General features: G+C 46.7%; 5 protein-coding genes across 15 annotated transcripts; 3 read left to right on the top strand and 2 right to left on the bottom strand.

Annotated features, from left to right (window-relative positions):
• The first annotated feature begins 4,919 nt into the window (after positions 1–4,919).
• On the top strand, positions 4,920–23,020 carry NLRC3 (NLR family CARD domain containing 3). Its single transcript, XM_036827042.1, has 17 exons — positions 4,920–5,097; positions 5,196–6,945; positions 7,973–8,059; positions 11,377–11,460; positions 11,911–11,994; positions 13,725–13,808; positions 15,155–15,238; positions 15,830–15,913; positions 16,529–16,612; positions 17,143–17,226; positions 17,854–17,937; positions 18,417–18,500; positions 20,598–20,681; positions 21,103–21,186; positions 21,829–21,912; positions 22,310–22,393; positions 22,711–23,020. Exons 1-17 carry the CDS (start codon positions 4,920–4,922, stop codon positions 22,799–22,801), a joined length of 3,198 nt encoding a protein of 1,065 aa, XP_036682937.1. The 3' UTR covers positions 22,802–23,020.
• Positions 23,021–28,995: 5,975 nt separating this feature from the next.
• CLUAP1 (clusterin associated protein 1) lies at positions 28,996–82,390 on the bottom strand. Of its 7 annotated transcripts, none has more exons than XM_036825361.1 (14): positions 82,259–82,390; positions 68,267–68,378; positions 67,291–67,375; positions 64,918–65,097; positions 61,818–61,913; positions 59,558–59,641; positions 55,686–55,819; positions 48,760–48,901; positions 46,626–46,698; positions 45,681–45,758; positions 35,891–35,998; positions 33,373–33,428; positions 33,035–33,091; positions 29,005–30,061 (listed from the first exon to the last, which is right to left on the bottom strand). In XM_036825361.1, exons 2-14 carry the CDS (start codon positions 68,365–68,367, stop codon positions 29,915–29,917), a joined length of 1,341 nt encoding a protein of 446 aa, XP_036681256.1. In that variant the 5' UTR covers positions 68,368–68,378; positions 82,259–82,390; the 3' UTR covers positions 29,005–29,914. The 7 variants fall into 7 exon arrangements, with proteins under 7 accessions (XP_036681257.1, XP_036681259.1, XP_036681261.1 ...); XM_036825360.1 differs by lacking the exon at positions 82,259–82,390 and adding an exon at positions 71,058–71,158; XM_036825362.1 differs by lacking the exons at positions 33,035–33,091; positions 82,259–82,390 and adding an exon at positions 71,058–71,158 and having other exon boundaries at positions 28,996–30,061.
• On the top strand, positions 80,605–81,725 carry LOC118880913 (uncharacterized protein C16orf90 homolog). The gene is made up of 2 exons (XM_036825110.1): positions 80,605–80,650; positions 81,019–81,725. Exons 1-2 carry the CDS (start codon positions 80,605–80,607, stop codon positions 81,435–81,437), a joined length of 465 nt encoding a protein of 154 aa, XP_036681005.1. The 3' UTR covers positions 81,438–81,725.
• Positions 82,391–83,893: 1,503 nt separating the features above from the next.
• NAA60 (N-alpha-acetyltransferase 60, NatF catalytic subunit) lies at positions 83,894–123,895 on the bottom strand. Of its 4 annotated transcripts, none has more exons than XR_005016425.1 (7): positions 123,702–123,895; positions 92,209–92,324; positions 90,183–90,312; positions 89,023–89,119; positions 87,535–87,769; positions 86,090–86,443; positions 83,894–85,260 (listed from the first exon to the last, which is right to left on the bottom strand). XR_005016425.1 is itself a non-coding variant. In XM_036825367.1 (6 exons), exons 2-6 carry the CDS (start codon positions 92,316–92,318, stop codon positions 86,287–86,289), a joined length of 729 nt encoding a protein of 242 aa, XP_036681262.1. In that variant the 5' UTR covers positions 92,319–92,390; positions 108,899–109,049; the 3' UTR covers positions 86,256–86,286. The 4 variants fall into 4 exon arrangements, 2 of the variants coding, with proteins under 2 accessions (XP_036681262.1, XP_036681263.1); XR_005016424.1 differs by lacking the exon at positions 123,702–123,895 and adding an exon at positions 108,899–109,049; XM_036825367.1 differs by lacking the exons at positions 83,894–85,260; positions 123,702–123,895 and adding an exon at positions 108,899–109,049 and having other exon boundaries at positions 86,256–86,443; positions 92,209–92,390.
• A 194-nt stretch (positions 123,896–124,089) lies between these two features.
• ZNF597 (zinc finger protein 597) lies at positions 124,090–129,806 on the top strand. 2 transcript variants are annotated; one of them, XM_036827065.1, is made up of 4 exons: positions 124,090–124,313; positions 124,403–124,485; positions 125,369–125,495; positions 127,829–129,806. In XM_036827065.1, exons 1-4 carry the CDS (start codon positions 124,142–124,144, stop codon positions 128,923–128,925), a joined length of 1,479 nt encoding a protein of 492 aa, XP_036682960.1. In that variant the 5' UTR covers positions 124,090–124,141; the 3' UTR covers positions 128,926–129,806. The 2 variants fall into 2 exon arrangements, with proteins under 2 accessions (XP_036682960.1, XP_036682962.1); XM_036827067.1 differs by having other exon boundaries at positions 124,106–124,243.
• Positions 129,807–131,476: the final 1,670 nt, after the last annotated feature.

Genomic DNA, 131,476 nt, shown 5'->3' with positions numbered 1-131,476 from the left:
GTGGTTAAGAATCCGCCTGCCAATGCAGGAGACATGGGTTCGAGCCCTGGTCCAGGAAGATCCCACATGCTGCGGAGCAACTAAGCCCGTGCGCCACAACTACTGAAGCCCGCGCGCCTAGAGCCCGTGCTCCACAACAAGAGAAGCCACCGCAACGAGAAGCCCGTGCACCACAACAAAGAGTAGCCCTCACTCGCCACAACTAGAGAAAGCCCATGCGCAGCAACGAAGACCCAACGCAGCCAAAAATAAATAAATAATAAATAAATGCATTTTTAAAAAAACCTTTATAACATTAAGAGACAAAAAAATACACTGTGGACATTTCCAGTTTGACCTTATTATTTTTTATGGCCACATAGTTTTCCACTGTTTAACTGCGCCAAAATAATTTCACCAATCCTCTTTGGATAGAAATTTAGTTTTTTTCCCCTTCAATTTCTTGTTGTTGTAAACAATGTTTCAGGATCATCCTTATAGTCACATCTCTGTGCACTTGCCCAATTATTTCTTTAGCATAAATTCCCAGAAGTGGAACTTCTGGATCAAAGATATTTAATGACAATAGATAATGATACATTATGATCCAGAATCATACTAATTTACCCTCCCACCAGCTATGCACTAAGATTCCTACTAATCCCACGTTCTCACCAATGCAGCCTGTTATGTCATTATAATAGCTCCTTGCTTTGTTTTTTCTTGATCATTAGTGGGATTGAGCATCTTTTCAATATCATGGTCACTTATACTTCTATGAATTATCTATGTCCTTTTTTCTATTTCTGTCTGGGTCCACAATTACCTGTCTGTGTCCATCATTCTATTTCTATTTCTATTTCTACTCATTTCTATTTCTTTCTTATTGATTTTGAGAGTTCCTTATACATTAAAGATATTAATGCTCTTTCATATATTTGCAAATGTTGACTCTTGGCTTGAGGTTTTCCTCCAACTTTATTTGTGGCATCTATTATTATTTAGAAATATTCAATTAAGGCAAATCTGTTAGTCTTCCCCTTTATGACTCCTGGATTTTATGTCTTGCTTAAAAAAAAGCCTCCCTTACTGAAAGAATATTTTAAAATATTCTCTCATATTTTCTTATTGTGTTTTTATGGTTTTGTATTTAATCCAAACTGAAGTTAAATTTTGCACTTAATGTGAAGTAAAGTTCAAAAAAATTTTTTTTCATAGGCTGCCCAATACCACTGACTTGAAATGTTATTTTTGTCATATTACCAAATTCCTTCATATGTAAATAATATAAATATATATTTGTTCCTGGACTCTTTATTATGTTCTATTGACTTATGTTTCTATTTTTGTGCTATCCCACCCTGTTATACATAGCTTAATACTAATGGAAGATTATATCCAAGAATGCAAGTTTGGTTTGATGTTAGAAAATCTATTAGCATAGCTCACAGTTTTGTTTTGTTTTTTTGTTTTTGGCTGCGCCACGCAGCATACAATTCCCTGACCAGGGATCAGGCCCGTGCTCCTTGCAGTGGAAGCACAGAGTCTTAACCACTGGACTGCCAGGGAAGTCCCAGTGTAGTTCACGGTTTAAAGAAGAGATCTGAGGGACTTCCCTGGTGGTCCAGTGGGTAGGACTCCACGCTCCCAATGCAGGGGGCCTGGGTTCGATCTCTGGCTGGGGAACTAGATCCTACATGCATGCCTCAACTAAGAAGCCCACATGCCACACCTAAGACCTGGCGCAGCCAAAATAAATTAATTAATAAAAATAGAATAAAATAAAATAAAATAAAGGAGAGATCTGATATACATCAGTCCCGTTGCTCCCTCCAGTGGCTTCGCACCACACTCAAACGCATCCAAACTCCTTAGGGGAGTGACCAGGTCTCAAGCCCCTCTGAGCTTCCCTTCCAACCCCCTTTGTGAGCCCACGTGCTCATTCACTGCATTCCAGCAACTCTGGCCTTTTCCTGCTGCTCTAACACGCAGGGTGTTTACACTTGCTGTTCCCCTGGCTCTCTGCATGACTCTCTCCTTCTCACCTTTCAGATCTCTGCTCATATGTAGCTTTCTCACAGAGTCCTTCCCTGGACACTGAAACTAAAGCACCCCCTCCCCCTGGACCCTGACCCTCTCCATCACTCACACGGTTTATTTTATTCAGGTACTAATCACCATCAGAACTGCCTTGCTTATTCACTTGCTTTCTTCTTTACTGTCATTATCCTCCACCCCCACCACACTCACAAGGTAAGAACTTTGTCTAATTGTTCACCTTTACATCACCAGTGCCTGGAACACACAGCAGGCCCCCTATAAATATCTGCCAGCTGGATGAATGATTGGAAGTAAATCATGCAATTACATCAATATTGCTAAAAAGTCTTTTGCTCATTTAACAGACATGCCTAAAACTTTTATAACATGTGGCAACATACCTTAAGAGGCAGGTAGATTATACAGCACAAGTGTTGCTGTCAGTGAAGCCTTGGTTTCTATTCCAACACAACTGCTCCCCACTCGTGGATCCTTGAGAAAGTCATTTAAACTCTCTGAGCCTCAGTGTCCTCATCTATAAAATGCGAGAAGTAATGGTAATGAGAGTTGTTAACAAGGCGTAAATGAAATGATGTAAGTACAGTGCTTAACAGAATGTCTGAAACACAGTAAGCCTTCAACAAGTATTATATAATGTTACTTGAATGGCAATAAGAAAGGAAGAATTGAAGGAATCTTTTCCAAGAGGAGAAGAGAACTAATTAGAAACCGGTCACAAACATCAGGTCTAATGGTTTGGGCTAGAACCACTCCTGGGAGAGTCAGGAGTAAGAAAACGATGCCTGCTACAACTGCTGTCCTTCAACATTGCTGGGGGCAGCGGTGGGGCTGGACCATGAAGAGAAATTGTTCAAAATAAGAGATGAAATTATTTGCATTGCAGTAAGTCAAAAGCCTGAAGAGAGTTAACTGAAAAATGAGAACTAATGTGACTACTTAACATGTTGGTGGGATACAAGATAAAATACACAAAAATTGCCTTCTTTGACACCAACAAAATTCATAATAACAACAAGAACTATTTAAAAATACTTAGACACAAAGAAGAAATTGGCAAGATCTAGATAAGGAAAAATATAGTTTTAGCAAAAGATCTAAAGAAAAACCTCAATAATACCTCCATTAATCTGTGCACATTAACATGACTTAAACCAACACCCCATCCAGTTTTTTTCCTCCTTGGTTTTGACATTTAGAAAAATAAAATAAAACAGCCAGAAGGGTCCTGAAAAAGTGTAAGGAGCATGGCCTCACCCTGGCCTATTTCTGAAGTTCCCAGAATAGTTTAGTCAGCTCGGTTGGGCACCACCTACCTCAAATTCATTGCACTAACTCTTCAATATCACCGTGAACTGAATGGTTAGAAAATGCTATTTTACTTGTTGCCAAGCTTCTTTTAGCATTTTCCAGGTAGAAAGGTTCATCTCAAGTTAAAATGCCTGGGAAGCCCAATTCAAATCCAAGGTCAGCGAGTGTGTTGGATCCTAGGGGCTGTAGCCAGTGGCCCCCTCTTAAATGAATCACATTGGGACCCAGAGAGCTGCAGGGCTGGAGGGTGCGGGTCGACCTGTTTCAATGAGCTGCTGCCACCTGAAGCAGCAGGCATGACCTCTGCCCAGCCACACGCCCTGTTTTCTCCTAGACCCGTGGACAAAGGATGGCCGACCCCCGCCCCCTGAGTTCCTGGGGCCCTGCTGGAGGGGCTGCCGAGGGCTGGACATCCTGCCTGGGGCAGGTGAGGAGCGGCTGGGGGCGGGCTCAGGGTCCTCAAGTGTCCACCTTAGCTGACGGAGGGACACATGGGGGCGGCCAGCCTTGGCAACAGGATCCACTCCAGTCCCCAGGGAGGGAAAGGAACGTGAGCAGGTGGGGCTCTGCCTCTCAGCGCCTCGGCATCACTGTTCCCAGCAGAAAACAGTGCTGCCTGCGGGTCAGGAGCCTCTGTGCTTCCCAGAGGCCCCAGGAACACAAATGAAAAGTAGCTGAGTAGCTGAACCAGCTCTCTCTTCCCTTTTGGCTCCTCCTTTCTTTCTTTTTTTTCTTCTTAAGTTAATAGACGTTAGTTTTTAGAGCAGTTTTAGGTTCACAGAAAGATCAAGTGGGAAATACAGAGATTTCCCTCTACCCCCAGCCCACCTACATGCACCCTTCCCCGACCAGAGGGGCACATTGGTTACAATCAGTTGACTTACACTGACACGTCACTATCACCCAGAGTCCAGAGCTGACATCAGTGTAACTCGTGGTGCCATACATTCTATGGGTTTGGACAAATGTACAATGACATGAATCTACCACTGCAGTATCATACAGAGTAGTTTCAGTGCCCTAAAAATCCTCTGTGCTCTGCCAATTCATCCTCCCTCCTCGCCCCAAACCCCTGCCAAACACTGATCCTTTTACTGTCTCCATAGCTTTGCCTTTTCCAGGAGGCCATAGGATTGGAATCATACCACACGCAGCCTTTCCAGATTGGCCTCTTTCATCCTTCCCCTCTCGTGAGTGGAACTGTTCATAATCTCATCCTCTTTCCCAGGTTACAAATGAGGACACCACGGCACAGAGCACTCAGGTGGCCTGTCCAGTGTCGCAGAGCCAGTAAGTGACAGAGCTCAGATTTGAGCCCGGGGCCCCTGCACCTGAGCAAAGCTCCTGGCATCAGGGACTACTGTCACCATCCAGGAACAAACAGCCCTTCCAACCCTGTCCTGGAGGCCAGATCAAGAGCCACCCGTAGTTCAGGGCAGGAGAAAGGGTGGGTCCCCATCCTGCCCATCCCTTGAGGCTCGCTTAACCTGTCCCCAGGCCACTGATGGGCAGACAGAAGAAAGCAGATTCAGGCCCTCTCTCCACAGCTCCTGGCAGCAATCCCAGACCCCATGAGGAAGCAGGAGGTGCACACAAGCAGGGAGGCTGGCCAGGGCCACGGTGCTGGCTCCCCAGCCGAGCAGGTGAAAGCCCTAGTGGACCTGCTGGCCGGGAAGGGCAGTCAGGGCTCCCAGGCCCTGCAGCCCCCTGACAGGACGCCAGAGTCCCCGCTGAGGCCCCACGGCAATGGTAAGCAGACAGACAGGGATCCCTGGGCCCTCTTCCCCTCCCCCACCCTCCCCTCCCCCACCCTCCCCCATCCCTCCCCTCTGGCTTCTGTCCAGCAGACTTGAGGATACAGAGGCACCGAGAGGCCCTTCTGAACAGGATGGGAGGCAGCCCTGAGCTGGGCAGCCCCTCCCCCAGGTTGACCAGCCTCCTGCTGGTGGAGGGCCTGATGGACCTGCAGCTGAGGGAACACGACTTCACACAGGTGGAGGCCACGCGTGGGGGCTGGTGCTCCACCAGGACCATCGCCCTGGACAGGCTCTTCCTGCCTCTGTCGCGGGTGTCCATCCCGCCCCGCATCTCCATCACCATTGGGGTGGCTGGCGTGGGCAAGACCACCCTGGTGAGGAACTTTGTCCACCTCTGGGCCCGGGGGCAGGTGGGCAAGGACTTCTCGCTGGTGCTGCCTTTGACCTTCCGGGATCTCAACACCCATGAGAAGCTGTCTGCAGACAGACTTGTCCACTCTGTCTTCCCACACGCGGGGGAGACTGGCCTGGCGTCAGCAGCCCTAACCAAAGTCCTCCTCGTCCTGGACGGCCTGGATGAGTGTAAGACGCCCCTGGACTTCTCCAACACCGTGCCCTGCACAGACTCCAAGAAGGAGATCCAAGTGGACCATCTGATCACCAACATCATCCGGGGCAACCTCTTCCCAGGTGTTTCTGTCTGGGTCACCTCCCGCCCCAGCGCGGCTGGCCAGATCCCGGGGGGCCTGGTGGACCGGATGACCGAGATCCGGGGCTTCAATGAGGAGGAGATCAAGATGTGTCTGGGGCAGATGTTCCCTGAGGACCAGGTCCTCTCGGGCTGGGTCCTGAGCCAGATGCAGGCTGACAGGGCCCTGTATCTGATGTGCGCCGTCCCAGCCTTCTGCCGGCTGGTGGGGTCGGTGCTGGGCCACCTGCACCGCAACAGGCCAGGGCCCCACGACACAGAGCTGTGGCCTCCGAGGACCCTGTGTGAACTCTACTCATGGTACTTCAGAATGGCCCTCAGCAGGGAGGGGCAGGAGAAGTGCAAGGCGAGCCCCCGTATTGAGCAGCTGGCCCACAGCTGCCGCAAGATGGTGGGGACACTGGGCCGGCTGGCCTTCCACGGGCTGGTCAGGAAGAAGTATGTGTTCTACGAACCAGACCTCAAGGTGTTCGGCGTGGACCTTGCCCTGCTGCAGACCGCCCCGTGCAGCTGCTTCCTGCAGCGGGAGGAGACCCTGGCCTCCTCGGCAGCCTACTACTTCACCCACCTGTCCCTGCAGGAGTTTGTGGCAGCTGCCTACTACTACAGCGCGTCCAAGAGGGCCATCTTCGACCTCTTCACCGAGGGCGGCATGTCCTGGCCCCGGCTTGGCTTCCTCACGCACTTCAGGAGTGCGGCCCAGAGGGCCATGCAGGCCGAGGATGGGCGGCTCGACGTCTTCCTGCGCTTCCTCTCAGGCCTCTTGTCTCCGAGGGTCAACGCGCTGCTGGCCGGCTCCCTGCTGACCCAGGGTGAGCACCAGGGCTACCGGGCCCAGGTGGCCGAGCTCCTGCAGGGCTGCCTGCGCCCCAACATGGTGGTCTGCGCCCGGGCCATCAACGTCCTGCACTGCCTGCGCGAGCTGCAGCACACGGAGCTGGCCCACAGCGTGGAGGAGGCCATGGCAAGCGGGGGCCTGGCCGGGCTGACCAGCCCCCCACACCGTGCTGCCCTGGCCTACCTCCTGCAGGTGTCCGATGTCTGCGCCCAGGAGGCCAACCTGCCCCTGTACCTCAGCCAGGGGGTCCTCCAGAGCCTGCTGCCCCAGCTGCTCTACTGCCGGAGTCTGAGGTGGGCGCCAGGGTGGGGCTGTGTGGGGCGTGTGGGCAGAGGAGAGAGCGGGGACCTGGAGGGCTCCTCCCCTCCACCACGTCCCTCTGTGTCCATGTCCTGGGGCTGCTGTAACAAAGGACCACAGCCTGGGTGGCTTAAAATGACATGTTATTCTCTCCCAGTTCTGGAGGCTAGAGTCTAAGATCAAGGTGTCAGCAGGGCTGTGTTCCCTCTGAAACCTGTAGGGGAGGATCCTTGGGTCATTCCTGGCCTCTCCAGCCTTCAGTGTTTGCTGGCAATACTTGGCTTGTAGACGTATCACCACAGTCTCTGCCTCCGAGGTCACACGGCCACCTTCTCCGTGTCTGTCTTCATGTAGAGCTCTCCTCTCTTGTGAGGACACCAGTCACACTGGGTTACAGGCCACCCCACTCCACCTCATCTTAACTCATTACCCTGCAATGACCCTATTTCCAAATAAGGTCACATTCTTGAGGCACTGGGGGGGTTACGACACCAACATATCTTATAGGGGGACACAATTCAACCTACAATACCCTGTAAACCATCCCAATGCTGACAGGCCACACCCATTCACTCCACTCTCAGCCCATCACCCTCTGTCCACTCTCTGGACCTTGGCGGAGGGAGGGGAAGGCTTAGGACAAGGGTCATTCAGGACCTCAGAGTAGCTTCTACATCCTCAGAAGGAGGAGAGCTAGCAAGTGGTGTCCTGCACACGCATACAGACTGCGGGGCTGCTGGGAAGACATCCCTGTGGGTAGGAAACCCAGGGTTTACACCACTGAGCCTCCCAAGTCACTCTTGGAGGAAAACTCTGAGCATGTGGGTGTGCTGGCACGGATCTCCGAGCCTCACAGTGGGGGCTGCACTGGGATGGAGAGGAGGGGGAGGGAAAGGATCTCAGCCTGGGTGTCTGTGTAGCGCCCCCTCTGCTGCCTTGATGCCAGCCCTCTGCCAGGGGCCTCATCCCACCTGCCCATGGGCGGTGGGACTGTTCATTATTGCTGTTCCTCCTGACCAGGCTGGACACCAACCAGTTCCAGGACCCCATGATGGAGCTGCTGGGCAGTGTGCTGAGCGGGAAGGACTGCCGCATTCAGAGGATCAGGTAACACCGACCCAGGAGACCCTGCCCAGGCTGCCCACCTGTCTCTTGGTGTCCGGGGCTCTTTTCACATCCTCCTCTCTGCTCAAATGGCCAGGGGTGCTTTCAAAGTGAGGTGTCTTTGAGGCGTGTGGCTCAGGATGCAGGCTGCTTGTTTCTGCTCATTCCGGAAAGTTCCAGAGGCTCAGGTACCTCATCTGTAAGAAGAGGGAAAGGATACGGTATGGGTCAGATGCTATCGTGGATACAGAACCATTTCTCCAGATGCTGTCTGTGCGGACATACCGCCAAGCCTGATTTACTCTAAATGCCTCACAAAGTTTGCCCTCAAATGGTATTTTGAGCACAGGATTGCATCTTTAAATAACACCCAAATTTTTAAATTAAAAAAAATTAATATTAATTAAAACAATTTTAAATTTAAACATTGCATCTTTAATAACATAATTAGATAGAGTTTATATGCTGACTGCAGAACAGATCTATGTGCTAATGAAATCACTCCTACATTGGGTTGGCCAAAAAGTTCGTTTGAGTTTTTCTACATCATCTTATGAAAAACCCGAACAAACTTTTTGGCCAACCCAATAACATCCAAGTGTGAGTTAACACTCTGATTCGTAGTTGAATCGATGTGATGACCTGAGGGTGGCTTTAGGAGAACTAGGGAGGTGAGTTTAGAGAACAGGACCCAGAGAGTAATTTTTCATCCTCACACATCCTCCAGCTTTTGAAATAATCTTTATCTGAGGAGACAAGAATATAGCATGAGTCCGGAGCAAAAGTAAGTCTTTGAGGATAGTGGTTAGAGTAGTGGTGAGCTCCACGTGACCTTGGACAGACACCTCCGTGCCTAAGAAGGGTAAACGGTATGGGTTCAGGGGTCCCCATGACCACCCTCAGGTTCAGTGAACTCACAGAACTCAGAAAAGCCACTATACCCACAGTTACGGTTCATTACACTGAAAGGATACACATTAAAATCTGCAAAGGGAACGGCCCTTGGGGCAGGGTCCCAGAGACCAGGCCAAGCTTCCAGCCGCCCTCTCCCAGCGGAGTTGAACAGAGAGCGCTTCCTACTCCCAGAGACCATGTGTGACAACACACATACGGAGCATTCCAACCAGGGAAGCTCACCCAAGCCTTGGTGTCCAGGGTTGTTACTGGGGTTTGGTCGTGAAGACACACCTGCCCACCGCATGCTGACCTTAGTCTCCAGCCCCTCCAGAGGTCAAGCTGACACTGCATGACCATAAATCCCATTGTGAGATAGACTATCGATCAAGGCCCAAGGCCCCCAGGTAAACAGAGACATTCCTACCAGGCAGGACATTCCAAGGGCTTAGAGGTCACCTCTCAGGAGCAGGAGCCAAAGTTAATCCTTTACTGCACACTGCCTCTTAGGGTTGCCACGAGGCTACATGAGTTAATTCACGGAAAGTTCTCAGGACAGGACAGCCACAGAGGAAGCACCGTGTTAAGAGCCAGCTGTTAACTAGCAGGATCCTCTGGTTAGCCAGAAATGTAAATGCAATCTCTTAGAAAGAAACAAAATAATGACAATTTCTCATTATGAATATAGCTTCCTTCATGACAATCTTCAGCAAAATAGCCAACTTTCAGTGTTTTGCTTAAAGGAATCTAGATAGTACTCAGAGATTTTTCTGAACAAAGCCCAAAACTTCTCTGGCCACACGCTCTCCTTCACCTCTCTATAGTTGGTCCTCAGTGCCACAGCCCTGTTTGAAACGTCCAAGGCATCCTTCATAAAATATTTTTTATAAAATGTTATAAAAGTCCTGGGGGTAGGGGATGGGGACAGAGGCTCTCTAGAAGCTGAGAACAGTTATATAGAAGGTGGTGGTCTGGATGAACAGTCTTCAAACTTTTTTTAAGCGATAGAACACTTTTTAAAAGTGGCATATGAGGGACTACCCTGGTGGCACAGTGGTTAAGAATCCGCCTGCCAATGCAGGGGACATGGGTTCGAGCCCTGGTCCGGGAAGATCCCACATGCCGCGGAGCAGCTAAGCCCGGGCACCACAACTACTGAGCCTGTGCTCTAGAGCCCGCAAGCCACAACTACTGAGCCCACGTGCCACAACTACTGAAGCCTGCGTGCCTAGAGCCCGTGCTCCGCAATGAGAAGCCACTACAACAAGAAGCCCGTGCACTGCAACGAAGAGTAGCCCCTGCTCGCTTCAACTAGAGAGAGCCCACGCGCAGCAACGAAGACCCAACGCCGCCAAATATAAATTAATTAATTAAAAAAAAAAGTGGCATATGAGGCAGAATCCCAATTAGGCAGACAAAAGGGGGGCTGCTGGGGTTGAAAGAAGTGGGGGGCAGAGCCTAGGCACTTGGTTTCCCCTCAGCCTCCTGAAGCTTTTCTGAAGAAACTTAGGGGCCGTTGAAACATAGCTTGAAAAGCACTGGGGATTCCAATTGTATCCCATGGGGCTGCCTCACATGTTAAAATGCCTAAGAAACTGTAAAGAACCTCAACAGATATCATTTCTGAAACTGGGTGTATGAAGCAACATTAAGTGGATCCCCAGCGTGTTCCTGGAATGCCTTTTTTTTTTTTTTTTTTGGCCACACCCCGTGTCTTGTGGGATCTTAGTTCCTTGACCAGGGATCAAACCCACGCCCTCGGCAATGAAAGCACAGAGTCTTAACCACTGGACCACCGGGGAATTCCCTGGAATGCCCTTTCAAGGCAGACACAGATGTACATTTTGTTACCTCAAAGTTAATTTTATAATAACTCTACCATTTTCGTTTCTTGGATTAGAGAAAGGGCTGGGGTCAGGGGTGTGCTGGAACCGACTTCAGCCACCGGTTCATGAGAGCTGATTGTTACATTTTCAGAATTTTTACAAGCTGAGAGTGCTTGAAATTGGCCATGATGGGAGTAGTTACACCATGGAAATTAGCCAACCCAACAAATCATGATTTTTGTATTTTGTTTTTTCCTGACAGCTGGTTTTCCAGCACACCCCTGGCTGGGAATCCCATGGTAGTCTTCAGTAATTGCCCGTACCCTCTGCTGTGCTGTTGGGGTAGAAGCTGTTGTGCTGGATTCTGAGCATACTTTCCCCTGGGACCCTCTGCTGGTGTGAGGGTCTGTCCGCCCACTCTGGCCCTACCTTGCCCATCTCAGAGGCTTTCCTGGGCCTGGCTTACCTGATCTCCACCTGAGTCCAGGCCCTGATGATGCTACGGTGGCTGACGGGTTTGGATCCCAGGCCTCGTGTTGCAGGATAGGTGGCAAGATTTACAGACCTTCATTAACCACTCCTCTCCCTCTCTTTGGGCAGCTTGGCTGAGAACCAGATCAGTAACAAAGGGGCGAAAGCTCTGGCCAGATCCCTCCTCGTCAACAGAAGTCTGACCACTCTGGAGTAAGTAGGACCCTTCACCGCTGGGACAGGGAGAGAGTGTGAGCCATCCTGTGAAGTCCCCTAGACCACACTCTTCTCAGCATGGGTTGGAAGGACAGCTGAGCAAGCAAAGTCTTGACTCCTGCTCAGCTGCTGGGACTCACCCAGTGAAGCGCCAGAATTTTGGCCTTGAACCTGGTGTTACCATCTCCTCTTCACACTTGGCCCAAGCCCACTAGCCCATCAGATCCTGCTTTCTTCTCCCCATCACATGGGGCCATCTTGGGGAACTCCTTCCTTGATCGCCTAAATGAGGATCTCTGCCCCAGTTCTACCGAACGTGAAATCCTAAACCCTGATGCATTCTTTTCGAGGAGCATGGATTTAAAGGTCCATGTAACTTCTGTTCCTCCTTCCCTCCCTGGGAATTGGCTAAAAGAGAATGGTTCTTCCTCTCTCTTCCTCTGCCAGCCTCCACAGTAACTCCATTGGACCTCAAGGGGCCAAGGCACTGGCAGATGCTCTGAAGATCAACCGCACTCTGGCCTCTCTGAGGTACGTGTCACCCGCTCCCTGTCTCTCTGCCCCCAGGAGGCGGCCCAGAGAACCCTCTCATCAGGTGCCACTCATGGAGTGGGAGGTAATTCAAAATGGCGGCCATGAGATACTGGCTTCCACCCAGTGGATGCCAGGGGATCTTGTATCCTAAGCAAGTTTCTAAGTTCAGCTCTTCCCTGGTCATTGTGCCTGTGTTTATGGCCTGAACAGGGGATGGAGGAGAAGAGGGGAGGAGGTATATGGAGGTTTGAAGGACAAAATAATCTATGAGGAAAAGCTCTTGTCCTCCATTGAGTAGGAAATCCCCAAGGCCATGGCATCAGAATGATCCCCTGCGGTGTTTTCCAAGACACTGAAATCCCATCTTCCAGATGGTTCCTGTGGTGTGGTGTGGTTTGCTGGGCTCCTTTTAGGGGCCAGTGGTTGTATCCATCCTTAGCGGAGTGTGTCCTGTCATTTTGTTTTGTTTTGTTCATTTATGTATTTATTTTTATTGAGGCGAAATTCACATAAAATTCACCATTTTTTTTAACAATCATCTTTTTTTTTTAAACACCACTATTTTATTTATTATTTATTATTTTTTAATTTTTTTGGCTGTGTTGGGTCTTCGCTTCTGTGCGAGGGCTTTCTCTAGTTGTGGCAAGCGGGGACCACTCTTCATCGCGGTGCGTGGGCCTTTTCACTGTCGCGGCCTCTCTTGTTGCTGGGCACAGGCTCCAGACGCGCAGGCTCAGTAGTTGTGGCTCACGGGCCTAGTTGCTCCGCGGCATGTGGGATCTTCCCAGACCAGGGCTCGAACCCGTGTCCCCTGCATTGGCAGGCAGATTCTCAACCACTGCGCCACCAGGGAAGCCCAAAATTCACCATTTTAAAGTGTACAATTCAATGGCATTTAGTGCATTCACAGTTGTGCAACCAACACCTCTATCTAGTTCCAAAATATTTGCATCACCCTAAAAGGAGACACTATACCCATTAGCAGTCACTTCCCATTCTCCCCTCCCCTCAGCCCCTGGCAACCACCAATCTGCTTTCTGTCTGTATGTTTACCTATTCTGGATATTTCATATAAATGGAATCAAACAATAAGACTTTTTGTGTCTATCTTCTTTCACTTAGTATAATGTTTTCAAGGTTCATCCACATTGTAGCACATGCCAGTATTTCATTCCATTTCATGGCTGAATAATATTCCATTACATGGACAGACCACAATTTGTTTATCCATTCATCAGCTGATGGACACTTGGGTTGTTTCCACCTAGCGGCTATTGTGCTGTACACATCTCTGTACAAGTATTTGAAGACTTTTTTTCAATCCTTTTGGGTAGATATACGTAGGAGTGGAATTTGCTGGGTCACCTGGTAACCCTATGTTTAACCTTTTGAGTAACTGTCAGACTGCTTTCTTCAAAGGCCATACCATTTGACATTCCCACCAGCAGCCGATGAGGGTTCCAATTTCTCCACATCCTCACCAACACCTGGGTGCTGTGGCTTTTAGCTGTAATTGGGACTATCGATGACCTTGTCATTATGATCTAGATACCATGGGCACCTTGTCCCCAGTCAGCAGGCAAGTGCTTAGAGACCCAGAGGAAAACCTAAGGCCAAAGCAGCAGTGGAAAGGGCCAGCTGTTTCCCCACTTCCTGGGTAGTGAGGGTGAGGGCATGCCAGGCACCCTCCTATGCTCCATCAGTGATGCACCTCTTTGCTTCCACAGCCTCCAGAGCAACAGGATCAGGGATGACGGTGCCAGGTCCATGGCTGAGGCCTTGGCTGCCAACCGGACCCTCTCCGTGCTGCAGTGAGTGGGCATGCTGGCTGGCAGAGAACGTTTCCTCTTCTCTCTTCTCCTCCAAGGGCCTGTCTGTTTTCTGCATGGAGGGATGGATGGGACAAAGCCCTGAGGCTTTCTGATCCATCTGGATGGCCCCTGGAAAACCTGATGTCCACTGCTTTTCCAGAGAACAGGTGTGGGGGAAATAATTAAAAATAAAGCCTCCTGCCAACCCAGAAAATCCTCTCCACAAATGTAGAAAAGTACAAAACAGCTTAATTCCTGGAATAAGCATTCAGCTAGCCTGCAATGAGCATCAAAGGCAATCCACCAATGGGATGGCAAAGACAGAAAAGAATCTCACCCTTTCCTACAGTCGAGCAGATACAACCCATTACATAAGTGTTTTCAAGAAAAACCACAACTTGCCCTCAAATAAGAGGACTGGACAGAACCATTTGTCACACTTACCTTATACTAAATTTGCCTGTTATTTGGGGGTAGCCATCTGTGTTTGCTACCTGCCTTTATCCCAAGGAAAATGAAACTTCTCACATCTTTATGACCAGCAGGTACTTACAGCTTGGAGCAGGTGTTCTCTTACTTGATGTGCACAGTTCAAAGAGATGGCTCCAAGGCCCTTACAAAAGATATTCCTAGGCTATAAACTTGCCAAGAGGTTTACTTCTAGCTCTTAAAAAGATTTACATACTCTCAAAGGGACAAGGAAAGGATTTACAATCCCAAGTTTTCTCAAGGAAATACTCTAAGGGAGGGGAGGGGAGGGTTTTTTTTTCCCTTTGTAACCAGGGAAAATTCCATTTTGTTTAGAGTGTACTTAGCCTCACACAGAAGAGGTCCTGCCCTGCCTGTCCTTCTAGGATGAGTACAGGGGTTCTCCTGTAACATCTCCCTCCTCCAGATTTAGTGTAAGAGGAAGAAGCTTTTGAAGACGAGGCACCTAAGTGAGGGTCTGCCCTTGGGAGGACTGTAGGGTTGCAGGACAGGCTGCTGGCTGGTCTGGATGGAGGCAGACTGCTGAGTGTTGAGAAGGCTGGTCAGGTGAGGGGCCAGTGGGACTTGTACGTGGAAATCTCCAGTTTGGAGGTTGCTGGATATTAACAGTGTCCGCTGGTCACTGCTTTCTGGCCCCTGAAGGGAAGGCCCAACGGTTCTTGTCTCTTAACTCTTCACATCAGTCTATTAGCAACACTTTGGCAACAATCCACAGACCTTTCCTGGAGACCCCTCCCCCCATGCTGCGATAAACAGAGACGGCACTTGAGTAGTCTCTGACCTCTCACCTTGAACCAGACTGTCCTTGGCCTGGGAATGGTTGTGACCAGCTTTGCTGAAGGACCCCTCTCCTACAGCCTGCAGAAGAACAGCATCGGGCCAGTGGGAACCCAGCAGATGGCAGATGCCCTGAAGCAGAACAGGAGTCTGAAGGAGCTCATGTGAGAAATGCAGAGGGGCCAAACTGGTATCCTCCATGCCTGCCACAATGCCCAGCCCATCACAAATATTTGTGAACAAGGGGTTGGATGGATGGGTAGATGGATGGATGAGTGGGCAGAAGAGTGGGTGGGTGAGTGCATGGATGGATGAATGGATGAGTGAGTGAGTGGGTGAGTGGATGGATGAATGAATGTGTGGGCGCAAGATAGCTGGCTTTGGACTCCAAAGCCCTGGACCAGGAGAATGGAGATCCAGATTCCCAGGAATGAGTGAGCCCCAACTGTCTCAGACTCACATTTACTGTCTTCCCAGCTGGTAGAAGAAAACACCATCCCAGCCACCTTCACATAAAGTATCACAAATACCCCTCACTAAAGAGTTGGCCCTGCCAACCCTGTCAAGGAATCAAGAAAGACTTTGCTACCTTGATCTCTTACGGAGGCTACCCACCAACCAGCCTCAGGCAGAAGAAACTGTGCCCTGGGCACCCTTGAGACAACAGAGACAGCCCTTCCCTGGAGGGCTTCCTGGACTCTGATCCCCCAGCCTCGCCCTACCAGGCTGCTCCACCCATGTCCCATCTCTTGCAGGTTCTCCAGTAACAGCATTGGCGATGGAGGTGCCAAGGCCCTGGCGGAGGCCCTGAAGGTGAACCAGGGCCTGAAGAGCCTGGAGTGAGTCTCCAGGGGTGGCTGTGGGCAGAGGGTGACTCCCCACCTGGGTTCCCATCCAGCAGGTGGGTGGGTCCTGGAGGAGGGCTGTCAGTCAGGACCACTTCCCTGTCAGAACCCAACCAACCACCAACCCTGGGCATACTGTGATCTTAGTGTCTCTCCCTCCAGCCCACCCCAGTGGACAGTCAGGGTCGGCGCTGGTTCTGGAATTTTCAGTGACAAGCACTGAGTGTACTTTTAGAAGCTGGCACAGGTGGCTGCAGAGGGGGCTGGCTCCAAGGGCCTTGGTGGGGAGTGGGGAGCTCAGTGCTGTCCCCATAATGGGAACACTCAGCTGCACCACTTTCTCTGGGGGCTGCAGACACATGTCCCCCCCAGAAGCCATGTGGAGCCACTCAAATCAAGGCAGCGTGTAAACTTTGGCACTGGTTGTGCTAGACCCACCTGCCCTGACCTAGCAGGAGCCGGAATGCGGGGAACGGGATGAGAAGGGCCGTGGGGGCAGCACAGGTTTCCCCCAACTCCCTGCTGAACTCAGTGCCTGCAGCCCCAGGCTGGACTCCCTCCGCGTCCTGAGACAGCCACGCCAAAGTGCGCCCTGTCCTCTGTCTGCAGCCTGCAAAGCAATTCCATCAGTGACCTGGGAGTGGCAGCGCTGATGGAAGCCCTCTGCACCAACCAGACGCTCCTCAGCCTCAAGTAAGTCCCTGCCTCCCTCTCCATCTGAGGGTGTCCCTTTGGCCAGGGGGTCTGAAGGGACTTTGGGACGTGGAAGGAAAGGCTGGTGCTGAGAAGCCCACACCCCCACCTCCAGGGGCCTGTGACGGGGAAGACCTATGGTTGGGCAGCTTGGCTCTGAAGCCTGGCATCCTGCGCTCCCCCTGCTCGCTGGGGAGGCAGGGGCAGCTCTGGCCCTCAGCTGGCCATTATCTGCAGCTCCCTTCCTACGGGCAAGCCTGTAGGCCCCCAAGCATGCTGGCCTGCCCCTCCTTTCGCACCTCTGAGGTCCCGTCATCTTATCCTCTTCCTCCTGGACTGTCTGTCCAACTGCTGACAGTCCTGGGGGGGTGTGGGGACATCTGGCTGGTGAGCCGTTGGAGGGGGACTTCCTAGAGCAGGCTCTTCCCACCTTGGCCCAGGTCCCACCTGGGGCTCTCAGCTTCTCACAGCCTGAGCACCTGGCAGGCCTCCCCTGTCAGTCAGCAGTTCAGGGTCCTCTCTTTCCTCAGCCTTCGAGAAAACTCCATCAGCCCGGAGGGAGCCCAGGATCTGGCTCGCGCTCTCCGCACCAACAGCACCCTGAAGAGCCTGGAGTACGTGAGGGGGGCAGGCTGTACTTCCTAAGGCTCTTTATGCCACCCAGGGCCTCACTCACCCAGAGCTGGGAGCTGACAGCAGACCCTCGGCGCCCCCGCCATTGTGCGAGAAGGACCTGATTGGTGGGGGGGACTGGGAGACCTGCTGCCCAGTGGCTACCCTGACACAAGTCCCCCCTCTATGTCGTAAATTACAGGAGGATGAAGTGAGTGGCGACACTCTCCCTGCCCTGACCCCCTGACCCCCACTCCCTGGCAACAATATATGAGCAAGTGGGAGGGGCTCCCAGCACAGGGATCAGGAATGAGTGAGTCCCCGGGCGGCTCCGCCACCTCCTGGCAGGTGACCTGTCATGGAAGCTCACTGAGCAGAGCCTGCCCCCTGCCCCCCACCCCCCGTGGGGTTGCCAGGATGCAGTTCAATGGTCCAGGACACGTGCTGGGCACAGTACCTGGCACATTCAAGTGCCTCAAGAGCGTGAGCCAGGCAATCCCAGGAGACGCGATGCAGTCCTGGGGTGGGGGGTTGGGGACAACACGGCAGTGGTCTGGATCCCCCAGTGAGCAAGAACGGGGGTTGCACTGCCAGCTCCCACTCACTTGCCCCTGTTCACCTCCTCCCAGCCTGACAGCCAACCTGCTCCATGACCAGGGCGCCCAGGCCATCGCAGCAGCAGTGAGAGAAAACCGCGCCCTCACATCCCTTCAGTGAGTCTTCGACGCACCCTCCCTGCCCTGTCCATTTGTCTGCTCGCAGAGCTGCAGGACCACACTCAAACCAGGGGAGGCAGAAGGCCAAGTCCGGCTTAGGGCGCCCCCCACCCCCCCCCAGCAACATGGCCTCAGGGCCTCTAGGCTGTGCCCTGCCCCGTGCTCTGCTCCCTGGGGCCGATCCACGGAGAGAGGCCAATGGTGGGAGGTGTGTGCCCACGCTGTGCTTCTGTCACATGCTTCATGCAGGGCCACCTGGAGTCTATGTGAGCCTGTCCCTGTGCCCTCCACTAACCAGAGTGCACGCAGGCCCCTTGGGACTAGCCTGAGGGGGGGCTGCAGGCGTTCTGCCCACCTTGGTCAGGAACCCCATTCCCTGCAGTCACTCTCCCAGGAGAAGCCCCTTCTTTCTGGAGCCCCTAGGACCTCCTGGGCTCTGCCCTGGGCCACGCAGTCATGTGTGTGTGTCTGCCCAGCCTGCAGTGGAACTTTATCCAGGCCGGCGCCGCCAAGGCCCTGGGACAAGCACTACAGCTCAACACGAGCCTGACCAGCCTTGAGTAAGTGGGGCCTCCGCAGGGGGGGAGAGGGGGCAGGGAAATCTGCAACCTCGGTGCCCACCAGGTGCAGGGCTCGCACCCTCAGCACACAGCCTCCTCTGCTCTAAGGCCAGCAGGCAGGTTTCCATCTCATCTGCTATTAAAAAAAAACAGCTTTGTTGAGATATAATCCACCCATTTAAGGTGTACACGTCGCTGGTTTCTAGTATATTCACAGAGTTGTGCAATATCGCTGCAATCAAATTTAGGACCTTTCAATCACCCCAAAAGAAACTTCATACTCATTAGCAGTCACTCCCCATTCCCCCCCGCCCCCACAACCAAGGCCCCCAGTTCCCTAATCTACTGTCTCTATGGATTTACCTGTTTTGGACATTTCATGTAAATGAAGTCTTTCATGACTCACGTCTTTCATTTAGTATAATGTTTTCAAGGTTCATCTGCATTGCAGCATGTATCAGTACTTCATTCCTTTTTATGAGTAAATAATATTCCACTGCATGGACAGACATTATGTTTATCCACTCACCCACTGATGGACACTTGGGTTGTTTCCACTTTTGGCTATTATGAATAATGCTGCTATGAACATTCATGCACAAGTTTCCGTGTGGACACATGCTTTTAATTCTCTTGTGTGTACACCTGGGAGCAGAAATGCTGGGTCAGATGGTCACTCCGTGTTTAACCTTTGAGCCTCATCTGCTTTTCATGCCGAATACTTCTCCCTCAACTTTCAAGATATCCCTTCTCTGGCTGGTCCTTCTGTTTGACTCTGAATATGGTACTCCTCAAGGTTCTGTCCTGGGTCATCCTCCCTTGAATGATGTCTCCTTCTAGAAGCTCCTCCTCACCCAGGGCTCCAATTCCCTTCAAAGTCCTGGTGGCCCCCACGTCTATAGCTCAGACCTCTCTCCTGAGCTCCAGACCCACGTGTCCACTGCCCACTCCACTTCCCACTGGGTGGACCTGACTTATCTCCCCCACAAGTCTGCTTCTTGGTTCCTCACCTTGTGAGGGGATCCAGCAACCAACTGTGCAAGCTAGAAACATCGCCTTCATTCTCACTTCCCACCTGCACCCCATCTCCAGATCCTGTCAATTCTTCTCCCAATGTTCCACCCACCCACCCTCTACCCTCACGGCCGCTGTCCAGGCCGCCAGCAGCACTCACCTGCATCACTGCCGCAGCCTCCACATCCGTCCATCCTCATACTGCTGGCCGAAGATCTTTCCCAAACGTAAATCTGTTCCCATCCTAGATAAGATGTTTAAATGGCTGCCTGGTGCCTGCAGAGTGAAGTCCAACCCTTAGCGTGGCTTCCAAGGCCCCTAAAGATCTGCTTCCTTTGCACCCCCTCAGCCTCATTACACACTCCAGCAACTCAACTCGATTTCTTTGGGTTTCTTAGATGTGCCAGGCCCTCCCCCCTCTCTCACCTGCAGGTTTGGTTTAGACCTATTTCTGCTGGGCAGCCTCTGTGACCACACTGGGGAAGGAGACTCCACAGGGCCCTCCCAGCACCCTGCAGTTGGTAACTCTCATCTCATAGGTCTCCCCACCTGAGTTCCAAGAAGCTGGAACTGGGCTTGCTGGCACCCAACATACTCAAATGTCTGTTAAAATTATCATTGCAAACTGCTCCCTCAAACATACCAACATCCACTTGAACTAAACTCTTAATCATTTATTGCTCCAGGGCCTGCCACTTTCCTCCAATGTGGAAGGAAAGGGGGGGAAAAAAGATGTAAAACACTGACCAGCAAGAATGGCCCGAGGATTGAGCGCTTTGATTTTCTGGATGGCTTTGCAAAGCACACCAAGCTCTTATTGACAGCATGTCCACGTGTCCCTTTTCTGGTTTGGCTCTGAGAGTCCAGACTCAGGCAGACCCCAGACCCCTGAGCACGTGCATTAGGTGGCCATGGGGCTGCAGTGGCCACACAGGAGGCACAGTGATCCCCAGGGTGACCCCAGGAAGATGGTCTGCTATGGTGTGTGTGGTCTGATTTAAATCTAGAAGGTCCATGCTCAGCATGTCCTGCCACAGCATTGGTCCCTGTTCCGTGCACCCAGAGTTCAGGCTCTATGTTCAGTTTACAGGAAAATGCCATCGGGGACGAAGGCGCTTCTGCAGTGGCCAGTGCGCTAAAGGCGAACACAGCCCTCACTGCTCTCTAGTAAGTCCTGATATGCACAGCAGCCCAGGAAGCTAGCTCTTAATCATCCTTTCACATTAACCGTCATTTTTGTTTCCTAGTCAAGGAAGGTGGGTTTGATTTTCCTAATATTAGCAATTGGGTCACCAGACATCTAGAAAAAACTAGGGGGGCAGGGAGTATTACCCCCCAAACTCTCCAGGAGACCACCTCTACTTCCTATATCCATAGCATCCAGATCTCTGTCAGGCATCAGTGCAGGCAGGAGATGCAGCATTCTCTGGACAGACCAGGGCCAACAACTTTCAGTGCTATTTCACCACTTTCAGCCCTAAGTCAAGGGGTAGTGGAAATGAAGGGCGAGTATGGATGCAGTTGGGCCCGGGTGGGTGTGAGGGCCGGAGAGGCTGCCTGTCTGTGTTGACTGCATCTCCTTCTACAGTCTCCAGGTGGCCTCCATTGGTGCCCCTGGGGCCCAGGCACTCGGGGAGGCCCTGGCTGTGAACAGAACCTTGGAGATTCTTGAGTAAGTATTCCAGTCTCTGGCTACAGCCTCTTGCCCAAAGAAACCAAGGTGTTGACTCACAATGAATAGATATGGAAGGGAGAAATGTACATGGAAACTCCCAAATCATTTAAATATCTTCACGTAGATTGGGAAGGACCCAGCTTCCCCAACCCCATGTCACCCCTTTTCCTGGGAGTCACTCGCTGGTCCTCTCCTTGGCCTTGCCCAGGCTGAACATGTCCCCAGGCCTGGGGTGGCCAGTGGCCACTGACCCGGTCTGCGAGAAGATCAAACCTGGGGCCCCAATCTCTGTGGGGCTCTCAGGATGTCTGGGTCATCCCTGCTCCTGCAGTTCTGTGGCTCCGAGCACACGGGCACCTCTGGATGGAGGGTTGCCGCTCCGGTCTCGGCCCAGCTCTTCCTTTGGAATGAAAACGGAGGATAAGAGTTCCAACAAACCACCAGGTTGGACCGGCCTCACCCCTCCCAGCGTCCTGCTCCCCAGAGCCAATTTCCGTTCTGTGCCCAGGAGTGAGGAAGGAGCAACCTCACCGCACCCGCCACCCCTGTTGTTGCTAAGTAACTCATGGTCACCTGAAGAGGTACCGTGTTCACCTCTCAGCTGTCACTGTGCCTTAGGGTTCCTGTCTTTCCCAACAGCTTAAGAGGAAATGCCATTGGGGTGGCCGGAGCCAAAGCCCTGGCGAATGCTCTGAAGGTCAACTCAAGTCTCCGAAGACTCAAGTGAGTGGTTGTATAGACCTACCTGCATCTTAGAGCAGCAGACTTCTTCTCTTCTGGAACCTCCCCCGTGGCATAAGACGCTCTTGATTTCCTCTGTAGCTGCTTCCTTCCGAGTACAAATAGCTGACACTATTCTGATTACTACAGTCCATATTGTGGATGGGTTTGTTCACTTCTGCATTTTTGGTCTTATGTCCTCCATGGCACCTGGACGAGACAACCTGGCAGCCTGCAGACACAGGTCTCAGGGTTAAATGCCACTTCGCTGTTGCTATGGCGCCTGTGGACAAATCAGTCTCAGACTTGTCCCCCCCAAGATAGTGCAGTGCTGCTTCCTGCAGAGTGTTCTTCTGTCCTGAATGGCTCACTGTGGTGTCTCCATCTTTTCTCTGCCTAGTCTCCAAGAGAATTCCTTGGGAATGGACGGGGCGATATGTGTTGCCACCGCACTGTCTGGAAACCATGGGCTACAGCACATCAAGTGAGTGGGGCTCGACAGCATCTGCCCGTTCCTGCCATCCTTGCTCACCCTTAGAATTTGCTCCCAGGGCAGACCCTGCCTTCCGCCTGAGTCTCGGGGCCGGCTGACTCCCAGGCCCCTTAGCAGCTCTGCAAGGGAACTCAGTATAAGAGGGAGCCATGCTGAGTCTTGTCCACGGGAGGAATCCTGGAAGCACAAAGGTTTCACACTGGGTTCTGCATTTTATGTAGTGACCATCTGCTCTTTACTAATGAGAATCTTCAGGCCTCCAGCCCTTCAGTCAATTTCTCAAGCCCTGTCCTAATCCTCTCTTCTAGTCTCCAGGGAAATCACATTGGAGAACCTGGTGCCAGGATGATCTCAGAGGCTATCAAGACAAATGCTTCCTCATGCACTGTTGAAATGTGAGCAAAACAAGTTCCTGGTGGACCAGGCAGAAGAACGGCAGAGACACAGCTGGGAGCTTTCCAACAAAAAGACCACTTTCCAGGTGCCTTCCTGTGTTCTGGGAATGATGCTGACCTGCAGGAGAGCTGGTCTTCTGCAAGGAGGCAGGAGTGGTGCTGCCAGAGGAGGACACAAGCACCTCTCCTGGTCCAGGGTCAGTCCAGGCAGGGGAGCGATGAACACTGTGCTACAGCACAAGGAAAGGAGGGTCTTCCTCCAAGGGGATCAGGAACAGGCCTCAGAACTCAGCAAGTAAGAAGCCAGTCGGAGCTATTTATATCCTGAGGTCTTCATGTGCCCCTACTTTTTCTTATCATTACTGCCCTTTTCCACTGACCTGGCTAAAATCACCCCCCTCACTCCGAAATGAGTTGCCATCTTCAAGCCCATGAAGAGTACCAATTTGGCATCCGTGACAGAGGGGACCTCTCTTTCTTTTCTCAAGACGAAAAAAAGGTTTTAGGAGTATGATCCTTAGAGTCATATGGAAAAATTATGAAAAAATTTTAAAGAGAAATGAAGGCTTTAATTATAGGATTCTGGAGACAGAGACAAGAAAAGTTCTCCAAGGTTTTTGCCATCTTTTATCCATTACAAAATCTCTGATTTTGTCTGCCATATGTCATTTGGAATCTGGTATAGTGGTTATCAATGGCACATTAAATGTCAATGCCATAATATCATTCTATATTAGGCTTCCCAAAGCACTACTGTGGCTACAGCTTCCCTGTAAGGGCAAGAAAGCCGAGCTTCCATGTGGCATAAATTCCCTCAGACGTGTGTCTGTGTTGAAAGGAAAAATATTCCAAATGGACATCACAGCTCTCATCAACTAAATAACCAAGGAAAATGCTTATGAAAATTATAAAGTATCACTTTTAAATGTGAATAGGAACTACGTTCCAAATGTTCCTTTAAAAATGAGTATTTGGGCAAGAATCATCATTGGATGATAAAACCATGGATGAAAGCCTATTAAGGAAGAAAATCACACAGTCTCCAAGTATCACCCCACAGAGGGGTATTTACAAAGGCTCCTTAAAAATGGAGACATTTTGGGACTTCCCTGGTGGCACAGTGGTTAAGAATCTGCCTGCCAATGCAAGGGACACAGGTTTGAGCCCTGGCCGGGGAAGATCCCACATGCCGCAGAGCAACTAAGCCTGTGCGCCACAACTACTGAGCCTGAGCTCTAGAGCCCGCGAGCCACAACTACTGAGCCCACGTGCCACAACTACTGAAGCCCACATGCCTAGAGCCTGTGCTCCACAACAAGAGAAGCCACCGCAATGAGAAGCCCGTGCACCGCAACGAAGAGTAGCCCCCGCTCGCCATAACTAGAGAAAGCCTGCACGCAGCAATGAAGACCCAACACAGCCAAAAATAAATAAATTTATAAAAAAAAAAAAAAGGAGACATTTTGCAAATGCTGCCTTAGCAAAGTGATTGAACTTAACATCACTGATAATGGGACAAATGGACATCATGTGCCCCCAATGTGATGCGCTGAGGAGGACACATCACTGATGTATTTTATTCTTGCCAAAAATGTCTACTTGAATCTAATCATGAATGAACAGTCAGACAAAATCCAAATGGAGGGGCATTCTGGGGAAAAAAAAGGAAAAACTAGCCTGACCTCTTAAAAAATGTCAACATCATGAAAAATACAAAAGGCTGGGGACTATTTTAAATGAAAGGATATTATTAAAGAGTCATAACAACTTAAGATCTTTGATTGGATCCTAGACTAGAGGGAAAAAATCAGCTATAAAGAACATTATTTGGAAGTTGGGGACATTTGAACATAGGTCTAGTTATAGTCTTTACTGGATTACTGGTTTTGAAAGATATTTTTGCTGGGTATAGAATTCCAGGGTGACAGTTTTTTCTTTCAGCACTTTCAAGATGTTGCTATACTGTCTTCTGGTTTGCACTGTTTCTGGCTAAGCTGAGAATGTGACAGACAGTAGTTGCAGTAGCCAAATGCTAGAGAAAGCTGTGCCTTTGCAGGAACCTAGCACTGGAGAAAACTCAGGGGCCAAAGCAGTAGAGAAAAAAGTGTGCTCTCCAGGAACTCTGAAAGCCAGCCACACTGGGAATTGGAAGTAAAGGCCCCTCTTCTCTCCTTCAAAGTCTCTCTAGCACCCTACTGACGAGGCTTAACATTCTGCTGGCTAGCAAAGGAGAGATATTTACTACGAATACCTCCACTATCACAGAGCAGGCCAAAAGGTGAATTTGGAGCTGAGGCAATAAATTGATAATCAACACAATGGGATTTTGGGGGTCTTTTTTGTATTCCATTTTGGACAAACATGCCCTGAGTCTTCAGGATCAGTAATGTTTTCTTCTGCAGTGTCTAATCTGATCTTAATCTCAGCTTGCACAGTTGTCCTCTCATTTTTTTTAAATCTCTACCAGTACTGTGTGAGACTTTCTTTCCATCTTCCATATCTCACAACCTGCTCATGCTTTCCTCTACTGTCTGAATATATGGAACATAGTTATAACTGTTTGAATGTCTCTTTCTACTAATTCTATCAACTGTCATTTTTGCATCATTTCTTGGTCTGTTTCTTGACTTTTCTTATTATACCTGGTAATTTTTGATTTGATCCCAGACATTGAAAATTTTATATTGTTGGGTATTGACTATTTTCATATTCCTTAAAATATTCTTGAGCTTTATTCTGGGACACAATTACCTAGAAACAGTTGGATCCTTTCAAAACTTGCTTTGAAGATTTGCTAGTCAGGATCAGCCATCCTTTAGTCTAGGGCTACTTTGACTCAACTTCTAAGGCAATGTCTCAGTATTCTGGGTACTCTACCTGATGCCCAAGTCAAGAGAACTGTTTTGGGCCATATCTACAATAGACACTATAGAAATCCAGGTGTAAAAGACCATGAAATCAGCCTTAGCCTTCTTACCCCAAATAGCAGCATCAACCCAAATGGTTATCTGGTGTATATGTTTTCAATATACAATACATATTTAAGCAGAATGGCTCCTAATGCAAACTTTGCTTCATCATTACACACACGGTCACTCCCTCCCTCTCTCTCTCCCATAGATTCAACCCCTCTCATTCCAAAAGCTAGTTCCCTTCAGTTAAAAAGCTATGTTCATTTTCCTCTTAAAAAAAAAAAAGGCCCTCTGCCCCTCCAAAATGTTCAAAATGTTCTTTGATCCCACTTTTCCCTGGCTCTGCCTTCTCTTTTTACTTATGACCACCCACTTTCTAAACAGTCATCAATACTCACTTCAAATCCCAACCTCTCTTCAACCCTCACCTGCTATCTTGCTTTTCCTTGTTGAGGTCACCAGAGATTTCCTAACTGTCCATTTCAGTGACTTCTCTGACTCAAGCTCACTTACAGCAAGGACCTCACATTGTTCACCTCTCCCTTCTTGGGAAATTCTCCCCTGCCCTGGATTCCATAACATTACCATCTTCCAATCCTTCCACCTTCTCATTACCACTCTTTGAAAAACTAAACATATTTCTCCTGATTATTAAAGGAAAAATATATTCACTTCAGAAAATCCAGAAAATACTTTCCCAGTCTCTCCTGGCTCCTTGTGGACTCTCCCCTTAGACACAGGCGTTTCTCAGGCTTCCACCCTTAGCTCTCTTCTCATCCCACATGTTCTCCCCTGAGGAATCTTATACACAAATGATTCTCAAACCTGAATCTCCAGCCCTCACCCCTTTCCTGCCTGTACATTTACCTTTTTAAAAAATTCATTTTCATCAGGACAAAATGTGTAGTAATACACAGTTTAAAAAGTCAGAGTACTAGGCTTATAATGGGAAAGAACAATCTCTTGTCCTATTCCTCCCCTTCCTGAATACCTCTCCACCCAAAGCTAAATGTCATACATACACTAGTTCTTGTTTTATCATTTTAGAGATTATCTATTGACTTTCTATTATGGGAAATGGCACTTGTACGTATATCACCGTATGACCCCACTTTCTGTTTCTCCATCCTTCCAATACAGTTACAGCATGATTCTTGGGTAAATCATTATTTAGTGTTTATTTTATGATTTTATTAGTACTGATGATCACTGCTGAGCCATTTTCTTCCTATATAATTTATTGTTCTTTCTAGAATTAAAAGTTGCATCATTTTAAACTTTCTATGTCACTACTAATTAATTTTTCCAAACTATCTAATAGAAAAGTAAAATCTGAATACTGTTTCCTACAGACATATCGGTTATCCTGTCAGTTCCATTTTCCCCTAATGACATTACTTCTTGAGCCCTTTGTCTTCCTGCGCCAGTATGTCCTTATAGAAAGGACTTCTGTTCTGGGTAGGAGGCAGAAGCTTTTAGTTCACTTCCAATTCAACCAGTCCTGTGTTCTAGCACACATGAGTCCCCTGGGCCAATCTAACAGTTGTGATATTTAAGCAGTATGTTGCTAACCTAAAGGGACACACCTTCCTTTCAGACATTTGACACTGATGTTACAGTTTAAAATACTAGTGAAAGAGATCTTGTATTTCTTCTTCCTGCCCCAGATAAAAGGGAAACAGTTCTTCAGAATTCCCAATGGACATCCTTGATGGTTATCACCACCAATAAAAACTGAGGACTTAAAAAGTTCCTTTAAATTTTCTGCCAATATATGTATTTTAAAGCATTTTAAGAGGTCCTTTGATTACACAGCAAAAAACAAAAAACAAAACCAAAAAAAGCTGTCAGCAATGATCTAAAAGCTAGTTTTTCACTGACCTAATCACACAATCTTCTCTGGGTCCTAAGTCCGCTCTGCTGCTTGACCAAAACCAAATGACACCAAATCATAAGGCACCGCATAGCACAGGGAGATCAGCTCGGTGCTTTGTGACCACCTAGAGGGGTGGGATGGGGAGGGTGGGAGGGAGGGAGATGCAAGAGGGAAGAGATATGGGAACATATTGTATATGTATAACTGATTCAGTTTGTTATAAAGCAGAAGCTAACACACCATTGTAAGGCAATTACACTTCAATAAAGATGTTTAAAAAAAAAAAAAAAAGAAATGTTATAGGATGAAGAGTTGAAACTACAGAAATAGCATAGAAAATGTTAAATATTTTAATAAATATAATTTTAAAATTAAAAAAAAAAATCATAAGGCACCTGCACACATCTGACTCCCGGATCTGTCAGAGCAACAGAAGTACATTAATAATTACGATCCATACTTGAAGCTCCTTTGTTGAAAGACGCCGCTGAAGTAAGGAAACATCAGACCACGCAAGACTCTGCACAAAGTCAGTTAATCAAGGGATGAGGGATGACAAGAAGCAAGTGAGGGGCTTCCCTGGTGGCGCAGTGGTTGAGAATTTGCCTGCCAGTGCAGGGGACACGGGTTCGAGCCCTGGTCTGGGAAGATCCCAAATGCCGTGGAGCAACTGGGCCCGTGAGCCACAATTACTGAGCCTGCGCGTCTGGAGCCTGTGCTCCGCAACAAGAGAGGCCGTGATAGTGAGAGGCCCGCGCACCGCAATGAAGAGTGGCCCCCACTTGCCGCAACTAGAGAAAGCCCTTGCACAGAAACGAAGACCCAACACAGCCATAAATAAATAAATAAATAAATACATCGTAAAAAAAAAAAAAGAAGCAGGTGAGACAATGACTAGCCGCTGCAGCTCTTGCCTCTACCTGTGGACGTGTTATCTGTGGTTTGGGTTGGGCTCCCATGTTAATGCCCATTAGAAGAAAGCATCACATAAGGGAAACAGAAATACAGTTTTTGTTTTTTAAAATAAAAGTCAGGTCAGACTCAGGTAAACCAAAGCTATGTCATCCAAGGAGATGCAATGACTCTCTTGTGCCTTAAAAGCCATGGCATCTGAGGAGGTAATGTGGCTCCCGATACACCTCTTCCCTGTTAGCTTATCGTTTCAAAGATGGCACATCTCAAATTACTGGTGAATTAACTTAACGCTGAATGTTTTTTTAAAAAAAGGGAGTAATCTCTTATGTAAAATTGAGGGAAAGACAGAAAAAAGCAAAGATAGAAATAACTGTCACATAGTCTCCTGAAATTCACATGTAATATAATAACCCATGAACTCTTCTTAAATAAGTATTTATATGTTATGGTACAAATAAATAATTATACTTTCAAATAAAACAATAATATAAAAATATGGTATTAAATAAATTTATTAAGAGAGAACTTCACAAGTCTTCTGACTTTATAATTGAAAATAAATGAAAACTCCTCTGTGCTTTCCATATTAACAAGACAAAACCAAACTCCACCTATCTGTCACTTCTCCTTTCACAGAAGGGAAATTCTTCTAGTGCTATTCTATCAAATTCAATTCCGGTTTATTTTTTTAGGTCAGAAACATGAATCCGTACCAAAACTTTTTCCTTAACTTGCTCCTTCCTAAGGAGGAATGTCAGCCTTCTGAGAGAAAATGGAGTATGTATGATCTGGAGCATCTCTCTGTTGCCTGATTTTCAAGGAAAGCTAGTTTTCATCAGAGTTAGCTGACTTTCTTTCAGAAAATTTTAGTTAGTAAAATACATTTAAAGCTTGGTATTGTGAGCATGCAAAAGAAAGAAAATAAAGGCTAGAATCAAAAGCTGATCTAAAATAAACATTCTGAACTGTATGTGATGAATAGTCAGACACTCCCCCACAACTCCTGAAATGAGTCCTATGCCCAGTTCTAGCCCCAGGTCTGGACTTGAAGGTCCTGCTGACTTTTAGAGGAAAAGTGTAACAAAAATAACAGGCAAGACTTACACAGCGTTGGCTGTTATTTCTCAAGTTTTTGTCCTGTGGATGTGAATCACTAAGAACACATGCATTTCCCAAGTTTTAGGAGATAGATAAGGGGAAAAAAATCATCTTTGGGGTTTGCTCCGGTTCTTGTTTAAGCTTTGGAGTGTGTAGAGTAACACATAGGAGGCTAAAGCTGAAATGGGTTTTGCTTCATTAACAATGAGTCCTGCTGGCTTATCCAACAAAATGCCTATTTCCTTCTGACCCTTTAATTTCCCCTTTACCTACAAATCTGAGGGTTTTAATCTGCCTGGGTCCCTTGGCAAGAAGGTCAGAAGTCATTGTCACTCTCATCCAGGGGCTCAGGTTTCCGGACTCTTTGACTGGGCTTAGCTGGTGAGAGAGCAATGCTCTCGTCCTCCAAATCGTCGTCGTCTTCATCATCCTCCATGTCAATCTCACTGTCCTCTGAGTCTTCCTACAGGAAAAGACAGCAAATACAGCTGAGGGTCCCGTCCTGCTACTGACATCATGTCAGCAGAGCCCCTACCTTGCTTTTTTACTAGTAGCTCAATAACCAGCAACACCCACATGAAGGAAGAACTTGCCAGAGCAGCAGTCAGGCCGTGGGGGCATAAGAACGGGGCCAGTGTCTATATATTGCTGGCTGAAATACATATATAAATGTGTCTTCCAACCAGTAACCCTCAAACACCAACAGGCAAGCCAAGGCTGGAGCTGCAAGGTGGCTTTCCCGCCGCCGTCTCAGGAGCACCACTGGATGTGCACGGAGGCTCACTGGAGGCCCAGAGACCCACCAGTGGACAGCAAGAAGGGCAGGGGCTTGGTGGGGGTTGCTTATTTGGGCTTCTGGATGGAAAGCCACTCAGGAAATGGGTGTAAGGAGCAAAATAAAAGACATTCTCTCTTTCATCATCTAGATCAAGGTGACCAACTCAACAAGCTTTTTCATACTGCAAGTCCTGTAGCCCCAGTAAACCAGGATGGTCGGTCACTCTATATAGACCATTCCCACCAGCACACATACATGCTGCAATCTCCTTCTTAAAAACACAAAATAAAAAACCCTAAAATGTAACCCCACCTTCCTCTGCAGCTACTCTGCCCTGTTCTCCTGTGGCCTCACAGCAAACCCCCTGAATGGGCTTGCACTCACGCTATCCCTGCTGGCTCCCCTCTCGCTGCCCTCTAAGCACCACTAGCCAGGTTCTCACCGCCCCCGACAAGTCCCCCAAGACTGAAACATTCAATGGACTCAGATCCTATGGGTAATTCTCCGTGCTCCTGTTTGACCCATGGCTGCATCTGACACAGGACTGCTCCTCCTCCCCCGGAACCCCCTTCCTGTGCTCCAGGCCCCCTCCTCTCAGGTGCTCGCCCCACTTCACTTCCTCGTCTTCTCGGTAGAGCTTGCCTGACCTGCTTCCTCACCCTGACCTCTGCAATACAGGGTCGGCCTTAGGCCTCCTCTCTTCCCTTTCTATTCTCTCTCCCCGAGCAATCACATCTATCCTCATGGTGGTCTTTGGGTGGCTCCCCCAAATTCAATCTCCAGCTCAGACCTGACCCTTGAAGTCCTCAACACCAGCATGTGGACATCTAGCAGGCAGCTCACACTGAGAATGTCCAAAACCAGACTCTTGATCTGCTCTCAAGTCCCTTCCTCAGGTCTGCCCCCCTCAGGAAATGAAAACTATGCTTTCAGCCAATTAAGCCACAACCAGGGCATTTCTCTCTTTCTCTAACACCTCATGTCCAATTAACAAAACCTAATGGTCCTCACCTTAGAAACATCCAGAATCTGACCACTTCTCACCAGTCTGCTGCTACCGCCACCCTCGCTTCTGAACCAGACCCCTGCAAATGCCCCCCACCTGGTTCCTCTGAAACTCAGGTCAGCTCTCCTGGGTCTCCAGCACCTCCCCGCTGCACTCAGAGAGCGCAAGTCCTCGTCACATCCTGCAAAGCTGTGCGTGGCCCCTGCTGCCTCTCCTGCTGCTCCTGCCCCAGTTCACTCACTCCCAGTCACGCTGCCGCCTCCAGCCCTCGAATTCAGGAACCACGTTTCCTAGGCCTCATTGCCCCACCGCATCACCTTCCTCCTACCACTCAGCCCCCTGCCCAATGTCACCTAATCAGAGACCTTCCCCGACCAATCAGAAGACATCGACCTCCTCCCTCATCCCTGTCACTCTGTCCCCTGAACCTGCTTTATTTTTCTTACCACCATGACCCCTGATGTATCTGCTTGATGACCGTTGGAATGTAAGCCTCAAGAAGGCAGGGGCTTTGTTCTGTTCACTGCTGTATTCCCCAAACCCCTAACGGTGCCTGGTACGTAACAGGCACTCAACAAGGACCTGGCAAGTGAATGAGTGAACAGGTGAAGGGCAAGCCCCTATGCCCAGGGGGATGTGTGGAAACAGCCTCCTTGAGATAAATAAGTGGCAACAGGCACAGAGGAGATTTTAAGCTACAAATAAGGCATTTACTCAGAAAAGTAGAAAGCTATACAAATGATCAAGCAAATCATAAGAAAAGAGGCCAGACAGTGTCATGAGTTTCCCCACCAGACTTTCCCTAATTCTGTCTCAGATGGGTAAGATGGATGGATAGAAGCTATTTAGCCATCCATCCCCTACTTTGTTAAAAAAATTTTTGAGGTAGTCTCTCTGCTTCTCTATAGACTGTCTTCTATGAATTCAAGGCCCTATCTTCTCTGTGCATCTTGCCCAGCAAATCTGAGTGACCTCTCCCCTCCCATGAATTTCTCTAAAAGTATTCACCATCGGTACCTAATAAACGGAACTGTTGTACAAGAATATCAGCCCATGCTATGTGCATGCACTAGTGCCGTGCTCCAGACACGCATGGCATTCAGCCTGATGGGAGGTCTGTGATCTCCATCAGTCCGGTCACCTTTGCCTCTTGGGCCTCACAGCCCTGCCAGGGACTCAACAAAGAAGGCATGCCCAGAGCGATGGACGGTGCGGCCCCAATAACCGGACCCCAGCAAGGATGCCTTGGTTCCCCATTCCATTGGTTTCCCAGTCAGTTATCCACTCAACAGTGCTCAAGGCATCAGCAACCTGATGTAACACTCTGGGCCCTGGTCTCGAGAGAGCCTGCCTTTCAGGTTCCCTCCCCAGAATGGAGCTGAAGAAAAGCCTGGACTTGACCCCAGCCCTCAGCAGAATCCCTTCTCTTCTAGGTTACAGTTCAGGGGCCTGATAACCTTCCTTGTTTCTTGGCTCAGTGTTCACCCCGCCTCCTCATTAGCACAGGGACCTCTAGGTAACTTCACCACTCACTGTGGAACCCACCTGAGTGGCTTCTTGCCCCAGACACAAGGCATCACTCTTGGGGAAGGCTCTCTGCTGACCCTAAGTCGCTCACACACACACAAATGGAGGTGAAAAAGAAAACCAACCTGTTTCTTGGAGCTGGGAGTCTTGCATTTACCTAAGAGAGCTGGTGCTGCTTCCATCTTTGGAAAGCAAGAATGGAAAGAACAAGAGAAGAAGAAAAAAAAAGTAGGGCAAGCACGTTCATTTGAAAAGAAAAGAAATGAGCCAACAACTAGCAAAGAAGAGAGTCTAGCTCCTTGGGAGGTCGAACTCCGCCACAAACCCAGCAAAGGGCCGGGCTGAGAAGCAGCACCTCGCGGTAAACTGGTCAGATACACTTAGCTTCTCGGCCAAACTAGCCTACGAGGCTGGCCCAAGATGGCCAAGACCAGGAGAGCTCAGGGAGCTGGTCGGGACTCACGTCGTCGTCCGAGTCTCCACCTTGCATTGTGCCCACGACGCGTTTGCTGGGTCGTCCTGAGGAGAACAAAAGCGTGAAGAGAGTATGAAAACCTTGTAGGATACAGGACAGGAAATGGCCTTCAAGATTTGCTTTCCTTTAGAAAACTGGGAAAAAGAAGAATCACATTAAAAAACTGACTTAAGTAGGTACTTCCCTGGTGGTCCAGTGGTTAAGACTCCGCGCTCCCAATGCAGGGGGCCTGGGTTCGATCCCTGGTCAGGGAACTAGATCCCACATGCATGCCAAAACTAAAGATCCTGCATGCCACAGATAAAGATCCCACACGAGGCAACGATGATCCCACGTGCTGCAACTAAGACCCGGCACAGCCAAATACATAAAATAAGTAAATAAATACTTTTAAAAAAATAAAAATAAAAAACTGACTTAAGTAGCATCCAGCTAATCAGAACTGTGATAGTAATAGATTTTCTGCATTTCCACTTTGAAAAAGAGGAAAAGGGCATTAAAATATAAGCACAAATCATAAATCAGAAAAATAAATATGCATCCTGTAAATATTTTAGGGAAAAAATCACTGAATCCCATTATTAGTATACATGCAATAGAACAGATGTGCTCTCTGTTGAAAAAAGAAATATATTCTCCTTTTATGGGCCAATGTCACTTGTACTTGGATCTATGTCTGAGCTCCAAAAAGTAAAAAAAATTAAGTATCACATTAATTTATCCTTCAAAACACCATCATTATCTAAGTGATTCTCCCCTCCTCCTCTGGAAGCCAATGTTGTCTAGATGTGACTTCCGCAAAAACTCAAGAGCCATCCTTGCTGGGTGAAGGCAGAGAGCTGCACATACCCGAAGGCTGAAAAACGGCCACCGGTGATGCCAGGGCCAGGCCTCAGAAGAAAGGCAGCAAAGGCAGCTCAGAGGCGCTCACTCAGGGCAGGCCTGGAGATGGCCATCAAAAGCTGTTTATGGACATGCTCTCTTGGTCAGATAAAATGCAACTCTTGTGTTGTTTGAAGAACTTATTTATAGCTTTTGGAAACAAACCCTGTTTCCTGATTTTACTTCTGCAGGCTGAGTGGTCAGCAGGAGAATTTAGGAAACCAGTGCCCTTACTATGTTCTACTGAGCCAATTCCATACCTTTTTAGAGCCTTGGCCCCCATCTGCAGAATGGGAGTCATAACCTCTAACCTCTATTTATATCATGAAGCTCTTAAAAAAATAAAAGGAAGAGAAAGGAATCAGAGCATCTAATTATCCTATAAAAAATGAAATGTAATAAATAAAAATAGCTGAGCCTATAAGAGAAAGCAGTTAATATAGAAGTTAATATAAAACAATAAAGATGATTTACCACTTAGGAGTATTATATACATAAAAATGCAATTTTGTTCCAAAAATTAACAGGTAGTAGAAATGCTTTATAGGCAAATATAGGGCAATTTAGTTTAGTATCTATCAAAATAACAATTTATATAACCTTTGACCTAAGAATTCCATTTTTAATGATGCAACCTAAAGAAACACTTGCACATGTGCGGAAAGATGTACATACAAAGGAAAGAGTGGAAATACTTAAATATCTATCAATATGGAATGCCCAAACAAATTATGGGTACAGTCATAGGATGGAACACTATGCAGCTGTCAGAAAGAATGAAGCAGATTTGTATTTTACTGACATGGAAAAGGTTCCAGTATATTTAATAATAATTTTAAAAAGCAAGTACAGAACCACACACAATTTGGTCCCATTTAGGTTAAAAAATGTTTCAGGTGATCTTTGTGTCCACATCTGAGTGTGTGTGGGTGTGTGCGCGCTCACAAGCACACACGTGTATATGTGTGGAAAGGTAATTTGGAAGGACACACCCCAAGCCACTGGCCATGACCCGTGTAGGTGAGGGAGTGGGACATGAGGAAGACCCCAGGGGAGCACCCACATTTGCTCCACGTATGTTATTGCTTGAATCTTTTGCAGTAAGAAGGTAGAAACTAGAAGAACTTTTTTTTTTTTGGCCACACCCCACAGCATGGGGGATCTTAGGTCCTTGGCCAGGGATCAAACCTGTGCCCCCTGCAGTGGGAGCACAGAGTCCTAACTACTGGACCACCAGGGAATTCCCAGAAGAACTTTTTTTTAACAGCAGAGATGATCATGTAAGTCCCTTATTTGTGCATTAATTCTCTGACCATAAGGGATGTAACTGCACTGAGAGCAGTTTGGACCCAAAAAGGGCAGAATTCAGCTGATCAGCAGAGGCAGTGTGTTATGTGGCCTCTGTGAGAATTACCAAACCATAAATAAGACTGGCTATTCTTGGGGCCAAAGGTAAGAGTATTAGCAGCAAAGATGACCACTGACCAGTTTAAGAGCCAAATCCTGATAAACAACGGGGCAGTGTGCTTACGAGCCTCGAAACCAAGCAGCCCTGACCCAATCCTGGCCGCCATTTCCTGTGACAGGGCGTGGGGCGGAGGGCAAGCAAGAGCCACCGTGGTACCTTGCAAGAGCGCCTCCATGGCTGTCCGTGGCTTGGACAGCCGTCTCTCTTCTAGTTCACTGTCGGATTCATCGTCCTCCTGGATGTCAATGTCGGAGTCATCATTACCTGGCAGCGACACAAGTAGGCAAAACAAAAGGGCAGCTCTGTCATTGCCGCTAAAACAGCTTCTGTCCAGTAAGGCTCTTGTCAAAAGCCATCTGTGCTTCTGAGCCTTTCTTCTGATGCATTTGATTTTACAAGGCTCTTGGGAGTTGCCTGTAGATACTTAGTGAAGAGTTAATGCAAACAACGATAGGCTAGTTTTTTTATAAACAATTTTCCAAAGCAAGAAAAAAGTGGGTCAGTTATATCAGTTAGAAACATTATTCCAGTATGTAAAACTAAAAAACTGACTAGCCAGCTGTCAAGGTAGCTGGGAGTTCTTCATTAGTTGGGGGGAAAAAAACATTCTCTGTTCAGTCTTAGGCCATGTTACCAGAACTCAAGCTCCTTGAGGATAACACGAGGGAAGTGGAGCCCACTGAAATGGTCAGCAACTGCACCAAAACAAGCCTGGAGGCAAGAGGGAGATGGGCCAGGAAGGGCCTGATTGGGCTGCCTGGGAAAGATGGCTACCTGGTGACTGGCAACGAAAATTGGTGCTCGTGATATTCCTTACTGGAGAAAATTCATTATAAAGGTAAAGAAAGGTCATTCTCAATGCAACGGCCTTTTACATTAATTTCTTAAATACTCCTCTGGAGTCTTCTGCAGGTTGAACATTTCCTAATGTAAACCTACAGAAGGAGAGTTTCCACAGTGGGGAGAAAAAACTTTCACTGCCCAGCCCAACTGCTCTGTGCCCAGAGAGTGACAGGGGTTTTAGAAGGAAGGAACTGGAAGAATGCAGTTGCTGTTCTGATCACTGACTCTTAAGACAGTCTGGAAGTAGAGTAATTGTTCATCTACAAAAATGCTTTGCTTAACCCCTGCTGTAAGAGAGTAATGAAATGACAGCTGCATCTAGCTGGGCACTGAGGGAAAGTTTCCTGCTTTCTTTAGCCCTGGAGAGAAGAGCTGTACTCTACAGCATGAAGGGGCAAAGCTGGGAGCTGGAGAAAGTGTCAATAAGGGCATCCTGCAAGGACTTCAGTACAATTGATCTGACAACTACCACCTTATAAAAGCTGTTACAGAGAATGTGATTAGATATTAACTAGATATTAACACAAATTAATGACCACAAAGTGAAATCACTCTTCAGATTAGTTCACTTTTTACCTCCTCCAGGAAAATTATGACATTAAATCCTCACCCCAAGCAATATAAAGCAAATGATATCATGAATTTTAAACCAACATTAACACAGGTACCTTGGGCTCAGTACGATTTCTTCTGACAAGTCACAGCAATAGACTGAGGACCAAGCATGTAAACTAAAGTTAATACATGCTGACACCGAAATCACCGAGTTGTCAGTGACACGTTAAAATGAGTATGGCCAACTAGGGTCCCGGGATGATTCAACAGGAAAAGAACAGACTTTCCAAAAAATAGTGCTGGGGCAAATGGACAGCCACAGGCAAAAGAATGAGGTTGGCCCCCTACCTCACACCATATACAAGAATTAACTCAAAATGGGTCAGAGACCTAAATGTAAGAGTTAAAACTATAAAACTCCTAGAAGGAAACAGAGGGGTAAACCTTGGCGACCTTGAATTCAGCAGTTTCTTCAATATGACACTAAAAGCACAAGCAACAAAGAAAAAAATTGATAAATTGTACTTCATTAAAACTTTGTACAGCAAAGGACAGCATCAAGAAAGTGAAAAGACAGTCCAGAGAATGACAGAAAATATTTGCAAATCAGAAATCACCTAAGGGTCTAGTATATATAACTCATAAATAAAAGGAAAACCCAATTGAAAAATCTGCAAAGGGCTTGAATAGATCTCTCCAAAGAAGATATACAGACAGCCAATAAGCAGGTGAAAAGATGCTCCATTTCATCGGCTATCAGAGAAATTCAAATCAAAACCACAATGAAATATACTTCATACACACTTAAACTGTAGACAGTTCCTTTGTAAGTTTCTCCTTTTAGATAAACACTGTCCAATAGAAATATGCCAGCCCCAGATGCAATTTAAAATTTTCTAGTAACTACATTAAAGCAAAAAGAAACAGGTGAATTAATTTTACTAATGTTTTATTTAACCCAATATATCTAAAATGTCATTTTAATAAGTAACCAATAGGAGACTGGTTCAAGATGGCAGAGTAGAAGGATGTGCTCTCACTCCCTCCTGCAAGAGCACCGGAATCACAACTAACTGCTGAACAATCATTGACAGGAAGACAGTGGAACTCACCAAAAAAGATACCCCACATCCAAAGACAAAGGAGAAGCCACAGTGAGATGGTAGGAGGGACGCAATCAAAATAAAATCAAATCCCATAACTGCTGGGTGGCTGACTCACAAACTGGAGAACACAGATACCACAGAAGTCCACCCAATGGAGTGAAGGTTCTGAGCCCCACGTCAGGCTTCCCAACCTGTGGCTACAGCAACGGGAGGAGGAATTCCCAGAGAATCAGACTTCGAAGGCAAGCGGGATTTGATTGCAGGACTTCAACAGGACTGGGGGAAACAGAGACTCCACTCTTGGAGGGCACACACAAAGTAGTGTGCACATCGGGATCCAGTGGAAGGAGCAGTGACCCCATAGGAGACTGAACCAGACCTACCTGCTAGTGTTGGAGGGTCTCCTGCAAAGGCGGGGGGTGGCTGTGTCTCTCCGCGAGGACAAGGACACTGGCAGCAGAAGTTTGGGGAAGTACTCCTTGGTGTGAGCCCTCCCAGAGTCTGGTATTACCCCACCAAAGAGCCCAGGTAGGCTCCAGGGTTCGGGCGCCTCAGGCCAAACAACCAACAGGGAGGGAACCCAGCCCCACCCATCAGCAGACAAGTGGATTAAAGTTTTACTGAGCTCTGCCCACCAGAGCAACAGCCAGCTCTACCCACCACCAGTCCCTCCCATCAGGAAACTTGCACAAGCCTCTTAGATAGCCTCATCCACCAGAGGGCAGAGACAGCAGAAGCGAGAAGAACTACAATCCTGCAGCCTGTGGAACAAAAACCACATTCACAGAAAGATAGACAAGATGAAAAGGCAGAGGGCTATGTACCAGATGAAGGAACAAGACAAAACCCCAAAAAACAACTAAATGAAGTGGAGATAGGCAACCTTCCAGAAAAAGAATTCAGAATAATGACAGCATGATCCAGGACCTTGGAAACAGAATGGAGGCAAAGACTGAGAAGATGCAAGAAATGTTTAACAAAGACCTAGAAGAATAAAAGAACAAACAAACGGAAATGAAGAATACAATAACTGAAATGAAAACTACACTAGAAGGAATCAATAGCAGAATAACTGAGGCAAAAGAACGGATAAGTGACCTGAAGACAGAATGGTGGAATTCACTGCTGTGGAACAGAATAAAGAAAACAGAATGAAAAGAAATGAAGACAGCCTAAGAGACCTCTCGGACAACATTAAACGCAACAACATTCGCATTATAGGGGTCCCAGAAGGAGAAGAGAGAGAGAAAGGACCAGAGAAAACATTTGAAGAGATTATAGTCGAAAACTTCCCTAACATGGGAAAGGAAATAGCCACCCAAGTCCAGGAAGCGCAGCGAGTCCCATACAGGATAAACCCAAGGAGAAACACGCTGAGACACATAGTAATCAAATTGGCAAAAATTAAAGACAAAGAAAAATTATTGAAAGCAGCAAGGGAAAAACGACAAATAACATACAAGGGAACTCCCATAAGGTTAACGGCTGATTTCTCAGCAGAAACTCTACAAGCCAGAAGGGACTGGCATGATATACTTAAAGTGATGAAAGGGAAGAACCTACAACCAAGATTACTCTACCCGGCAAGGATCTCATTCAGATTCGATGGAGAAATCAAAAGCTTTACAGACAACCTAAAGCTAAGAGAATTCAGCACCACCAAACCAGCTCTACAACAAATGATAAAGAAACTTCTCTAAGTGGGAAGCACAAGAGAAGAAAAGGACCTACAAAAACAAACCCAAAGCAATTAAGAAAATGGTCACAGTAACATACATATCGATAACTACCTTAAACGTGAAAGGATTAAATACTCCAACCAAAAGACACAGGCTCGCTGAATGGATACAAAAACAAGACCCATATATATGCTGTCTACAAGAGACCCACTTCAGACCTAGGGACACATACAGACTGAAAGTGAGGGGATGGAAAAAGATATTCCATGCAAATGGAAATCAAAAGAAAGCTGGAGAAGCAATACTCATATCAGGTAAAATAAACTTTAAAATAAAGAATGTTACAAGAGACAAGGAAGGACACTATGTAATGATCAAGGGATCAATCCAAGAAAAAGATATAACAATTATAAATATATATGCACCTAACATAGGAGCACCTCAATATATAAGGCAACTGCTAACAGCTGTAAAAGAGGAAATCGACAGTAACACAATAAGAGTGGGGGACTTTAACACCTCACTTACACCAATGGACAGATCATCCAAACAGAAAATAAATAAGGAAACACAAGCTTTAAATGACACAATAGACCAGATAGATTTAACTGATATTTATAGGACATTCCATCCAAAAACAGCAGATTACACTTTCTTTTCAAATGCGCACAGAACATTCTCCAGGATAGATCACATCTTGGGTCACAGATCAAGCCTCAGTAAATTTAAGAAAATTGAAATCATATCAAGCATCTTTTCTGACCACAGCGCTATGAGATTAGAAATCAATTACAGGGAAAAAAATGTAAAAAACACAAACACATGGAGGCTAAACAATACGTTACTAAATAACCAAGAGATCTCTGAAGAAATCAAAGAGGAAATCGAAAAATACCTAGAGACAAATGACAAGGAAAACACAACAATCCAAAACCTACGGTATGCAGCAAAAGCAGTTCTAAGATGGAAGTTTATAGCAATACAATCCTATCTCAAGAAACAGCAAACATCTCAAATAAACAATCTAACCTTACACCTAAAGGAACTAGAGAAAGAAGAACAAACAAAACCCAAAGTTAGTAGAAGGAAAGGAATCATAAAGATCAGAGCAGAAATAAATGAAATAGAAACAAAGAAAACAATAGCAAAGATCAATAAAGCTAAAAGCTGGTTCTTTGAGAAGATAAACAAAATTGATAAACCATTAGCCAGACTCATCAAGAAAAAGAGGACTCAAATCAATAAAATTAGAATGAAAAAGGAAAAGTTACAACAGACACCACAGAAATACAAAGCATCCTAAGAGACTACTACAAGCAACTCGATGCCAATAAAATGGACAACCTGGAAGAAATGGACAAATTCTTAGAAAGGTATAACCTTCCAAGACTGAACCAGGAAGAAATAGAAAATATGAACAGACCAATCACAAATAATGACATTGAAACTGTGATTAAAAATCTTCCAACAAACAGAAGCCCTGGACCAGATGGCTTCACAGGTGAATTCTATCAAACATTTAGAGAAGAGCTAACACACATCCTTCTCAAACTCTTCCAAAAAATTGCAGAGGAAGGAACACTCCCAAACTCATTCTATGAGGCCACCATCACCCTGATACCAAAACCAGACAAAGATACTACAAAAAAAGAAAATTACAGACCAATATCACTCATGAATATAGACGCAAAAATCCTCAACAAAATACTAGCAAACAGACACCAACAACACATTAAAAGGATCATACACCGTGGTCAAGTGGGATTTCTCCCAGGGATGCAAGGATTCTTCAATATACGCAAATCAATCATGTGATACACCATACTAACAAACTGAAGACAAAAAACCATATGATCATCTCAATAGATGCGGAAAAAGCTTTTGACAAAATTCAACACCCATTTATGATAAAAACTCCCAAGAAAGTGGGCACAGAGGGAACCTACCTCAACATAATAAAGGGCATATACGACAAACCCACAGCAAACATCATTCTCAATGGTGAAAAACTGAAAGCATTTCCTCTAAGATCAGGAACAAGACAAGGATGTCCACTCTCACCACTATTACTCAACACAGTTTTGGAAGTCCTAGCCAAGGCAATCAGAGAAGAAAAAGAAATAAAAGGAATACAAATTGGAAAAGAGGAAGTAAAACTGTCACTGTTTGCAGATGACATGATACTATACTATAGATAGAGAATCCTAAAGATGCCACCAGAAAACTACTAGAGCTAATCAATGAATTTGGTAAAGTTGCAGGATACAAAATTAATGCACAGAAATCTCTTGCATTCCTATACCCTAATGATGAAAAATCTGAAAGAGAAATTAAGAAAACACTTCCATTTACCCCTGCAACAAAAAGAATAAAATACCTAGGAATAAACCTACCTAGGGAGACAAAAGACCTGTATGCAGAAAACTGTAAGACACTGATGAAAGAAATTAAAGATGATACCAACAGATGGAGAGATATACCATGTTCTTGGATTGGAAGAATCAATATTGTGAAAATGACTATACTACCCAAAGCAATCTACAGATTCAATGCGATCCCTATCAAATTACCAATGGCATTTTTTACAGAACTAGAACAAAAAATCTTAAAATTTGTATGGAGACACAAAAGACCCCAAATAGCCAAAGCAGTCTTGAGGGAAAAAAACAGAGCTGGAGGAATCAGACTCCCTGACTTCAGACTATACTACAAAGCTACAGTAATCAAGACAATATGGTAATGGCACAAGAACAGTAATATAGATCAATGGAACAGGACAGAAAGCCCAGAGGTAAACCCACGCACCTATGGTCAACTAATCTATGACAAAGGAGGCAAGGAAATACAATGGAGAAAAGACAGTCTCTTCAATAAGTGGTGCTGGGAAAACTGGACAGCTACATGTAAAAGAATGAAATTAGAACACTCCCTAACACCATACACAAAAATAAACTCAAAAAGGATTAGAGACCTAAATGTACGACCGGAGACTATAAAACTCTTAGAGGAAAACATAGGAAGAGCACTCTTTGACATAAATCACAGCAAGATCTTTTTTGATCCACCTCCTAGAGTAACGGAAATAAAACCAAAAATAAACAAATGGGACCTAATGAAACTTAAAAGCTTTTGCACAGGAAAGGAAACCACAAACAAGATGAAAAGACAACCCTCAGAATGGGAGAAAATATTTGCAAACGAATCAACGGACAAAGGATCAATCTCCAAAATATATAAACAGTTCATGCAGCTCAGTATTAAAAAAACAAACAACCCAATCCAAAAATGTGCAGGAGACCTAAATAGACACTTCTCCAAAGAAGATATACAGATGGCCAAGAAGCACATGAAAAGCTGCTCAACATCACTAATTATTAGAGAAATGCAAATCAAAACTACAATGAGGTATCACCTCACACCAGTTAGATTGGGCATCATCAGAAAATCTACAAACAACAAATGTTGGAGAGGGTGTGGAGAAAAGGGAACCCTCTTGCACTGTTGGTGGGAATGTAAATTGATACAGCCACTATGGAGAACAGTATGGAGGTTCCTTAAAAAACTAAAAATAGAATTACCGTATGACCCAGCAATCCCACTACTGGGAATATACCCAGAGAAAACCATAATTCAAAAGGACACATGCACCCCAATGTTCATTGCAGCACTATTTACAACAGCCAGAACATGGAAGCAACCTAAGTGCCCATCGACAGACGAATGGTTAAAGAAGATGTGGTATGGATGGAAGATGTGGTAATGGTGATGGTATGGAAGATGTGGTATGGATGGAAGATGTGGCAATGGTAATGGTATGGAAGATGTGGTAATACAATGGAATATTACTCAGCCATAAAAAGGAATGAAATTGAGTCATTTGTAGAGACGTGGATGGATCTAGAGACTGTCATACAGAGTGAATATATGTGGAACCTAGAAAAGTGGTGCAGATGAACCAGTTTGCAGGGCAGAAATTGACACACAGATGTAAAGAACAAACGTAGGGACACCAAGGGGGGAACGTGGTGGGTGGGAGGGGTGGTGGTGTGATGAACTGGGATACTGGGATTGACATATGTAAACTTATATGTATAAAATGGATAATAAGAACCTGCTGTATAAAAATAAAATTAAATTTAAAAAAAAAGTAACCAATTTAAAAAAGTATTAATGAATAATTTTACTCTACTTTTATAGTAAGTCTTCAAAATCTGGTGTATATTCTCCACAAACAGCATATCTCGATTCGGACTAGCCACGTTTCAAGTGCTCCAAGAACACCAGCTCATGGCCAGGTACCGATGGTGCAGTTCTAGATGTGGAGCTCCCTGAGCGCCTTTTCCATCACTGTGCACTGGAACAACACCTGACACACAGTAGGCACGTGGTAAATGTGTGTGACATGCATAAACATCTGCTCTCCACTACACCACAAAAATGGAACCACAGCAAGGTTACTCAGTTGCTTTCTAGAAATTCCTGGGTCATTTTATAAATTCAGAGGATTCTTTAAGTTCCTAATGCTACAGTACTTGAATCCTACCTAGGATACAGTTATAAATTTACCACCAGCAACAAGGTTTAAAAGGATGGTGGGAAGATGAAGAGTCGCCCTTGACTTTTACTACAGGGTATCCGAACAGAGCACTTTGCCTTTTTAATCTCTGGGGCCTATGGCACTCTCCCATCTCTAATTACTCAAACTTTCTCTTCCTCAAACCTCTTACTCCAAATCCCAAAGCCAAATCTGAGATGACTTTACCTCCTGCTTAACAGAGAAGACAGTCTCCATCAAATGTGAGCCCCTCAAGCACACGGCCCACCTTCCAGCTCATCTCATCTGCCTCAGCTCCAGCCCCACATGTTCATACTTTTCCTCACTCAGCGAAACTCAATGAGTTTCTCACAGAAAGGCTGGGACTTTCCCCATCTGATAGCTCCCTTCTCCCCAGCTCTACTGATTTAGCCTTTGCTTAAACAGCATCTCCTGGTGAGGTCTACCCTGACTCCTCTTTAAAACTGCAATTCTATTACACCTTCCCTATGCCCCTTACCTGCTCCACATCTTCCCCCATGGCATTTTTCACCTTCCACAAACAGCTTGCTTATTGTTTGTCCCCCAGCATGTCGTTAGCACATCAAATCGTTTTAGGCAAGGATCCCTGTCTGCTGTCCACTGGTATGTCCTTAGCACCCAGAAAAGATACTCAATAATGCTTTGCTGGGTTGAATCAGCTGCCTGCAGAGTGGCCTGAACAAGATGCTCTCTTCCAGCTTTTGGATTTTGCTAATTCTTGTCCCGATTCACATCTATGTACTATTAGATTTTTCTGTTCAGAGGAGTCTTTCACAGATGGAGAAAAGTTCAGAAGGTCTTCCTTTATATCTCTCCTCCTTCATATCCCAGTACTCTAGTCAATGTTCCCACATGTGCAGAAAAGCAAAGAAAGACAGGGCATCTTAAGAAGCTTAGGATGAATAGAACTGAGAATGGTCCTTTGTAAATATTTTCCTAACTTCTTTGCTCAAAAATTACTAAATTAAGCGCTTTCCTTCATTAAGTGGGTTTAAACTGGAACTTATTTTTCCAAAAAAAACTAAATCACACATACTCATGAGAATCTCTGTCCTTCATGAGATCCCAAACCTATGGATCACAAAATTAAAGTCTGAGTTCAGAAGAATAAAGCAAGATCACTGAGAAAGGTCTTAATGTGCTGGTCCAGGGCAGAGCAGGATGCAGCCAACCAACCGGGCTCTTACCTGTGCTGGGCCTCTCGGAAGAGGATAAACTCCATGCAGGCTTATCACTTAGGGCTGCTTCAGGCACTCCTGGCCGACCTGGAACCATAAAGGTGAGGGGCTGCTTTCGCTAGAGAGGCCCTTGGAATTTTCTAAACTTGCCCCTAGAGAATTTCACAGCAGTCCCTACTCTTCTTCCAGAGTTTCCTGACATTCAGGACAGAGAGGCATAGAACAAGTATGACAGGAGAGAGATACAAAGGGAAAAGACAGAGAGAGCGCACACCTGCTGTCCCAGGTACACTTCCTGCAAGCATGAGAGAATAAACCATCACAAGAAAAGAGAAACATGCAAGAGAAGTAACTCTGTGAGACAAAGCCATCAATTCCGCGTGAAGATCACGTGCTGCTACTGCTCCCAAGGCTGACTTGACACCTTGGTGAAGTTCATGGATGAAGTGTGCTACCCATTTATGGGGAACATTTCTTCCCAGAATCTAGGTCTCACAAGTAGGTAACCCCCATTTCTCTACAGGTGAGAGCCTAGATGAATGACTTTGGATTACTGGGGGACATATGACAGGTGTGTGTGAAGTGGGGGGACTACCTTCAAGTAAGTACACTTGCACTGCGTCACAATACTTGCTTTCCCTCAGTTTGCCCTAAAATAAGGAACCCTACAAGACCTCTAACAGCAAATTTTCTTGTATAATTATATGCAACTCAAACTAACTGTATCAGTTAAACAGGGGAAAACAGTATCTCAGTTGGCACGAAAACCAAATGTACTTTAAATGCTATGTAATTTAAAACATTCTCTTGAGCTCCTGAGTGAATTAAAATGGTACCTGATATAAAAGTTGTGAGAAAATTGCCTTTTGAAAATAAATAAAATACGTGTGTAAGTTTTCCGAGGCTGAAAACTAGTCCAGAGTAAGCACGTCCATTTAAAAAGTGTGGGCTTACTTCTGCTCTTGAGCAGTCGCTTTTCTTCCTCCTTTAGCTTGTTCTGCATCAGACGGAGAGTGTTTTCAGCTTCCTATGGAGCAGGAGAAACAAGATCCAGAAGAAATGACACTTTCTGGACTGTTTTATTATTCTTTACCATGTAAGTACTGCTAAATTTGTGATATAGAAGCAAAAAAGACTAAACTACAGGAAGGGGAAGAGAACTAACGCTGCATGGGAAACTCAACGCCCCTTCTCCGTCATCACTCTGGCAGCCTGATGAAAAGGGGGGCTCCCAGAAGTGACACCACTGGCCCAAAATGGGCCTCACTGGCCCCCAAAGCCAGGCTCCTCCCACTACACCTCACTGCCTCTGAAGAAAACTGACAACACAACAAGATGCCCGTCACGTGTGCCTGTGTGGGATGTGGACAAAAGAACAGATGCATCAACTATGGGGCCTCTTGCTCTTAAAATAAAGCACGAATTTTATCATTTTTCTGCCCTGCACAATTCTAACCCTGAAAAGGGCTAAATGGTAGGAGTAATCAGATAGGAAAAGAAAGAAAGAAATACTAGTTTTAATTCCTAGGGTATAAAAAAAAGCTAATACTTGTGGCTAATAAAATGTGGCCCTGATTATTGTCAAAAAAGACAATGGGAGGGACTTCCTTGTGGTGGTTCAGTGATTAAGACTCTGCACTTCCACTGCAGAGGGGGCGGGTTCCATCCCTGATTAGGGAACTAAGATCCCGCATGCCGTGCGGTGTGGCCGAAAAAAAAAAAGTTAGAAAAAGAGAGAATGGGAGAGGAAATTGGCTTTTAAAAATGTGCTGTTGTTCTAAATGTTAAAAAGGAAGCACTGTTTCATGCATGAGATATTTTGAGGGACCAGGTGTTAGAAGCATGGGGAGTAGCTGTGAGCACAGAAGAAAAAGAGGGTAGGTACTTGCTGAAGGGAGGGTGGGCAGGAAGGCGCCCCTCAGAAGTAACCTGGGCCACCCACTCGCATCCTGAGGCACGTTCTTTGGTACGTTCTCTGAGCCCAGGGGTGGCCCAGACAATAGTACAAAATGATCAGCTTATTTTCACTGTCTCTTTACTGCTCTTTCCCAGACACCCAATGTTTAAAATGTCCAGAACTCCAGGGTCTTTTCATTGCCCTCAAAACGTGCCTGTCCTGGACCCTCCATTCCTCCATGGCCTGCCTGTGCCTTACAGCAAGAGTGGCAACGGGTTCCTCTTCCAGATAAACACATCCAGATGAAGATGTCAGTTACAGCCAGCCCTCTTGGCAACAAAGTAGCGTCACCTAATTCAAATGTCCAGGTTTGTAATAAGGCTAGGATAACCTTTATACCAAAAGCTGTCAAGGACAGCATGAGAAAGGGAGACTGGAGACCAGTTTCACCTTGAACATAGATTCCAAATGCCTATTTTAGGGTTAAGCAGAAATATCCCTAAGGGATAAGGGCAATTCAAAATGATAGCAACTTCGTCCAAGTTCCTTTGCTCCGAGTCCATATTTATCGACTGACGCTGGGATTTGAAATACTCTTTCCTAAATGGCCTTACACATTGGGATGAAAGGAACCTGAAAGGCAGCCGGTCAGTTTCTAGGTCATACATATTTCCCACAATAATCAATAAGCTACAATTCTTCTTCATAAAGCAGTTTCTGAAAAGCTACTCTGGGTGATTCAATAAACCAGGGCTTGAAAATCTTTAAGTGAACTGACCAAGCAAGATCTGTACCCAAGACATGTTACATAATTTGTGGGACTCAGTGCAAAATAAAATGCAGTTAAAAATTACTAAGAATTTCAAGACAGTGACAGCAGAGGATTAAAGCAAGCCCAGGCCCTTCTAAGCTTGCAGCTGTATCCAACTGCACAGGTCATGTCCCAGCCCTGTCTGTAGTCCTAACTGACCAAACCCTGGTGACAACCTACTACCAAAGATCTGACAACCTTGGAGCCCAGGCTACACAACCAGAAAAACAGAAGAATCACATGAGCAATCCTTAGTCTGATCAGGGAGAAAACACATTCACCTGATATTCTTTTCACAGTGATATTTACAAACTGGCATGTCAACAAGTACAAAGTAACACACCAGAACGAATGGTCATACAGAAGGACTAAGCACTCACCTCAAACCTCTCTTGCTCCATCCTGTGATGATCCTCAAGTTGCTGTTCCAGATAAGCCAGATTTCGAAATTTCTCTAGATAAATGTCATACTGCTTTTGCAATTCGTCCTCAGTCTTCTCATATTCATCCATAAAGGCTGGCCTAGGAAAACAAAATGACATAAAAACGGAAAGATTAATCAATATACAAATATATAGTAGTTTGAAATTGGTATTCAGAGCTCCAGATTCCGTCCTGGTTTTCTTTGGAAAGCCTTTAATTAGAGAAGGTTCTTCATTCTTGTAACTAAAGCTAATTTCCCCTTTTCTCTTCCCTCCCCACAAAATGAACATACTTTCAATCAAAAATTAAGACATGCTCTTTGTAAAAACTAGAAATAATCCTGAAAGTATTAAGAATAAAATTAAAATTACTCATAATCCCATCACTAGGTATTAGCACTTAATATTTGACATACATCCTTCCAGACTTTTCTATGCATAGATACATACAGAAATGCATTTCTTTTTAACAAACATTAAGTATACTATCTTAAATGAAGCTCTGATGTCTTTTTTCCTCACTCAATATGGCACATATTACAATACAGAGTTAAAGAATAATCATACATTATTATACACATCTCTAAAAATCAATAAATTAAATATATGCATTATCTTAGTTGGGCATAATATTCTGTCTGAATGTTCCAAAATTTAATCAGTCCCCTAAAAAGAGAAATATAGGTTGCTACAAATTAAAGCTAAGTTTTAAAACAATATAAAACTTAAAAATAAAACCATAGCATAAAAACCTGTTTCAACTGGTTTGCTGAATTTTTTTCTCTTATTATTGAGCTTAAAGGGAAAACTTTGTTCTTTTAAAAATATAAACAGATAGGGACTTCCTTGGCAGTCCAGTGGTTAAGACTCCGAGCTCCCAATGCAGGGGGCACGGGTTTGATCCCTGTTCGGGGAACTAAGATCCCGCATGCCACACGGCACAGCCAAAACAATTTTAAAAATAAAAACATAAACAGACAAACTAGAAAATAATTTATAATCTTTTGGACTAGAGGAAAACACAGAAATTCTTCTATTAAAAATATCTGAGGCTTGTGGAACAAAAACCACATTCACAGAAAGACAGACAAGATGAAAAGGCAGAGGGCTATGTAACAGATGAAGGAACAAGATAATGATAGTGAAGATGATCCAGGACCTCGGAAAAAGAATGGAGGCAAAGATCGAGAAGGTGCAAGAAATGTTTAAAAAAGACCTAGAAGAATTAAAGAACAAACAAACAGAGATGAACAATACAATAACTGAAATGAAAACTAAACTAGAAGGAATCAATAGCAGAATAACTGAGGTAGAAGAACGGATAAGTGACCTGGAACACAGAATGTTGGAATTCACTGCTGTGGAACAGAATAAAGAAAAAAGAATGAAAAGAAATGAAGACAGCCTAAGAGACCTCTCGGACAACATTAAACGCAACAACATTCGCATTATAGGGGTCCCAGAAGGAGAAGAGAGAGAGAAAGGACCAGAGAAAATATTTGAAGAGATTATAGTCGAAAACTTCCCTAACATGGGAAAGGAAATAGCCACCCAAGTCCAGGAAGCGCAGCGAGTCCCATACAGGATAAACCTAAGGAGAAACACGCTGAGACACATAGTAATCAAATTGGAAAAAATTAAAGACACAGAAAAATTATTGAAAGCAGCAAGGGAAAAACAACAAATAACATACAAGGGAACTCCCATAAGGTTAACGGCTGATTTCTCAGCAGAAACTCTACAAGCCAGAAGGGACTGGCATGATATACTTAAAGTGATGAAAGGGAAGAACCTACAACCAAGATTACTCTACCCGGCAAGGATCTCATTCAGATTCGATGGAGAAATCAAAAGCTTTACAGACAAGCAAAAGCTAAGAGAATTCAGCACCACCAAACCAGCTCTACAACGAATGATAAAGAAACTTCTCTAAGTGGGAAGCACAAGAGAAGAAAAGGACCTACAAAAACAAACCCAAAGCAATTAAGAAAATGGTCATAGGAACATACATATCGATAATTACCTTAAACGTGAATGGATTAAATGCTCCAACCAAAAGACACAGGCTCGCTGAATGGATACAAAAACAAGACCCATATATATGCTGTCTACAAGAGACCCACTTCAAACCTAGGGATACATACAGATGAAAGTGAGGGGAGGGAAAAAGATATTCCATGCAAATGGAAATCAAAAGAAAGCTGGAGTAGCAATACTCATATCAGATAAAATAGACTTTAAAATAAAGAATGTTACAAGAGACAAGGAAGGACACCACATAATGATCAAGGGATCAATTCAAGAAGAAGATATAACAATTATAAATATATATGCACCTAACATAGGAGCACCTCAATATATAAGGCAACTGCTAACAGCTATAAAAGAGGAAATCGACAGTAACACAGTAATAGTGGGGGACTTTAACACCTCACTTACACCAATGGACAGATCATCCAAACAGAAAATAAATAAGGAAACAGAAGATTTAAATGACACAATAGACCAGATAGATTTAACTGATATTTATAGGACATTCCATCCAAAAACAGCAGATTACACTTTCTTCTCAAGTGCGCACGGAACATTCTCCAGGATAGATCACATCTTGGGTCACAGATCAAGCCTCAGTAAATTTAAGAAAACTGAAATCATATCAAGCAGCTTTTCTGACCACAGCACTATGAGATTAGAAATCAATTACAGGGAAAAAAATGTAAAAAACACAAACACATGGAGGCTAAACAATACATTACTAAATAACAAAGAGATCACTGAAGAAATCAAAGAGGAAATTAAAAAATACCTAGAGACAAAGGACAATGAAAACACGACAATCCAAAACCTATGGGATGCAGCATAAGCAGTTCTAAGAGGGAAGTTTATAGCTATACAAGCTTACCTCAAGAAGCAGCAAACATCTCAAATAAACAATCTAACCTTACACCTAAAGGAACTAGAGAAAGAAGAACAAACAAAACCCAAAGTTAGCAGAAGGAAAGAAATCATGAAGATCAGAGCAGAAATAAATGAAATAGAAACAAAGAAAATAGCAAAGATCAATAAAACTAAAAGCTGGTTCTTTGAGAAGATAAACAAAATTGATAAACCATTAGCCAGACTCATCAAGAAAAAGAGGGAGAGGACTCAAATCAATAAAATTAGATATGAAAAAGGAGAAGTTACAACAGACACCACAGAAATACAAAGCATCCTAAGAGACTACTACAAGCAACTCTATGCCAATAAAATGGACAACCTGGAAGAAATGGACAGATTCTTAGAAAGGTATAACCTTCCAAGACTGAACCAGGAAGAAATAGAAAATATGAACAGACCAATCACAAGTAATGAAATTGAAACTGTGATTAAAAATCTTCCAACAAACAAAAAGTCCAGGACCAGATGGCTTCACAGGTGAATTCTATCAAACATTTAGAGAAGAGCTAACACACATCCTTCTCAAACTCTTCCAAAAAATTGCAGAGGAAGGAACACTCCCAAACTCATTCTATGAGGCCACCATCACCCTGATACCAAAACCAGACAAAGATACTACAAAAAAAGAAAATTACAGACCAATATCACTCATGAATATAGACGCAAAAATCCTCAACAAAATACTAGCAAACAGACACCAACAACACATTAAAAGGATCATAGACCGTGGTCAAGTGGGATTTATCCCAGGGATGCAAGGATTCTTCAATATACGCAAATCAATCAATGTGATACACCATATTAACAAACTGAAGAAGAAAAACCATATGATCATCTCAATAGATGCGGAAAAAGCTTTTGACAAAATTCAACACCCATTTATGATAAAAACTCCCAAGAAAGTGGGCACAGAGGGAACCTACCTCAACATAATAAAGGCCATATACGACAAACCCACAGCAAACATCATTCTCAATGGTGAAAAACTGAAAGCATTTCCTCTAAGATCAGGAACAAGACAAGGATGTCCACGCTCACCATTATTATTCAACATAGTTTTGGAAGTCCTAGCCAAGGCAATCAGAGAAGAAAAAGAAATAAAAGGAATACAAATTGGAAAAGAGGAAGTAAAACTGTCACTGTTTGCAGATGACATGATACTATACTATAGATAGAGAATCCTAAAGATGCCACCAGAAAACTACTAGAGCTAATCAATGAATTTGGTAAAGTTGCAGGATACAAAATTAATGCACAGAAATCTCTTGCATTCCTATACCCTAATGATGAAAAATCTGAAAGAGAAATTAAGAAAACACTTCCATTTACCCCTGCAACAAAAAGAATAAAATACCTAGGAATAAACCTACCTAGGGAGACAAAAGACCTGTATGCAGAAAACTGTAAGACACTGATGAAAGAAATTAAAGATGATACCAACAGATGGAGAGATATACCATGTTCTTGGATTGGAAGAATCAATATTGTGAAAATGACTATACTACCCAAAGCAATCTACAGATTCAATGCGATCCCTATCAAATTACCAATGGCATTTTTTACAGAACTAGAACAAAAAATCTTAAAATTTGTATGGAGACACAAAAGACCCCAAATAGCCAAAGCAGTCTTGAGGGAAAAAAACAGAGCTGGAGGAATCAGACTCCCTGACTTCAGACTATACTACAAAGCTACAGTAATCAAGACAATATGGTACTGGCACAAGAACAGAAATATAGATCAATGGAACAGGACAGAAAGCCCAGAGGTAAACCCACGCACCTATGGTCAACTAATCTATGACAAAGGAGGCAAGGAAATACAATGGAGAAAAGACAGTCTCTTCAATAAGTGGTGCTGGGAAAACTGGACAGCTACATGTAAAAGAATGAAATTAGAACACTCCCTAACACCATACACAAAAATACACTCAAAAAGGATTAGAGACCTAAATGTACGACCGGAGACTATAAAACTCTTAGAGGAAAACATAGGAAGAACACTCTTTGACATAAATCACAGCAAGACCTTTTTTGATCCACCTCCTATAGTAATGGAAATAAAACCAAAAATAAACAAATGGGACCTAATGAAACTTAAAACCTTTTGCACAGCAAAGGAAACCATAAACAAGACGAAAAGACAACCCTCAGAATGGGAGAAAATATTTGTAAACGAATCAATGGACAAAGGATTAATCTCCAAAATATATAAACAGCTCATGCAGCTCAATATTAAAGAAACAAATAACCCAATCCAAAAATGGGCAGAAGACCTAAATAGACATTTCTCCAAAGAAGATATACAGATGGCCAAGAAGCACATGAAAAGCTGCTCAACATCACTAATTATTAGAGAAATGCAAATCAAAACTACAGTGAGTTATCACCTCATACCAGTTAGAATGGGCATCAGCAGAAAATATACAAACAAATGCTGGAGAGGGTGTGGAGAAAAGGGAACCCTCCTGCACTGTTGGTGGGAATGTAAATTGATACAGCCACTATGGAGAACAGTATGGAGGTTCCTTAAAAAACTAAAAATAGAATTACCATATGATCCAGCATTCCCACTACTGGGCATATACCCAGAGAAACCATAATTCAAAAAGACACATGCACCCCAATGTTCATTGCAGCACTACTTACAATAGCCAGGTCATGGAAGCAACCTAAATGCCCATCGACAGACGAATGGATAAAGAAGTTGTGGTACATATATACAATGGAATTCAGCCATAAAAAGGAACGAAATTGAGTCATTTGTTGAGACGTGGATGGATCTAGACACTGTCATACAGAGTGAAGTAAGTCAGAAAGAGAAAAAGAAATATCGTATATTAACGCACGTATGTGGAATCTAGAAAAATGGTACAGATGAACCGGTTTGTAGGGCAGAAGTTGAGACACAGATGTAGAGGACAAACGTATGGACACCAAGGAGGGAAAGCCACGGTGGGGGGGGGGGGGGATGGTGGTGTGATGAATTGGGCGATTGGGATTGACATGTATACGCTGATGTTTATAAAACTGATGACTAATAAGAACCTGCTGTATAAAAAAAATTAAATAAAAAAAACAAAAGATCTGAGGCTTAACAAAAATGAATTTATGCTTGAAAGGCAGAAGTTTTTAATGAGATAAATCTATCTGGTGGCCCTGATCCAGAGGCAGAAGGGGCGTGGGCTTGCCCTTGGCAAGGAGGAAGCCTTGATGCTCCCTTGGTTACTGTCTGCTGCCCCCAGGTGCTGCCTTCCCGCAGATCTCAAGACAGGAGCCAGAGTGTGGGCCAGGCACCAGTGTCCTGAAAAAGCAAGACACATTCAGAGCGAATACAGTAGCTGGAGAAAGGAAGGAGTAAAGAGAGAAAAATAAAGGGAGAATGAAAAGGGAGGAAGGGCAACACAGAAACAAAGCAAAGAAAGGAGGGTACAAAGTGAGAGAAAAAGGGAGGGCGCAAGAAAGAGGTGTGGTGGGGGAAGTGGGGGCTCCAAGAAAATGTGAGGCACACACTTGAAAGGGAAAGTCAGAAGAAGGATGAATTACCAGTGAGGAATTATAAAACTCTAAAATCTACTCAAACCTAGAAATGGGAGTATGTTTCTGTTTCCACCTAATTTATGGCAAGACACAGATCTGAGGAGCCAGGCCTTGTATAACTTTCGCCATCTGGATTTACTTACTTTGCCTTGCGTTCCCAGAAGCTATAAAAGCTAGAAGGGCGGTTCAAGAACTAAGCAGTTTTCCAGGCATATTGAAAGCAGTAAAGAGAATGAGTTTAGCAGTGTGCCTGTTAAAAACACACGTACATTCTGCAGCAGAGACATCTTTATGCCGGGCTTTTCCCACTGCTTGAAAGGTTAATATCACTGACGATGTATTCCCTCAGTCTGCTTTAACTTGCAGAGACAGCGTTCTACTCACTCTTCAGGTGTTCATATCTACCTGACACTCTGCAGAGTCTGGAGTCGCTTCCGATTTCTTTCCAGCTCTAATTTCCTCTTGTCAATTTTGGCTTCTAGGTTAGCTTCATCAGAGGCCACATTATTGAGCAGGTCTTTCGTCTTCTGAACCTGCACCTACATTTAACAGGAAATGAAGGAGACAAATGTGCCAATAAGGACCACGACCTGACTCTTGGAAGAGCAGGACTTCTCAACCTCTCAAGCCCAGCAACACCTCACTAAACAGAATCAAGGGGAAGCAAACAGAGCAAACCCTCCCTCAAGCCATCACTCGTTTAACCAACTATTTCCAGGAGGAACATCACATAGGCCTAGAAAGAATCATCTACTTTTTTTTTCCATGAGAAGGTGTTTCCGAAGAGGGACCCAAAACCTCCTGCCACCTCACTTGTTTAGATGGTTACACGTCACTCTGAAGGGTTGGTTTGCCTTCATTTACATAGTTCAGGCTACTCCCCAGCTACAAATAACTGACTTATAGAATACATGCACACACAAGCTTTATCTTAGCTTTACTTAGAAGGGAACAAAAAGAAACGCCGCCTGGTCCCAGCTCTAATGCGCTGCCTGCTGGGACTGAGAGAAGGTTCCTCTCCCCCTCCCAGGCAGCTGAACCGCAGACTGAACTAAACAGAGAAACCACTCCATTATGAGAAAGTGGCTCCCTGGGTGGCTCCGGTGTGATCCAGCCTTGGGGAGGGAGCCTGGGCAGCAGTGTGACACAGGCCCCTGGGCAAGGGGGCAGCGTGAAGGGGAAGAGAGATCACTGGTGAAAACCATAGGCCTCCCCATCCTCCCGTAAGAGCAAGTTCATCTGAGGCAGGGCTAGTCTGAGTAAATGCACTGTCTTCACTCGTGTTGTCTGGGAAGCGGGCCAGGTCAAGGCCTATGGCTCAGAGCTGCAATCTGCTGCCCTAGGAATGACATCTGCAACACAACCAGCCAAGTGTAGAACTGCTCCCCGCGCCCCCAGGCTGGGACTATCCAACTCTGCTGTTAAGTTCCAGATTGCCAAGGTGGGGTCCTCCCCTCCAGGACTTTACACATGTGTAGGCCCATGAAGGTTTACTGACTGTTTACCTGCAGGGCTCTGAAACACTATGCGGTCCACAAAGAAATCAGCTAAGGAGCCCAGACACGCTGCACGACTCTCAGAGACAGTGCATATTTGGAAGCAGTCACTTTTATCAACACTTTATGGCTTAATTTTTTTTGTCTAAGTACACTAACCATTTCGAAGACGCTTTCATGAAGATTAATCATATCACTAACTATTGATTTGCTGCAAGTACTTTAAAAACCCCAGCAGAGATGTGAGTTCACTCTCAGAGGAAGACAAGGTGGGTCTCCTTTCTGAACAGACAACTCAGGTTGATGGCAACTATTTCTCTGAATCAAAGTCAGATTAAAACCTAGTGAATCTATCTGACCTCAAAAATAAAGATTTTTAAAAAGGGTCTGTTCCTCAAAAAAGACAAATGTGATAAATACAAAAAATTTTCTCTAGCTTTCTGAAATAAATGGCCTATATTTCATAACCCCTTTTAAGTATCCATGTTGTTGTTTCGTTTCTGTTTTTAGAATTATCAAATATCATGTATATTTTCCAGCAACGAAAAGATATCTTAAGAGGTGTTCACCAAGAAATGAACTGTGCCTTCATTTGGTTGTTCCATTTTTAATATTGACTTAGTGCTAAAGGCACATTCATGCCATGCTAACCTGATTCAGCCAGAACACTGACAAGCACAAAAGTATTATCATTAGTTTTTTTTCTAATTTAGAAACAATCAGGAACTTACAAACAGCTGAAGTGTAATACAAAACATTTTTTCCTCAACTAGGTGAGAATGAGCTGCTGACCTGATGCTCCATCACTTCTAAATACTTTAATGTGTATTTCCTGCGAATAAGGCCTTTCTCCTAAATAACCACAACACAATCATCAAGACAGGAAATGAACTCTTGACGCACCACCCCCATCCAACCCTCAGACCCACTGCCCCATGAAGTCCTTAACAGCAGATGGGAGTGACCCCTGGTATTCAGTCATCAGGTCTCCTTAGCCTCCTTCAGTCTGGAATGGCTCCTCAACCTCTCCTGGATGTTCATGACAGGAACATGAACTTTTCACTGTTGAAGAGTAGGGGCCGGGGAATTCACAGAATGCCCCTCAATTTGCCTTTGTCTGATTAGCTTCAGATTACACATCCCTAGCAGGAATAGCACAGATATCACTGAACCCTGCATCCCATCAGGCAGGCATAATTCTGGTTTGCTCCATCACTGGTGATATTCCTTTGATTACTGGATTAAGAGGGTGTCTGTCAGGCTTTTCCTATGACGTTACTCCTTTCCTCTCTGTAATTAATAAGTATTTTGTAGGGAGCTACTTTGAAACTATGTGAAAAACCTGCTCTTCATCAGTTTTCAATGTATTCATTTATCAGTGAGAACTCAAGATCTCCCATTTCATTCAATGGTCTATAATCCATTACTATAATTCATTCATTTTGATGCTTATCCTGTCCCTGGTGTGGCCAGGGGAAGCTGGCTTCTGTGTCCTTCTGACACTCTTTGAGCACTTCCTTGCTTTCTGGCACAAGAAGATCTTGTACTTTCTTGTCCCAGCTTTGGAATCAGTCATCCCTCCCGAAGAGCCCTGCTTCATTTTAGTGGAGAATGGCATTTAGAAGCCAAGATCTGGGTGCTAGGTATGCTCAGAGCTAAGGAGTGTATGAATGTGTATGTGGGTGTGCATGTGTATGTACATAAATATACTACATACATATGCTACACATACATACACACAACAGAATTTATTCCTATATCTATCTACATATTGAAATGCATGCATTTAACCAACGCCTCCTATTTCAGGGTTCAATCTAATTTTCTCCCTTTTCATATCTGTAACTCCATTCTCCAACAGTGAGAACGCTGGCTTCCATTATCTTTAATATATTTACTTATTTGATCAACCTGCCTGTATGTAACCATCTCCCATCTCGGCTACCCTGCACGTCTCACCCTGCTGAGGCTCTGACTCTCTGTGCTGGGCTGCGCAGGGAGTATTACTGTTTTATGATAAGAATACTATAAAAACCAATCTTAGAGTTTTGTACAACTCACAGCAAATTTTTGTTTTATAACTATTCCTAATTTACGTAAGGCCCCCCTGTCTGTGTCTACTGAATAAAATGAATCTCTAATAATGACTGAATACCTACTATGTGCCACGCACTGTCATAATGAATGCTCACAAGGACCCTATGTGGTGGGCACTGCCATTCCTCCCATTTTATAGATGCGGAAAGTGAGGCACAGAGAAGTTAAGTAACTTGCCTAAAATCACACAGAGGGATTCAAACCCAAGTAGTCTGAGTCCCCCACACTTTCTGCTTTCCAAATGAATGATTTAGGTGAGATAAGCAAATAACAACTGATCATGGGTAAGTAGTAAAGGATGACGATCATTCTATTTATACAGTGCTGTTTAAAGTTAAGAAAACCTGGAAATCATTTAAACGCCCAGCAGTGAGGAACTGGTTAAATCAAGTATGAAGAGTCCATAAAGTAGAGTATTTACTAAAATTACTGCAGAATTTAAGAGAATTATTAAATTAATAAAACTGGCAAAATTTTAGCAACAGGAGAAATTGTTCATATTTGTAATGAGGAGAAAAATAACAGTAAGTCACCAACTATTCTAGAATGTGCTCTAAATTTTTCACCTCCCCACTAACCTGTCCTTTCTTTGTTATGAGGCCTGGCTTGTTCTGTCCTGTAGAGCCAGGAACTGTTTCCCAGTCCCAGGCACAAAAACATTAAATAAAAGCGAAGTAATCTTACCAAAATATCTTTTATTGCAATTCTCATCACTTTTTCAGTCTCATTTATTTCCAGAGGTCTGGCAATTGCTTCTGTTCTCAGTTCCTATGGGAAACAATGAAGCGAAATTATTTTTTCAGAAGACGAATTCGCAAGACCAATTCCCCTGTCTAGATATGGCTTATGGACTGGTTCTCAAAAGCTTCATTACTGTGTGGGTCTCTGATGCAAAAGCACTCCCACCATCACCTCCTCCAGTGTCTTCTGTAATCCTCTGGCCAGCCTGGCCTCTCTCCAGTGCTCAAGGTCCCCCTCTCCAGCCACAGGCCCTCTGTACCCTAACACCATGGGAACCTGAACTCACCATCCAGAATCTTTTCTCCCAAATTTGCTTCTTTTACTTGCATTCCATTCAGGTGACCCCAAACCAAATGCAGCTCAACTTGCTGTCTGAACCCCCTGCCAGCCTGTACAATCTTCTTTGTGATCACGTCCCTCTAAGTTGCGTATCACTGACAACTGTAACTAATGAGAAGAATCAGCTCGGCCCTGCCCCTAGCACTAACCACTAACCATCAAGGGAGGCATCTGTGCCTATCATATCAGTACTGGAAATTTCCGAGACATGGGACTTCATTGCGGATGCAGTTATGGGGTTCCTGGAGCACTTTATCAAATCCTGTCTTGTGCTTCCTTTATTCCACAGTGTACATTACCTCCCCCACAGTGGAAAACTATTGAGGGCAGGGACCGTGACTTACTCAAGGACACAGAGCACAGTGCCTTCCTTGCCTGTGGTTGGTGTTGGTCCTCAATGAATATTTGTTGAGTGTATGAAAAACATATATTGGATAGGGGATCTTCCCCAGATCATGACTGTATACAGAATTTGAGAAGTCCTACATTCAGGGTCTCTTGGCTTCCATGGCAACAGTTTGGCCTCTGATTGCTCCATCAATTCATTACAGGACAGTGCTAAAAGAGCCCCCAGGGGAATCCTGGTGAGCCTCACAATGAAGCCAGGGCTCTGCTGGCAAATAGCAAGTGACCAGCTCCTGTCTCTGGGACTGTGAGGAACACGTGTAGAACATGTGCACTATTGCACTATAAACAGAAAACATGGAAAGCCGGGAGCTGCCTCACTGCTTATCTAAATTAGCTGTCAGACATTATGTCAGGTTTGTTCTGCCAACTACACTTCACCAGGTGGCAATATATCAAGAGCAGGGATGGTGAGCTAGCACCAAGTCCCCCGCTTCCAGTCTGTTCCTAGTGCAGAAATGAAAAATGCCATTACACTGTAGCAGCAATGCCAGAACACATGCAAGGCAGTGAGAGAGCAGTCATGGATGATACACCTGATGGGAACGGAATGGACTAAGTGCATTTAATTCAAAAACATTAGATGTGAGCATGTATGCTTCAAATGCCATAAATCCTCACAGGTAAGAATTAAACAGTACTCCATTTCTTCTCCAACCAGTAGGTCCCCAAATCTGCTGCTCGTTGGAATCACCTGGAGATCTTTAAAAATCTGGCTCTCACCCCCAAACATTTTGATCCACTGGTATGGGGGATGACCTGGATGTCGGGTGATTTAAAAAGCTCTATAGGAGCTCCAAGGGTGTTTTAGGAACCCACTCTTCAACAGCTCCTTAAACACAGTGGACAGAGCATCCTCCTTGACTGGCATGGTCTAGAATAAGGACTGCAAGTAAGTTTCAACTGTAACATCAACTTCAAATGATTGGTAGTGACTGCCTAAATTAATGACTGGTTCCCAAACTCTGCTGTATGTTAGAACCACCCAGAAGACTTAAAACTCCCAGTGCCCAAGTCACATTTCATACCAATGACATTAGCATGGAAGCCAGACATCAGTAGTTTGTAAAGATCCCCAGGTGATTCCACTGGGCAACAAGATTTGGGAACCACAGGCTCAGAAGAGCATTTTGTTGGGAAGAATGCCAAGGCTGAGTGTACCGGGGGAAAGCATCATGATCAATAAAGTCTGCCACCGGCACAAGGAGGAAAGTTTCAGCAACAGGCACATTATTTGCCATTCCTGAACTAGATGTCAAAGGTATTAGAAACAGACCAGAGCCCACCAGAAGCACAAACAGCAGCAAACACCATATGCATATTACTTTCCCACACAGTAGCTCATTTAATCAGGTACCATTTAATAAAATCAAAAGAACAGGGAAAAACAGAATTGGAAAAGAAACCTTGGAAATCTGCTTAGCTAAGGAGGTAATTGAGTTATCTGAACACTGCTTACCCTCAACTCCACCTCCTTGCCCAGCAAGTCATATAGAGATGCTCCCTTGGAAGTGATTTCAGAAGCAAGCTGCCTGGCTGCTTTCAAATCTGCAATCTGGAAGGAAAATATCAAAAACAGAAATTTCAGTGACAGGTTTTTATTAGGCATTCAGAAAGAATCAATCTGTTCATATCGGTTCCTACCTCCAGTCAGGATACTTGACTTACTTGACTATAGAACACATTTTCTACGAGACACATATTTACATCCTGGAGAAGAGAGTTCCCAGAACACCAGTTTAGGAAACACTGATCTAAGAACAAATTAGACCAATTCCAGGCCACCTGAAAAACCCAAATGTCAGGTCAAATGTACTCTGCCACCAGGAGGTGTGGGGGTTGTGAACGTTGACACGCTTCCTATAATAAGGGACCCTGGCAGTGGTGGGGTGAGCAAAGGAGGGGCAACCTGAGGGACACATGCTTACCGCAGAACCCTGATGCCCTATGTTTAACCCTCCCTGTCCCCTCATTCTCTGCCTTCAGGCTGCACTTCACTGGGCTGCTGTGAGCTCAAATGAGCTCACAGGCATGAAGGCCTTACAAGCTCCCACAAGGCACTGCTGTGAAGATGATGATGATCTGGCCCTGGGCACAGCTTCTTTCTTAGGAGCTACACGTCACACCCTCTTCCATGAATACGCTAAACTTCCAAAGAGCCCAAACATTTCCCAGCTCAGCTCCCTCTCCCTCTCCCCAAAACAACGAATTCCCACCCACTTTCATTTTCAAACCACTGACAACTCTCGCTCTTCATTCACAGCTGGTGACTTCCTTCCCATTTCCTCAGTCCTCAGGACTCCTCTCCCATAGCTGCTTCCTCACCAGCAGTGAGTTCCCAGCTTCCTCTCTGGGAGTCCTCTCATCCGCCCCACTTCTCAGCACTGGAGTTCAGCAGAGTCCAGCCGCACACCACCGCCCCCACCCGGACCTCCCTTCCACGCACACTCCCCGCAAGCTCTCAGCTCTGATACCAAGATTAAAGCCGTGAGCTGGGGCTTGACATCTCCACTTGGACATCTCGTGGACGTCGCAAACATAACATGTCCTTAACCAAACTCCTCATCTTTCCTGCCAGACCTGCTCCTTCCAAACTCTTCTCCACTTCAGTAGACGGCAACTTTGTCCTTGCAGGAACTCACACCCAAAACTTTAGAGCCATGATATCTAATATCGTGCCCGCTAGTCACGTGTGGCCATTTTCAATGTTAAACCATTCAAAATTTAACAAAACTTAAAACTCACTTCCTTGGTTATGCTGGCAACACGTGGCTAGCGACTACCGTATCGCGTGGCAGAGACACAGAACACGTCCACCAGCATGGAAAGCGCTACCAGACAGAGCTGCTTCAGGACCTTCCTTGTGCTGTCTTTCTTCCAACCTACACCCAATCCATAAGACCTCCCTTCAAAATATGCTCTAACCTCTGACCACTTCCTCCCAGTGAGGATCTGGCTCCTGTGTATGGTTTTTCAGGCCTGACCACAGGCAATCCCGGAGGCTTTACCTGGCAGGCCTCCTGGGGAAAGCTGCACTCGAACACCAGTACCCTGCAGTCTCTGAAGAGAGTTGCAGTCAAGGAATCAGGCCCTCTGGCCAGTCATGTTCTCATAAAGACCTGCATTCCTAGGTCTCTTTATCTGAGGCCTTGGGTCCAGGTCCTCTTCAGTGCCTCTGCTGAGGCCTCCTTATTGGGGTAGGTAGGGCAAACACCTTCTCCCACACCTCAGGGGGCATTAAAACTGCCAGAGCAGTCTTATGAAACAGGGAGTTGACACTTCTTCTGGCTTTAGCCCCTTGCTTATACCACTGCAGTTAGTGATTAAAGACACAGCTTTCACGTTCAGCTTGTTGCTTTAATCGAGTCCTCCGACGCCTGGCAGCTCACTCTCTCCCCAAGCTCAGCTGAGCACCTGACGGCCACTCTGCTCAAAGGCGCTGTCACCTCCTGCTTTCTAACAGGTCTCTGGGCTTCCACCTTTCTTCCCCCTTCAGTCCGACTCAATCCAGCAGCCGGAGTGATCCTTTTAATATGAAGTTTCAAATTATGTACTTCTCTGATCAAAACTCAACGATTTTCCACGTCAGAGTCAAAGTCAAAGTCTTGACAGTGGCTTTCCAGGGACCACAGGCCTGGGGCTGCCTCCCCTCCCAGCTCTCATCACATGGCCCCCTTGTGTTTCCTCAAACACACACAGCACACCTTTCCACTGAATGGTTTGCTCCTTCCCTCCTTCAGATCTCTGCTGAAACCGTCACCCAGTCCCTGAGGCTGTCCTAGCCCTCCATTTAAGACACCTCCCCCGGCACCCCAGCCCCTTCCCTGCTTTACTATCCTCCACACATGCAGCCCATCTGACCTGTCACTCTTTCTGCTTTGCAGTTTACAGTCTGGCTCCCCCAACTGAGCCGCGGGAACAGAGGATTCCTGTCCTTGTTTTTCACGCCTGTATCCCCAGTGCTTGAAGAGTGCCTGGCAGATAGCAGGCTTTCAATAAAAAGTTGAATTTAGGGCTTCCCTGGTGGTGCAGTGGTTGAGAATCTGCCTGCCAATGCGGGGGACACGGGTTCGAGCCCTGGTGTGGGAAGATCCCACATGCCGCGGAGCAACTAGGCCCGTGAGCCACAACTACTGAGCCTGCGCGTCTAGAGCCTGTGCTCCGCAACAAGAGAGGCCGCGACAGTGAGAGGCCCCTGCACCGCGATGAAGAGTGGCCCCCGCTCACCACAACGAGAAAGCCCTCGCACAGAAACGAGGACCCAACACAGCCAAAAATAAATAAATTAATTAATAAATTAAAAAAAAAATGCCACGCCCAGTGCCCACTTTATAGGCCAGTAAAAATCACTATTTCTGGGCATCGGTAGTTTAAAAAAAAAAAAAAAAGTTGAATTTATTGTCCCTTCTGCTTTGATCCAAATGCTGACAAGCACAAAACTGACAAATGGCCCTCAGTCAAGGAATAAGGAAAGAAGTGATGCTGTACTGATACAGCCCATTTCAGAGTTTGAGAAATAAACATTCCATTCCTCACTACAAGCCTTGCATTGTCCTTACCTTTGAGCTAAGGTCAAACTTGAACTTGCTGATATCTTCCTCTCCTATTTTAGAGTCCTCCATCCCTTTGGTCTTCATAGCATTATAAAGGACAGAGGTGATCTTCAATAGTTCTTTCACTGCATACCCGTCTGCTTGATAAAGCTTCTTAGTATTGAGTTTTATATGTGCCTTAGTGGCCTATTTTCAGATTAAAAAAAAAAAAGTTTAAGACCCATTCCACGTAAAATCTAAACCAAATTCCATGTAGGTCATTTGAAAATGTCACTGCCAACAATAGGGATATAACCAAATCATTTTAAGAATCAAACTTTCAAGTTACTCATATATTGCAAGTGGGTATGTTGACTGACACAATCTTGATGGAGAGCAATTTGGTAAATGACAACAAAACTACAAATGCATACGTCCTTTGACCCAGCAATTCCAATCCTAAGAACTTATGCTAGGGATATACATATTCACAAACAAAATGATGTGTATAGGCTATTTGTTACAGCATTGCTTCTAAGAACAAAAGTTACCAACAACCTAAATGCCTACCTGTATAAATTACATAAGTTATGGTATAAACGTGCAAGCAATACTACTCAGGTGTAAGAGAGGATAAAGAAATTCTATGTGTATTTGAAAAGTTCTCCAAAATGTACTGTTACTTGAAGACAAGATTCTAAACGGTGGTGTGCAGTATGCCACTATTTGTGTAAGAGGAAGGAAAAGGAATATACAGTCTATTTGCTTAAATATGCCTAAAGAAACTCTGAAAGATATTAAGAATAGTGATCACTGGGAATGGAACTGGGCTGATGGCAAACAGAATAGAAAGTCATTTTACTCTGTATTGTTTCATGATTTAAAAAAAATTTTTGAACCATAAAATATATTACCTATTCAAAAATAAGTAAATAAAATTCTTTTTAAAAATCTGCGTGCTATTTTATTTCCATTAGAAAAATATTATCTATATAAAATTTTGGTCCAGTTTCTTCTCCTTTAGCTCTACTAGGTTTGAATACTTAAATACTTTAATTTTACTCAAGTAAAACCAGAATCATATATCTGACATGAAAAATAAATATTTTACATCATTAAATTAATAGGGTTTAATTAGGTGTGCTCTTTATTATTTCTCAGGAATAGTAACTCATCTTTCCTGTATGTTATTTCCCTTTACTTTTATTTATCTGAGTAACTATGTAATGCATGTCTTTTTTCCCACATCCAGTAATACAAGTGTTATGTAAGCATAATTTGTAACGTCAATAACTAGATTCGTCATTAATCTTCAATTTATGTTCAATTCCCCTTATTATATGGTATTTCCATAATAACTTCAGATATTTCAGTCAACCTTACACTTTGCGACAAAGACTGTAAAAATTAAGATGTTAATTTAAAAACATTATTAAAATTCCAGACTAAATAACCCTGGGCCCACTTAAAGTGATGCTGTCACAAGATGTCCTGGAACAGCTACTGCTTCAATTTCAACATGGCCTCCTTTGGGCAAAGCAGCAACCTGGTAAGCAGCTCTCACAGGAAAACTACTCTGGAAATATTGTCTGTAGATGTCATTGACAGTATGTCAGCCAGCAAAACAGTTGTTTTTATCACATTCGTGAACTCACAGCCTACTGCTTTCAGAATTTCACCCATGTTTGTAAGAGCCTGTTTAGCCTCTTCTGCCACCCCTCCTGGCACAAGCTGTCCACTTGCACGGTCCATGCCTAGCTGTCCTGAAACGTAAATGGTCCTGCCAACTAACACAGCCTGACTGTAGGGACCAATGGCCGCTGGGGCATGGGACTCCAAAATTCTTAACAAATAATGAATTAAAAACAAAAAACCCAGAAAACTTTGTTGGTAAAATGGCTCCACAGAAATCTGGTAATGGAGTGTGTTTAGAAATCTGGGACTTCCCTGGTGGCCCAGTGGTTAAGAATCCGCCTGCCAATGCAGGGGACATGGGTTTGATCCCTGGTCCAGGAAGATCCCACATGCCACGGAGCAACTAAGCCCGTGCACCACAACTACTGAGCCTGCGCCCTAGAGCCCACAAGCCACAACTACTGAGCCCGCGTGCCACAACTACTGAAGCCCATGCGCCTAGAGCCTGTGCTCCGCAACAAGAGAAGCTACAGCAATGAGAAGCCTGCGCACCGCAACGAACAGTAGCCCCCACTTGCCACAACTAGAGAAAGCCTGAGTGCAGCAACAAAGACCCAACGCAGCCAAAAATAAAATTAATTAACTTTTAAAAAAAGAGAAGGAAAAAATACTTTTAAAAAAGAAATCTGAAAGCAGCTCTAACTAGGCTTCATCTCCTTCTAATGTATTTAATTTTACAACTCCATCAAAAAACTGTGAACCAACCATGAACTGGGCAATTGCCTTAATGAAGAAAACTCGGTCTTGTTCAGTCTCAACATCAGAAGGGATGTCAGTCTGAGGTTCATACCTATTGTAGAGAGAGAAAGAGAGAGAGAAGACACAAGGTAATTAAGTATAAAGTTCACAAAAGAGAAAGTAAAGCAACTGAGAGGACAGTGGCTCTGTAACGGGAAGCTCTCTGAGTCCCCAGCTAAGGCAGTAAGAGTAAGAAAGGCTTCAGAAGCAACACAAAATACCAAATATTCAAGAGAACAAATCTTCACCTAAAAATAGGTTTAACAAATTTCAAAAATCAAATTCGGGGCTCAGCTTACAAAATTAAATCTATCTCAGACTGCAAAGTTTCATTAAAATAATCAGAACTATTACTCTGGCTGCCTGCCCTTGACCCAGTGGAGTTCCTTTCTTCGAGTAACTGATGACACACTAGGGTCAGCAGACGGCAGCCCTTGGCCTCTTCCTGTACAGCCCGCAAACTAAAAAGGGTTTTTACATTTTTCAAAGGTTATAAAAAACACAAGGAAGAATACATGACAGAGATCTTATGTAGCCTGCAATGCCTAAAATATTATCTCCTTAGCAAAAAAGTTTGCCAACCCTGAATCATATTAGATTTTTCACACAAAATGAAATCTAAATTATTTCCAAGCCAGGTACTCAGCAGAATGTGTGAGGAGGTTCTGTCACTCCCTGATGAAGGTGAGGGGATGAAGAGGAATGCGGACCAGCACCCCTGTGTCGGCTTCCTACTGAGAAACATTCTCCTTTTACCACTGCTTGGTACACTCCCTTCTCCCACAGCGTTCTTTAAACTCAACTGATTTTTAACAGGTTACAACCGAGTCTGTCAAATTTTATTGAACTTTTCGTTTTGCTTCACAAAAGCATCCTGTTTCTAGGTGGCTAATGAATAACATCTCATATTCATTCTTAGACCTCAGTAAAGTGCAGTTCTAACCTTTTCACAAGCCAGAGAAGCACTTCAGATACAAGTCCGAAATTTGGTGTGCGGAAATTTTCCATAGAAATATGTCGAGGGTATCCCAAGGCTCTCATCATCTCTGTAAAGTCTGTCCAAGGTAAAACACAATGTAGTCAGTTCCTCGTCAAACAGCAACAACTTATGAACGTAGACACTTTCTTTGCTTTCTCTTCTTACTCCCAACCTACTGACACTTTTATGGGCTATTTATCAACTCTCTAAGAGGGAAAGAAAAAGGGAGATAAAAGTTAAAATACCTAATCTGCTTCCTGAAAATCATTTATTTAAATTCAATGGGAGAAGAGGAAACTGTACATTGCAATGCGGTTTAGGGATTGGCTGTGATTTAATTTCTCTCTTGGATACCTCATTTATCTCTTGGATAGCTTTCTCTTTACCACTCAAAATGAGAACTACCGGGCTTCCCTGGTGGCGCAGTGGTTGAGAATCTGCCTGCCAATGCAGGGCACACGGGTTCGAGCCCTGGTCTGGGAAGATCCCACATGCCGCGGAGCAACCGGGCCCGTGAGCCACAACTACTGAGCCTGCGCGTCTGGAGCCTGTGCTCCACAACAGGAGAGGCCGCGATAGTGGGAGGCCCGCGCACCGCGATGAAGAGTGGCCCCCACTTGCTGCAACTGGAGGAAGCCCTCGCACAGAAACGAAGACCCAACACAGCCATAAATAAAATAATTAATTAATTAATTAATTTTAAAAAAAATGAGAACTACCTGGCCACGGTTTAAATGTTAACCGTGGGGTTTTTTTGGGGGGGGGGTGGGTGATGATGGTAGGGTGAAGTTTATGTCTCTGTGTTATTTCTGAGTTGACTCTTTTCCCCCACTGAGCATATAGGACCTTAATAACACAAAATTTAAACATTAGTTGCATTGTATTTAGAGAAATCTTCAAGAAAATGATTGAACGATTGAGCAATATTTAGATGTATTATGAAACAGACTAAGAAACAGTAATACTAATACATGTTGATACCAGATGCTGCAGTCACTAAGCTTTCAGCAAGACTTGGAAATAAAACATCTTTTTAGTTCCCACGATGTGCTAAGACCTATATTCAGTGTGCTTCTGGCTAAGTAATGTCTGTCTTCACTCTTCTTGAAGGTGGGTATTCAAGATGTCCCAATGACATTCACAAATAAGCTACCTGGGCCTTGGAAATTAGGCTGGATTTCACAAGACAACAGAAGAGAAGGCATAAGCAGAGGAAAGAGAAGCAGAGGAAAGAGAAGCAGAGGGCCTCTGTTGCTGTTTTGAGGGCTATTTAAATAGAGCAATGGAAAATAAAGCAGCAGCCTTCCCATCACACAGTAAGCCCTAAACACTTCTTGCCGCTAAGTAGCAGTGCAGTTGTTAATTCTACAGTATTATTGTCAAAATGGAGACAATCTGAGTAAGAATCTTACCATGAATTGCATAATGTACAGCATTCATTTAAGGTCACAATGCTCAGAAATCCCCTTCTTGTACACTTTTCCCAACACAACTCCATTCAACGTCCCCTAGCAGAAGGCTGGCCTCCCTCAACTATGAGGAAGGAGAAACTTGTCTCTACAACATAAGGTCACCAAGAACCTCCAAATCCCAGAGGGCACAGATTCACACAATAGTGCTAATAGGCATCAATAAAATGTGATGCCTCTTCCTATATATTTCCATTATAGAAAAAAGAGCAATTCACAACTGAAAGGAGTAATCTTTAATGGGGAAATTTCAGGCACCAGCAATTGTTAGAAAATTGGCCTTAAAGAGGCCCCTCAGATCACACCAAATTGGCAATCACCTGCTACACCTATGAAGGTGGAGCCAGTTGGCTAAACTGCTTCAGATTCAGAAAACGAAAGCGTATAAAAGGCAACTGATTCATTCACACAGTCCTACCTTTTGATCCTCGTTTCCACCCAGTTCTAGCTATGTGACCTAAATCAAACTACTTTACCTCCCTGCCTCAAAGTATTTCATCCAGAAACTTATACGAACCACCTTACTGCTACAGTGAGGACTAAAACAAGATACTGAATGTAAAATGTTTGGTGTGTAACAGGTGTCCCCCAAAGTAGTAGTAACTAATTCTCTTTTCCCCATTCTTCCACTTCCCCACCCTCCTAGCAAAGGCACTTGGGTTCCCTTCTCCTCACCAGCCCCTTTAGAAAAGATGCAAGCTTTGTAGGTTAGACAACCTGACTTCACACTTCAGCGCCAGCTCTTACCACGTGTGTCCCCTGACCTGACCTCTCTCTGCTCAGTTCCTCATCTCTAAACACAGGAGCACAGTTGTTCAGAGGAGTGAATGAAACGATGAACACACATAAGACAGTAACTAACTACCTGGCAGATCATAAAAGTTCGAAAAAACGGAAGCCTCAATTATTATTCACCAGCCCCTCCTCGGTTGTTGTTCGTTTCCCGGAGCTCTAAGCTAACCCAACTCAAAACGGTCTCTGCGTTTTCCAATACAGTAGCGAACAGACCCACAAGTCAATTAAAATTAGATAAAATTAAAGCTTCGGTTTCTCAGCCGCACTAGCCGCATACACATACACAACCTCCCATCATCGCAGGAAGGGCTATGAGACAGGGCTGGGGCGCTCAGCCTGGGGGGCGGCGGGCCAGGAGCGCCCCCGAGCCGCAGAGGCCCGGGAGGGGGCTCCAGCGCGGGAGCCTCGGCGGGGCTCAGACAGGGGACCCGGCGGGCCGGAGCCCCGAGTCTCGGGAGGACCGCTGGTCACAGGGGTCAGGTTTGCCTTACTGCGGAGGTCGCGGAAAGACATGGCGCTCTGGGCCTCAGGACGCCGGAGTCTCAGCCGCTCGCCCCTCAGCGCTCACGGGTTTCTATGGCAATGCACGGAGCCCTCTACGGCGCGCAGCCGGGGCCAAACAGGACTGGAGGCGAAACGGCCGGGCTGTGTGCGCATGCTCCATGCCGCCAGAGAAAGGGCAGCCGGCAGGGGGCGTCCCGCGACGCTGAGGGAGGGGGCGTGGGGTCCCGCCCCGCCTGGCGGCCGGGCCCCCTTTACACAGTTTGCAGACATTTGGCATTGACTGACACGTTCTGAGGACCTACTAAGTGCCTGACGCTGTGCGAGGCACCCTACGTACTACTTCCCATTTCCTCCTAAACTCCTCTAGAAAGAATGTACATAATATCACGAAGCCGGGTCTCCAGCCTGGGTCCTGTGCCCAGTACACTTCTCTCTGGCATGTGTAAAATGGCTGGCCGCGCCCACGTCCGAAACCCGCAAGAAGCGCCTGCAGCGTGAAGCAGTTGAGGCCACAGACTGCGAGTCGCAGGCAGGGGCTGACCGCAAGGCGGCGAGAGCAGGCCCGGCAGCCATCTGCGCGTGCGCAGCCGTCTCGCTCTTCACAACAGGCCGGAAACTGGCCCGGGTCTTCGCGCGCCGGCGGTTGTCCTGGCAACCGTGAACTCTGCCAGCTGGAGCTGTCGTTGCGCCAGGTGGAGGGAGGGGGCGGCTCCGGGGTGAGGACCGCGCCCAGCATGTGGCCAGCTAAGCTGTGACCTAACTTGGGAGTCCTCTCTACTGGGCTGCCACGGTTGGGGATAGGCGACAGCAAGGGCTGGGGAGGTGAAGTGAGCTGAGCCCAGAAGGGTAGGCGAAGACGAGGGACTACCAACCCGTGGGACGCCCTCCGCCCCTGCATTGGTTTTGGCGAAGTAACAGACACATAAAGGCACGGGACCTCAAAGAGAGTCCCGAAATAGATCCACATATACATGGTCATTAGAACAAAGATGATAAAGCCCTTTAGTGGAGAAAGAATAATCTTTGAGAAATAGTTTTGGAGCAGTTGGAAATGCAGGTAAATGAACCTCCACCCTTGCCTAAGAGTAAAACCTAAAAACTATTGGGTTGGCCAAAAAGTTCGTTAATATCGCACAGAAAAACCGGAACGAACTTTTTGGCCAACCGAATATAACTTTTCCAGAAGAAAACTTATGGGGAAAACTTTGTGACTGGGTTAAACAAGAATTCTTAGATATACCAAAAGTATCATCCTCTAAAAAAATGTTTTTTGATAAATTGCACCTCATCAAAATTTAAAACTGCTCTTCAAGACACTAAGAACATGAAAAGATAATCCAGAGTCTGAAAAATAAATTCACAAAACACATCTGATAAAAAGCCTTCTATCCAAAATACATAACAAACTCTCAAAACCCAGTAAAGAAAACCATCCAATTAGAAAGTAGAAAAAGGAACTTCCGTGGTGGTCCAGTGGTTAAGACTCCAAGCTTCCACTGCAGGCGGTATGGGTTCCATCCCTGGTCCAGGAACTAAGATCCTGCATGCCACACAGCCCAGTCAAAAATTGTTTTTAAAAAATTAAAGACAAGAAAGTAGACAAAAAACTTAAAACAGATACTTCACAAGGGAAGATATGGCAAATGTCAACAAAAAAATTAATCAATAGTCAATCTAAGAAATGCATAGTTTATTCGGGCCAGCCTGAGGATTATAATCAGGGAGACAGTCTTTCAGAAAGCTCTGAGGATGTTTCAAAGAGGAAAGAGGAAGGCTAGTATGTAGTGATTTTGACTAAGGGGTAGGTGCAGTCAAGCATACATCTTGGTAGAAGGCTACTGCTATTCACGAGGAGCAGATATCTTAGTTAATGGTTGTAGTGCTTTTCTAAGTATGGGAAGATGCAAGAAACTGAGTTCATAAAATTTTCTCCCACAAATATCTGAGAGCTAGTTCTGCCAGTTTTCCCAGAGCACAAAATGCCTCATCCTGATCTTGGCCCTGAATTTCTTTCAGGGTGTGTTGTAAATCAGTGACTGTAGTGACTAATGACTCAATTCTTGTAGAATTGGATGGTGAGCAACATTCTTTGTTTTACAATCTCCTCCTTTTCCGTCTTAATTTCTACCAAGGTTTGGGAAGCATTTCATGACCAGTTTGTCCCACGGCTCTAGGAATGCTCATACCCAGGTCAAGCAAGGATTTCATTGATAGGCCACGCAATGTGCTATCACTGGACTGTTAACAGTAGCCAAAAGCCTCTGGACCACCTTGCCTGTCTTTCTAGTCTCTTATGGTCCAGGAAATGGTTCTCTCTTACTGCTTCTTCCTGTATCTAGAGTTACACTATTAATATCATCAATCTTGGAACTTCCCTAGTGGTCCAGTGGTTGGGACTCTGCGCTTTCACCGCCAAGGGCCTGGATTCAGTCCCTGGTCAGGGAACTAAGATCCTGCAAGCCACGTGGCGTGGCCAAAAAAAGAAAAAAAATCTTCAATGTTATAGAACCATATATTTGATCAAATGTTTCAAGTAGCCTAGTCATTTTTATCAGAGGCTCAGTCACACATTCAGTAATACAAGAAACTATAATCTTGCAAAATAAACAGAATACAAGTAACATTACTAAGGTCCTAAGTAGGTATTTAAGCTAAGAACTTCCATTAGGTGTGGCCCAGTATCTCCCCAGATCATCTGACCCAGTGTGTTCTGCACCCATCGCTATCTTTAAGGGAAATGTTATATTGGCATTGCACACAAAGTTCACCAAAGATATCTGCATCATGACCCCTTACAAGATTGAGAAAGGAATGTTATCTTCTAAGGAGTTATATAACTGGCATCAGAAGAAGAAAAATTGAGCTTTATGGTTGAGCAGGTATTTCTGCTGTTGGGGAGGTCTGGTTAATGCATAAGGCTGATACACAATGCACACTACAGGGGAGAGAGGAGGCCCAAATGGGCAGAAAAAAATTTGTGTTTAAATCTTCTTGTCTTGCCTTAAAATATGAATTTTATTTCATTACAAATCGTAAGCAAAGGAAAAGATGCTCAAGATTATTAGTCATTAGAGAAATGCATATTAAACCACAAAATATCACTACACAATTATTAGAATAGCTAAAACAACAAAAAACCACAAAAACCCTGACAGTGCCAAGGGCTTGAAAGGATGTGGAGCAACTTGGGCTTTCATACACTATTGGTGAGAATATGAAACTGTACATCCACTTTGGAAAAACAGTCGGTAGTTTCTTAATAAAGTTAAACATACACAACGTACAGCTCAGCAGTCTCTCTCCCAGGTATTTGCCCAAGAGAAATAAAAACTTATGTTCACACAAAACTTATACATACATGTTGAGAGCAGCTTTATAATTGCCCCAAACTGGAAACCACTCAAGTGCCCCTCAACTTATGAATGGATAAACACATTGTGGTACATTCACACAATGGATTACCACTCAGCAATTTTGAAAAAGCAAAGAGCTAAAATACACAAGGACAATGATGAATCTCCAATGCCTTATGCTAACTGGAAGAAGCCAGACTCAAAAGGCTTCGTACAAGGACTTGAGGACACAGTGGGAGAAGGGGAAGCTAAGACAAAGTGAGAGAGTAGCACTGACATACATACACTACCAAATGTAAAACGGATGGCTAGTGGGAAGCTGCTGCATGCCACAGCGAGATCAGCTCGATGCTTTGTGACGACCTAGAGGAGTGGGATAGGGAGGGTGGGAGGGAGGCTCAAGAGGGAGAGGATATGGGGATATATGTATACATTCACTTTGTTGTACAGCAGAAACTAACACAACATTGTAAACCAATTATACTCCAATAAAGATATTTAAAAAGGGCTTCCCTGGTGGCGCAGTGGTTAAGAATCCGCCTGGCAATGCAGGGGACATGGGTTCTAGCCCTGGTCCAGGAAGATCCCACATGCCGCGGAGCAACTAAGCCCGTGCGCCACATCTACTGAGCCTGAGCTCTAGAGCCCGCAAGCCACAACTACTGAAGCCCGCGCGCCCAGAGCCCATGCTCCGCAAGAAGAGAAGCCACCACAGTGAGAAGCCACCGCAATGAGAAGCCCGCGCACCGCAACGAAGAGTAGTTCCCGCTCGCCACAACTAGAGAAAGCCCACACGCAGCAACGAAGACCCAACACAGCCAAAAATAATAAATAAAATAAATAAATATATTTTAAAAAAAGGCTTTGTACTGTACGATTCCATTTACATGACAATCTGAATGAGATGAAAATACAGACATAAATCAGTGATTGCCAGGAAGAGTTGGGTGCAAAATAATTTTGGGGGTGATGAAACTGTTCTGTATCTTGATTGTGGTGGTAATTACATGACAGTAGCTGTTTGTCAAAACTCATAGATCTGTGCACTAAAAAGGGTGAATTTTACCACATCTAAAATTGTATCTCTTGGGAATTCCCTGGGGGTCCAGTGGTTAGGACTGGGCGCTTTCACTGCCCTGTCGAACCTGGGGCCCAGGTTCGATCCCTAGTCGGGGAACTAAGATCCCACAAGATGCGTGGCACGGCGAATAGAATAAAATAAAATAGTGTATCACTAAGCATGACTAAAAACAAAAAAGCTTAAAAAAAAACTATCCAATGGCTTCCCATCGCTGTTCAAAGAAAACTCAGTCCTCTGAGCTGCGCCTGCTCTGTGCCTCCTCTGCTCCCTTCCCTCCATCTCCCGTCCCTGGCTTCCTGTTGAACACGTCCACCTTCTTCCTGCTTTCTGATCTTTGCGCAAGTAGTTCTCTCTGTCCGTAGTGCTCTTCCCAACTTCTTCAGATCTTTGTGAAGAGGGCTCTCGGACCATCTACACTAAAGCAGACCCTTCCCAGCCCCTCCCTGTCACATCACCTTCTGTTATTTTCTTCGTATTATGACCTGGAAACATCTCTCTTGCTTCTCTTCTGTGTCTCTGATCTGGACATGTATGCGCCGTGGAAACATACCTTCTCTGTCCTACTCGACTCTCTCCCCAAGTCTACAATAGTACCTGGCACTACACAGGCTCTCAGAACATACATGCTGAGACTGAATGAGTGAGTCGGAGTACAATGCCTCACCCCAGTGAAGTGAAAGGTCTTTGAGGAAAGGCCACGTCCCCTGCCCTCCTCCCATGCTCTGTGCTGGCTGTGATGCCCAGTTCAGAGCTGACACAACAGGCTGCCTGAAGTCCACCAGATCTGGGCAAACTGGTGTGCACAGGGCACCCAGTGCAGTCTCTAAAGCAGTCAGCTTTGTGACCTTGGGAAGTTACTCAACCTCTGGGTGACTTAGATTCTTCAATGTCAAAGTGGAGGTTGTGATGCCTGACACACACAGTGGAGGCTGTGATGGGCAGACAGCACTTGACATCCACTGTAGCTGGCAGGGCACGGAGGGAGCACCGAGCCTCCTCCCTCGGTTTTTACTTTTTTTAACAGCTTTTTAACATAAGATAAAATGCACATATTTAAAGTGTGCAATTTAATAAGCTTTGACAAGTGTATACATGCAAGAAACTATCCCCACCAATCAAGATAGAGAACACATCTGCCACCTGTTTTCCTGTGTCCCATCCCTTGTAATGTCTACCTCCTGCCACTCCTTCTACCCCAGGCAACCATTCCTTGCTTTCTGTCACTGTACACAGGTGTATTTCTCGGGTTTTATATAAATGGGATCACACAACATATTCTTTTTGTCTGGCATCTTTTACTTGGCATAATTATTTTGAGACTCATCCATGTTGTAGCCTATATCGGTAATTCATTCCTTTTTACTGCTGAGTTGTATATCCATTGTATGGATATACCACAGTTTATTTACACATCACCTGTTCCTTGGCATTTCCAGTTTTGGGGCTAGTACAAATAAAGCTGGTATGAAACATTCATGTAGAAATCCTTATAAAGACACATATGCTTTCTTTCTCTTGAATAATACCTATGAATGACATAGAGTCATAAGGCAAGTGAATGTTTAACTTTTTTCAATAATTAAAAAAAAAATAACTTTATTTATTTTTGGCTGCGTTGGGTCTTTGTTGCGGCACGCGGGTTTTCTCTAGTTGCGGCGAGCGGGGGCTACTCTTCGTTGCAAGTGCGCGGGCCTTCTCACTGCGGTGGCTTCTCTTGTTGTGGAGCACAGGCGTAGCACGTGGGCTTCAGTGGTTGTGGCTTGTGGCTCTAGGAGGCAGGCTCAGTAGTTTGTGGCACACAGGGCTTAGCTGCTCCGCGGCAGTGTGGGATCTTCCCGGACCAGGGCCTCAAACCCATGTCCCCTGCATTGGCAGGCAGATTCTTAACCACTGTGGCCACCAGGGAAGCCCTTCAATGGAACTTTTGATTTTAGAACAGTTTAGATTTTCAAAGGAGTTTCAAAGATAGTACAGAGTTCCTGTATATTCCATCTCTCCCTCATCCCCGCAACTGTTAACATCTTACATTAGTATGGTGCATTTGTCTGATGAACCAATACTGATACATTATATTAACTGAAGTCCAGATTTCCTCATTTCTAACCTACTGTCCTTTTCCTGTTTATGATTTGATTTCAGGACACGCATTACATTAGTCGTCATGTCTTCTTAGGTTTCTCTAGACTGTGACAGTTTCTCAAACTTTCCTTGTTTGTTGATGACCTTGATAGTTTTAAGTGGTGCTGGGTCATTTACTTATTTTAGTGTGATAAAAGTATACATAACATAAAATTGCCCTTATAAGTGTACAATCGGTAGCATTAAATACATTTGAAATGTCAACCACCATCTCTGTTTGAGTTTCCAAATATTTAATCACCCCAAAAAGAATGTCACACCAACTAAGCAGTCTCTCCCCATTTCTCCTTCCCCACAACGCTGGTAATCACTAACACTGCTTTCTGTCACTTGGATTTATTCATTCTGCATATTTCGTGTAAACAGAATAAAATATGTGGCATTTTGTATCTGGCTTCTACCACTGAGCAGTATGTTTCTGAGGTTCATCCATGTTGCCCTGTGTATCAGCACTTCATTCTTTTTACAGCTGAATAATATTTCCCTGTATGGACAGACTACAATTTGTTTATCCATCCATTAGCTGATGGACTTTTGGGTTGTTTCTACTCTTTGGTTACTATAAATAATGCTGCTATAAATATTTGTGTACAAGTATTTATTTAAATACCTGTTTTCGACTCTTTTGGGTATATACCTAGGAGTGAAATTGCTAGGTCATATAGTAATTCTACGTTTAACTTGTTGAGGAACTGCCAAGCTGTTCTCCATAGTGGCTGCACCATTTTCCATACCCACCAGCAGTGTAGGCAGGTTTCAATTTCTCTACACCCTCATTAACACTTATCTTCTGTGGGGTTGTTTGGTTGGTTGGTTTAAATTATAGCCAGCCTCATGTGTGAGAAGTAGTGTCTCACTGTGGTTTATTTTTTATAATTTTTTAAAAATTTATTTATTTTTGGCTGCATTGGGTCTTCGTTGCTACACGCAGGCTTTCTCTAGTTGTGGCGAGCGGGGGCTGCTCTTCATTGTAGTGCACAGGAGGCCCCTCATTACGGTGGCTTATCTTTGTCGCGGAGCACGGGCTCTAGGCGGGTGGGCCTCAGTAGTTGTGGCATTGGGCTCAGCAGTTGTGGTTCGCGGGCTCCAGAGCGCAGGCTCAGTAGTTGTGGCGGCACGGGCCTAGTTGCTCCGTGGCACGTGGGATCCTCCTGGACGAGGGCTTGAACCTGTGTCCCTGCATCGGCAGGCGGATTCTTACCACAGTGCCCACCAGGGAAGTCCCTCACTGTGGTTCAAATTTGCATTTCTCTAATGATAAATACATTGAACATGTTTTCATGTGCTTGTTGACTATTTGTATATCTTCTCTGGGAAAATATCTATTCAAGTTCTTCACCCATTTTTAAATTGGGTTGTTTGTCTTTTTGTTGTTGACTTGTAAGAGCTCTTTATGTGTTCTAGATACTACACTCTAATCAGATATATGATTTGCAAATGTTTTCTCTCATTCTGTAGGCTGTCTTTTCACTTCTTGACACTGTCTTTTGCAACACAAAAGTTTTCAACTTTTATGAAGTCCAATTTACCTATTTTTTCTTTTGTTGCTTGTGCTTTTGTTGTCATATCTAAGAATCCATTACCAAATCCATGGTGATGAAGATTTCTTCAAAGAGTTTTCTTTGAGTTAATTTTTGTATATGGTGTGAGGTAGGGGTCCAGCTTCATTCTTCATTTGTATCTTTTGAACATCTAGTTGTCCCAGCACCATTTGTTGAAGAGACTATTATTTTCCCTACGGAATAGTCTTGGCAACCTGTTAAAAATAAATTGTCCAGAGGTGTATGAAATTATTCTGGGCTCTCTATTCTATTCCATTAGTCTGGATGTCTAGCCTTATACCAGTTCCACAGTTATGGTTACTGTAGCATTGTATGCAATAAGTTTTGAAATCAGAACTCTTGAGTCTTCAAACTTTTTAAGATTGTTTTTGGCTTTTGGGCTCCCTTGTAATTCCACATGAATTTTAGGATCAGTTTTCCTGTTTCTGCCTACAAGGCCATTGAGATTTTGATAAGAATTGCATTGACTCTATAGATCACTTTGGGAAGGATTGTTGTCTTAACAATATTAAGTCTTCAAACCATGAACAGGATCTTTTTCCATTTATTTTTATTTTTTTTTCCCAGCAATGTTTTCTAGTTTTCAGTGTTGTCTTGTACCTCCATGGTTAATTTTATTCCTGTTTTATTCTTTTTGTTCTTTGCTACTGTATAGAAATACAGTTAATTTTGCGTGTTGATCTTGTATCCTGAGACTTTGCTGAATCTTATTAGCTCCGATAGTTTTATTAGCTCAAATAGTTTTTTTAGTGTGAATTTTTTTCTCTGTATAAGATCATGTCATCTGTGAATAGAGAGAATTGAAGGTTTAACTTTTTAAGAAACTGTTTCCCAAATTGGTGGTACCATTTTACATTCCCCCAGCAATATATGAGAGTTCCGGTTCCTCCAAATCCTTCCTTACACTTGGTGTGATCCCACAGTACTCGATCATCTACTTAGGGGAAAATGGACAGAAAAATTAAGGGACCTATCCAGTCACCCAATACCACCTTCTCAGCATGCTCAAAGCACTGAGCCAGATCTCACCAAGTCTGCATCCCTAAACCTTCATTATCCATCCATGGATGAAGAAGCTGATACCCCAAGAAGTCACCCCTGGGAGTGACTCCTCAGCCTGCAAGAGCTGAATCTGTTTGGCATGCCTGTCCCAAGCCAGAGGGACCAGGGACCTCCCCTAAGGTTCTGCCCCCTTCCCTTGTCCTCCTCCCACCCTGCCCCTGCCCTTGAGCATCATCCTCTCCCAAACTCAGGGATCTGGGAAACCTGGGAGTCTTCCCTGTGACATCACAGAGCTGGTTGCCAAGGGAGACGTGCAGATCCATCCCCTAGGCAGGGGAGAGCACAGCCCTGCTGCACAGGAGGCTCGGCTGCTCCTCTCCCACCTGGCTGGCCCTCCATGGAAGCCTTGGTCTGTGTGTTCTCTCAGCTGCGCATAAGAGAAGGTGCCAGGCTGCGGGGAGGAGTGGCAGGAGGAGAGATGTCCTCCTGTCCTGACCTGGGCCCAAAGCCACCAGGGTGGCCTCAGGGACATACAAGCTTGGGAGAGGGGAATGGCCACCAGTCCAGGCCATGTGACCCTGGGCATCAGAATGCTCTCTCTAGGGTAGGGGGCAAAAAGGGGTGGCAGAAAGAGCCTGCAGTCCTGAAAGAGATCTTGGTGCCAAGACTCAGGCTTCTCAGCCTCCCTGTTGGTTGGGAGGGAGAAGGAGTGCTTTGTTGGGTGAGGGAGGTGGGAGACAGGGGGTGGAGCCCATTTGACAGACAGGTAAGCTGAGGCTCTGCAGGCCAGGGGTGGAGCCCATCACATGAGCATGTGACTATACTGTCCCCTCACGGCCTCTGTGGCCCACCAGCCACCAATCTCCTGCTCTCCCCTCCACAGATGCAGTGAGCTGGGTCCGAGGACGCACCAGTCACCCCGACACACCACCCAATATCTACGACGGGGGGCTGGGGGCCCAGCAGCAGCAGTGTCCCAGTGCCCAGGGAAGCAAGCCCAAGAACTTCCGGTTGTACCACCTCCGGGGTCTGGCTCTCTACCTGCCAGGCCTCATGCAGCCTGCCGGCCAGTGTGAGACCCATTGGCTGGGCCAGCTCATGGCCGGGGGCTGCCTCCCACAACCTGAGGGCACAGTCTGGCCCCTGGACTTGAAACAGGGGGCTCTGGGCTCAGGTAACAGTCACCACTCAGCCCTTCTGGAAGTTCGACAGCCTGGGAAATACAGGTGAGCACCTGTTCGGGTGATGCAGGGCTGGGGACAGGAGGGGAAGACCCCGGGCAGGGTTGGGCTGGGCACTCAGATGGACCCAGGTGGCCCCTCTCCACTCCCAATCTGCCTGGGTACCTGTCCCAGCTCTACATTTGATGAGGGACCTCAGACTGCTCTCCCCCCCTGGCCAGGCCTCAGTTTCCCCATTTGTAAAATGAGGGGTTCGCGTTAGAGAAGGGTCCTTTCAGTTTGAAACGTGTTTCCCTCTTCCTCCTCCCCTCCCAAGTTTTCTTTAAGGAGAACTGCCCCCTCCCCTCCGGTTTTGAAGGATGCCAGGTTCACGGGGGTCATAGGCTGGCAGCCTCCCCCAGGTCCCTCCAAGTGACTCCTCTCCCCCCGCTTTCCTCAGCTTCCAGTTCCAGCATGGACCCAGCCAAGGGTGTCCCCTCCCAGCCCGGTCCCCGTGAAGGCTTGGGGCTCAGGCCTAAGAGATCCTGGGGGGCCTCAGAGGAATCCACATGTCCCTCATGCAAGAGAACGCACTCTGGGGCTCTGGAGAGGCCATAGGGATCCAAGTGCCAGGGCTGGTTCTCCCAGCTCAGGACAGGAGGGGAAAGGATGGCCCAGGAGGAGGAGGAGGACACAGGTCCAGGGGGAAGGGCTCAGCCCCCACCAGTAGCATCCTCACACCGAGATGCCTGGGCAGCTGCCCAGCACCAGAGCCTAGGCCAGCCTCGGGAAAACTCGAAGGTGGAAGGAGGAGGAGGTCCTGTGGGAGGGACAGAAAGAAGCCTGGGCGTACCCTTGCAGCCTGCTCCAATTCAAGTCGGCCACTTGTACCTGGGAGGCTGGGCGGAGTGGAGAGTTGGGCTCCCAAGTGGCCAGGGAGCCTACAGGTCTAATTTCAATAAAAGCCAAGGCCTGCACCTTCTGTCCCTGGGTCTGTCTGTCATCAGGCCAATTCAGCCAGAGAAATGGCCCCTCAGCACCTGTGTTCTGAGAGCAGAGTTCCATGTAGATCCTGGGGGAATCCGAGGTGCTCCCACCCTTAGTTGAGGAGGGAGCCGTCCTCCTCGGGGCGGGACTCTGGGCAGGCTTCCTGGGTGGGCAGGGTCTCAGCAGGCCTAAGAGCAGGGCTTGGTGTTCTGGGTGGAGAGGGCAGAGGACAGAGAAAGTTAGGCCAGGTTTAGGGAGGGTGTCGGGAGGAGAACAAGTTCCCAACCTGGGCAGAGACGTTGACCCCACGCCGCCCCTCACTGAGGCCTTGGTTGAGTTCACCCTCCCTGGGGAACCCTGGCTGCCCTGACCCTCCAGGCAGAATGGGCACAGCCCTTCTCCCAGCTGGACTAGACTCTAGGCACCCAGGCATGGGCTCCTCTGTATCAGGAGGTCTTAACCCCAGCCCTGTTGACATTTGGGGCTATGCCATTCTTTGTTTCGGGGGCTGTTCTGTGAGTTGCAGGATGTTTAGCAGCGTCCCTGGCCTCCACTCACTAGATTCCAGTAGTGCCCTCCGCTCAGTGTGGCAACGAAAAACATCTCCGGAGAGTCTGATGTCCCCTGGGGGGCAGAATCTCTCAGGCTGAGACCCCCTGCTCTACATCACTGGGCCTCAGCCTGTGGGGACAGATGGGAGGACCTGGGTTTGCCTCAGTGACCCTCACCATTTGGCTGATTTCCTGTCCTGGCAGCCTGGGTCAGGCAAGGGCTGACCTACCCCTCTCACAGGCTTCTGTCAGACCACACATGATGGTGTCAAGGACATTCTGGACACCAGGACAGCTGGGCTCCTTCCAGACATGGGGGAAAGCTCCCTCAGGCCCCTGCCCTGCCCCTGTACCCTGGTACAGCAGATTCTGGAGACTTTGGCCCCTGGGTGCTTTTCAGGTTGTTCTAAGTGTGCATACGGCCCTGGGTGGTGGCAGCTCCTAGTCCGGGCCACCAGCCTCAGGCCCTGTCCCATAGGGAGGGCCATCGGGGGGAGGCCCAGCCCTCAGGGAGCAGCGCACCCACGCTTTGGAGGGGTCCACACCTGGGCTGGGGTCTCAAGCCCACCGTTCACAGCTGTGTGGCTCTTGGGCAACTCCCAGCCCCTGAACCAGTCATTTGTCTAACAGGGTGACAGGCACGACCCCCTGCCCCCAGGGTGGCCAGAGGCTCCAAGAAGTTGGTGGAAGGACCTGGTCCCAGGCTTGTCCCAGCCAGGGGTTGGGACCTGCTGCCCCCTCCCCCCGCCTCAGGCTCCTGCGGTGGGGTGCCCTGGGCAGGGCCCCTGCCTGACCACTGCACTGTCACCAGCTCTAGAACCTCTTCCAGGGCTGCATTCCTTGGCAGGGCAAGGTACAATTATGATCGTAAAAAACAATCGCCCTTTGAGCTGGAAGCCGTCCTTGGGACTTCAGGGGACAAGCAGCTCCTGGGCCGCCCTCAGCCACGGGGCAGGTCCACAGGCGCAGGGCCTGCAAAGACAGGATGTGACCAATTAAAGTCTATTTATTTGTTTGTAGTAAGACAAAACACCATAATCTGTTCAACACTGGGCTGGACACTGCAGTGATAAGGAGGCGAGGAGGGAGGGGCAGGGCAAGGCCTCTGAGCTCAATTACGAATGTCCAAGGCAGAACCTTCTGGAAGACTCTTCCCTTACCCTGAGGGGCAGAAATAAAAATCACATGATCTTTGATTCAGATTAGAGAGGACACCCAGTTGGGCCTCAGCATGAAACCAATGTCAGCGTCGAGGTGGGGAGTGCGGGGAGATGGAGTGCCCTTCCTGCCCGGGATCCACCGGTGAGGCCGCAGGAGCCCAGGGCCGGGAAGTTCTGAGGGAAGGAAGGACACGGTCACGGAGCCCCCACCTGGGGTGTTCCCGTCTCCTGCTCTCGTCCGGCGTGAGACTCTGTGCCATCCCCTCTGCTCCGGAAGGGCAGGCCAGGCAGCAAGCAGCTCTAGGGGCCCTGGCAGAAGGGACACCAGGAGCACGTGCCGTCCACGTGCACACTTCCAGGCACTGTCTCTGCCCCAGAGGTGGAGGGACCACAAGGCACGTGACTGTCCCCAGCCCCAAAGGCCGGGTCTCACTTGGTCATGGTGGTGCTCAGCTTCGTCCCGTCTGCACCTGGCCAGGCCCCGGAGCTGCTGCTCATGGGGCTGGGGGGCTGGGGGGCTGGGGGAGACAACCCCCAGGCCCTCAGCGGCGCCTGTCCTCAGCCCAGCTCCCTGCGGCAGCTCAGCTGAATGGCACATCCACCATCTGACAGGCGGTTCCAATCGCTCGGGACAGAATGAAGCAGCCCGTGGGAAGAGGCTGCGGGAGGACTCAGCCTCCTAGCGGGCATGTGGGCATCTGTCTCGTTATCCGCCCGCACACATGGGGAGCGAAGCCCCAGAGCTCAGTGTGTGGGTAAGAAGCCTCCTCAGCTGTGCCCAGCAAGTGTCAGCCCCGGCTGGAGAGACCGGGGCTGCTCTCTGCCCCCCGGGCTTCTGGGTGCTGGTTTTGGACCAGGGGCTGGCCTTCCCGTTATTTCGACCCCTCATTGTTCAGAGGCTCCTGTGTCTTTAGGGTCAAGTCTGTCCGTAACACTTGGGTTCCTCCCTCCCAGAAGTTTATTCCAACTTTGGAGGAAGGAGCTGGAAGGATCAGGCAGTGGAGGGGAAGAGGCCGGTGAGGGGCGTGGGGAAGGAAGCCCTTTCCCATGCCCTTGCTCCCAGGGCAGCAGAAGAAACAGACCACAGTGAACACTGCCACCCCCAGGTGCCCGTGGGGCTGGAGCACGTGCGGGGGCCCGGCCAGGGCTCAGCAGAAGTGAAGGTTTCCAGATTGGGAAGGAGGGCTGGAGGAGCCTGTGGGATAGACAAGAGGGGAGCAGGGGTGAAGCCTTCAGCAGAAACACTCTGCTTCCCTCCCCTCCCCAGGGGCCTGGCCTAGGAGCCCAAAGCTGGGCCCCTGGTGCTCCTGAAGCGTGAGCCCTCCTCCAGGTCCAAAGTCCCTTCCAGTGACCACTGGCTCTCCTCGGTCCCAGCACAAACCACAGTACCGATGGGGGTGCCAGCCTAGGAGGCCACGGAGCCCTGCCGCCTGGGCTTGGCCCACGTCACAATCCGCTCTGGGCCGTGTCCGTGCACAAGGGGTAGACCTTGGAGTCCCCATGATGCCTTCCAGCTCTGCCATTCCCTGAGGCCTGGGAGACCAGCTCCCCACGGTGCTCAGAAGTGGCCACGTCTAAGCAGAGCTCTCATCTAGGTGCCCACCACAGGGCAAGGCCGCTGCTGTTGAAGTCGCCATCTACAGTGAAGCACCACCAGGGACACAGTGGCACTGATAACCCCTGGGAAGGGGAAGCTGAGTGTCTGGGGACAGGAGTAGAAGGGGCTTGATCTTTTGGTAACTTTTCAATTTTTGAACCATGTGAATGCATTATTTTTTAAAAAGTAGTTCAGGTAGTGAAAAGATAAAGCTCTGGCCAGGGCTCAAGAGCTCTGCTTTCCCTCCTGAAGTTTCTGAGAGACGTTCGGGAACTATCTCGGCCCCTGGCCATGCTTCCCAGCACCCTGAGCAGCAGATGCCCATCCAGGGCCTCCTGTTTTCATTGCTGAAAGCACCACCTCCATTTCCCCAACCATCATCCCACTGGGCTCTGCTCCCCTTTCTGCACCCCCTGCTCTGGTGTACCTGGGGGAGACCGGGCACGCCCCTTGACTCTCTTCTCCTGAGCCCACGTAGCACCGGGCCTGCAGCTGGGGCAGGCCGACGGGCCTGGCAGGTGCCCACTGGCTCCTCTGCAGATGACAGCAGAAGTCAGATGGCCGGGAAGGCGGTTTCCACAGGGTGCCGAGGGGTGGGGCCTGGCAGAGACTGCCCGGCTGGCGTCACATGGTCCGGCTGTACTCGATGCCGCCCTTGGTGGAGATGCTTGACCATGGCAGGAAGCTGCAGAGCAGGCTGTGGGCCTGGCGGTAGATCCTGTGCGGGATGGAACAGGGGCTCAGGTTTGCTAGCGCAGAGCCCAGGTGCTGGATGTAGTCCGTGCAGCTCCGTTAAGGAAGATTCCGACTCGCCTGCCCAACTGCCCCGGGGTGGCACTGTCAGCACGGTGACCATGGGGGCTGCAAGCAGACAGCATGCCACTCTTGCAGGAGGTCAAGAGCCTGCTCAGCCTCTGCAGGGCTGGAAAGCCTCATCAGATGGAGGGGGCTCTGCTGCACAAAATAATGCAGGGCAGAGCCTGGGTACAAGGGACCTTCTGGGTGAGGCCCCAGGCACCTGGACACCCAGACTAAGGCTGGACAGGACTGGGTGCTGGGGGTGGGGTCTGGCAGAGCAAGTGTTCCTAGTTCTCCCCTACGCTCAGTCCTCAGAGTGGCAGGGCCCTGTCCCTGTGATGAGGAGGGGTCAGCAGTCCTGACCCTGTGGACACCCAGAGACCCATCATCACAGGAGCTAGGCCTGCAGGCTTTTGGGCCGCCCTTGTCTTTCTCGTTTATTTCCCTGTGAAATGGATAAATCCTGGACTCATTCATTTAACTTCTCTCTCTCACATACACACAGTATTTTGGGGATCACACCCTATGACTATCAGGAAGTCTCCTGGCCTCCACTGAACCTGTCAAGGGCCAGAGAGAGTTAAAGAGGAGGGAGCAGGGCAGGGACACACCTCTGGGTCACGCACCCAGCAAAGAAGGTTTGAACCCAAGTGTTCACAAACAGCAAACAGTTAGTTTCACCTCACTTGCTTGTCTTCTCCCCCACCAGCACACAGCCCCATGACAGCAGGGGCTTCTGGCTGTTTCGTTCACTGTTGTATCCCCCACGCACCTGGAACAGGAGGCTCTCATTCGATACTTGATGGATGGATGGATCTTGGGCCAGGAGGCTGAACACTCCCCTCATACCAGTCTAACGTCCAGCGAGCGCCGAGTGCCAGAGCTGGCCTGCTTTCCCAATGTCCACACCCAGACCGTCATTTCCCAAGATGTGCCGGCCAGACCCGCCCACAACAACATCTGGTCCCGTGAGCTTGGCCTTGTGGATGCCACGTGAAGGCAACCACAGCTCCAGCTGGCGCACGGGCCCTGCTAGGAAGCCACAATACCTCACCCCCGAAAGAGAAAGGATATAGGATGGTCCAGGGAGGGTGGCCACCGTTGATGTAGAGGACATAGGTGAAGCCATCTTTGAGGACCCCTCGGATGGAATAGTAATAGGGGAGATAGTGATGCTGCTTGAAGTCTCTGTTTTCGTAGAAGTTTATAGCCGTATTGTTGGTAGTGAGGACATGCAGGTAGATGGCTTTGCAGTGGTCCTGGGCGGTGGTTGATATGTGATCCTTTAAACTCTCAAGTAATAGGGAACCTGCGGAGGAAGAGGCGCAGGGCAAGTGGGAAGGAAGCGTGAGGCAGACAAGGAAGTCATCTTTGCAGAGGTCCCTACAGATCTCTCTGCTATTGGACTGAAGACCGACCTCCCATAACCACCCACTATAGAAGTCCCTAACATCTCATGGCCCGATGGGGCTTGTCACCTGAGGTCCTCAGGCATCCGGGACCGCGGATGCCAGCCTGCTAGTTCCCTCCCGGGGGCTGAACCCACAACAGAGACTCACTGATCTTTTAGACAATGAAGTGTAAACCTGAGCCCAGGAAAATGTGGAACGGACACAAATGAAGACTCTGCCACTCGCTGGCTGTGTGGCTGAGTGGGATGGGAATTCGGAGTCATGCGGGCAGCCCGGCACCCCAGGTGTGGCGGGCACCCGATACATGGTGGCTGGCACTATTTTTCAATTATGTTTTCTACTCTTAATCAAGAATACCTTGGGTCTCTGTCATACAGAGTGAAGTAAGTCAGAAAGAGAAAAACGAATACTGTATGCTAAAGCACATATATGGAATCTAGAAAAATGGTACTGATGAACCTAGTGGCAGGGCAGGAATAAAGACACAGACGTAGAGAACAGACTTGAGGACACAGCAGGGAAGGGGAAGCTGGGACGAAGTGAGAGAGTAGCACTGACATATATACACTACCAAATGTAAAATGGATGGCTAGTGGGAAGCTGCCGCATAGCACAGGGAGATCAGCTCGGTGCTTTGTGACGACCTAGGGGGGTGGGATAGGGAGGATGGGAGGGAGGCTCAAGAGGGAGGGGATATGGGGATATATGTATACTTACAGCTGATTCACTTTGTTGTACGATAGAAATTAACACAACATTGTAAAGCAATCATACTCCAATAAAGATATTAAAAAAAAATACCTTGGGATCAGACATAAGCTATGTGTGTGGCAAGAGGCACGATAAGAGGTGCCCATTCCCAAATGAGGACATTCGGGAGCGGTTATTAATCTGATCTTGTCAGATTTGGGAAGGAGGCCATGGCAGAAAAGACCTGGTGTTGTATGGAAAGAGGACAGGCTGAAGGCCAAGGGAGTGGGTGGGGCCGTGGGTCTTGGCGGAAGGGGAGGAAGGATGAAGGTCTGGCCCCAGACAGAGGGACAGGGATGGAGGAAGAGACTGAGGGGTATTTATGAGAGACAATTGTCAGAACGGGGCGGGGGTGGGGGGCGAGTTGGCGGTTGTGGTTTATGAGCTCTGCCACCCTTACCTATGCCGTGCTTTCTGAATTCCTTCACTACTCCCAGGCTTAGGATGTACGCAACCTGTGTGTCAACAGAGAAGCTGGAGGCTAGAATATCTCCATCCTAAAGAGAAAGTCAGAAACAGTCGGGTCAGCAGTGGAGGCACAGCTCACTTGCCAACTTCCCAGCCATGACACCTGGGGAGACACTGGGGCAGAGGGAACAGAACAGAAGACAATATAGAGGGTCACCTCCACTCCCATGGAAACGAGAGGGTGTGGGCCCTTCTGCGAGAAACTGCAGATGTAACAGCACACAAAAAAATCGCTTCTCTTGGGGTGGGTGGTAGACCAGACAAGGAGGGTCAGGGATGCCAGACGAGTGAAGTCATGGCGGGAAGAAGGAACTGCTCAGCGGGCCCTCAGCACGTGACAGTCCACCAGCCAAGAGACAAGGCAGCCCAAGAGAGTGTGAATGTTTTAACTAGGGATCCTACACAGCCCCAGGTGGTCTCGCAGTAAAGGGGGAGGCGGGGGTTAGGGTGGGCAGTGGTGCCCTCCACCACCCTCTGCTGCCAAGGCCAGGCCAAGTGACACACCGCCCCACGTGGGTCTCTTGGTTCCAGAGATGCAGTTCTGGACCGGGAGTGTCATGAATCTGACCAGCACAAGGTTCTTATGTTCTTCTACCTCACAAAGAACTAGAAGGATCTGCCATGTGTATGGTTTTCTCTCCCCCATTGAAAAGGACACTTGGTGACTCGGCCTTTGTGTCCCGTCCACTGCTCACTGAGTGGCTCCCACGTGCTGGGAGTGGGTCGGCTCCCCACTCCCCACCCCACCCTCCACACCACAGTTAGCCTGGACACAGGTGGACTTGCCATCGGTCTCAGGGAGGTAAGCATCCTTCCTGCTCTTGTGACTCGAAGCCCGCAGAAAGGCCAGTGTACCGTTTACCCGCCTCCCTACCTCAAAACGGCTGTGATTGTGAAGCCTGTGGTCGTGTTACTTAATGCATATATGACTGTGTCACGAACACACAGAAAGAAACCAACCAGGTACGAATCTCACATGCCATCTGGGCTCCCAAGAGAAAGGGTCACAGAGCAGGCAGCGTGACTGTGTCGTAAGGCCCCACAGTCCTGTCCAGAGGCACCGACTGCCAAGTCATTGCTGCATACACTCACCTCCTTGTGTATCTTGGTCCTACTTTTTATTTCAGCCACGATCATTCCCACGATGGCGCCCCTGTAGGTTGCGGCGAGGGAAAAGAACTTCTTGTTGGAGGTGATATCACGATACCATGAGTCTGGGTAACTGAAGAAGAGACAAACTCAGATGAACCGGCCAGGTCAAGTCCAACCCCTGTCGTGCTTCAGAGAGTTGAACCACAGGGGACCCTAGGCTGCTCTGTCCACCACTCAGGGTTGACGAGGGGTCTGCCCATCGCTCAGTCTCCACCGAAGTGTATCACTCTCAGAGTATCATCTTCTGAAAGCGGTTATCTGTCTGGACAAGACTGGAAATTTGATGGGAAAACGATCTTACAAGACACCGAGACAAGAGGGGAAAAACCTCTGATGATGTTGTCCCCTCGAGAGCAGTGCCTGGGGGGGCAGGTGGATGAGTTAAGATTGATGACCCCCGCAGCCTGTGGACACTTGGGTGATTTCCAAGAATTCTGTGAGACTTTTTCAAGACTGGAGGAAGTGGTGTGGGGAGAGCCAGGTTCACTGCAGAGTGGCATTTGAGTTTCAGGGACAGGGCCTCAAGGGCAAGGTGTAGCCAGGGTCACTGGGGCTGCTGACCAAGCGCCATCCGAGGGGAGCAGGGAACAGAACAGTGATGCAGTGATGAAAAGGCAGACTCAGCCACAGCCAAGGAGGCTCGGTCGGGAGGGTGTATGGGTTTGTTTCCTAACGGACACAGCGGGTTAGCCCAGGATGCCTTTCATGAGACCAAGAGCTGGAGGAGGGTCTCAGACCCTCCTGGCGACACAGAGAGGTGCTCTACTCGGGTCTGCACTGTAGAGGCCACCGCCCGCCCACCGGAAGGTTCCACAGAACCTGAGCATCACCCAGGCTCCTCTCCTGGTCCTCATCACACTCCCGCCTTCTGACCCCAGCAGTGCCGGGTGGCGCAGCAGCCAGGAGGGGAGCTGCGACCACATGGTCTGATGGGACTGAAGTTCTCTCCATCATCTTTGGAACCTGAGGCCTCAGGCCCAGGAAACTGCAAGGAGAGGCAGGCAGGTCGGGCTCCTCAGAGGCACAGAGGCTCCGGCCAGTGAGGCTCTACCTGCCCCAGCTCACCCTCAGCGGGGTCTAACCTCGGACTTACTGGATTACTTTCCAGCGGTGGGACTGCTGGGATGACGTTTATTTTCTAACCTATGAAGCCGCCGCTAGCCTGTGGCCCCAGAAGGTGACAATTCACACTCCCATCAGGGACGTAAGGGAATCCCTCCCTTCCTGCCGGCAGCAGGTTAAACACATCTGAGGCTAAGGCTCACGGAAATTAGATGATTGGCAGGATCTTGTTTATTTTTAATTTTTAAAAGTTTGCACTATTTTTCTCACTATAAGCTCTATGTGCATATTACAGAAAAATGTAGGAAATACAGACAAGCAAACCAGACAAACTTGTAGATGTTAATCATCCACCCACCCGAACTACCGAACACATTTGCTACGAGGTACATATCCTCCTAAGCTTTTATCTTGTATGTGTTTTTAAACAAAAGGGGGATTGTGGTACATACTGCTTTCTAGTCTGCTTTTTCCACTTAATATCTTGTAAAAAAACTCTCCTTGTCAACATATATACCTCTAGGACAGGTTTTTTTTTCCCCCGGCAGAATAACATTATACTTTTGCATGCACATACCCCGATGTATGTAACCAATTCCTTTCTGTTAAGATACTTAAGTAGCTTCTCAATTTTCTGAATATTATAAGTAGCACTGCATGGAACATCTTCGTAACTAAAGATTCTCAGCAAAGCCCTTTCGGGGATCTCTAGGAACACAATGAGGTGCAAAGAGCCCGGTGGTAGTCAGGGAGCAGGGCCCGGGGCCCCGACAGGCGAGGTCACTCTGGGCCACCACGGCGCCTTCACAGCAAGCCTTTCAGCTTTGGCACCCGTGGCTCTGCTCACATACCCCCCGCCACTCCCCACCCCTCAAGCCACACCTGGGGACACTGCTCAACTTACTCGATGGGGAACCAGTCGCCGCACAGGTGCTTCACGGTGTCTATGTCATCGTGGCAGAGGAGACGCAGGCTGACCTCGCTGAGGGAGCTGGATGGCACCACCTCTGTCATTCACACCTGCAGGGAGGGAGGTGTCAGGAGGGCGGCCGCACCCACGCTGCCGCCTCCTCCTCCTCATATAACCTGTGAGGCAAGCAAGGCGGGAAAGCTCGCACCGTCCCCCTGATGGAGTGTTCCTCCCCTTACAACACTCCCTGCACTAGGCATCACAGGCACACCCCCACCTCTGCCGTCCCTGCAGGGCAGGAAACCAAGGATCGGGAAGGCCTGGGAGGATGGGGACCCAGGGTCCCCTCGCTGCTCACATGGGATACTCCTGAGCCCCACAGAGGGCAGCCCACCTCTGGTCTGTGTTCTCTCTTCTCTTGGCCCCTCTGAGCTGCCCGCTGAGCGCCCACACCAGCCCTACTTCTACCCAGAGGTTCTCACGTCTCCCTCACACCTGCTGTTTTTCCACTGGTGAGGCACACGGCCCTGCCAGCCCTGACTCCTCCCAGCCTGGGCCAGTGGCTGCCAACAAACGACCCAGGGCTCAGCAGCCCCAGAGACCTGCTGGATTTAGAGTGGCACTTGCTGGGTGGGCCATTTCTCCTCCCCTATGTGCGCACAGAAGGACTTCAAGACATGCCAAAAGTTCAAGACAGGGGCCACGAGTTGCAACGATTAAATCAGGAAGCTACATTCAGCCCAGGCAGGAAGGCCACGGGTGGACTCTGACAAAGCACCTGCACCCCCCAGGGCTCAGCGATCGCCAAGGAAAAGCCTAACCTCACACCCTTGAGATCCTGCAGTGCCACATCCCCCAGGGATGGAGGCCAGCCTCCCAGTGCCTCCTGTGAAATACACAAAGCCCTCAAGCTTCCCACCTACAATGCTGGGCCTGAAGCCAATCAAGCCTCCAGGCCTAACTTCACGACTGCAGGTAACACTTGGCACCCGGGCACCATGACATCTGACACACACGGAACGGGTAGAATTCTACAAGACAACTGGCCTGGTCTCTTCAAAAAGTCAATGTCATTTAGGGACCTCCCTGTTGGCGCACTGGTTAAGAAATCTGCCTGACAATACAGGGTACACAGGTTCGATCCCTGGTCCAGGAAGATCCCACATGTCACGGAGCAACTAAGCCTGTGCGCCACAACTACCGAGCCTGCACTCTAGGGCCCGTGCTCTAGAGCCCACGCACCACAACTAATGAGCCTGCGAGCCACAACTACTGAAACCCATGTGCCTAGAGCCCGTGCTCCGCAACAAGAGAAGCCACCGCAGTGAGAAGCCCGCGCACCGCAACGAATAGTAGCCCCCCGCTCGCTGCAACTAGAGAAAGCCCGCACCCAGCAACGAAGACCCAACGCAGCCAAAAAAATAAATAAATAAATAAATTTATCAATAAAAAAAGTCAATGTCATTAAAAAAAAAAATAGACTAAAAAAGACAAGGAGACCTACAACCAAATGTGATGTGTAAACTCTTCCTGGGAAAAATAAAAAGTCAAACAACATTTTGGAGAAACTTAAATATTGGCTGGACAGTAGATGATGAATTTATGATGAAATTATTATGAAACTATAATTAACTGACTTAGATGTGGAGGGTACAGTGCTTATGCAGAAAGTCTTAGGAGATGCATTGCTGAAATACTTTGTAGTGAGGTATCATGAGGTCTAAAACTAAACAGTTCAAAAATTTTTCAACTGCTTAGAATGCAAATGTGACAAAACGCTATTAGCGGTTGGACCTAAGTGGCAGGTTGATATAAAATAGGAACTTACTGTTCACACATTCAATTTTTCTACATATTTGAAATTTTTCATAATAAACATCGGGGTTGGGGCAGGGGGTAGCCTGAAGTTACCTAAACTGACTCTGGAAACCACAGTTCTGTGAATGGGCACTGTGAGAGTCCAGGCAATGCCCAAAGGTCAAAGGGAGCCCAAATGCAGTGCCCTCCTGCTGTCCTGACCCTGCTCCTGATTGGTTCCCATGAGACACAGGCGTTTCCATGAGGGTCCCCGGGAAGGCCGTGTCCTAACCTGCCACCTGCCAGGGGCCGAATCCACCCTGAGGCTTGACCACAGGGCCAGTGGGGCAGCTGCTCAGTCTCTGAGCCCTGGACATGATCCCAGTAGGCTCTGTCCAGGAAGAAGGGCTCCTTTGAGGGGTGGCCAAGGGTAGGCTGGGCAATGACAGGTCTGCCGCCGTCCCCCTTCCCCTTCATGGCACCAGCCAGTCTGACACGGAACAGCTGGGGCAGAGGCTTTAAAGGTCAGGTCCACGGGGCTGGAAACATGGTGACCTTGGTGACATTGAAGCAGACATGGGGTGGGCGGGGAGGCAGAGGAGGTACTGCAGGAGCTCCATGGCTCTGTGCCCACATCGGGTTCTGTCTTTCCAGCTCTCGCCAGACCCTGCAGGGTAAGGACCATGCCACCTTGACAGGTCCCTCTGCACAGCACGGCTTGAGAGCTGAGATGAGAGGGGACCTGCTTTCTCTTCCTCTTCCGTGTTTTCAGCCAGCACCTGTGCGCTGCACACACTGCCCGCGTGGGGTCTGCCAGGTGGGGCCCCTCCTGTGACCCCCTGGCAGCGTAAAGGGAAGCTCATCGGGACAAGAAGCTGGTGAGCTCCTGCCTGAGGCCTGGTGGATCCCAACAGGTGCCCTTCTTGAGAAGACTTGTCACTCAGAGGGGACCTCTGAGAGCCCACTCAGGCAGGGCAGAGACAGCCGCCCATGTCCTTGTTTTGAGATGACAGGACCAGGGACCAGGCCATCGCAGACATTAATGTGAGAGGCCACTGGAGAAAGGGCAGCCACAGCTGCTGGGCTGAGTTCTCGGCTCCAAACACAAAACAAAACCAAAACACCAACCAAACAACAAAAAAATCCTCCCAGGCTTGGCAAATCTGACCTTCCCACATCGCCTGTGTTTTTCTTGTTGCTGGGACACACTTTCAGAAACCAAGATGCTGTCCGGCTCCATCTCTCGTGAACAGCTTGGCTGGTCCACTGCTCAGCAGCACCCCCCACCACCAATGGTGCCCAGGACGCTCTGCTGAATGTGACCTCAGGGACCTCAGGCCGGCCACCTCTTGGGAAATGGACTGTCGACCAAAAAATGGCAACTCCTGAGTTTTATGAGTCATCTCTGTCCAGAATACATCCTGGCAGTCACAGCCAGGACGTGGCTTCACAGTCATCCCAGATTGTACAGTTCCAGGAGCAGAACGAGGCCCAACACATCACACCTGCCACAACAAAGCACTGCTTCCTGCGAGGTTTCTAAACAACCCACTGCACATGTGACCCTCTTTCCCCCACAAAGGGAGAGAGTCCACAAAAAACCTCTAAAAGCACCCACGGAAGTGCTGCTAATCTTGTTGGCATGAAAACAGCAGTGTGGTTGTGTAGGAAATGTCCATATTCCTAAAGAGATGCAAGCTGGACATACAGGGGTGAAATGCAGAATGTTCTGGAGCTGAATTTAGCTGTAGCGAAAGTGGCAAAATGTTCACAACCATTGAACTGGATGACGGGTACACCAGGTGGATGTGTGAAAATGTTCCTAATTAAAATTAGCCACCAACCTGCCAGACTTCTCCACAGGCTGAGTTTCCGGCATGGACGGCAGCTTCCCCAGGTGACTGATGGAGGTACCTCTGCCATCCTGCACGAGGCCACCTTGCAGTGGCCACCCCGCCTCTGCACACTCCTTGCTGAGAACAGCACAGCGCGCCCCCTGCTGGCCGCGGCTGCCCACCGGCCACACGGGGGAGCCCTGGAGGGTTGGGTGCCTGGTTCGGAGCTTTCTGGGGGCAGGAATACCGTCCGGGACCCAAGTTAAGCGACCCCCAAACTCCACCGCGGTTTTAAAGAGGAGGGTGTAGACACCTGAGGACAAGGGCGCCGCTTTAGAAGCCGTGCCTGAAGCTGCCCGAGGGGCTAAGTCTTAACCACGGGGCCAGTTGGCGCCCCTTCTCCTTCCCTCGCAGCCAAGAGAGGGGAAACGCAGGAAACCCCTGTCAAAACCTCGAGCCTTCGCGACGGTCGACAACCCTGCACCATCTGAGGCCGAGGCCTGGCCCTCAGTGCAGTCTTTCCAGAGAAGGCTCCTGAGACAGGCGTCCCCCTCTCCCTGTGGCAACTGCCTTTAGGGAAAATCCTGGGGGACAAACCCCAATACATCACCACCTGCCTAATCCGAGTGGCCAAACAGGATGCCCTATACACGTTCTACTCAACACTCCAGTGAGGGCACAACCCCTGCTCTAAATTGAGCAAAGGAGTGTAAGCTAGAGCCCACTGTGAGCTCACCAAAAAACAGCCCCAACGTGGAAGCAACCCAAATGTCCATCAATGGATGCCTGAACCAATACAGTGTGTGCATCCATGCGGTGAATATTTAGCACTGACACGTGCTACGATGTGAATGAACACGGCAAACACGATGCTGAGTGAGACAGGCCGGACATAACGGGCCACATACTGCATCTTACGATTCCATTGCCATGAAGTGTCCAGAACAGGCAAATCCATAGGGACAGAAGGCAGATTAGTGGTTGCCTACGACTGGGAGTGGGGTTGGGAGGCTTGGAGGGTGATGGCTAAGGGTGTATGTTTCTTCCAGGAGTGGTGAAAATGTTCTGACACTGAACATGGTGATGGCTGCACAGCTCTGTGAATACACTGAAAACACTGAATGGTACACTTTGGGTGAATTCATGGTAGGTGGACAGTACCTCAATAAAGCTGTTAAAAAGAAAACAAAAGCCAGCCCCAATCTTGAGAGTAAACGTTTCTTTGGTGAAATGGATAAAAACTATTCTTCCTGAAGGAAGTCACAGTAGATTCCAGAAAGAATCAGAAACTTTCCAGCCTGCAAGTCAAACTGCAGGGGCTCAAGCTGGTACCTGGAGAGGGGCTCTTGCAGTGGGGCTGGTCCACACGCCACCTCCCCCAGCCCCCGCCTCTGAGCCAGGCCCACTAGGGTGGGCGATGGGGGTGCTCTGGGGAAGATGAGGCTGAAGGTCAGGGAGGCTGGAGGGAGGCACAGACTCACAGAGATGAGGAAGAGCCGCCAGTCCACCAGGGCCGATCTGGTCGCTTACTCCAGATTTGGGCCAATTTTAATATTTCATATTCAAAGAAAAAAAAATCTGTCTTTGGCTTGGAGTGTGTAAGAAGTGACCAAATAAAGTTATCAAGGCTCAACCAAGTGCATCTGTGTTGTCTACAGGTTTTCACGGGGTAAGCTGCTTAGGTGATTTTGAGAAAGGAAAGATCAGGCTCAGATTTGCCCCTGTCTAGGAAGTCAACACAGAGCACAAATCACCGGATGAATTTCAAATCAACTTTCGGCTCCAATACCTGACCTGCGCCAGGAAACTCCACATCGTCCTCTTCCCTGGAAAACCGGCTCCAGGTGGTTTGTCTGGGGTTTGATGGGCTGAAGCCAGCCTGAGAAACAGGGTGACATGTCTGCCCACCCTCACCACCCCTGGCAGAGCTCCAGGTGTCTCAATGGCTCTGCCCCACTCTTCTCTCAACCAATAGCAAATGTGCTCTGAGCTCCCGCAGAAAGGAGCTGCAGGATGGGATACGTCAGCTCACTCTCACCAGTCTCTCCTCCGGAGCTGGCAGGACAAGTGCAGGCAACCAACAAAACCGGCTGCAGAGCCTGGATCTGGGTGGTCATGGGCAGACACAGGGCACCCGGAGCCACAGGAAGCAAGGCCTTGACCTCTGGCACCTGCGGCAGGGGGCTGACTGCAAGGAGGCTGAGTGGGCACTTCCTGAGGGGACAGAAATGTTTTGTATCTTGATGGTGGTGGTTACACACACAAACACATACGTACACACACACACATATATACACACATATTAAACTCATTGGGTACATTTTGTCATATGTCTATTAAACTTCAATAAAGTTGATTTTAAAACATTAAAAAAATTGAAGCTTGATAGCAAAGGGAGAGACTCATAATAAACGACCATCTCTTATGTCCCAGGATTTATACATTTTCCCCCTAGTACCCTTGGGATAATGCTCTTGACCAAAGGGGCAGGATTTGTTCCCTGTTCAACTTTCAAGAAGAACACTGGGCTCTAAGACACACAGCTATTTGTGGATTCTTGCATCCCTATTAAAAGTACTTCTGTGTTTTCAAAGGCCAGTTCTTCAGATGCCTTGATTTAAAAATAGAAACACATCACATTTAACTAAGGGAAAATGCAGCATGTCATAGTGTTAATCTGTCCCAGCCCAACCAACAGGAGTGGAGAAGGGGGCAGGAAGGCTTGGGGAATGGAGAATCTGGCGCCCGTGTGCCAGAGAGAAAGGAACGGTGCCAGGGAGGGCGAGGTCAAGGCGGCGGCGGTGCAGGTGGGAGGCTGGTGTGGCTGGTCCACCGCTACGGGAGAGGCCGGGGACTGACATCTGACACCTGTGGGGACCCCACCTGTCTGCCAGGAACTGATCTCCTATCACTATGGGCCACCCTAAGGGCTTAAGAGACAAGGATTCTGAATACTCACTAGAGAACAGAGGCCGGTGGGTGAAGCCAGAGCACAGCCCCCGAGTCAGCCCTCTGTCTTAAGGCCTGGGGTGCTGGTGGACGGGCACCGAAGCCACACAGGCCACCTTTCGGTACGTTTCTCTACAAAGACACAGACACGCCGATACTATGAAAGCAGGGACATGCTGTACGGGAGAAGGCATAGTTCAGGTCTGCAGGGAGAGTTCTCCCCAGGTTTCCTGGGTTTTCATCCTGTCCTTGGCCTTTAGGGGTCAGTGAGTGGAACAATTCCAAGAGGGACAGAAACCGGATTCTCCAAGACAATGAAGGGCCCACCAGCTCACCTCTCAGTCCATCCTTTCTCCTTCCCCAAACCTAGTCCTTGTGGGCTGTCTGCAAGCCTCATCTTCCTTCTGAGCTGAAATGACCTCTCAGGTCCCTGTACTGAAGTCCACGTGGTGGCTGGGGGGTGGTGGTGCCTGATCACCTAGGCATCCCCTCCCCGATCACACTTCCCGAGCGCCTCCGAGTGCTCAGCCAGAGGGACGGAGTGAAAGCCAACATCCCAGGAGCATCTTCCATCCCCCTCCCACTGCCAAGTGCTGGGGATTCAGAACCTGGGGGCTTGGAATGGGATTGTTCCAGTTTTTGGAGGGGTTTCCTGGCACCAGCAAGATCCCCACGGTGCACTCCACTCCCAACCAGTGAAGAAAGCCATACACAACCCTGTTTCCTGGAAACCACTCCCCTCTACAGATTGTGTCCTGATGCCCCAGGTCCACAGGGCCTCTCCCTCCTTCAAAGGCACTGCTTCTCAGTCCCAAACAAGCCATACTTAACTTTTAAAAACTGCTCCCATCATCTTAATGGCTTGAGAAGTGCTCTGGACTCCACCTTGACCTCAGCAGACTGCCAGTGGTCAGGCCAGCCATGACCACATTGCTCCTAGAACCTTCCCTTCTTTCTTTTCTTTTACTCCTGTTGGTTCAAAACGGTCCTTTCTCCTTGCTGAGGCTAGGCCACCCTCCACTTGTGCTCTGGACTCTGTGCTCCCCACGTGCTCCCAGATCCTGCAGGGATGCTGGAGTCACCATGCCCAGGGTCAATCCCAGCTCTGCTGTCCACTGGGACATCTCTGTCCTGCTGCATGCTTCAGCTCTCCTATCCGTCGCTGGGAAGATAAATGAGGTGGCCACTAAGGGGCACCCCAATCCCTGGCCCAGCTCCACATCTCCTCCCTCCCTGGCCCAAGCACCACCTTCTCCAACCTTTTCAATCTTCTCTTTTGCACAAATACCCTCCAGTGCACACCGCGCACTCTCTCCTGGACAAGCCTCCCGCCACCTTCTCTCCCTTCAATGGAACTGCCTGCACTGCCACATTTGCTGCCACCTTCTTGCTTTACTCCTGCCCCAGCTCCCCTTTGGCCTGGCCTCTGCTCCAGCACATGGTGACAACGCACTAACAGTCTCCCCCACTGCAGCCCAGCAGCCTCCCTCAGGAGTCACCTCCCTAAACTCACTACAGCTCACATCTCCGTCAATCCCCTTCCTGAGCCCTCAGTTCCCTGCACCCTGTGACAAAGCACCGCCCTGGTCTGTCCCCAGCACTCCAGGTTTCTTCTCAAGCGAAGCACAAGGAAGATTAGCACACACTCGTCCATAGCACAAGAATAAAAGACCGCTGGGCCCTCGGGAGTGTGAAATTCTGCAGGCGCCAGGCCTACCGGCTTGAAAAATCCAACAGCCATGGACTCCAAGCTCTTGCTTTCAGGATGGATGATGCAGAAAAGGAGATATAAGCCAGTGATGGACACAGGGCACTGCCCTGAGCATCAGTAAAATGGGCTGAAGGGCTCAGAACGGCAAGTGAGGGAAACTGAGCGCTCGGCACAGCTGGTCTGTTCAAATGAGCAGCCGCCCGTGGTGGGACAAGCCGTCTCTAAAGCGGCCTGGGCTCCTTCCAAAGTCTTAGAGTAGGAGGAACATGAATAATTTACAGGCGACAAGAAACAAACACCCAGCACTCCAGTTCCAAAGAGCCTCCCTCGTACAACCCACCTCATCGTGCCCAGAGGGGAGCCCACGTATTCCTCACACACAATTTAAGACACATCCCTTCTGGCTTCCCTGGTGGCACAGTGGTTAAGAATCCGCCTGCCAATGCTGGGGACACGGGTTCGAGCCCTGGTCCCGGAAGATCCCACATGCCGCAGAGCAGCTAAGCCCGTGCGCCACAACTACTGAGCCTGCGCTCTAGAGCCCAGGAGCCACAACTACCGAGCCCATGTGCCACGACTACTGACGCCTGCGCGCCTAGACAAGAGAAGCCACCGCAATGACAAGCTGGCGCCGCAACGAAGAGTAGCCCATGCTCACCACAACGAGAGAAAGCCCGCGCGCAGCAACGAACACCCAACGCAGCTAAAAATAAATAAATAAATTTATTAAAAAAAAAAAAAAGACACATCCCTTCAAACATGAACTGATAACAGTGGAGGATTCCATTTGTGTGAAATTCTAAAACTGGCTAAAGGAACCGATGGCGACAGAAATGAGAATGTGGCTGGGGGGTCAGACGACGCTGAGAGGGGGCAAAAGGTGACCCACTGGGCTGGCGGTGACGTTCCACGTGTCCTTTGGGGTCACCAACTGTGTGCATCTGCACACTTCTCGATTTAAAAATAAGACAACAGGTGGTCCAGGAGCAGTCCCGGGGACAGCCCATTTTGGCTTTCTTTTGGGCCAAAGCTTCTATCACCTCCCTCCCATTCCACACTGAGAATCCATTCAGTCATTTGTTTACCAAAATTGTACTTAAAACCCAGGCCCTGCTCTAGGCACTGGGGTCACAGCAAAGAGCATCATTGGACATCTCTGATTATTGGGGGAGCTACTGAGCGGAGAAGGAAGGTGTGTGTTTTCCTGCACTATTACCTAAAAACTCTCAGAAACCCCTTCTTTTGCTTGAGGAGTTCTGAGGCAAACAGCACATCAATGAACAGGAAAAGTGCTGTCCACCAGGCTGGGCTGGGAGGGGTTAACACAACTGTGGGAAGGGATGCTCTCCTCCCTCGGCCACAGGAAAGGCGGGGAATCCATCCCCTTGCCTCAGTCAAGATGTTTTTCTTGGGCTTCCCTGGTGGCACAGTGGTTAAGAATCTGCCTGCCAATGCAGGGGACACGGGTTCGAGCCCTGGTCCGGGAAGACCCCACATGCCGCGGAGCAACTAAGCCCGCGCGCCACAACTACTGGGCCTGCGCTCTAGAGCCTGCGAGCCACAACTACTGAAGCCCGCGTGCCTAGAGCCTGTGCTCCTCAACAAGAGAAGCCACCGCAATGAGAAGCCTGCGCACCTCAATGAAGAGTAGTCCTGGCTCGCCGCAACTAGAGAAAGCCCGCATGCAGCAACGAAGGCGTAACACAGCCAAAAAAAAAAAACGATCATGTTTTTCTTGAGTATTTGTTCCGCCTCCTCGAATCAGAGTTCTGGGAGGCAAAATATTGAGGCCTGAAACGTCCTATGTGCATGGGACACAAAGAAACAAGAGGATCATTGATTCACAACATTTCTCAGAGGGCCTGTGAAGCAGGAGGCAGCAGAGTCCAGGGCTAAGCAAAGCTTCGAGGCCACCAGATCTGGGTTCAAATTCACTGTCCAGCTCCGCCTGCCATGTGCGGGCTATGAGCCGCAGGGAGGGCTATAAAGTGGGGATGGGAGTCCTCATAGGAAGCGTGCAAAACGCCTGCCAGGCAGTGAGATGTAAGCCCTCTGCAAAAGGTGGCCACGACTGCCAGGTGCCAAGTTCTCTGCCAGGGGCCGGCAAACTTGGGGACCCGCAGTTGGAACTCGGGCCATCACCAGATTCTCGAGGATGAGAAGGCAGAGATAAGGGCACTACGCAGCTCAGGGCACCCTGCGTTTCAGAGCTCTGCCCTTTAACTTTACACTATATCCCAAGATGAGACAGATCTTATTTTGTTTTAAATTTTATTTCACCATTTTGCTTTTCTACCTCATGTCCATGGTAAAATGACCAGATGCAGAGGGCATGTCCTCGGACCACTGTGCACGTATGCCACCTGCGATCCCCCCCCCCACTCCTTCCAGAGGCAGAATCCTGTGGTTGTTCTAAGGACCAGCATCCCAGCAGTCGATGGGCGGCCAAAGGACTGCTCGTCTTTTGTGGCCCCACTTGGTCAGAATTGGGGAACTACAGCCCGGGTTTGGGGACAGACAAGGACAAAGAGGGAAAACAGAGACAAGAATGTGACCTGGGAGAAAAAGGGCCACTGAACTGGGGGCCAGAGATGTGGAGCCAAGAGCAAACCCTGAGGTCCCCTCTCCTGAAAGCTTCGGGCACGTCTCCTCTTCCTGGAATGGAAACGAAGTGCAGGTGCGCCTCCGCCGCCCACCCGCACGTTCACACCCACGGACTCGGTCAGAGCGCGAAGCAGAGACAGCCGGGCCTGGGCTGGACGGGCCACCAGGACGGCTGGGCAAGAGGCGCCGCTGCCCCGTGGCTTTTCAATTGGGGATCTTGGTCAAGCTGGGACAGGGCTGCCCAGAATGCTGATTCCCAGTTCAGATCGAGGGAGTGGGTCAACCAGTTGGGTTTAAAAACAAAACAAACAACAAAAAAACCACCTGTAAATACTAGGTTGGGGCTGATGGTGGTAAGTGTATGTATTTAATGGTAGTAAAATGTACGTATTAAATACACATCCTTGGGACTTCCCTGGCGGTCCAGGGGTTAAAACTCTGCACTTACACTGCAGGGGGCACAGGTTCGATCCCTGGTCACAGAAGTTCCACATGCCGCAGGATGCAGCCAAAAATTAAATATACGTCCTTGACTGACACCCAAGACTGGACCCTACTGAGGGCTCTAACCCAACTGAGAGCGAGTGAGTTCTTCCACAGAAAACTTGGGCAGCTGCAGGCGCCCTCAGCACTGTCTGGGGCAGTGGGTGAAATGGACCGCTGGCTGCTCAGTTTGAAGGGGAAAAGCACAGCAAAGGGGGCATCGGGCTTCAGAAACCCTGCCTGCCCCTCACCGCTGCTCCTTCAGCGAACCAGCCCCACCACTGGCCTTTCGGCACTTTTCCCATCTCACTCTGCTGGGTTTTTTTTATGTTTGATTTTAATCTCTACTTCTCTGGATTTGCATTTAAGGTCCTTCAGAAGCCAACAGATATTAAATGTGAAAGTGGGTCAAATTCGGTATAAATTAACACTTGATCATGAGGTTAACTTTTATAATAAAAATTATTTTTAAAAGTAATTCAATCTCCTGTCAGCATTTGCCTCTGGAATTAAGGCAGACGTTGGTGTTCTACATCACTCGCTTCTGTATCATTTGAGCTTTTTTTTTTAAAACAATGAGCTTGGGTTGTTTTTATTAATCAGAAAAAAACAAGACTTGCAGGTGGTATGTGAAAATTATGAACACATCTTTTATATTAAAATAATCTGGGGGTTTTTTGCTATTTATTTATTTATTTATGGCTGTGTTGGGTCTTCGTTTCTGTGCGAGGGCTTTCTCTAGTTGCGGCAAGCGAGGGCCACTCCTCATCGCGGTGCGCGGGCCTCTCACTATTGCAGCCTCTCTTGTTGCGGAGCACAGGCTCCAGACGTGCAGGCTCTGTAACTGTGGCTCACGGGTCCAGTTGCTCCGCGGCATGTGGGATCTTCCCAGACCAGGGCTCGAACCCGTGTCCCCTGAATTGGCAGGCAGATTCTCAACCACTGCGCCACCAGGGAAGCCCTAAAATAATCTGTTTTAATTAGTAACAACTTGGGAATTTTACAGTGTCTCTTCGAAGTATAAGTAGAATGGTTACCCATTTTGCCCCCAAATAGACCCTCTTAGTGCCAACATTTAAGCCACATACCCTTGGAACAGCATGGCATTTATGCACTGATGCCAGAAATAAACATTCTAAACACAGACCCACATTTGTAATGAAGCAAAGAGGAGGTAGTTGTGGATAAGGATGCCAAATAGACTTGTGAAAATATTTTAAAGAGTTCCTGTGCAACTGTTAAAAAGAAAATTTAGTGGCCATATAAAAATCAATTTTTAAAACTATTCATAGGTTTCAGGACAGCCATTTAAAAAAAAAAAAGGTTTAAAAAGAATATTCCCCTTTTGTTAAATGCTGTTTAAAACTATGTTTTACTATGAACACATGTTCATGGTAAAATAGGAATCCATACACAATGTGAAGCAAAAACTTGAAATCCCCTCCTCACCCCAGTCCCAATAAAATGACGGTTAATAGTTTCTTGCGTTTCCTACAAGAAAATAAACTTTTTAAATAGGAGAGGGCTTGCCTGGTAAGAGGCCCAAGGGGTCTTCTGAGGTGGTGGTTGCCCTGGTACGCTCATGCCATGACCGCTGGTCAAGCAGTGTACTTTTCTGTGTGTATATTTCAACAAAAAAGTTAAAAATGGGAGGCCAGAGGAGAAGCAATACTGTAATTTGACAGTAAGAGTAGAAAGAGCAGCAAATATCTGACCAGCAAGACCTTCTGAATAGTTTACAACTAGAGTCAGGAGTCAACTTCTAAAAATAAAAAAAATTTTTTAAAAGTAGCAAACAGCTACTGAATGCTACAGAAACCATGGAAATATTGTTGTATTAACATTTTCCAGATAAAAATCATTTTCAGTAGATAAGGGACAATTACTCAAAGACTATTTTATAAAATGAAATTGCTTTCTTCTCAGTTATTTTTAAGATGGGCTCAAATTTCACTATTTTGCTGCCCAAATACTTTGCTGCCCTATTTCAGGAATGCAGGAAACAAAAAAGAGGAACACAATTTGCTTTTTAATAACAAGAATAGAACTGGGAAGAATTTCTTTTTTTAATGTGGTCTGTTAAAGATGACAAAATACTTTTCTTTGGTCTTCCTGTGGAAGCAAAGGGAACAAACATTTGTTCTGTGTCCCTTTCCACAATCAGCTCCTCTTTGCTTCTTTACAACTGTGCATCTTATTAGAACGTTTAGAATGTTTACTTCTGGTACCAGGGAACAAATGCCATGCTAGTCCAAGGGTATGGGGCTTAAACGTTGGCACTAAGAGTCTATGAATTGGAAGAGACATTTTAAAGTCTCTACGTTGTCACACTCACAGGTGGTTCTCGCCATCAATATTCAGAGTGTTGGACCCCTCCCTGCCATGTAGGCCCTGCCTGAGCAGGAAGTGGGCCTCAGGTGAGGAGATGGGGAGTCTGAGATGCCCACAGGACGGGACTAGGGACTGGCCCTCATGCACGGTTACTCCCCCTCCACCTGACCATCCAGGCTCGGTGTTGTGGGCACCTCGGGGTGACTGTCATGTGTCTGCCAGCCTCTGCAGTGGGGCATTCGATGGAGCACTGGTTCCACTGTTGACGTAGACCCCAAACTACTTCCTGCAGAAAGCCCTGGCTCCCTGCTCAGATCCCCTTCCCATCACTCCACAAGCACTGAGCAAACACCTTCAGGTTCAGAGTGGAACGTCAACCCTACTATGTATGTGCTCACTGGGTTTTCAAACACATAGGCCTCTCTTTAATCAGCAGTGTAAGATATCTGGGCTTCAGATAACCCTGACCTGGCCTGTCAGCCAGCCTCTATCAGAGGTCACCCTAAAAAGAATGATATTTAGGGAAGGCGGCCTGATCCTGGAGTTATCAAAGACACTTAGAAATAGTCATTGAATGAAATTCAACATTTGGACTTAGCCAGAATGAGACCCAGGAGTTCCAGCATCATTTCGCAAATCAGCATTTTACTTGAAAGCACTGCACATGGACAGAAGCAGGACCAGCTTCGACACAGAGTCTATATCCCAATCTAGCTTTCTGCAAACGAAGAACTGAGGTGGAAAAGCCATGAGGACTTTGTGGATCCCTTCCAGAAAGAGATGTCAGGGGAGGAGGTGTTGGCGGTTAAGATGTAGAGATGCAGGAGCCACCATTTAAGAGAAGACATGGCCTGACAAGCAGCCAGCCTTCTACTCAGGTAGGAGAGCTGTCACCAACAAGGAGCGACCTCTGGGCCATTTTAGCAGAGCAAAGATATGCACTGCCCAGCACTCAGAGCTCTGAGGATTCTTCTCTACACTGTGTTCCCTGTGGCTGCTGCCAGGTAAGGATGCTGTGTCCACCTGGTCTAAACACACCTCGGGCTGCCAGAAGACAAACTGCTGCTAACAGGTCCACTGAGGCTGGGATAGTCTGCGGGGCAGAGCACCTGGTGAGCAATGACAGCACCAACCTTCTTAGTTCTACTGGGTGTCTTTTATCTCTCCAATCTCCTAACATCCAGGAACTTTCTTCCATCCCAGGCAGAGGCCAAGTTGCCAAGCAACCTCAACAAGTTACATCTGAAGTCTGAGTGGGTGCGGTTAAAATAAACATGGTGATAAAGTCACTGTAAGTTACAACAGGAGAGGCTAAAGATAAGACACACACAGACCTTTTAAAAAAGTGTCTGTATTTTTTATTCTGGCTTGTGAACACCACACTATGCCTTGACTTTGTTACTTACAGGTTTTAACCATCTTTATAGAAACCCAGCATGTCTGCAAGCTCAGTGAGATGGAACTCCAGCAAACTGTGGCCCAAAGGAGAAGGAGCTCATGCACACTGCTTTCTCAAAGGGCCAGTTTGCACTTTAATTGTGATGTACAAAATCCTGGAGCAGGGGAGATGAAGACCTATGTGCACAGCCATGACTGACTTTGTCCATTTGTTAAATGACTGACGTTTATATTTCAGCCACCCTTGAGTTTCTTCTGGTCTGGAATCCCTTCTTCTCTAACTGAGCTTAAATCAATTCAGGGATTCTTGTAAGAGAGTATTTGTTTTGCTCCAGCCCCTTTTAATTCAATGTTGTTCAAGACTCCCCTTCTCCCCACCTCGCAATCCAGTACTACTGACCAAAGAACTTCTAAGGCTTATCTGTACATCACAAAGTACTACACGGAATGTGGTATTCCTATAGATGACCTGGAGTCACAGTGACTTTCCCGGTTCAGTCAGTTAAGCATTAACTAGAAGTTTTCTGCCTTCCATGCCCGGGTAAAATATCTGCAACCAGCAATGTTCTCTCCAGTTCTGACTCTCTGATTAACAACCACTCCAGGTACCACAGGGAACTACCCTGTGGGGCTGTTATCCTTTTCCTTCAGGACAAATGAGTAAGAAAATGGCATGGCTCAAGGATTTGGCAGAATGAAAACAGACCAATGAAGCAGGCAGTGTCCATGTTTATTGCAGAGTAACTCCTTTCCTCATCTCCAGGCCCTGGGCTCCGTCACCCGCTGGGCACACAGATCTTTGCTGTTAGCGGTCTAAGGAAGGCGCTCAGCCTCCCTGAAAATCTTCCCGGGGCACAGACCACAGAAGCTATAAATTCCCTCTATTCCTTGGTAAGTGCCCGATAGGGCAGAGGAGGTCAGAGGTGGTGTAGGGGTCTGCATGGCCAGTCTGTAAACTACCAAAAACGTAAGGAATTCAGTTATCTTAACCAAAATGTACAGCTGAAGGAGTAAGATGTGGAGACGACCAAGAAAGAGTCCCAGGCTTTCAGGAGTTCACGGGAGGGCAAACAAGTCGGCAAACAACTACAATCCGTGCAACAAGTACTAAAGCAGAGGTAGGGCCGGGCGAGGCAGCGGCGAATCGCTGAACTGTGAAGAGGGCAGGCCCTGCACCTCCCGTGAGACCTAGGGTGTAGTAAGGGGCAGGCTGCCCTGCGGTTCCAAATTTCCCCACCAACTCGTCCTGGGGCCTCGCACGGAGGCGTCCCAGGCAAAAGGGTCGGAATCGTGCTTCTCGGCACCCCTGGAGTCTGGGGTCGCGGCCCCCTCCTCACCCCGGGAAGCGTGAGCTCTGAGGCCGTCCCGAAACACCGCGGAAAGATCTGGGCTCCGGGTGGCGTGGGCCGCGCCCCCGGCCTCCCTCGAATGGACGGGCAGTTCCGCGCCCCGCCAGGGCCGCCTCGGTTCCCCTGCACCCCGGCAGTCCCACCAGCTGCGCTCCCCTGCCTCCCACGATCCCCGCCCCGGGCCGGGTTCGGCGCCCCACTGCAGGCCCGAGCCCGGGATACCTCACCTCGGGAGAGAGCCGGCGGCAGCGGACGGCGTTGTGGGGCTCAGTGCATCCTCGGTTCTCAGGGAGCCAGGAAGTGGGGCCGCGCGCAGCCCGCAACGAGTTATGTAACCGGTAGGGGCCGCAGCCTGGACGGAGGCGGCTGCCCAAGGCACTTCCGCCTCCCGCTCCGGGCCGGCGGCGCAGGCCCGAAGTCCATTGGCCACCGGCGCCCACGTGGGGCGCCACCTCTCGACGCCGACGCCGCCATCTTAGGAGCTGGCAGGCCGGGCGCGAAGCCGAACACAGGAGAGGCTGGGATGCCGGCGGTGGGGCTGGGGGCGCGCCTCCAGGGGGCGCGTCTGCTAGCGGCTGGAGAGGCTCTGAGAGCCAGCGGAAGGTCCGAGATCCTTCCGGACCCGGCCGAACTTTGAACTGCCCGAGCCTGGAGGGTGTGGACGCCGGGGGCGCGGTCCGGTTGGTAGCCGGCCGGCTCGGGTTTTTCGGGCGGGCACAGCTGAGCGTCCCCGCGCAGACCCGGAGGCTCACAGCCCTCCAGTTCCCGGCCAACACTTCCCTCGTTTGGGTTTGGGGCTTGAGCTTTTCCATCCCCAGCGGCTGGAGGGTTGTCAAGCCAGGGAAGCGTGATCGGAGGACCGACAGCGGCTGGTGGGCAGCGCCACCCCGCCCAGCGTCGGACGTCGGCCGGCAGCCAGAGTCCAGCTTCCGCAGACAGGCAGTTAAGGCTGTCGCCGTGTAAATGGGCGGGGGTCAGTTGCCCTCAAGTTGGAGGTTCTACATCACAAAACCTAACTTAAATTTTGTTGCTAAGGGACTCGTGTAGAGCAAACTCTGATGTTAACTTTAAAGGAGAGATTTATTCTTTGCCTTCAAATAACTTACAGTGATAACAGGGCCAAAGGATGGAATCGGAAGGCTAAAATGATCAACCCTAAAAGGATTTAGTTCACATCCAAATGAATAAACGTTATCACAGATTAAAACAGTCTAAAATCACACTATCAGGACTTCCCTGGTGGTCCAGTGGGTAAGACTCAGGGCTCCCAATGCAGGGGGCCTGGGTTTGATTTCTGGTCAGAAAACTAGATCCCCCATGCATGCGGCAACTAAGAAGTCCGCCAAAGAAGATCCGGCGCAGTCAAAACAAATAAATAATAAATAAATAAATATTTTAAAAATAATAAAATAAAATCACACTATCTCATAAATGTTGAATGCATATTCTTTAACATTTTGACAAAGAAAATATACCTAAAGAGATTAGAAGTTTTAAAGGCAATTGGTATAAATAGATCAAGAGTAGTGGAACAAGGGGATGTAAAACAACCAGGATATTCTATTGTCTACATAATATGATGTTAGTGACTGATGGAATCTTGGTTTGTGTAAAGCAACTTGTATTTCCTTTCTGTAACAGTTTCTGTAAGTTCCTATTTTTTTAAAGGCTGAAAAATCACGGGCAAATGAAAACATAATATCATTTACAACTCGGTAGAGTTACAGTTTTAAGTACTGCAAACATGCTATTGTAAGCAAAGATGCTGTGGTAAACGTGTTTGGGTCCACTCAGAGCATTTCAAGCGCTCTATACAATTATATTTAGTGTGTCACTATTATAATCAAACTTGAAAAAAAAAGCTTTAATATAAATGAAGATAGAACAAGCAACAGTGAGGCGGGTATAAAATGCATACTTTGAAGTCCTACATACTTTGTAGAGATGGGCTGCAAATTTAGCTTCAGTCTTTCCAGAATCCACTTTGAAGAGAACTGGTTGGGAGATCCAGCGAGTCAGTGTGTCAGAGGTGGCTAATTGTCCCCTAGTATCCACTGTCTTCCTCCTCCTCCTCTCCCTTCTTTTTATTTATTTTTGATTGTGTCGCGTCTCAGTTGCGGCATGTGGGGTCTTTCATTGCGGGCACGCAGGCTCTTCGCTGTGGCAGGCGGGCTTCTCTCGAGTTATGGCACACGGGTTTTTTTTTCTTCTCTCTCTCTCTCTCTAGTTGTGGCGCGTGGGCTCTGTAGTTTTCGGCACATGGGCTCTCTCGTTGAGGCCCACAAGCTCAGTAGTTGTGACGCAGGCTTAGTTGCCCTGTGGCATGTGGGATCTTAGCTCCCCAATCAGGGATTGAACCTGCGTTCCCTGCATTGGAAGACAGATCCTTTACCACTGGACCACCAGGGAAGTCCCATCTTCCTTCTTTTTAAAAAGCAACTGCTTTCTCATATCCTCTTGTAGTACAATAGAACAGCACCCCCTATAGCAGGTAATAGCTGTCAAGCTGAGCTTATACTTCTTACCCTCCCTTGCAGCAATGTGAGGCTATATGCCAAAGTTTTTACTGATGGACAAGAGCGGAAGTGATGTGGACAACTTAAGTTCTTAAGCATGTCCTTAAGAGGAAATTGCTTAAATATTAATAATTGGTGAAGCTAGGTGAAAGGTACATAGGTGTTTACTGCATTGTTCTTTCAAATACTCAGAAGGTTTGAAAATTTTAAATTAAAAGGATGAAGTTTTAAAAAAAGAAAATTGCTTGTTTTCCTCATCCTTTCTCTCGCCTTCCATCATGTTCCCATCCATGGAACATGGGGGCAGTGGTAAGCCCCTTCAATCACACAGGAAAGGCAAAACGCTTCCCAGGTCCTTGTTACTCAAAGTGTGGTCTTGTGGTCCAGCAGCATGAGCATCACCTGGGAGCTTGTTTAAAATGCAGAACCTCAAGCCTCACAAGACTGAATCAGAATTTGCATGAAGCACTCTGTAAGTGTAGCAGAGTTGACAACATTCTGTTGTTTCCAGGGTTCTACATAGAGCACTAATAAGATGAACTGTCAAAACTGAGAAGGGCATCTATATCCATTCAAACTTTAAAAGCACTTTCTAAAAAAAATGAGAAAATAATGGTAACTATTCCCCCAGGGTTTACTATGTGCTGGGCACTGTGTAAGCATCTTACATAGGATCTCATTTATCCTCAAGACAATGGTTTCAGTCAGGTACCATGTGTCACTACAAGGGATATTCCAGGTAGTTGTCCTCTTTAAAAAAATTCCACTCTATCCCATTGTGTGGGTGGTATTGACTCCACCCCAAAATGGTCCCTACTTTGGTCTAACCCGTTAAGTTCAACCCATTCTCCCTTGGCTCAGCGACTGGCTCAGATAACCCAGCAAGTGGGAATTGCTGACCACAGGAATTGGTTCAGGAAAGGTCTAATCAGCACTGAGCTCAATACTGATTGGTCCTCCAAGTCTTTGCCTTCCTGGTTTTCTCTATTTTTGATGTGTTTTGAGATATTTCTTCCACTTGATCTAAGAGACCACTGGCTTTATGATGACCATCCTCTCCTTCAATTTACCTACTGAATGTTAATTAATTAATTAATTAATTAGGCCACACCACACCATGCGGCATGCGGGATCTTAGTTCCCCAACCAGGGTTCGAACCCGTGCCCCCTGCAGTGGAAGCGTGGATTCTTAACCACTGGACTGCCAGGGAAGTCCCTACTGAATGTAAATTTAAAAACAAAACAAAACATGCTTTTCAGTTCCAGAAAGTTTTGCTATAATCGAATCTCCTCCAGTCATCATATTTGGGTAGAGCTGCCATCTGTCTCTTTCAGAAGTTCTATTTCCTCAAGAGCTGCCTATTCTGAGAGTTCTGCCAGCTCCTTCTCCCTCTGGCTGCCAAGTCTCTTCAAGTGTACTGTTATTTTTCTCTTGCCTACTCATGACTGTTTTTACCCTCTGGCCATGGGTCAAGCACAGAGATATCTGCAGGCACTACCAGTGGGGGGCGTCACCAGTCTCTACTTCTGCATTCGAGCCACGTTCCAAGCTGCCAAGAAGAGTGGTTCTCTGTGGAGCTCTTGAAGGGAAACCCTCAATTCCTGCCTCCTCAGCTGCAGAGCCCTTTCCCAGCTTCGGTGATAGGGAGGTAATCAGGCTCTGCTGGGTCAGGGAGAGCCGCAAGCTACCATCTCCATGGGCAGGCTCTGCCGTTCCAGAGCCCTGGCTGAACTACTCTAATTATGGAATACATGCTCACTGTAACAAATAGGAATTAACTTTCTCTGCCGTTCCACAAACTTCCAAGGCCAAGATCTCTCCAGAAATTAAGGCAAGATTAAGCATAGTAATTTTCATCTCTCTCTCTCTGGTGCACAGAGGAATAAGGTCGGGTACCGCTGTCTTCTGCCAACCCTAGGTGATCCCAGCCACCCAGGGCCCTACTCACTGCTCTATCATAGATGGACTGCGGTTGGGGAGGCGGGGAGAGCAGGGGCTGGGGATAAGGTTTCCCTCCCAACACCCGGACATTCAGGTTGTAAGCAGTATTGCCACTAAAAACCTTGGACAGAAACCTGCAATATTTCAGATTATTTCCTTAGCAAAAATTCCTAGAATGTTATTTTTTTATATATATAATATATATTCTTCTTAAAAAATATTTATTTATTTATTTGGTTGCGCCAGGTCTTAGTTGAGGCAGGCGGGCTCCTTAGTTGTAGCTCCAGGGCTCCTTAGTTGCGGCTGGCCAGCTCCTTAGTTGTAGCACGTGGACTCCTTAGTTGCGGCAGGCAGGCTCCTTAGTTGTGGCTCCACGGCTCCTTAGTTGTGGCTTGCCAGCTCCTTAGTTGCAGCATGTGAACTCTTAGTTGCGGCATGCATGTGGGATCTAGTTCCCTGACCAGGGATCGAACCCAGGCCTGCACTGGGAGGGCAGAGTCTTATCCACTGTACCACGAGGGAAGTCCCAAATGTTGGTTATTTTTAATTGATTTCATTTTCAATTTGAAAACATTTCATTTTCATTTGAAAACAAATGCCACACTGCCTCCTGTCTCATACATCCTCACCAACATGGGATATTATCATTCCTTACCTCTCTGCACTCTAAGGGGAAAAAAAAAATCTCATTATTTTAATGTGTACTTCTTAGTAAGTTTTATCACTTTTTTCTATTTTTATTAACCATTTACATTTCATCTTTATATGATTTTTACAGATGTATACAACATATTTTGGTTTTGGTTTAACTTGGGGGGATTTTATGACATAAACATTTTTTTAGAAGTACGCATGCCCTGGACTTCCCTGGTGGCGCAGTGGTTGGGACTCCGCCTGCCAACGCAGGGGACACGGGTTCAAGCCCTGGGCCGGGAAGATCCCATATGCCACGGAGCAACTGAGCCCGTGTGCCACAACTACTGAGCCTGCGTGCCACAACTACTGAAGCCTGCGCACCTAGAGCCCGTGCTCCACAACAAGAGAAGCCACCACAATGAGAAGCCCGCATACCACAAAGAAGAGTAGCCCCTGCTCACAACTAGAGAAAGCCTGCACACAGCAATGAAGAACCAACGCAGCCAAAAAATAAATAAGTAAATAAATAAATAAATTTTTTAAAAAAGAAAGAAGTATGCATGCCCATGGTAAAATTTTAAAAGCAGAACAAAAGGATATATGGTGAAAAGTAAGTTTCCTTCCCTCTGACTCTGAGTAACAGAGTTCTCCACTGTTACCAGCGTCTCTGCATGCTCTCAGAGACCTTATTTACACGGACAATATGATATTTTCATAAATAAAAAGCAAGTGTGAGTGAGATGAGGGCTGAGCTTGGGTACTGGATGCTTGTCCTCCCTTCTTCCTTCACTTAAGGTTAGCTGGGCACTATGCTGGGAGCTGTGGGTACCAGTAGTGACTGAGATGTGTTCTCTGCCTTTGAGAAGATATGTGATTACAAGACGGTTTGATGAGGGTTTCAACAGAAGCACTTACACAGAATAATGGAACTTTTTGAATGTAATCTGAGTGAACATGTAGTTTCTAAGTGTCTGCTATGTGCTACATACTGTGTTACAGTCCTTCCTCAATGTCCTCATTTACTCTCCCAATCACCCTGAAAAGTCAGTACTGTTGTCCCATTTTACAATGAAACACCCACCCAAGGCCTTTATAGCATGCAGAATGAAACTTCTCTCCCCAGGGGCACCATGAGGATGAAAGTCAAGAAACAAATTGGTTCTTCATTTAAAGACGTGATGTGTTCTCTTGGATCACAACCTTCCTGACACCCAGGAGGACAGCTGACTTACCAAAACCAGCCTTTCCAGGAAGACACCGAAAACATTTTTCCAGGATCCCAGAAACAGATCATGAACAAGCCACTTCATGGCAAGCCCTGTAGACAGTCAGCTTGTTGACTAGCATCTGCTTTGCCTGAGAGGACTCTGGACCTCCCTGGGAGCACTCCCAGGGGAGGAGAAAGGTTCCAGGAGACTGGCTGGAGGTGCAGTGGAGCAGTGGATTGTTCTGATTCATGGTTCTGATGGGTTCATTAATATTTACATGGATCATAAGAAATCTGTTGCATTTCTTTACACTAACAATGAAATATCAAAAAGGGAAAGTAAAAAAAAACCAAAAAACAACAACCCCTTTTGAAATTGCATAAAAAAATAAAATACTTAGGAACAAAACTGACCAAGGAGGTGAAAAACTTATATGCTGAGAAGTATAAAACACTGATAAAGGAAATTGAAGATTATTCAAAGAAGTGGAAAGACATCCCATGCTCTTGGATTACAAGAATTAATATTGTTAAAATGGCCACGTTACCCAAAGCAATCTACAGATTTAATGCGATCCCTATCAAATTACCCATGACATCTTTCACAGAACTAGAAAAAATAATCTTAAAATTTATATGGAACCATAAAAGACCCCAGACCTCAGACAATACAAAGCTACAGTAATCAAAACAGCCTGGTATTGGCACAAAAACAGACATATGGATCAATGAAACAGAATAGAGAGCCCAGAAATGAACCCACACACCTACAGTCAATTAATCTTCAACAAAGGAGGCAAGAATATACAATGGAGAAAAGACAGTCTCTTAAGCAAGTGGTGTTAGGAAAGCTGGACAGTCGCATGTAAATCAATGAAGTTAGAACACTCCCTCACACCATACACGAATATAAACTCAAAATGGTGTAAAGACTTAAATATAAGACTTGACACCATAAAACTCCTAGAAGAGAACATAGGCAAAACATTCTCTGACATAAATCATAGCAATGTTTTCTTAGGTCAGTCTCCCAAGGCAGTAGAAATAAAAGCAAAAATAAACAAATGGGATCTAATCAAACTTACAAGCTTTTGCGAAGCAATGGAATCCACAAACAAAATGAGAAGACAACCTATGAACTGGGAGAAAATATTTGCATACGATGTGACTGACAAGGGCTTAATTTAAAAAATATACAAACAGCTCATACAACTCAATAACAACAACAAAAAAAACCCAATCAAAAAATGGGCAGAAGACCTAAATAGACATTTCTCCAATGAAGACATACAGATGGCCAATAGGCACATGCAAAGATGCTCAACATCACTAATTACTAGAGAAATGCAAGGGAATTCCCTGGCAGTCCAGTAGTTAGGACTTGGCGCTTTCACTGCCGAGGCCCAGGTTCAATCCCTGGTCAGGGAACTAAGATCCCACAAGGGCAGCACGGCTGAAAAAAAGAAAGAGAGAGAGAGAGAGAAATGCAGATCAAAACTACAATGAGGTACCACCTCACACCAATCAGAATGGCCATCATTAAAAAATCTACAAATAACAAATGCTGGAGAGGGTGTGGAGAAAAGGGAACCCTTCTACACTGTTGGTGGGAAGGTAAATTGGTGCAGCCACTATGGAAAACAGTACAGAGGTTCCTTAAAAAACTAAAAATAGAGTTGCCATATGATCCAGCAATCCCACTACTGGGCATATATTACCCAAGGGGAAAGGGGTCGGGGAGGGATAAATTAGGAGTTTGGGATTAGCAGATATAAACTACTATATATAAAATAAACAACAAGGTCCTGTACTGTATACCAGAGGAAAATATATGCAATAGTCTGTAATAAACCATAATGGAAAAGAAAAAAAAATAAACAAAGTAGATCTACATGGGCAAATATAAAAAAAATCTCTCTAGATATACTTAAGTGTAAAGAAGCAAAGGCTATAACACATTTGTATTGTAAAATAAACAATGGGAAAAAATTTGCATGAATCAAAGCCAGTACAACTATGAACCAAATATTTTGCTTCCAGGGGGAGGGATAAATTGGGAGATTGGGATTGACATATACACATTACTATATATAAAATACATAACTAATAAGAACCTACTGTATAGCACAGGGAAGTCTACTCAGTACTCTGTAATGACCTATATAGGAACAGAATCTAAAAAAGAGCAGATATACGTATAACTGATTCACTTTGCTGTACAGCAGAAACTAACACAACATTGTAAACCAACTATACCCCAATACAAATTAATTTCAAAAAAATAAAATAAGTTTTGCAAGGCAAAAAAATAATTTGCTTCCAAAAAAATTCCCTTTGGGTGTAAAATGATTCAAGTGTATAAGCTGGATCACCAAGAATGATACTGATTGCTGCAATTAAAACCAAGACAGAAGTGGCCACTTAGCCTGGACTAAGAGGGTCAGGCCAGTATATTGGGAAGGTCTGATTCTCCATTTTTATTGTCAGTGTACCCTGAGACTGGGCTTACCAGTCAGGCTCACAAAAGACTGAGGCTTAAACCAAATTCTGGTTTACTTGTTTATAGTCAAGAGTCACTGGAATGCTCTTAACCCTGCTCCAGACACCTCCTTCTCTCTTAGTGTTCCTGGGAAAATAGACTGCTAACCAGAAAGTTCTTGGTGAGCAGCGTATAAAGAGGAAAGAAAAGAGAGCCTTAAGGGAGATCTTTTACTCAGGCCTTTCTCAAAGGTCAGGAATGCTTGCCCCACAAGTCTATGTTCCTTGTGTCTGAGCAGTGCCGGAGGGTTGCCAGACTCTTGCTGACTCTTCTTTCTCTTGGCTCCATTCAGACTAGGCTGCTCTGTAAACACATTACTTTTCAGATCCATAAATCACGACTTAACTTCCCAGGCTTTCCTTAAGATTACTTTGTAAAAAATTTTTTATTATTTATTTATTTATTTTGGCTGCACAGGCTCTTCGTTGCAGCGTACAGCCTTCTCTAGTTGCAGCGCACAGGTTTCTGTAGTTGCGGCATGCAGGCTTAGTTGCAGTATGTGGTATCTTAGTTCTCCGACCAGGGATCGAACTGGGGCCCCCTGCATTGGGATCGCAGAGTCTTAACCACTGGACCACCAGGGACGTCCCGAGGTTACTTCTTATTGCTGCAGAAACACGATTTTATCTGCATTTTCCCGATTTAATTCTCAAAATTCAGCCTTATTCCCCTCTTTCAAGTTCTTGGGAAACGCCTCATTACAGGAAGCTATCTGTGGATTACATTGAGGTATCTGATTGCTAAAGTGCCAATACACAACAGCTTTATTTAGAAACCTTTTCAATTATAAAGCTTATACTTTTTGAGCAGTTCTTTTATGCCAAGTGTTATGCAACATATTTTCTTTTAATCTTCCCAATAATCATCTGAGGCAGTTACAATCATTACTCCTATTTTGCAGATATGGAAACTAAGGCTTAGAGAGGTTAAATAATTAACCCAAGATGTTATAGCTGTTAAACTGTTAGGAGCAATTTCAACCCAGGCAATCTGACTCCAGAGCCCTGGCTTAAATAATCTGCTAATTATGGAAGAAATACATACTCACTGTAATAAATAAGAAAAATATAGAAAAAAGTATAAAGAAGAAAAAATTACCCTTTGCTCATCATCCAAAGATAATCACTCAACATTATTGTTTCCTTATTGCTCTTTTCAGTATATTTTCAATAATTATGATGGCATTTTATGTACAATTTGGTATCCCATTTAAAAACATATTGGGGTCTTCCCTGGTAGTGCAGTGGTTAAGAATCCGCCTGCCAATGCAGGGAATATGGGTTTGAGCCCTGGTCTGGGAAGATCCCACATGCCACGGAGCAACTAAGTCTGTGCGACACAACTACTGAGTCTGTGCTCTAGAGCCCACTCGCCACAACTACTGAAGCCCGCGCACCTAGAGCCCGTGCTCTGCAACAAGAGAAGCCACCACAATGAGAAGCCCATGCACCGCAACGAAGAGTAGCCCCCACTCGCCACAACTAGAGAAAGCCGTGCACAGCAACGAAGAACCAAAGCAGCCAAAGATAAATAAATTTATAAAGAAAAAAAAACGTATTGGAAGCATTTCCCCATGTTATCAAAAACTCCTTATATATATAATCTTAATTGGATGCAATCTTTCCTCCTGAAAGAGAGGAAAAATACTTAGAAATTAGGTCATTTTTCTCCAGTTTTTCTCTACTGTAAATAATTCTGCAATGAACTTCATGTTTTCCCATCCATTTCCATTCATCTTTTTCCATATTCAACATATTTCCTTAGGATAACATGGCACTTATTGCCAGCTGTCCCGTGTCTACCTCCTCCTTCTTTCTCATTGTAATAGAACTTGTGCTTTTTAGCTGGGTGTGGGCTACCAGAGTGATACTATGCTTCTTAGCCTCCCTTGAGCTAGGTGTGGTTGTGACCACGTGACTAAGATCTAGCTAATGGAATGTGAACAGAAGTGATAGGTGCAACCTCCCAAGTTCCACCCTGAAAAGGAAGGGACATGCCCTCCCTTTCTCCTTCCTGTTGGCTGCAATGCAGGTGTGATACTGAGCCATACTGGGTGAGAGTCATGCTTAAGATACTAAGCACTCTAAGATAGTGGAGCACAAAGCAGAAGGAGCCTGGGTTCCCAGCGACTTTCCAGAGCATAGCTATCAGACCAGCTTGGATTGTATGTGGGAGAAAAATATATTTCTATTTGTTTAAACCAATGTTATTTTGAATTTCTTAGTACAGTTAATGAAATCAGATGCCCAGTTAAAACATAAGATTTTTAGAATTAAATTTACAGAGTCAAATGGTATGAATAGTTTTCAACCACACAATGCATACAATAGGGGCAAATTACAAGAGTATACTGAGTATACTTGCTTACCCACCGACCAGCAAAGTAAAAGCTTTTGTCTCACTAAACCCCCTCTATCATTCAGTATTAATAATTTTTTAAATGTTGACTAGCAAGATGGGTTTCATTTGAGTAGGTTCCCTCTGACTATGAGCGCATCATCCACAGCAAGGCAGAACAGGCTTTTACATCTTGTTTATCCTTTTGCTGTTAATTGTAGTTATAATCACTCTTACAAAACTTTTTTGATTGTTTTTTAAATCTATGTACTGGATTGTTTAAGTGATCTTCAGTCCTTTTATACATTTGCCTTTCCTATTGTGATTTTCCCATTCCTATAGATCCTTGTCTCTTTTCTATTTAAGGAAGACTTTTCAATTATTTCTTTTAGGGCAGGTTTAGTGTTGCTGTATTCTTTTAGTTTTTGCTTAGGACACAGCAGGCTTTGACTCACTCCCTGGGAACTCTTCTCTGCACTCCGGCTGGCTCAGTCCCCCGTCCCTCCAGGTACAGCCATTCTTATGCTGCAGGGGAGAAAGAGGCAGGCCATCACTTTGCTCCTGGCCACGCCATCTCTGTAACTCCTAGGCCAAGTGTCTCAGACAAGTCTGATCTCAGAATTCTCAATCTGATGGGCCTTTTCGGGGAAAATGAATTATCTGAGCACATAGTCCTCTAACCTACTATCCAACCCATCGTTTCTTCTCCGTCCTCACTGTGTTTAACCTGCATTCTCTGTAGATCTCATTACCCTCCAGGAATCTCTGGTTGCAGCTTCTATTTGCAAGAATTAATCAGTATCAGTAGATCTAGAACCTTTCTTTGGAAACGTCTCTGGCCTCAGTGACTGAAAAAGAATCCTGCTAGAGTTGATACGGAGCAAAGCCACTTTCTGGTAATGGGATTAACGTACTGGGGGTACATTTTAGAGCCCTGAGCTTCTTTCTGATGAAGGACCTCCTGCCCAGCTAGAGGTGATCCTAGCTTCAAATCATGAGAGCCTCTTATTCTTGGTGAAAGTAAAACCTGCAGGCATGAGCTACAGCCATCATTCCCCAATTAGAGACAAACTAGTGAACCCAGCTTTCTAACTGCTCAGTCAGGCATTTTGGATACTTATGAGAAAAGCCTCTTGCTGAAGTCGGGAAAAAAGATTATTCTTGCTTGTCTAGACTCCTTTGGTGCACTGTGAGAAGACCCTGTCAACTTCCCATTGGTAGTAAAATCTCATGAAGGATACACTAAAGGCTCTAAGCAGTGGTCCCCAACCTTTCTGGGCCCAGACACCGGTTTCATGGAAGACAATTTTTCCACAAACAGCGGTTGGGCGGGGGGGGTTGGGGAATGGTTCAGGCGATAATGCCAGTGATGGGGAGTGATGCGGAGCGGCAGATGAAGCTTCGCTCGCTTGCCCCCTGCTCACCTCCTGCTGTGCGACCCAGTTCCTAACAGGCCACGGACCGGTACCGGTCCACGGCCTGGGGGTTGGGGACCCCTGCTATAGGAACAACAGACATACTTATTTTTAAGTAATAAACCCTAAAAAGCAGTACCATCTGGGAATGTTAAAAACACCAAACCTGGGAATTCCCTGGCGGCCCAGTGGTTAGGACTCAGCACTTTCACTGCTGAGGACCAGGTCTGACCCCTGGTCTGCGAATCAAGATCCCGCAAGCTGCGCAGCATGGCCAAAATAACACCAAACCTAGTGAGTAATTCATTCTGGAAGTCATGTTTAAAATTACCAAGGAAAAAATATATACTTAACAATAAATAGTGATAATGTCTGGGTGATAAGAATGTGGTGCTTTTATTTTCTATTTTTTTATCTGTATTTTCTAACTTTCTAAAATGTACATATACTGTTTTGTAATAATAAAAAGTTACTTTTAATTTTAAAAAAGATGATGTGATCTTCAGAGAGAAAGCAGATATTTGGCTATGGAAAGAATTTTAATACATACAGATTATTATTATTATTATTGGTATGTTAGGGGCTGAAATGAAGAAACTTGTCAAAGGGTTGTGGCAGAAGAATTTTTAAGTTTGGATGATTAAAATCTGTCACTTGAACTTCTAATGGATATATGGTCAAGCACCTCTGATTTTTAAAAAATCAAGTTAGAAAAATAAATAAATAAAAAATCAAGTTAGGTATATAATTCAGTCTTATTCTTTCAATCTTGGTCTATCATAGACTTTGTATCTCATCTCTTTCCTTTTAGCAAGATCAAGCTTTCAAGCTTCTTCTTTCTTGATCGACTTGTTTAGTTTTGGTAGTCAGAAGGCCTAGGGAAGATTTTGCTCCTCTCCTGTTTCAAAGATAACTCTCTGGTTACCCAGTGAGTTAATACCACAGGCTTAATTTCTAGTCATTGGAAACTGGGTTTATCTCTTTGTAATAATGAGAACAGGATTCAAAGGAAAGGGCCATTAGAGCCACTTGTTCTTGGTGAAAGGGCCACAGATCAAAATCAGGAGGATCTAGCCCCAAATGAGATATCTCTGACATAAGAATACCATAAAATTAAGTACAAAGGAAGAGGGGAAAGAGGACTACTTGAACAGCTCCGTGATTACATGGTGAACATGTACCAGGCCATTAGCTCTTCTTCAACATTTACACTTTGGGTTGGTCTAGCCTGTAGGAAAGTTTGTCCTTATCATTCTTCCACCTGTCCTTTCAGCACCTTTTTCCTTCCTCCTGGGACCCCCAGATACCTCTTTTGTGACCCATCCCCACAAGGCCTAGCTCTACCTGTAAAGATGTCACTTGTGGCAGATACTGTTAGTTAACCTGTCTATTCTTCGTCCTTCTTTTTATTTTCCAACAGAGCCCTGATTTTGTGTAGGTAGATGGTCAGGAGAGACTGGGTCCCCTGGAGGTGAACCATGATGGGTGTAAACCAATACAGTAGCTAGTCTTTTTACTCTTGATAATGATTGGTTTAGGACTGGTACATGACACAATGCTTGTTGGCATGTATTACGTGGATTCCATTGCCATCTTCCCCAACATGCTAAGGATGGCAGAGGAGAAATATGGAAGTATTGGGACCATGATGGTGTCATTACGCCATTGAATTAATCAACCTATAACTGCCCTACCTTTGAACATTTTGTTGGGTTTTCTGTTACTTGCAGCTGAAACTATCCTATCTGATATTCCACCAAATCCCGTTACTTATTTTGTCAACTCTGATAATATTGTTTCAATTAATATGCAACCACTCCTTGAGTAACCTTTTAGGTACAGGAACATGCCTGGCACAAGAATAAGAAAATATATTGAGACGTATTCAGAATTTTCTATTAAGGTAAATATCACCCTTGTTTTTTCAGACACCTTTGTAAACTGACAACTTCTTTGAATCTACCCTCTGAGGAAAGGCTTCTGAGTTCTTTGCAGCTGAGGAAAGCAAAGTTGTATATAGGCCAAAATTACACAAGCAATTAGCGGCAGAGCTGCGGAAGCAGCTCAATTTTCTAATTCCAAATCCCTACACCACGGCACCCAGTGCCAGTAAAGTGGAAAATATGTGGCAATGGGGCAGGTCGAATGTGAGGTATTAAGAGGCCTACAACGTCCCGCGAAGCAATCCGATGGCTCTACTACCGCTTTAAGTCCGCTGTGGCTCCGAGCCTGATACGGCTCGGTTGGGCTGCAGTCGCCGGGCACAATGCCCCTAGAATACACTGCGTTGGAGACGAGCAACCGGCCTGCGCCGACCTGAACTTTGTCCACCCAGAAGACACCCCTTTACATTCCATGGCCACGCAGTCCGCCCAAGACACAGCGGACTACTCAGGCTAAGACTAGGACCCGCACTCCTGGCCACTCAGGCATCTCACCTAGGCCGGACCAAAGTTTCGGACCCACAGGGTACTGCCGGCCGAACCCACATTTCAGTACCGATACTCTTCAGGTTCCGGATTCTCTCCGTCTACTTGCTTTCCTTCTTCCCTGAAACATTACGTCCCTCTGTGGTCACGCTAACGCTCCACTTCACCAGGTCCGCCGGCACGAAGCTCACGGGGGGAGACCCAGACAGCGGAACCGGAAATGCTTGCAAAAACTGAGGGAAAACTACATCTCCCAGAATGCCGGGTGAGCCGGGGGCGGGAGGTTTTCCATTAAGGCGCCCGATTGGTCAACACTCAAAAGGGACTGCCCCCTCCTAGGTCACGCTAGCCAATCAGAGGCAGATCTGCGTAAAAGCATGGGGGCCGGCCGCATCCGGCGGCTTTCCCGGCAGGTCCAGCGTAGGGGAGCATGGGAGCGTGGGAGCCTAATGGTGGCGCCGTCTTTCGGTCTCGAGTCTCGGCTGGGCGTCGCTTTCTGTTGCTTTTGCCTGGATAGCGTGAGGCTTCCTGAGATCTTTAGTCTCGGAGCCGTAAGTGGGGCCCGGCCGGCCCGGGAGTCGGCCTTTCCGAGGCTGGGCCGGGGAGAGGAGTCAGGCTCAGGTCTTAAAGGGTGTGGGGATGCGAGGGGGTGCGTGGAGGAGCTTGGCAGCCGAATTGGCCCCTCCAAGTACTATTTTCTCCCCCCCCAGATCTGTCCCGAAGTCCCTGTGGCGACTTGAAGACACTACCACCCCTCAAGATGGCATCCACACTCCCTACAACCGGGGCGCAGGTGAGACCGGGTCCCTTCTCTCGGTCCAAGTTCCGGTCGCTCCTTTCTGGCCTCTGCCTGGCCTCTTTTGGAGGAGGGTGAGGCATGCCCGTGATGCGAGGGCTCCTGATCCCCAGAGAGCCCTTTCACCAAGCTGTCTTTGTTCCTACCAGGCACATAGGAGAAATGGCTTATCAGAGCCTTCCTTTTAGAACCACCAACTGGGAGCAGGGCCCATTGGAGAAGGCTATTACAGGGTACCTCAAAGTGTCTTTATGGAATGCTGCTGAAACTTACAGATTTCTAAGCTTCATTCCACACCTGTTGAATAAACAGAAACAAACAGAAACCCCAGGTGATTCTTAATCACACCAGAGCACTATTGATTTATAAGTTTGGTAAACTTAGGGAAGGAGGAATAGGCCTGGATATGATGCTGCAGTGAGCTTAGCCATGAGTGTGACGAAGAAGAAGGAGAGGGACCAGCAAAGGGAAGGATGTTGGGAGAACACTTGACCTCCTGTCCTGTCATGAGTCTTCCCGGGCTGCTCAGTCTTCTCCTTTCCCTTAGAGCATCCCTACGTAATGGTTTCCTTAATGGTTCCCTGAGAGTTGTTCCCTCATCTTTTCTCTTCTAATAGGCTCTTCTAGAACTTCTCCCAGTTTACCGTTTTGGTCCTTATACCACTACCTCCAGTGGTCCATTTTTACTCTTCCCTTCCTAATCCCCACCTCCAGCCCTCAGAACCCATTCATACCCCCTCGCCAGCACTCAGGGACCTTTTCCACCAAGCCCTTTTCTCCCTTGCCTCTGATGTTTCTAGCTCTTCTCAGCCTTCCCAGACTGAGTAAGGGGGTAGCTTTCCAGCTTCTTGTCCTGAGATGGGCTCTCATGTTGTTTCAGGGACCAGTGCTGTTTGAGGACCTGGCTGTATATTTTTCTCAAGAGGAGTGTGTGAGTCTGCACCCTGCCCAGAGGTCCTGCAGCAGAGACACGCCACAGGAGTGTTTGGAGGATATGGCCTTGATGGGTAACATAGTTGTTTTTCCTGCATTTTTGAACTTTGGTCATTTCTAGGATTAGGATTGCATATCTCATCCACATGTTGGTATGGGGGAGTGGGACCTACCCCTGAGTGATTTATGTGGACATGACAAGAACTTGCATGAGAGTGCAATTTTCAAAGGGTGAGTTGATTCTTAAAAGGCAAAAATTGGCAATTCCCTGATGGTCCAGTGGTTAGGGCTCGGTGCTTTCACTGCCAGGAGCCCCGGACAGGGAACTAAGATCCCATGCAAGCCATGCAGCAGGGCAAAAAAAAAAATTAGGGACTTCCCTGGTGATGCAGTGGTTAAGAATCCACCTGTCAAAGCAGGGGACATGGGTTCGAGCCCTGGTCTGGGAAGATCCCACATGCCATGGAGCAACTACGCCTGTGTGCCACAACTACTGAGCCTGTGCTCTAGAGCCCGTGAGCCACAACTACTGAGCCCACGAGCCACAACTACTGAAGCCCGCACGCCTAGAGCCCGTGCTCTGCAACAAAGAGAAGCCACAACAATGAGAAGCCCGTGCACCACAATGAAAAGTAGCCCCCGCTCTTGCAACTAGAGAAAGCCCACGCACAGCAGCAAAGACCCAACGCAGCCAAAAATAAATAAAAATAAATAAATTTATTTTTTAAAAAATTAAAAATTGGACTTCCTTGGTGGCGCAGTGGTTAAGAATCCGCCTGCCAATGCAGGGGACACGGGTTCGAGCCCTGGTCCAGGAAGATCCCGCATGCCACGGAGCAACTAAGCCCATGCGCCACAACTACTGAGCCTGTGCTCTAGAGCCCGTGAGCCACAACTACTGAAGCCCATGAGCCACAACTACTGAAGCCCACGCGCCTAGAGCCCGTGCTCCGCAACAAGAGAAACCACTGCAATGAGAAGCCCACGCACCGCAACGAAGAGTAGCCCCAGCTCGCCACAACTAGAGAAACCCCGCACGTAGCAACGAAGACCCAACACAGCCAAAAATAATAAATAAAAATAAATTAAAAAAAAAAAATTAAAAATTTTTTTAAAAGGCAAAAATCCTGTCTAATACAGTGACTGTGGTTTTGCATAAGACCTGGTAATCTTTCCAGATATTTGTTATGGTCAATTCACAATTTTACTTGTGAAACTCCATTAGTATGGGTTACTATTATTTGCTAAAGGTTGGAAATCGCTTTAATCCTAAGGGGATGGTGTGCCTTTCTCACCTAAGAGGAACTATAATGTAGAAACATTCCTATGCCTGAGTAGATTTTATCCATGACTAGGGTTGACTATTTGAACTTTCCCAGAACTCACATTTTATATTTTCTACTTCTGTCTTCATCATTTTGTTTTCCTCTACCTTCTTGAACATGTGAAGCATATTTATAATAGCTCTTTAAACATTCTTTCTACTAGTTTTATCATCTGTGTCATTTCTGGGTCTGCTTTTGTTGATTGATTTTGCTTCTAGTTACGGGTCATATTTTTCTGCTTCTTTACATACCTGGTAAGTTTTGATTGGATGTTGGACATTGTGAGTTTTATGTTGTTGTATGCTGGCTTTTGCTGTATTTTCAAAACAATTTTTGGACTTTGGGGTAGGGTGCTAATTTATCAGTAAGTTACTTGGGATCAATATGATCCTTTCAAGGCTTGCTTTTTGCTTTGTTAGGGTGTGTTCAGAGCAATCTTTAGTCTAGGGCTGATTTGGCCTGCTGCTAAGGCAGTGTCTTTCTAAGCATACTGCCTGATGCTCTGTGTGGTAGGGAGTCTTTCCAATTTGGCTGGTGGGAACATGAGCTATTGAACTATTATGTGAATTCTGGAGATTGCTCTTTCTATTCCTTTTTGGTGGTTCTTTCCCTGACCTGGGGTAGTTTCCTCAGATGCATTTACAGACTAGTACGCAGCCAGAGTCTTAAGGGGACCCCATCTAGATGCCCAGAGCTCTCTGCCTGGGCATCTGCCTCTTCTCTGGTATTTTGCTGTCAAATTCTAGCAGCCTTGGCATTCCTGAACTTGGTCTCCTTGAATCAGCAAAACCACTGAAGACTGGATTTCCACACACTGCCCTGCAGCCCAGAAACCCTTTCCAGGCAGTGAGCTGGGGCAGTCATAGGGCTGTTGCTTTGGAAGGAAAGATCCCTTTTGGATTGATATATTGGCTTTATAAATTAAGAATATTTGGGAAAATATTAAAGACTAATGCTTTTGGGCAGGCCTGAGTTTTGTCAGCCATCCTATAGCTTCCTGGTCCTCTGTGTAACTAGTTTGTTCTTTCCCCAGTACTACTTGAGGGTGTTTATGTTTTGCTTTGTTTTGTTTTTATCAACAGGAGAAGAAGGCAAGATTGAGATTAATCAGAAGCTAAGGCTAGAATCTATGGGACTTGAAGAGCTTGCCCTAGAAAAATACTCCATTGCTGTGCCCCTTGTCTATTACCCAGAAAATTCCTCTGAGCATGGAGTTGGAAACCTTGAAAGGAAAATGTCAGGTAGAACTCCTGCTTTCAAGAAGAGGTTCATAAGCCTTTTAGTTACCATTGAAAACCACACCCCTTTGATAGAACTATCTCAGTGTTTAGGAACCAGAGCACTTTCTGAAATTCTTGAATTTCCCGGGGAAGAAGCCAAAAATTCATACAAGTGTCCTGAATGTGACCAAAGCTTCAGTGATAGTTCATACCTTGTTTTGCATCAGAAAATGCATTCAGGAGAGAAAAAGTATAAATGTGGTGACTGTGGGAAGATTTTCAATCACAGAGCCAACTTGAGAACACACCAGAGAATCCACACCGGCGAGAAACCATATAAGTGTGCCGAGTGCGGCAGCAGCTTCCGCCAGCACTCACATCTGTCTCGGCACATGAATATCCATGTAAAGGAGAAACCCTACACCTGTGGCATATGTGGAAGAGGTTTCATGTGGCTCCCAGGATTGGCACAGCATCAGAAAACCCACGCTGCCAAAAAAGCCTGTGGTAAATGTTTTGGTCAGAAAACAAATCTGGCTTTGCCTGAGAAAAGGCACGGGTCAGCCAGCCAGCACCCATGCAGTCCGAGCGGGAAATGCTTTGGGCAGCCCTCACACTTGGCCCTCCCCGAGCGGGGCCACGAGGACAACCCTGAACACTGCAGCGATTGTGGGGAAAATTTGCTTTCGTTCTCAAAATTCGAACCCTTAAAGTGTCCTGAGTGTTCGATGACCTTTCTTCGTATCTCTGAACTTATCTCCCATCAAAGAATTCACAGAGGGGAAAAGCCCCATAAATGCAAACCCTGTGCAGAAAGTTTTATTTCAGACTCAGAGCTTGCATGCCACCAGAAGAACCACACAGGAGAACCTTTTAAATGTACCGTGTGTGGGAAAAGTTTCAGGTTGAAAACACATCTCATTGTCCATCAGCAAACCCATGCGCAAAACACCACGTAAATATAGCAAGTTTTCATTAATGCTTGTGCTTCTCAGTATTTATACTGAAAACTGGGGCACAGTTACCCTTTATGTGCCAGGTACTGTGCTAAGCATTTTACACACATTCCATGTAATATATCATTTAATTTTCACCACCACCTTGATTTAGGCACCATGATTTCGGTTTTATAATGGAGGAAGCATAGTCAGTGTCACAGCTACTGAACAAAGCCAGAACTCTAACTCAGTAGCTCAGTTACTATCCAGATTCCATTTGTATGAGCCGGAGAAAGATACAGAACTTATAAAAAAAAAAATTCAGTTTTCACTAAAATGAAGGTTATTGCTAGAGTTCTTTTAATTTTGTTTACGTGGTTTCTAAGTAAGTTTTAGAAGGCAAATTTATTGTTTGCTAGTTCTGCAGATCTAGGATCTAGGAAAGTAAGTACCTTTGTATCTATTTTATACTTTTTTTTTTTTTGCTGTAACAATCAGAATGTAATGTTTGTATGAGATTATTGTTTTACATATGAATTTCTGGAGGGGTTTGGAAGCTTTTTTCCCTCCATGTGAAGTGTTCCCAAATGGGTTGGACTAGTTAGTGTCGAGATGGCTGTTAGTATCCGTGAAGTTAGTATCCATTCTCAGATCTGATGCCACTGGCCTTTGTGATTCAAGTGTTTGGAAGGAATTTTAGCAATCTGACTACAGCCCTTTCTGGTGCCTGGACTTGAGCAATGGAAAGGTACTTGCTTCTCTCTAAGAGGATTTACCTCCAAGTCTTTACCAAAGCACATCACCTGCCTTGCTATGAATAACAGTAACCCTTGTTTAGTGTGCATGCTCAATACTTCAGGTATATTAATTTAATCTTCAGAATAAATCTGACAGAAAAGGACTATCCTCGTTTCGTAAATGAGTAAGTAGAGCCCCTGGAGGATACAATCAGTACATTGCCCAAGACACAAAAGTAGCAACATGCTGAAGCTGGCATTTAACCTCTGGTCTCTGCTGTCAGAGGCCATGTGTTCAGCGACATTGCGTTATATGTTGGCATTTGCACCACATGTTAAAACTGCAGGCAGCTGGAGGACTGAGATGGGTGGGTGAGGATGGTCATCATGGAGGCTACCCTGTGCACGTGCTTCATTCCCTTAGTGCTTCATCCCAAGCCTGACTTATGTGTATGGTTACAAAGCAACTGAAAGACTGTTCAGGACTTGAGGTTCAAACTCCATCCCTATAATCAGAGATTGCAAACTCTACAGAGTATAGTTTTAGTTTAGTTTGAGTTTAGTTTAGGTTTTAGTTGAGTTTGGTTTAAGAAAAAAGTTTTTCTTCCTCATATCCAAAGAAAGATACATACAGAAAATTGTTAGAGCTTAATCAAAATACTTGAAAATATATAGATACTGCTGTTACATGTAAATACTGGAGCAAAATACTGTTAAATGGAATGGTTATTAATGTTAAAGAACCAGGGGATCTTGTAAATGTTACATTCATGTGGAATTTCTCTTTAAAGCAAAATTGTGTACCTCTCAGCAAAGCAGCATTTAAAGGGGTTTTTGATTGGGATGTGAGAATGGTCTTATTCTATATAAATGGTATAAAAGTATGGCATTTACTAAAATGGGATTATCACTGGGAAACCTCAGGAGTAATAATAGGCCTCTTTAGGACTAATTGGAGGAAAGTAGTACCTGGAAGGTAGGGTCTTTCTACTGAACAGCAGATTGAGAACTGAATGTACAAAAAGGTGCTGGCTACTGCTGTAAGCTCTTAACACTGATTAGAGGCAGGAAGATACTGTTGGTGAGGAAAAGGGAAACCAATAGCCCTAACCCAGCTCACCCACTCCTTTCCCCCTTTTCCTCATTCTTCTTTTGCCTCTTGTTTGCAGATCCACAGTTGAGACCCTGTGCTCTGTATGTCAAGGTCACACTTGGCTCATTGTTTCCCATGTCTCCACTCTTAGGATACAGGACACCAGTCTGCCGGGCCTTTGGGGTCTCAAATAAAAAAGCGAGGTCTTCTATAGGTTCTTGTTCAGCAAGTCTCTCTGTCTGAGGTGGTTAGAGTTGTGTAGAAAGATGGTCTCCAGTTAGGTTTCTTATCAGCCAGCTCTGGGATATAAACACCTTTGCTAAATATCAGAAAGTACTGCCTCCCTGCTTTCCTGCTTCTGCCTTTCGTGGGAGCAGCTGGCACAGTGCGCCATTGGCACATAGTAGGGGCTCCCATATTTCAGTTAACTGAAGAGTTGCAGGGTCGGGGATGAAATTGGGAAAGAGGTCCCTAGTAGCAGAGTTGCTGCAGAAAGAAGTAGAGAAGACTATTTTAGAAGGCGTTTGGACAGAGTGGCGCTGACCTGAAACATGGAAGCTGTTATCCTTTCCTTTGCTCCTAAGAAAGTACAGGGGAAGGTGAAAATTCATACCATCAATGACGTTCTGCACTCAGCATGGGAAGTTACCTTTCCAGATGAGGTTTCCTTCCCAATTAACTTCAGTTTTTACATTTTTATTTTCTAGATTTTGGAAGATTATGCCAAACCTCCACAAGAGAT

Source organism: Balaenoptera musculus, chromosome 15 (assembly GCF_009873245.2).
Source record: "Balaenoptera musculus isolate JJ_BM4_2016_0621 chromosome 15, mBalMus1.pri.v3, whole genome shotgun sequence".
Classification (NCBI taxonomy): domain Eukaryota; kingdom Metazoa; phylum Chordata; class Mammalia; order Artiodactyla; family Balaenopteridae; genus Balaenoptera; species Balaenoptera musculus.
Note: the sequence above shows the minus strand (reverse complement) of the source record. Positions and strands in the feature narration are given on the sequence as shown.

Coding starts and splice junctions, on each gene's coding strand:
- NLRC3 (XM_036827042.1), top strand. CDS start 4,920: ATGAGGAAGCAGGAGGTGCACACAAGCAGGGAGGCTGGCCAGGGCCAC. Junction 6,946..7,972: donor CTCTACTGCCGGAGTCTGAG/GTGGGCGCCAGG, acceptor CCTCCTGACCAG/GCTGGACACCAACCAGTTCC. Junction 15,914..16,528: donor CAGGGCCTGAAGAGCCTGGA/GTGAGTCTCCAG, acceptor CTCTGTCTGCAG/CCTGCAAAGCAATTCCATCA.
- CLUAP1 (XM_036825360.1), bottom strand. CDS start 71,079: ATGTCTTTCCGCGACCTCCGCA. Junction 55,820..59,557: donor TTGCAATAAAAGATATTTTG/GTAAGATTACTT, acceptor TGTTAAATGTAG/GTGCAGGTTCAGAAGACGAA. Junction 45,759..46,625: donor GCGACTGCTCAAGAGCAGAA/GTAAGCCCACAC, acceptor TTATGGTTCCAG/GTCGGCCAGGAGTGCCTGAA.
- LOC118880913 (XM_036825110.1), top strand. CDS start 80,605: ATGGAAGCCTTGGTCTGTGTGTTCTCTCAGCTGCGCATAAGAGAAG. Junction 80,651..81,018: donor TCAGCTGCGCATAAGAGAAG/GTGCCAGGCTGC, acceptor CCATCACATGAG/CATGTGACTATACTGTCCCC.
- NAA60 (XM_036825367.1), bottom strand. CDS start 92,318: ATGACAGAGGTGGTGCCATCCAGCTCCCTCAGCGAGGTCAGCCTGCGT. Junction 87,770..89,022: donor ATTCAGAAAGCACGGCATAG/GTAAGGGTGGCA, acceptor CTTCCTCCGCAG/GTTCCCTATTACTTGAGAGT. Junction 86,444..87,534: donor CACCCTCCCTGGACCATCCT/ATATCCTTTCTC, acceptor ACGGAGCTGCAC/GGACTACATCCAGCACCTGG.
- ZNF597 (XM_036827065.1), top strand. CDS start 124,142: ATGGTGGCGCCGTCTTTCGGTCTCGAGTCTCGGCTGGGCGTCGCTTTC. Junction 124,314..124,402: donor GGGAGAGGAGTCAGGCTCAG/GTCTTAAAGGGT, acceptor CTCCCCCCCCAG/ATCTGTCCCGAAGTCCCTGT. Junction 124,486..125,368: donor TCCCTACAACCGGGGCGCAG/GTGAGACCGGGT, acceptor ATGTTGTTTCAG/GGACCAGTGCTGTTTGAGGA.